The following is a 144,179-nucleotide window of genomic DNA, read 5'->3' on the forward strand; positions in this document are numbered from 1 at the left end:
CGATCATGATTTCCGCTGCCGGGAACTCTGCTTTGGTCGGCCAGGCGCTGCCGGGAATCGAACCGCAGGCCATATCGATTCCTTTGTAGCTGCCTCTATAGCAGAAATTTTCAGGGTCCTTTTATAGGCATCATAGTCTAATAGCATTTCATTTGATCAATTTTGTCTATCGGAACCATGTCTAAAAATACTGCCATTTTTGTGGAAGATATATTGTATGTAGTTTTGCTAACCAATGCTTTGTAAATTGCACAATTTGTATTTATTCCAGATGTAAAATTGGAAAGGTAAATTAAATTCTTGAAATTTAATTAATGCAGTGTGGTCTTTGGTTTGCCCTTTTGTAAATTTCATGATTTACAAAAACTGCAAACCGCACTTTAGTAAATCTCCGCCTTACTTTATCATTGTTTTAAAACAAGTTAAAAGGCTTAAAGAAGTCAATTAAAAGCACAACGTTGTATGCTCAGTTCCAGTTCATGGTGTGTATACACACTTGACTGTATTAATCTTTACTAAGTATCTGCACCAAGCTGTCGCTAAACATGAATTTACCTTTTCTCCTTCAATTGGTAAACAATATATTTCAAATTCCATAAAAGGTTCTCATTATTTCAAAATGTGTAAATGAAACAATGGATCTCTAAGAAATATGGTGAATGTATTGTGTTATCTGTGAGTTACCCAGCTACACACAATATTGATTAAGTGTCAGAAGAATAATTTTTATAAAATGTCACCTGGTAGATATCCAATATACTCTGTTGTAGACCGTCATTGTCATGTATCATAGCTACTTTTTCAACATAGTGCTCAGGAAAGTCATCATAAGGGGTAAATACACAAAGCATAATCCCAACACTAATAAACCATTGATATTAACGTGGCTATACCTCTTAAAGAAATACAACATAGATATATACTAAAAAAAGACACATTACTACTATTGTCTGAAAATGTGGGCACTTTTTTTTGAGAATTAATCAAGTTTCTTTCAAATGCTTAAAGTTAATATGGTGGCAGACAACAAGAACAGACAACATAAAACATGACAGTCATGTATTCCAAACTCAATCATTGGTGTAATACTCTCCTATATTAGACTCCCAGATGGGCAGTGTCAAATGCCCTGTTGGTACACTCATCATATAGTGTATCATTGGCTGAAGAGAGCACACCCAACGAAGGAATAACTGACACCTCACCTAAACAGCCATTTTTATCATCACCACAATAGTAACAGAATCAATATCCAAAAGAGGGAAGGAGGGAGGGTTTCCAACAGGCAAGAGAATGAATGATTGACAGGTATCACTAGTATGACACTACAAAATCCACACCCTTAACTGTGATAGGCTGCCAGTCCCTGATGGGACAATCATTTATGTATCATTGGCTCAGGAGAGCACATCAAGAAATAACTGACAACTCATCTAAACAGCCCTTCTTATCACCAGCTGCTAAAGCTGCCGCAGCACCTCCACCATACAAAAAAAACTAATACATCAACTCCAAAATACAACTAGAAATGTCCTCAGTTGTAAGATGCCCACCATATGGCATATATAAATGGTTCTCTTTATAACTGATCAACCTATGCTCCTCGTGCACACCTTGATGTGACATCTTAGAATTTATTCAACCTTTGCTCCATGAGTACGCCTCAATATGAGTTTATAAAATCTGATCAACCTGTGCTCCACAAGCACACCTTGATGTGACATCCTACAATTTGATCAGCCTGTGCTCTACAAGCACACCTTGATGTGACATCCTACAATTTGATCAGCCTGTGCTCCACAAGCACACCTTGATGTGACATCCTACAATTTGATTAGCCTGTGCTCAACAAGCACACCTTGATGTGACATCCTACAATTTGATCAGCCTGTGCTCCACAAGCACACCTTGATGTGACATCCTACAATTTGATCAACCTGTGCTCCACAAGCACACCTTGATGTGACATCCTACAATTTGATCAACATGTGTTCCATGAGGATACCTTGCAACAAGAAATCACAGAATTGACTTTCTGCCTAACTCCATCAATAACAGTACTGAGTTCCTCAGATCACCCCCTGCAGTGGGGCACAATGGCTGACCAAATAAATCTACAGTAGGACCAAGCCCAAAAAAGTAACTCAAAGTCATGTATAATTAACCATTGTAAATTCAAAGATGTAAGCAGACCCAAGTCATTACTACCAAGGTGACATACAATTCAAGAAAATTATTTATATGAACTTACAACACCAAACAACACTCATACCACAAACACAACAACATGGAAGTGATTAGTAACAAGAATGACATGATAACCAGACTGGAGGCAAGCAATAAACCTACTAGGATCTTTTGTAATTCATAGATATAAAATAACTTGATACCTTTCGTAGGAAAACAAAATTACTCGCAGACCCTTGAAAACACAGCAGGTAGCTAATACTCTGGTTAGCATGTCAAAAAAGAGCCAGCAAGAGCTTTACCCAATGATAAATAAGTTCTGAACAAAGCATGGCTGCCACGTCTACATTAGACAGCGCAACAAGCTCTGAAGATACAAAAGCACAATGAATAGCCATGGTGAACACTAACTGAAAACAATGTGCCTCTTAATCAAATGTCGCAATATTTAAAAAAAAAAAAAATTCCGCAATTAAAACAGCAGATGTACACTAGAGATGAGGAGTTCGGTTTTTCAGAAATCCGAAAACACCTGGGACCAAATGTAATACGGTGAGAGTTTCGAAAATGAGAGCGTTTAGCAGTAATCTCTCACACTATTTCATTGGTCGAGTTGTATCTTCTAAATGGGAAAACATCTGGATGAGAGTTTTATGAGTCTGAAAAACTTGCGAGCTTGCTTTGTTCTCGGATTCTATTACATTGGTCCAGTTTAAAAAGTGTGAGAAAACTCTCACATTTTCTAACCTCTCACCCTATTACATTTGTATTGCATATAAGAGTCCTTATCAGTCCCCCCTGATCAGGTGCCATTTCACACAGGAGAGTTGTAGAGAGAGTGTGGGCTGTAGTTGTGCTTTAATAATAGATGCCATTAGAGATGCCATTAGTAAGACTTGTAGGTATATGGAGTTGGTGGGAAGGGTGTTAAAGATTGCAGGAATCTTTGTCACTGTGTATGTGTTTGTTAGCTAGCAACTGCACTCCAGTGCAAACTGCAAATAGGCTACTGTCACTGTGTGATTGTTTGTCAGACACTAGTACAGTAGCACCTGCAATCCAGTGCAAATGCAAACAGGCTCTTGTGTATTGTTTGTTAGAAGTAAACTTGATCTGAGCTACTCTTACAATTGTTTTTCACAAGGATATCAATCTACACTGCAGTGTATATTGTCATTTGTGTATAAGAGCAGAGGCAGTGTGATTTCAAGCTTACTGTAGCTGTCCAAAAAATACTGTCCTCTGTCTGAATGAGCTGCACCTCAAAGGAAACACAGAAACACAGAATTTGATGCCAGATAAGAACCACGCAGCCCATCCAGTCTGCCCTTTAGGATTAGGGTATTAGGATTGGGGAGGGTTGTATACCAATGGAGTGGGGAACTTGCCTAAGATGTTGGTGTCCATCCTCTTGGTGCAGGTTATGGTAGATAGAGAGTTGACTATAGTGCTAGAACCGATATGTGTTGGTGTATGGCAGAGTCTGTGTAGGCTTGTGTTAATGTCATCCTTATAATACATAATTGACACAAACCTACTACAGAGACTGTACCATACACCATTACATATCAAATGTTGCACTCTAACCAACTCCTTATCTACCAGACCCCCATAGCTGAACCACAATGCATTGATTAATTGAAAACCAGGGGTCAATGTGTGTGCTTGCTACCTATAATGAACATGATGTAAATAAAGGGCCTGATTTAGAGGTGGACACTGAGCAGTAGCAGCTGTGGCTTCTGTCGCAGCTACTACTGATATATTATGCTAATGTTGCAGCTGATGGGCTGTCTATTGAGACGCCCAACGGCTGCAGCTCTAATCAATCAAGTGGCGCTGCCGTCTCAGTCATTGCATATGCAGACGCATACTGTACACCAGGGAAGAACTTGTAGCAGTATTTTCATAAAGTCTCAGAAGCAATACTGGCAAAAGATGCACACACGGATGCTGCAGTGTCTGAATAATGTACTGTGCATTGGACATTGGTTCATCTGATTTATTGTAATTTCCCTGTATGGCGCTACATACACTTTCTTGCGCCATATAATCAAGGATAATAACAAATTAAAAACAATAATGATGCGAGTATATTGAGATGCTTGTTTAGAGATATCATTCTGTTTGCTTCCAATAATAATAATGTTATATACACAGTACAGGCCATAAGTTTTGTCACTAATTGGTGTGGCCTCAGGGCCTGATTCAGCAAGGAATGCAACTGCGAATGCAATAGCGATTGCGCACGCAGTTCAACTGTGATAGTATGCTAATTCATTACGATAGCAATGCCGCCACTGCACTCCATAAGGATGCCGACTTTACCTTACACACATCCGTAATGTTTATCAAGACTGCAAAAACATCGGTACATTAGAGTACCATCGCAGCCTCACGCACACCTACACAAGCTCTGACTCAGAAATTGCCAACTTCCACGCACACTATCAGGCCTCAGCCTGCATAGGGCATCTCAGTGGATAATTTATGCACGCCCACCCCTGAAACGGCATTCAAACGCACTGACATGCCTTCCCCCCCCACGTTGCAACCTGCCACAAACAGTACTTCCTGTCAATCACTCTGCGATGGGTCTGCGTAGCCACTGCAATTGCAGTTCCGATTGCAATGGCTAGTTCGCGCATGCTCACTGCAATGCTTATTGCTTACGCATGTGCACTACGCAACCAACCGCCGACTGCACGTGTAATAGCAACTGTGTACCTTGCTGAATCAGGCCCTCAGTTCAGTGCTAATATTTTAATATTAATTTACATTTAAATTAATGTAACTAGAAAATGGAATATAAAATAATAAAATAAATAATTTAATCTATGAGGATTTTATTGCAGAAAATTATTTTAGTAATTTAAATAAGAAGTCCTGTTGGAATTCAGTAAATGGTGCCGTTTTAAAGAGATTTTTTAGCAGTTAAGGTGCGTACACACTAAGGCCCTGATTCAGAGCTGGACGCTCTGACCGAGCGCTCGCTCTGAATCAGGGCCAGCCTTCTTGTTTTTTAGAGCGGCCACCTGGCCGCTCGCATAGCTGTGGGTGACCACCCACAGCTATAGCAAGCGGCCACGAAGATGGTCGCAATGGAAGATGGTCGCTCCGATGTGCGCATGCGGACTTGGCCACCATCGACCCACTTGCGAGCGCATAGCGCTCAGGAGCGGGTCTGAATCAGGCCCACAGTGATATATTGCACTATATATCGTTCTGACGCAGATCAGAACGATATATCGGCCTTATCGCTCAGTGTGTAGGGTGCACAGTGTGCATGCTCCTGTGCATCGTTGGTCACATCTTTCAATCTGTTGCACATGCACACCAGATCAGAAGTTCCATCGACCAACACCATGCCTCTAAATGCGGCAGGCGAACTATTGGACGGTCATACACCAGATCATACAGTGTGTACAGACAGCCCGATATAACGTGCCATCAGATCTGTCATCACTGGGTACACACATCATCTAATGTGTACCCAGAAATAGTGATAGGCCACTGAGTCCCATTAGGTTATCACATGCTGCACTGTTGGGTGGAAAAATTGGAGGCGCATAAAAAGTTATGATTTATAATTTAAAGTGTAATTGTTACCCCAGAATTAATTCAAATTAAACCTAACATATTATTGATATAACATGCAAAATTTTAAATAAATAGATTACTAGAAGTTGCTCACTGTTAGTTGCCATATTTTTCTGAAGAATCCTACAACATGTTCACATTAGTAATTAAGAGGGTCAGCAGGGGACGGAATTGCAAAGCCGCAAATGCAAATGCAGGAGGCGGTGTCTGACACTTCCTGCTGCATCTGCGATCCCAGCACTGAGACTGATGTCGCAACCTGGGACCACCAGGACGGCGCCGGCATGCAAGGCCAGGAATCTGCATCCATGGATCCTGGCCTTGCCACTTCCGGAAAACTGGGGCAACACGCCTCCATTTCTGGAAAAATAGTCTGTCAATGCCCCCACACCGCTCGTAAATGCCTCTGCCGTCAATCAGGCAAAGGCATATGGGCACCTATGTGCGATCACACAGTACCTGTTGTGCACATGCACAGAACGGGTCGTGCACACATGTGAAGATTCCCAATAATTGGGAATTTCTGTTCAACAGTGTCAGGCCCCAAATGACTAGTAGCAACACCCTGAGATTATTGGATTTCTGTAAAATATATATTACATAATATACACCACTTTTAAGCCTGATTGCATTAGCCCTATTAGATTATCATTATTACAATGTACACTATACTGTATGCTATAATCAGCTTCAATGGTTACATTGCCATGTCAATGATAGGTATTCTCTCAGCAAGCAATGAATTAAAACTTAGTCAAAGTTATAATAAAGCTGGGTACACACTAAACCATGTCATACAGTATAGGTATATTGCATCGGCCATGCTGCAAGGTAGATGCAATATATCTGAAAGACATGTGTTGTTGATATCTTGCAGCAGGGGCGGATTGGGCTGCCGGGAAACCGGGGTACTTCCCGCTGGGCCAGACATCTCTGTCATTTACTCAATAAGCAATGATATCTGGCGACAGACAGGTGCTATAAAAGACACAATGCAGCACTAAGGTGTGACTAAATGGTTACACCCCGTTAACCAGAAATCAATACCAATAACACAATGTATAGAAACACTTCAGTGCGCTTTGTTTAAAAATTACAATAGCTGAAATAAAATATGATGAGCTCATATACTCTCCTTATCCAATTAGGTTTTTCATAAGGTAGGTGTCCTTCCAATCGTAAGATAATTGTAATGATGGTATTCAAAACACATGTGGAGAGATAAGTATGGAAAACATAGTGCAATAAAATTCAAAAAATGTATTGTTTTCACTCACATACAGTAGACGGCAACATCCCAATAATAATGGAAAAGTCACACATATACTAACATAAAAAACATATAAAATCCAACGTTAGAAATATCAATGGAGGTTTACCAGATGTCCAGAGAAAAAAGGCATGTAATGATAACGTAACAGGTTTCCGGATCCATCAACACATCACCCCTTCCTCTGAAATTGCTGGATATGGATACCTCAATATTCAAGATATGTCACACAGTGGTCAACACGTTTCGAGACTGAGTCTCTTCCTCAGGATAGTGTGACAGTGAATGAACCACTATCCCCTTTTATACCCTCTACCTCTATTATGGGTGGATCATGTGATCCGGGGGATGAGTCTAAATAAATTTGTAGTTTTGGAAGAAATAACTACTTATAAACGCAGATATCCTGAACAGATATATAATCCCAGTGATAGCCATATAACAAATGTACACAATAAATAAAAAATGGCAAGTAATGATCTGAGCACCATACCGGAAGTGAAGGTAAAACACTTCCGGTCACGGAAATAACCTATATTCATCCTGGATATACAGTCGTATATGATATACGGACTAAATGTCCAGTGCGGTACATCCCAGTGTACCACACCTATACATATGGGTTATAGCCCCATGCATCCACTGATATAAAAAAACAGCTCACCGTTACATGGACCGCACATGAAGCGCATCGACTTCCAGTCCCGTCTGTAAACTCTGTTCTCAGGAAACTAAGCTTGCAAATAATAGTTCCTAAGAGTTGACTCTATGGACCGCACGTGGAACTCACGCGCTTCCGGTCCTAGGGCAAATAGGTCCACGGGAAATAGTGACCTCTATGTGGAGTTCATAGATGTACTAATTTGAAATAATGACCTATAAGAATTCTGAAGTAAATCATAAAAAGTCTCCACATGTAGCTATACTAATATTATACCACAAGTGCCATATTAATGATGAAACCCCATTATAAAAACTAGATTGCTATATACAAACATAGTAAACACTTATCTATATGTCACATGAAAGTCGATACAACATCCAAACAAAACAATATGGGCATAGACTGAACATATAAGAATATGTATCCAACTGTGAATCTTCATTTTAGTCCTTGAAACGATCACAGTGGCTGTTCTCAATTCCATAATTCTTATAAGTGCTCCTGATGTATCGAAATGGGGCAATAATCAAGCTATCTGATGTAGTCAATAAGATAACTGAAAAAAAGAAATATAGAATAAATGGATATAAATAGATGAAATGAACCCAATGTATATAAAAATTAAAAATATATATATCAAAATTCATAAGTACACACATAAAAAACAATATCTTAATATATGAATAAATATATAAAATCCGTGAAAATCAATAGAGTAACTACACCCTTGGTTATTATAAAAACCATTTCAGTTCAAAATCGGCATTCAATCCTCTCGGTACTAATGTTTTAAACTTAAATATCCATTTCATTTTGGTTTTGGACAGTCGTTTTTCTTCGTCCCTTTCTCTCCAGGTATTTTGAACATTATCTATAGCCATAAAATTTGTGATGTGTTTCGTAGAGCAGTTATGTACTTCTTTGAAGTGTTTTGATAAAGAGTGAGTAATAAGTCCTTTCCTTATATTCCTAAGATGCTCACTTATATGGGTCTTCAAAGCTCTACTATTTCTTCCGACATATACCATATTACAGCTACATACAATGATATAGATCACATTCGTGGCATGACATGTCATAAAATGCTGTAATTTATATGTTTGGCCATTCACTTGAAAATCTGTAAATTTAGTATTTAAGGACTTCACTTCTTTACATCCTTGACAACTTCCACACCTGAAAAATCCCATTGTTCTAACTGGATGTGGGTTTGTCACAGTCAGAGCACTCTTGGTCAATTTATTCCTTAAATTCGGGGCTTTATGATATGTGAACCTTAGATTGGCTGGGATAATGTCCCGTAAAACTGGATCTTTCATCAAAAAATGCCAGTGTTTCTTAAAAATGGACGCTATCCTTTTATAGGAGCTGGTATATTGGGTGATAAATGCCCATTGTTGTAAGTCACTGTTTTTCTTCAGTTGATCCTTCTTTTGTTCTAAAATGGAATCTCTATTTTTATTATACACTTCTTCTTTCTATCTTTTTAATTATTTTTCATCATAACCTTTTTCTTTCTGTTAGACATTTTCTCTATTTGCTGCTCACATACTTCTTTTTTACTGCAGTTGCATCTCAGCCTTAACAATTGGCTTTTAGGAATACTCTTAAGCCAATTTTTATGATGCTCACTATCCATGGAAATAAAATTATTCGCGTTGGTCGGTTTATTATAACATTTAGTCTCCAAACTGCCATTTTCGATATATACAGTGAGATCCAAGAAATGTGTTTCTTCTTTACTAGAGGTGAAGCTTAAATGTATACCATAATCATTATTGTTAAGTTCCAGACAGAATTTATCCAGGTCTTCTTTGTTTCCCACCCAAAAAAACAAAACATCATCAATGTATCTGTGCCATGATGATAAATCATGGTCACAGACTGCATTGTTCCAAATGTGTTGTTCCTCCCTGTATGCCATGAATAAGTTGGCATAACTGGGAGCGAATTTTGTGCCCATGGCAGTACCCGTTATTTGCAAATAATAATTACCATTAAAAAATAAATAATTATTTTTCAAAATGAAATTAATACTTTCTACAATGAAAATGTTAAGCTTTTCTTCATATTAAGTTTTTTCAAGGAACCACTTAACTGCTTGAATTCCTATCTCATGGGGAATGATTGTATATAATGCAGTCACATCTGCAGTGACCATAATTAATTCCTCACTGTACATGATATCTTTCATTTTCAGAAGTGTATCTGTGGTATCCTCTATATGAGAACGAGTACTAATTACTACTGTTTGCAGGTGGGCATCTGCAAACTCTGATAGATTTGTGGTTAAACTACCAATACCAACCACGATCAGCCTCCCAGGTGGATTGGTGATGTTTTTGTGTATCTTGGGAGTGTGTAGATTGTAGGTATAATAGGATCTGTTATATTCAAATATTCAAAAGTTTGTTTGGTAATAGTATCTTTTTCCAAGAATTCTGTGAGAAGTTTATTTAGACTTGTTTTTATTTTTGAAGTAGTTTTGTATAAATTTTATCATCATTCAGTTGTCGATTAATTTCATCTATATAATCATTTCTATTCATCACCGCAACTCCTCCTCCTTTATCACAAGGTTTGATAACCAAAGAGTTATCTTTTTGTAATTTCAAAAATGCTCCTCTTTCTTTTCTTGTTAGATTTGATTCTCTGTCATTAGCAGCCTCTTCATTGATAAATGATGAAGAAAAAAACAGCTTTTGATTCTCTCTTTCTATCTTTCTCGTTTGTATCTCTCCCTCCCCATCTCTCTGAGATTTCTTGCTGTCTCTCCTCCACTTGCCCCCTATACACCATTAGACCCATTTAGATAAGTCATCAGATCCTACCCCCCTCACAGACTCCACCTCCTCCCATTTAGGGCTGCTGCAGAAATTTCCCGGGCTGGGTTTCCATCCCAATCCGCCCCTGCCCTCATATGTCACTGTACTGCTCCCTCTCCCCTATATAATAACAATGTCAACATATTAGTGTGCTGGGAGCTGTGTTATTCCCCCTCATATGTCACTGTACTGTTCCCTCTCACCTATATACTAACAATGTCACATAGCAGTGTGCTCGGAGCTGTGTTATCCCCCCTCATATGTCACTGTACTGTTCTCTCTCCCCTATATAATAACAATATAACAATGTCACATAGCAGTGTGTGCTGGCAGCTGTGTTCAGAGAGTCACTTACCAGACTTTTTCCAATGCTGGTCTCACTGCTCCCACAGTCACATCATGGCCCTGGTGAAAGAGGAGTGGTGCCTGTTTCCTTTTGAACTTTCAGGAACCACTAGTGAGACACTCCTCCGTGTCTCCGCCGCCACGTTCCGATTGATCGAAGAGCAGGAGTTCAGCCAGTGATGATGCTCAAGCTGCTGTGACTGTCTAATGAGGAGCCCACACTGGAGTGAGACCCCTGGTGGTGGGGAGAGATAATTGCAAGGCATTGTTACTGGCAGCCGTGAGAGTCCGTGCTGTCTGCATGGTCCAGCCACCTGACATCTTCAGCTTCTCCACCGCTGCTTCTCACATGCACGGCCACAGCAGTGAAGGCCCTGAAGGGGCTGCTAATGACAGAGCTGTCTGGCCCAGCGGGAAATACCCCAGTTTCCCGGCAGCCCAATCTGCCCCTGCATGAGGGGGAATAACACAGCTCCCAGCACACACTGCTATGTGACATTGTTATTATTTAGGGGAGAGGGAACAGTACAGTGCCATATGAGGGGGAATAACACAGCCCCCAGCACACTGCTATATGACATTGTTATTATATAAGGGAGAGGGAACAGTACAGTGACATATGAGGGGGAATAACACAGCCCCCAGCACACTGCTGTATGACATTGTTATTATATAGGGGGAGGGGACCATACAGTGATATATGAGAGGAAATAACACAGCTCCCAGCACATTGATATCTGGTATTGTTATTAATATATAGGGAAGAGGGGATTGTACAGTGATATATGAGGGGGGGTATACAGCTCCCAGCGCACACTGATATGTGGTATTATTATATAGGGGAGAGGGAACTGTACAGTGATATATAGAGGAGATGGGATTGTACATTGATAAATGATGAAGAAAAAAAACAGCTTTCGTTTCTCTCTTTCTATCTTTCTCGTTTGTTTCTCTCCCTCCCCCATCTCTCTCTGAGATTTCTTGCTGCCTCTCCTCCACTTGCCCCCTATACACCATCCGATCCATTTAGATATGTCATCAGATCCTGCCCCCTTCACAGACTCCACCTCCTCCCATTTAGGGCTGCTGCAGAAATTTCCTGGGCTGGTTTTCCATCCCAATCCGCCCCTGTCTTGCAGTGTGTACGGTCAACCAAATGACTGCGCAAAAGATCAGCCACTGGGTGTTTTGAAAAAGTAATTGACGGCACAGTTCAATATGAAAGTCTGACAGTGTGTACAGAGAAACGATTTATTAGTCACAATCCTCTGAAAAGACATACATATATAATTTGAATAATAACAATGGTTGTTTAGTGTGTATTGGTGCATGCACACGAGACGATCGTCAACGATAACGATATCATTGAATGATCTCCCGAGTGTGCTGGATGATCTGTATCGATCATCCAGCACACCACCAACCCACCAATGATGGGCAAAATATAGTAACCTGGTCGATATTGACCAGGTTGGCCTGCATGCACGGGCAATGGATGATATCGTTATTGTCCTTACGTGCCTGCGCATCGCAGGTCGTTGGTGTGTTGGAGGCACCGAAAAATGCACGATATGAACAATAACGATATGATCGATATTGTTATCATTCCTACATTTTGATCATACCATGTGTACACACCTTAAGAATGATATAATTTCATTAGGGAAATTGTCAGGTCGGTCGGTTGGCAATTATATAGTTGAAGTGTGTACCACACATAAGAAAGATATGTGACAGTCAAGAAATATAGGGGTAAATTTACTAAAGGGAGAGTTTTTAGAAGTGAATTTTAAAAGAGATGTTGCCAATAGCAACCAATCAGATTATAATTAACATTTAACTAGCACCTTCTAGAAAATAATAGCTAGAATCTGACTGGTTGCTATGGGCAACATCTCTTTTAAAACTCACTTCTAAAAACTCTCCCTTTAGTAAATTTACCCCATAGACTCACCACATTAGAGAGTATAAGATCTGACCAGCATCTGGTTTTTCAGATCCATTTATTAGGTACAGGGTCGCCGAGAGAGGAGGGGAATGGGTACTAATCACCCAGGCCCAGGCTTGTTGGAGAATCCTGGGTCAGTTGCTGAGGGGGTCATTGTATTCTTGCAATGCATAGTGCTCCTTCCTGCTGTATTTCCCACAGCTGCATGAGTTACTAAACCCTGACCTCCTGTGTACCTGTGATCAGCAGCCCTGAGACGCAATGGGATGACAGGTGGTTTATCAATTTCTGTCCAATACCAGTGTAGGGGCAGGGCCAGAGTGGCTCCTGATCATTTTCTTGACCGGTTCTGCATAGCATAGCAGCAGAGTGCCAGAGTGAGGTGAGCAGTTGGGACTGTGCCTGGGGACGGATGCTCTGCACTGAGACGAGATCTGGGACTATGGTCAGTACTGGCCTGGGTCAGTTGCTGATGGGGGACATTGTCTCCCATTGCAGTGCTGCTTAGTGAGGCCAATGTCCCTCTTTGCAGCGCACAGTGCCCCCCCCTGTGCTGCGTGGTATTTTTTAGATTTTGTTTTGGGGGGAGGAGGCATGGCCACATCACCTGGGCTTTGGCCATTTCACCCCCCTCCCAATACCCGGACCCGTGTATGCTCTTGACAGCCCTGACTAAGACCATATCTAAAGAATTTAATGAATTGAGCACGGTTACCTGTCTAAAGGTCCAAATAAAATGTAAGTGTCACATAATGTAAGACCAAGGAGGGAGCAGATTGTGAATGTATACAGAAGCAGCATACACAGGGGGGTATCTATAATGGGTGCAGGGTGTGCAGGGCACATAGGCCCCTGGGTCCAGAGGGCCCCGCACCGCACTCTGCACCCATAGTAGTACTTACCTCTCCAGAGTCCCACGTCGGTGTGGGGGTCCGGCGCTGTAAAAACGACTGGAAAATGGCCGCCGCTGCCATTTTCCCGCTTGTTGCGCATGCACAGTACAGGGAAAATGGCCACCATGGCCATTTTCTCGCTAACCTGCGCATTCTCTATAGACTCTGGGAGCACTCTAGTGCCCAGAGTCTATAACTCTGGCACTGGCCGCGCACAGCTCAGTGCGCTGCCGGCCGCCGGACAGAGAGGAGGGGGCCCGTGTTGGAGACTGCACACGGGCCCCCTCCTCTCTAGAAACGCCTCTGAGCATACAGTATAGTATACAGGTTGAGTCTCCGATATCCAAAATGCTTGGGACTAGGGGTATTTTGGATAACGGAATATTCCGTATTCCAAAATATTTGCATATCATAATGAAATATCTTGGGAATGGGACACTAATATACACACCGAATGCATTTATGTGTTAAATACACCTTATACACACAGCCTGCAGGTAATTTTATACAATATTTTCAATAATTTTGTGACTCAAACAAAGTTTGTGTACATACATAAAATTCAGTTGTTTCATATACACCTTATACACACAGCCTGAAGGTAATTTTATATAATCTTTATAATAATTTTTGTCTTAGACATGAATTGTGTACACTGGACCATCAAAAATCAAAGGTTTCATTATCTCAGTCACGCCAAAAATATTCCGTATTTCGTAATATTCCGTATTTCAGAATATTTGGATATGGGAGACTCAACCTGTATCAATAGGCTATGTATAAACTCCAATGTCACCACATATACTATAGAGAGACAGAGACACACATTTTTCTAATAAAGAATTATGAGAAGTTGTGAGAAGATTTCTGCATTTTTAAGCTATTTTCTTTCTTTACTTTTTTAAAACTTATTTTATTTTGCCAATTGTCCAAAAATTGCCTTTAATGTAGGAGTCACTGTTCATATGATTATTATTAAAAATATTGCTGTTAAAATGAACTCGTATCATAAAAAAGGGGAGGAGACTAGGGCCCTCATTCTGAGGCGCTCGCTATTTGCGAACGCACGCTCTGAATCAGGGTGTTTTTCTTTTATAAACTCGGCCTCCAGGCTGCTTGCTAAGCTTTAGGGGGCGGCCTGGCGATGGTCACGATTATCGCGACCATAGGGCTTTCGAGGAGACCCTTCTGGTATGGTCTCAGGTCTCGCAAGCCCGAGTGAATTTCCTGCTCTAATAGAGCAGGAAGTCCACTACTGACATCACGAGTGATGTCAGTAGGGCCGCCCACAAATGGCAGGCTTTCCTTCGGGAATGCCTCCATTTGTCCAGCCACCCCCCCTACCTGCCTACAAAATGGGGCGAGCTGTCGGTCAACATCGTCAGCCGCCCTGTCTTGTAGCGAGTCCCGGAGCGAGTGAAGTTCTCACTCGCTCTGGGGCGAGTGCATGCGCGGTGCGCAAGCGGCTTGTGCACAATGGCCCACCACCGACCCGCTTGCGAGCGCTATGCGCTCGCGATCGGGTTTGAAACAGGCCCTAAGATTGATGAGTGTTGATAAAAATGTAAATAACATTTGAATTGTAACAATTACTGATCCCAGATGTACCACACAAAGGGCTCTATTCATTATGCTAATTATTGGGGTCCGGACGGACCCCGATAAGTAACATTTTAACTCAAGGTGAGTGCCGGAACAATTCATCATTGCTCTGGCATTGAGACAACTGTTCCGAAAATCAACTGTCTTCCTGAACGTTTTCACTGCTCCTTTCAGAGCAGTGATATTTAGCACTGCCGAGTATGACTTGGTAGTGCTAGTGCACGTGCGTGAACAAGAGTTCACACAGACACACAAGCTCTGGTGGAAGGAGCCGGACAGAGGTCAAAGGTTCCAACACATTCCCTCTTCGCAACCCAGGGCTCTTTCCCTTGGGGATGTAGCGGGTTTGCGGGAGCAAACACCATCTGAAGATGGAAGTGCTCCCGCAGTTAAAGTCCAAACATACTGTATTTTCAGAGCATGGTGAAATTTGGCCAGCCACCCCCCCTACCCGCCTACAAAACGGGGCGAGCTGTCGATCAACATCGTCAGCCGCCCTGTCTTGTAGCGAGTCCCGGAGCGAGTGAAGTTCTCACTCGCTCTGGGGCGAGTGCATGCGCAGTGCGCAAGCAGCTTGTGCACAATGGCCCACCACCGACCCGCTTGCGAACGCTATACGCTCGCGATCGGGTCTGAATCAGGCCCTAAGATTGATGAGTGTTGATAAAAATTTAAATAACATTTGAATTGTAACAATTACTGATCCCAGATGTACCACACAAAGGGGTCTATTCATTATGTTAATTATTGGGGTCCAGACGGACCCCATTAAGTAACATTTTAACTCGAGGTGAGTGCCAGAACAATTCATCATTGCTCTGGCATTGAGACAACTGGTCCGAAAATCAACTGTCTCCCTGAACATTTTCACTGCTCCTTTCAGAGCAGTGAAACGTAGCACTGCCGAGTCTGACTTCGTAGTGCCAGTGCACGTGCGTGAACTACAGTTCACGCAGGCACACAAGCTCTGGCGGAAGGAGCCGGACAGAGCCAGACAGAGGTCAAAGGTTCCAACACGTTCCCTCTTCACAAGCCGGGGCTCTTTCCCTTGGGGAAGGAGCGGGTTTGCGGGAGCAAACACCATCTGAAGATGGAAAGTGCTCCCGCAGTTAAGCTCCAAAAGTACTGTATTTTCGGAGCATGGTGAATTTAGGTCCCCATACTAGTGTATGGGAACAGCAGGCCACATCTGGAGAGAAAGGTAAACAGGAGATATCTGTGATATCGCCTGTGTTACCTTAATGATGAATGGCGCAAAACTTATTTTCTCCAAAAGTAGGTGAATATGTTAATTTGCACCTGCTTTTGTAGAAATTAAGTGATAATGAATAGACCCCAAAATATTTTTCTACAGTATATTCTCTTCTTATTGTGTACTGTGCATGTACGATATAGTAAATATTTTTTCTCCTAGATTTTAAGCTATAAGTACCAGTGTATCCCCTCTGGTGTCCTGTAACTTGCATACTAATTTAAATGCTCTCAAGGTGGTACTGATGATCAGTGCAACAAAACTCATTTTCTCTCCACTTGTCATTAGTGCTATTAGCCACCTTAGGGGTCTATTTACTAAGCAGTCTTAGGAGACAAAGTGAAATGAGATAAGGTACCAGCCAATCAGCTCCTAACTCCATGTCACAGGCTGTGTTTGAAAAATGACAGTTGGGAGCTGATTGTCTAGTACCTTATCTCATTTCACTTTGTTTCCTAACACTACTTAGTAAATAGACCCCTAAGTATACAAATGCAAAGGCAATACATTAGTATACTAACTGTTTTTTTTTACAATGGTCTGACACAAAAAAAATATTTATTTTCTACTTTTCATTAACACCACTACGTTTATTGGAGGGGTTCCCGCCTCCCCAGGGATCCACGGCCTGGGCTGACTAGCATTGGATGTTAATGCTTTGACCGGGGGACCCTGTGAAGCGGATCCCACGGCTGTGGAATTACACCCCTGCTAGAAAGAGTCTTGTTCTGGTTGTGGCTTATACAGGGAGCCCCTACTCATTTTGTCTTTCATATTTCCACAACCAGGACTGGCTCACTGAGCCTGGTTCTGGTTGACGAAAATACAGGGGACCCTGTGTCAGGTTCTAGCTGTGGTAAAAACAAAGTAAATCTGAAAGTTCAGTTAAATGACAGTGACTATTTGAAAAAGCTTGAGGATGAGGATAATGAGAAAGCAGTACCAGGACTTTAACTGGGATGTAGTTAGGATCCAAGCAGTCAGAATCCCGATGGTCACAATACTAGCTTGATTATTAGGGTTAGGCCCTGGTTAGAGTTAGGCTGCCGAAGGGTCGGTTAGGTTTAGGCTGCCAAAGGGGGCGGTTAGGGTTAGGCTGCAGGAGGGGTGGGTTAGGGGTAGGGTTACAATATTCACCAACATGCATTGGGATTTTGATTTGGAGGGTGCCTAGAACGTCACTTTGTAGCCTACAGAATTAACAGGTTGCTGATCAGAGATGTGTCCCCAGCAGGACACATCACCAAATAGAGCTGGATGCCATGCATCGCAATGTTATTAATAGTAGTGGGCGCGCAGTGGAAAGATTGCGGTGAGCGGCCGGTTCCGCCTGCAGGGCTGTTGCACTTCATGCGGTTCAAACGGCCGCACCAACCTAGTTACTGCCCTGTGTTGCCAGTCGTCAAAGGTCTAGTTATCCAATTAGCGATGTCACAAGCTTAGCGAGCCCATCGTGGCTTCTGGATCCTGGCAGTCATGTGACTGTGACTTCCATGTTCCAGTGATTATTTCTCCCCTATCCCTAACCCTAATCCCAACCCCTAACCCTCCCCCACAGCCTAACACTAACCTTCCACACAGTCGCACCCTAACCCTTTCACGTGCAGCCTAACAAATGTTGACATTTCACTTGTAAACATTCTTAGACTATCGCCACATTGTCTGTCAAAATGCTAACAATATTAACATTATAACAATGTCACCATTGTAACTGCCAACATTGTGTTGTCGGCATTCTGAATGTCAGGATTGTCATTGTGGATCTTTTAACTACATCCCCTCCCAACGTTACGTCCAAACAAATAATATAACTAAAGTATTATACTGTGTGGGAATGTGTCAATTATCAGTAAACCAATAATGCTTTACCAGCTGCTTATAACATACTTACTGACTTTCCGGCAGCCCCCTCTGGGAGCAGCAGAGAGGGTGGGGGCGGCTGAAGTGGGTGGAACGGGGGCGTGTCCATGCGACCATCATCGCGCCCCCGATTTACAATGCAAATATTACTGTCATTAATAAGCAGGAGGTGGGGCTACAAGGATGCAATTCAGCTTGATTCACGTAATTGCTCCCCGAACCTCCCACTTTGTTGTGCGGGCGTGGGGGGTTGTGGGGGTCCGGCACACAATACGGGGGACTTGCCTGCTCTTGCGGGGTGCTGGGAGCGGCACCCGATTTTCAGGAGGCTCCTGACAGTCCCAGGAAAGTAGGCAAGTATGGCTTATCATCAGTACTCTACAACCTTACAAACAAGTTTGCAATTCAGGAAATCAAAGCTATATATTATCTAAGCTTACAATGTGGCTATTTGGCATGAATCACATGATAACATGGCTGGAAATATTAGAGGGGAAACGTACAGCAGGACACATCCTAGAGTACACTCCTTAAACACACATTTGGGAAAAATGATAGCTACTGCTAGAAATAGAGTCTTTGAAGACTGTTGATTCTGGGTCATTTGAGAAATTGATGGCTTGTGCAGAACAGAGATAGCAGGTACCTAGTCAATAGTGATTTTAAAGTTGCTTTATATATGGAAACAAACACCTAAATAATGACATTTACGCATCTGCCTAATTTTAACTTGCTGCGTTATGCTACCTGCAACTATTATTATAAACGACTTGTAGGAGGAGACTGACAAACTGTATGGGAATCATTTAAAAATGTGCACATTTTGTCAGTAGCGTCCCTCCTCGCATTGTCACCAGGTGCGTGGAGTGATGCTGTGCGCGCGGCGGAGCTGCGTGCCGCCAAAATAGGAGTGTGGCCTCTCGGACAGGGACGCAGATTAGTTTGTGACCTACAGTAGCAAATAATGCAATTTGTTGCTGCAATGCCGCCTGGAGGGTCCTTTGGATGCTTTAGGCAGGCATCCTACAGTCTGTGCAAGCTGTTCGGAGCGTCCTCAGGATGCCCCCCTCAGCACAACATTATGTGCTCAGGGGGCAGGGCCAGCACAAGGTGCCAGGCCAGCTTGTTAGGGTGCTGTGCTAGAGACTTTTAAACCAGAACAATAAAATACTTTGATCATCTATATAGTATTTGACTATCTTTCTATATCTGCATTACACTAAGGGAAAAAGAATTAGGTGAAGAAAGAAATAAATACAGTACATAATATATGTCATTATATATGGAAGTAATACAAATTATGGGAAAGCTTTTTGTAAAGTTAATGGTAAGTGGAACCAATGTGTGACGTCTTGGAAATGTCCAGACCTGCATCAGTTGTAACCTGACATCTCATGAGTCAGCAGTGGGTGTCCGGCAGATGGGGCATTCCATTTATGAAGTTGTGCGGACATTCAACATTCCTCAATCTAAGGTGTCACATGTGTACTGGGAATACCTCATGTGAGGCATTACCAATCACCGTGGTAATGACAGCCCAGCACAGAGGCCGATCACTGTGGGTGTTAATACCTTCCATGAGGTATTCCCATGACCAGCAGTGTCTGGCCAGAATTGTCTGTGGTTTCAGACAAGCAATACTGGCTCAAATCACATCCACATTTAATGCAGGTGGTACCCGACGCATATACAGCAGGTCAGTGCAGCGTTCTCTAGCTTCCACGGGATATGGAAACAGAAGACCCACCAGAGTACCCCTGTTAACACTATAGCACCGAACACAGTGCCTCACCTGAGCTTGTGACATTGCAAATTGGATAATTGGACCTTGGAAGACTGGCCACACAGGGCCGTAACTACAGAGCGCAACAGCCCTGAGGGCGGAACCGGCTGCCCACTCAATCTCTCTGCTGGGCGCCCACTACTATTAATAACATTGCAATGCGCGGCGTCCAGCTCTATTTCGAGATGTCCATTTGGGAACACATCTCTGATCAGCGCTGGCTGACTGAGCATCAGGTCTGGCGCCAGCCAGAGCAGATGCTGCAACAGGCTATACTTGTCACGGCTTGCGGACCGGCAGCCAATCAGAAGCAGCTGCATGCCTGCTTCTGATTGGCTGCTGTTCCACACCGTGATTGGTTCAGACCACTGCCAATGCAAAGTTTAAAGTGCTGCCACATCTGCCCTCATGCCTTGTCGCTGGGACCCAATACTCCGTCCCAATGCTGATCAAAGATGTGTTCCTGCTTGGTGCTGAGTGGCCACAGAGAGCCCACTGCCAGTAAGACAGGGAGGAGAAGAAGCAGCTGGTCTCAGTCAGCGCCGATGAAAGATGTGCCCCGGCTTTGTGTCCAGCTGCCCATGGGGAGCCCACTGCCAGCCAGGGGGATGGGGAAGAGGAAAAACAGCCTGTCAGCGCAGACAACAAACATGGACTGAGAGGTACTGGGGGCGAGGTAGTGTGATCACTGTGAGATGTAGGGGGTAAGAGGGAAGTAGGCAGTTAGAGGTGCAGGGGGTGGGAGAGGGAAGCAGAGGCTAATTCTCATGAGTAGGCATCCCAGAAGAAAAAGAGTAGAGGGTGTTTTTGCTAGTGATTTTTTTTCTAATTAGTCAGTTGGGGTCCAGGTGGGGGAGCGGTAGGGGGCGCCAATGCTCTCTCTAGCACAGGGCACCAAAATATCTAGTTACGGATCTGTGGCAACATGTGGCGTGACCTAATGAGGCATGGTTCCAGTTTTTTTGGGCTGATGGTAAGGTTCAGTTGTGGTACAGACCCCATGAGATCATGGACCCATTTGTCTACAAGGCACCATGCAGGCTGGTGGTGGTTCCATAAAGCTGTGAGATGCGTTCAAGTGGATTGGATCCGCTGGTCCACTTGAACACATCATTAACAGGTAACCACTAGGTTGCATTGCTTGATGACCATTTGCAGCTCTTCATGGACTTCATGTACCCCCACAACAATGAAATATTAGAGCAGAATAATACAGCGTGTCATCGGTCCCAAGCTGTCCAGAAATGGTTCGATGCGCATTCTGGAGAGTTCAGACAAATTGTGTGGTCATCACATTTGCTTGACATGAACCCAGAGCATTTATTGTGGTGGTGAGGTCCATTTGCACCCAAGATCCTGAAGCTAAAAATATCAGGTAGCTGTAGGAAGCTATCCAGATGGTATGGGTCAACATCTCTCCAGAAGTCTTCTGTCCACTTGTGGAATCAATGCCACATCACATTGTTCCACTTTGCAGGGCTATAGGGCTACTAGTGATATATTTACTAAAGTGCAGAAGTGGAGATGTTGCCCACAGCAACCAATCAGATTCTACTTAACAGTTATCTAGCACATTGTAATAGCTATAATCTGATGCTATGGACAACATCTCCACTTCATAAAACCCGCACTTTAGTAAATACTGTATACCCCCTACACTATACTAGGCATCTATCCCATGACTTTTGGGACTTAATGTCTGCAGATTGGCTGATTATTGCATACTGCACAGTAATCCATTGCAGAGTGAGTGACAGGCTGTGAGCGTTTGGGGGTGGTTATGGGGGGAGTGATTGCAGAAACACAAGCGTGCCTGTCCTTTTGAACGCCGTTGTATGAGCGTTCATAAATTAGCCACTGAAATTGCCTACGCAGCTTGAGTACTCACTGTGTGTGTGACAAGACTTGCAGTTTCTGAGACAGACCTGCTGTAATTGTGCATGACGGGCCGATGTTCTCCGATGGTACCAATTTGTACGCAGGACTGAGAGGTATTACGGATGTGAGAAAGCAGCAGTGGGGTCTCTATGCTGGCTTAGCTGTGGCAGGCATTAGCATATTTTCGCAGCTTCATTGCATGTGATTACACAGCTGCGATCGCATTTACGATCCGTGCTGAATCCGTCCCATGGACAACAATTATATGATAAAAGGCACCTTCTTATATAAATTCACTTACAAGAGAAAATAACAGATAATCACCTTTCAATGGTGGAGTTTTCATTTATATTTTGCTATATATACTGGGTTGAGTGGAAGTAACTGAGCCATCTTATATTTGCACTTTAAAATATAATACGTCAAAATAAAGGAGTGTCTTTCTACTGCAAACACTCCCTTAGGACACACAATAGCTTTATACCTCTCACTGAGACCAAAAGGGTTAACTTACCTTTAAGTCTGTGTGTCTAATCATAGACAGCTCAAGTCATGTAAATGGCAAATGCCCCACAATAAACAGGTTTATTGTCCGCCTCTAGGATTTGAAAAGAACATGTCAACAGTACTAATCTCCACAAAGCGTGGTTATCTCCAGCAGCTGTTTGCTGGAAGTGCAAGATATTGCTCATGTTCAGGGCTTGCCTACGTACTGTGAAAATTTGGCAAGAGATAGTATGAGAAAAAAATCAGCCAGATTCATGATGTTCCAAAAACAAAATTGCACAAATAGATATTTGTGTGTTATCCAAAGCGGGTCACATTGTTGAATATTAGAGAATAATCTCATTATTGCTCTTAACATGCAATAAACAAAATGACAGAGTGCTTACTTTTAAAATTCACATTATATTATATCTAATGTCACATATACCCATGTGCATATGAAGGTCCATTAATTGGAGAAACACATTCCTGTTCATTTACAGTATTTCATGGTAGAAATTTTTCTAAACATTTTATGGTAGCACATCTTTTACTGCCAATTTATTTTTCAATGCAAGCATATTTATTTAACCTGTAGTTATCAGTAAAGTAATTAAAACAAAATATTTTATTTAATTGAAGGTTAAAATCCCTGTTTAGAATGCATACAGTCTTTATACTGTAAAATATAATGTCTTGTACAATATTAAGCACCTGCTGACTGACCAGTTAGTATTTAGTACTGTCCAATGTGAAGGACATATTCCCAGTGAAATAATATGTTTGTGTATCCTCTGTTCAGCTGAGTTTATGGCACATATATTTATATTCTGTACAATAGGCACATTACTAAAACCACATATGTTTGCTGTTATTGCATATGTATTAATGTTATTTTTACATAGCATTGAAAAAGTTATATTTCTCTAGGTAGAGGTAAAATGCAGCATGTTTATTTATACATTTATTTGTATGTGCTCCCAGTTATAGGGAGTTCTTTACATAATAACTAACATGTACGAAGACAGGGATGGCACAAATACATTTTAATACCCTAAGAACTAAGAATACGTCATAGTAGTTTACAATACCCAGCCATGTAAGGTTTGCAATAATATATAAACCGTTGATAAAGCAAGCATTATTATTGATTATTCTACAGTAAGAAACCTTGATCTATTTTCTACTTTGGTTTGTCCACTTTTAGGGGTGTGGATTAATAGGTCTACAATGATAGTTAGACAGTCAATAGGTCGACACCAGAAGGTCAATATTCATAATGTTGACAGTGATTTAGGTCGACAGGATTAAAAGGTCGACAGGGTTTAAAGGTCGGCATTCAAATGGTTGATACAAAAAAGGTCAACACGTGATTTATTGTCATTTTAGTCTAACCCCAAACCTAACCTTAATCCTAAAATTTATGAAAAACCACAGGTTGACATTTTTGTGTTTTCCATTTGAATGTCAACCTTTTAATTCTGTTGACCTTTTAACCCTATCGACCTATGTTTTTGTCGACCAATTATCTATCGACCTAATGTTCCTGTCGACCTATTGACCCTGTCAACCTATTGATTGTAGACCTTTTGGTGTTGATCTGTTGACTGACTACCTTTTTATTGTAGACCTATAATCCGGATACCCACTTTTAGTGTTCAAGGAATGGATTATTATACGTCAATATGCACCTGATAGAAAGTGACATATCTAAACCAGCTTGAATTTGCCTGTGCTGCTAATGCAACTTCTGAATCAAATGCAAGACTGTATTCCTTAAATTGGGAGCTATAACACAAGGATAGCTTTTTCATATTAGTGATATAAGATATATTAGTGATATATTTGTTATTCAATTGAGTGAAACATGGGATCTTGCCTTGCAGTATATATTATTGAAAGGACTTCATATAATAGTTATCAAATAGGCAACATTCTACATCAACATGAGCTGCCTTTGTAAAGAGGAATTCCTATTAGATGCATATTTCACCAACAATACCATTTATAATCATTTGTTTTATATGATAAAGATTACAAGTGAACCGTATTGTTCAACTTTTCATGTTACAAAATAAGATTCTCACCTGTAATTTATATAATTAGAGGAAATAATGGTGATGGTATTAGAGATGTGCGGTTCGGTTCTCCAGAGATCTGAATCCACCCGAATTTCGTGAATCCGGGTAAATCCGAGCCGCGGTTCTAATCTCCTGAGGAGATCCGGATAAATCCGGGTCGCGGTTCTGAACTTTTTGCAGTTCGGAATTCGGATTTTAAATCTGAATTTCGGTTTTTGGATTGCATAAATTACATGATTTTAGCTGTTTTTAAAACTTTTTACCGATTTTTTTTTTTTTGTAAATCCATATCCAAAACCAAAACCTTGAAGGAGATACAGATAAAAAACCAAAACCAAAACACGGGGTCGGCGCACATCCCTAGATTGTATCCAGCAATCGAAACATGTGAGGTGTTACTGAGAATAAGATTTAGCATACAAAGTAAAAGAAGTCTTACTATGCAGTTGTCTAGTACTAGAACATATGGTGAACATTTCTCCTGACATGCAGAACAATAGAAATGGTTTTAGGCACACACGTCATATGTAACAGTTAAGAACCCACCTCAGTAATGTTGGTGCTTACATTTTCATGAACCATGACAGGACTCATGCATTAACAAGAGGTAGTAGCAGCAGAAACTTCCTGATATATACTAAATATATTTCTATTTTTTTTTCAAACAGTACATATTATAAAAATACCCAACAGCATTAAAGTAATAGTACTGTGCATTTGACAAATATTACTCCATATTGTGCTGGTTATAGCTGCTTAAACTTTTTTGTTAACAATTTTGCACTTAGCAACGGATGTATTCATGGTAAGGGCATACTTTCCTATTTTCCCACAATGCACTGTGTGACGTGGGCCCATGATGTCGCAAACTGTGATCCCATGACACCTGCACTTACCATTTGGGCAAACTCCAGGATCTCCTGGAAAGGTTGCCCAAAGTTGGCAAGTATACGGTAGATTATGGTATTTGTAACTGATTAAGCTGAAATTCATAACTATTAAAGTTGTAGGGGGTACAGCTTGATAATGTAGGGGGTACAGCAGGATAATGTTTTGGATGATGTGAAGCAAGTAAGATGTCCTGACTGAAAATAAAAACATTCATTAGGTCGTAGGGGATGACTTATAAGTAGTAGAACACAAAAGGAAAAATATATATAAGTTCAATGTGTAACAAATAATATCTGTATAAAGTGTTGATGAACAAACATACTGGTCTATAGTGAACATGCAATATGTTTCTAGGTCTCAGGAAACTCTATCCCTTTACATGAAACTAAGTCAGCATTGAGGATGGCTCAGATGACCAAGTGATTATGCATAATGGATGTGATATCACATGTATCCATAACACTGTACACAGGATTCACTAATCATTACTACAGTATGCTAAATTTATGTAGTGCAAAACACTAACTGGAAATTCACAGAGAATGTTTATCAATTAACATCAGTGAATAATGGAGCTTACAGTCTACCATCCAGTATGGTTTTGAACTGTGGGAGGAAACTGGAGAATGTCAACATACACACAAGGCAAACATATGAGCTACAGTGCCCTAATCATAATAAAACCAACAGCCTCAGTGCTGTGACACAGCAATAATAAACACTTTGACACTGTGCCATCACCACTAATAGTAGCTGGCCATGCTTCTAAATATAGGCATGTTTCTGGTGCTGTTGTCAGCCATATATGTACTGGCTGAAATGTTTGGTTGAGATCAGCTACCAATATTACCACTGATAAAGATGGTGGGCTCCACCACCATGGCAGAAGAGAAATTGCAGCTTGTCAAAGAATCAATAACCAAAGTTTCACCTCTGTTTATGACCTGTTATATTTTTTGGAGAATCATGGTTCAATAGTTCACAACACACAGCATTAACTTGTTTTTCTATAGTCACAGAAGTGAGACTCTGGAGAAATTACCTGATTATTAGCAAAAGCTGTGCACTCTCCTTTTGTTTCACATATAGGGGTACCTTTGGGCCAAAGTGTTAGGGTGCCCAAACACATACCGATATACTTACGATCCGACGATGTGTCAGATTTCCCTTGAAATTCTCCCCGGCAGCTCAGCACACGATCAGTACACGATCTGCACACGATATGCTATCCAATCTTCATACAATCTACTTGGATGCCACAACATATTTTTCATTTATTAAGTATCATATCTTTGTTTCATATGGATGGATTTACAGGCCTTTCTATAGTTAGTATTACAGATAATAAAAAAAAACATGTAAATAACTTTTATATTTTGATTATACATATTTTAGAGTGGATGGGTACAGGATGCTGGCACTCGGGATCCCGGCGGTCAGAATCCCAACAACTGCATCCCAACAGGGTTAGAATGCCGACACTTGTCGGTCAGTATTTTAACCCTCCCCTTCTCCCTACCTAAACCCTCCTTCCCTGGTGCCTGACTCTAACTTCCCCCCTAGTGCCTAATCCTAACCTCAACCTCCCTGCACCCTAAACCTAACCCTCCCCCCTTTGTGCCTAACCCTAACCCTCCCCCTAGTGCCTAATCCCAATGCTAACCCTCCCCCATCGCTGCTACTTACTTTTGGGATTCCGGCAGTCAGGATGCTGGCACCGGGTTTCGCCCAAGTGTCAGGATTCCGGTGCTGACATTCTGAGCACCTGAATCCCCACGGTGGGGTTATTGACTGCATCCCTATTAAAGATGTGCGTGGACCCCCATGTTTTGGTTTTAAATCTGGATTCATCTTTGTGTTTTGGTTTTGCAAAACCACCCTCAAGTGTTTTGGTTTTGGATTCGGATAAAAAGTGATAAAAACAGCTAAAATGTCAGAATCCATAACCCGAGTTCAGTTTTAAAATCCGAGTTCCAAACCGGCAACAGATCCGAACCAGGACTCGGTTCTACTCAGAACCCCTAAATTCGGGTGTGTTCGGATTTCAGAAATCCGGACCCGCATATCTCTAACATACAGTATCATGCCAAAATTCAATAAACTAAACCAGTACCTTCAAACTTTAAGTCTGTTATAGTTCTTTATAGAGTGCCTCCTAATTTCTACATATTATATAAAGCATTATTGTATTTGATGCAGCACAATGTATTTCATGTCACTCAAGTGCAGGATATATGGTACTGTATAGTAATAGTATGTGAAATGTGTAATGTATTACTGTATTTTTTTAGTATTGTTAAAAAAAGGATTCCATATAATTTAACATATTTTCTTTATTGCAAAACTTTATTGATATAAGCTGAATACACATTTTTACAGCAATAAAAGTATTGTAAATAAAAAATGTACATAAACATTTAGAAAAACAAAAACAAATGTATTGCATCTATTTCCATTCATATTCCTGTCTCCCAGTCTCAGTACAGCAACCAGGAACAATCAGAAATGAGTGAAATTTTAAAGTGTTCTGTTACATATTCACCAGAGATTTTTCACATTTCTACATGGGAATTTAGCATTAACAGTCCTACCAGAAAAAATGTATGCTTGTCATCCAGTTTATAAATCACACATAATAAAAAAGTTCATATTTGCAGCATATTCACTAATCCTTAGGTATAATGGAAAAAAAAACCTCTGTTGCTTTAAAGCTTGATCCAGTAATTGAAATTGTAGGGTTAAAAATATGACTTATTTGCATTGCTAATAAAGGTAGTTAAATTCATAATGAATATGCATTAGTTGTTAATGTAAAGATAAAATAAATGGTTTAGGAAAACAGTGTAAAAAGACTAAAACAGAGTTATAACTGTAGCCCCCCTCCCCTTACAAATACATCCCTACTATTCCCTCTATGTAAACGCCATGTTGCTATGGTAGCACAGATGGTACTTAACTCTAGGCTCCAGCAGAAGGTGAATAATAGACATGCATTCTTTGTTGAATAAGCAAGCAGCTGGTTTTCGACACAGCCCATTCAACAAAGTACAGATGGGTTGATTATTCGAAGCTTTTCAGTGGTCCCCCTTTATTCACGTAGACACTAATTACTTTGGATTGTCATGCAATGACCTGCACTCACTCTGAGGAAAAACAGCACACTGTCTATTCGACACACGCCGCAGCAGAACAGCCTCTAGCTGCTTGGGCAAAACAGGCAAGCTAAGTACAAACGATTTTATAGATCGGGCCCTTGCGAAGGTGACTTGGATATATTTTGGAATTAAATTTTAATAGTATCTGCAGCAGATTTTTTCCCCCCTTCCCTCTGCTTTCTCTATGGGTTGTGCTTATAAGGAGATCCGTTTACTGAAAAGGGGGAGGAGATTGACAGACAAAATCTCCCCTGTATTTCCTTTCCTTAAGAGCTAAGCTTTCAGCACAAAGGAGAGCTCCGTGTATTCCCGCAGACATCGCACGCTTGGCTGCTGCTGCACAACCTGTCAGTACGGAGAGATCTGCCAAGATCAGGTACAGATCGCAGAATCTTTTTCTACCTCTGTAATTCACATTAACTGATGGAAATCATTTTTGGATTGGCATTAGATGTTATCATATTTATTTCTCATATATTTTGTGAGAATCTGCAGATTTTATCCTTACTGGTTTGTGATTATTTCATGGTTACAGAATGGATATACTCTGAATTGTCATTATTTCTCTTTACATATAAGCTGATAAGAAATATGTTTTGCGTATATTTTATACAGTATACATTATATTACACTGGATTCAGTCAATCTGCATTACAAAAACATAGTTCACAATAGGGTACAGGAATATCTTTGCAAGTAGATATATCCGCAGTGTTAAGAATGAAGGGCTATATAAGAACAATAAGAGAGCTTACAATTGCCATATAATCATTATTTTTTATATTAGCTAGACTTTTATATATAATATACATATATGCATTAAATTATTACATTCATAATATTATTTGATATATTTTTTTAGTGGAGTTATATGTGCTGTTTTTTTATTTTAACTTTTGATTCCAGAGGAAATAGTATATTTACTATATTAAAATCCTTAAAAGGTTATTAAATGCATGCAATGTATATGGTAATATTAACATTGATGCTAAATACATATATTCATGTTTTTATTGTATGCAATGGTTTTACTAGCATCTTTCAAAAGAAACAGTGAAAACATTTTTTTTTTCTATTTCAGAAACTCCACTATACTCACTAAGTGAAGAATCTATTGATGGGCAGGTAATTATTTGATAACTTCAGCAGAGTAATAGATGATGCATTAAAGTTCTATCAGCACAATTATCTCCAAGTAGCTTTGTGTGTAAAGGTACACCACCATTTTCTCATACAATAGGAGAGAAAGCAAGTAGCTAAGGGCAGTGCAGTGAGTAGCATACAAAATCTACACAGACCAGATTACATTTCATAGAATGATCTAGAAGTCTAGAAGCAAGTCACACATTTGTGATATATATATATATATATATATATATATATATATGAATTAGTGCAGAAAGAGAAATATATAAACATATCCTCACATCTGCCTATTTGTAGTATATAAGAAGTCGTTTATTGTATAAACAATTGTATAATACTTAATATACAGTTTGAGTACCAGATTGCTGAATATGAGTAATGTTCATATAAAATATAAAAAATGTGCTACAATATATATTTTGTTAATAGCTATATGTATAATAATATTGTAGAGCTTTACAATTATTATGTAGCTAAAATAGGACATAACAACACCCACACGTATGCTCGCACAGAAATATATATGTAAATTACCATATTTGAAAATAAAAGCATTACGTTATTCTTTTAGGACCAAGCTAATTAGAACATGTAGGTTACGGTTGGCTGTTCTTATGTTTCTTGCCATTTTATTGTTGTTTATGATGACCATTATGTTAGTGATGTTCTCTTAATGCAGTCACATCTATGCAATTAGCCTCATCTCTGAGATGGTTTTTTAAAATGAAAGGTTTTTTTTCTGTCATTTATCCTTCTAGCTTGGAGGCATTTTTGACTATAGACTTGTCCAATTCTGCAGAAGGATATTGGGGGTTGGTAACTACCTATGATTAAATGTTACTAAACATAAACAGCCACAAAAGAATGAAAGAGATGTAAAAATAAGCTTTTTCATAGTTTAATATGAGATGGTGATAATAGAACTAGAAATTGTAAACCTTATAATTAACTCCTGCATTATAGGCTACCGTGTTTGTTGCTGACTCCAATGGTAGCTTAATGGTCAGTGATTTCTCTGTCCATCATGAAAATGTTTAATATTTATATGTGCAAATTATTAGGTTTGTATTTTGCACTCCCTGTATTTTATTACATTTCCTGTTTTAGTTTATTCATCTGTCCCCATTTTGATTTGGCAGAAATGTGAATTTAATTGTCCCACAATCTCTTGGGAGTACAAGATTTGCAGAGCTATCTGCTCTAGATATTCGACAGCTGCTGTATGGAGCCAGTGCTATACAGAATTTTATTTCACTGTTTGAACAGATTGTAATAGCCACACAAAGCAATTTCATGGTACTCCATAAAACAAGAGATGTTGCGGCAACATAGGTTCAAATGCTTTAATGATTGCTAAAAAAGGCAATATATCTTGTTTTTAAGCAAATTATATTATGATATATTACCGTAGAGCATATTTCAAGATTTTATTTGTGTTTTTGCTAAACTGAAAATATATTATTGACACACATTCTCATCTTTTCCAATTAGCTTGACTTAAATTTTACTACCATATGTTTATGGGTGGGGTGTGATAAGTAGCTATTTGATGACATTTGTCATTTGTTATATACTGCAGTAAATAAATAATGTCTATTTACACTTTTTAAATAATACCTTACAACAATTTTATAAGAATGCCATTACTATACTGTAGTATGTATTCTAAAATACAGTATTAAGTTAATTATAATGGCTAGAATATTAAATGTTATATTATAGTGTATCATGTAAACATTTTATTTTGCTGCTCAATTTTGCAAGCCATTTATATAATGATTTAAACATTTTTTTATAATACTTTATGTGATATTTTCTAAGGTTCTGTGTTATAAAACTTGTAGACACCCGATTAAATTATATTTTAACTTTGTGATATTTTAAAAGTGTTTTCAAAGCTCTGAACTGGTGATATTTTAAATAGAATATAATTTAGCCATTTACAGATGTCTAGCTAATACAGTACATCTAACACTTGCTCATCTTATTAAATTGCAGAGTTCCAGCCAAGTGTCAATCAAAAATGTCCATTTTCTAGTCAATTAAATGTGTAATAAAAGCTTCAAGTTTGTAACAGTGTGCAAATATAGTTTTAAATAACTATATTCAATCAAAAATAATGCTTAATAAATAGATCTGTAAGAATTTTATTTGAAGCAATTAGATTGAAAAATTGTCATATCAATGATAAACTTCACATTTTTCCAAGTGTAAATTCAATATAATACTGTAATTTCTTTTTGTATTCTATTGCATATACATTGACACAATATGAGCATATATGATTACATTTTAAAACTGTAGCGGGTTAATACCAGCCAAACTGGGTAGTTATTACTGTATCTTTACTAAAGTCATATATGTACAACATATACAAACAACATAATCTATTTTTAAATCATGATTCTTGACAATTATATTTCTTGAATATGAGCATGAAGGAATTTTACATTGTCTACAGTGAAATAAAAATTGTATAAATGTTTACAATGAATGATGGAAGCTTTAAAACGCTTGACAAGTGATCAAACAAAAGTTAATGAATCTTTTTAGTCATATTATTATTATTATTATTATTATTATTAGTAGTAGTAGTAGTAGTAGTAGTAGTAGTAATAGTAGTAGCAGTAGTTATAGGGTACCAGAAGGGTTCTGTTGTTCTGTACAAGGGAGTAAAACCGATAATAGTAAAGATAACTACAGACTATGTATACATTCACATTGAGACATAATTGAAGAGTGAAGTTGTCAAAATTATGTAGAGGAGATATAAGAGAAAAGCCCCTGCTCATAGGAGCTTACAACCTATAAGGTACTGAATATTGGTTTATGTGATGGAACAAAGGAGGAGGAGACTGCACAGTTAGGAGGAGGGGTGGTAACCTACAGTACAATGAAAAAAATAGTTTTAAAGTCATGCTTGAAGGCTGGGTAAAAGTCTAATGGAGAAAGGAAGGGTATTTCAGTCAGAAGAATCCTATGGGAAATCCTGAATATATGAGATGTGATGATCAAGGAGCAGATGAGACAGCAATTATTAGCAGAGGAAAGAGGGTGGGAGGGAGTATGTGAGAAAATGAGGCTAGAGAGATTGGGAGGAGCAGTGAGGTTGAGAGCTTTGTAGGTGAGAAAGGAGTTTGAAATTCATTCTAAGTGGTATAGGAAGCCAGTAGAGTGACTGGCAGAGAGGGGCAGCAGAGGTAGAACAATGAAAGAGGAAAACTAAGCAGACAGCAGAGCTAAGGATAGATTGGAGAGGGGTGAGATTGGAGTTAGGAAGGCCAGAAAGGAACATATTACAGTAATCTTGGGAGGAACTGATGAGAGCATTAATGGCAGTTTTAGTAGCTTCCAGGTTTAGGAAGGGCCTGATTCTTAAAATATTTTGCAGCTGGAAATGGCAGTAAAGGGACTGCCTATCTAAATGCCACTGTGAGGTCAAGACATATAAGAATTTAGATGTGGCCTTTGGATTTGGCCATGAGGGGGACATTGGTGACTATGGTGAAGGTAGTTTTAGTGAAAGTCAGAGACAAAACGTCATATTGAAGATGGTCTAGGAATAAATGTGAAGAGATGAAGTAAATGAGGCTTAACATCAAAGCAGTTTATTTACTATGCTTGTTTCAAATATTCAAATGAAAATGGACAGGAACAGTTTTAAAGGTGGATGGGCATTCGCTGCTGTACATATGTACATATGGACATATGATTGACTAAAAGCCAAAGGAGGTGGCACAGCATACAGTACATAACCCAAAGGGTGTATACAAACACTAACTATATATATATTTATTTATTACCAGTTATGTAAATAGTGCACACATATTCTGCAGCGTTTTACAGAGAATATCTTACCATTCACATCTTCACCTAACGCAGTGGAGCTTACAATCTATATTCCCTACTACATGCTCACAAACATACCCACTATGGTCAATTTTGTGGGGAGCCAATTAACCTACCAGTATATTTTTGGAGTGTGGGAGGAAACCGGAGAAAAGGGAGAATATACAAACTCCACACAGTTAGGGCCACAGTGGGAAACGAAGCCAAGACATCAGGGCTGGGAGGAAGTAATGCTAACCATTACACCATCTGTGCTGCCCATATATATATATATATGTATAGATATATATATATATATATATTCCAAGAATGCACTATGTACTATTTGATGTGCACAGTTGGCTTGTGACTCTTTTGGACCCACGATGTATTTATGATTTCTGGATTGCTGCACCTTGAGAATGGCCCTTGTTTGGACCGAAACGTCGGTATCTCCACATATGTAGCACCTATGAATTACTAACCTAATGCCTTAATTAAAACAAGTTGAACTTTTTGGTGTGTGCCCTCATTCCACGTCCTTTTGGAATATATTATTGAACTGGTCTTATGACCTGAGGAGGAGCACCCCTGATATATTGTTTGCACTAGATGAGGATGTGAGTGCAGACTGAACTGTCCTTGTATATATATATATATATATATATATATATATATATATATATATATATATATGCTGAGGTATCCCCTGGAGGAAGGATGCACTCTCCTTTCTTTCAAAAGTCAATTTATTACAAATTAAACATAATGTTTGGGTACACAAATAACCCAAGCAGCATAAACAAGTTGCGGTCAGTCGTGGTTGGTCGACGTTTCGGTTCTTGCTTGAACCTTTATCAAGACCTCATTCAAATTCAATGGGTAACAACAGTGCACAATGAATAATGATCTGCACAGGTACTGAAACACTGCATCAATTTACATCATCCAAGTGATAAACAATGGATCCATGCTGGAAACCTTCGCCCGGTGGTGTGAAGTACAGCATCAAGTCCAGTCTGGCCGCCTGCGGCAGCGGCTCCCCATTACAGATGGCCAGACTGGACTTGATGCTGTACTTCACACCACCGGGGGAAGGTTTCCAGCATGGTCCCATTGTTTATCACTTGGATTATGTAAATTGATGCAGTGTTCTAGTGCACCAAGACTTTAGCAGCTCATCCTTTCAGTTTTGTTAGATGCAATGAGGGGCCTCCACAGCTCGGATTTGTTTTTCCAGCACATCCCACAGATGCTTGATCAGATTAAGATCTGGGGATTTTGGAGGCCAAGTCAACACCTTGAACTCTTGTCATGTTCCTCAAACATTATTATTATGCTGAAAGACGCCACTGCCATCAGGGAATACCATTGCTATAAAGGGGTGTACATGGTCTGTAACAATGTTTAGGTAGGTGGTACATGTCAACGTAACATCCACTTAAATGGCAGGACCCAAGGTTTCCCAGCAGAACATTGACCAGAGCATCACACTGCCTCCGTCGGCTTCTTACCATAGTGCATCCTGGTGCCATCTCTTCCCCAGGTAAATGATGCACACGCCCTCGGCTGTCCACATGATGTAAAAGAAAATGTGATTTATTGGACCAGGCCTCCTTCTTTCATTGCTCCATGGTCCAGTTCTGATGCACATGAACCAATGGTAGGCACCAGTGGACAAGGGTCAGCATAGGCACTCTGACTGGTCTGTGGCTTCACAGAAAACCATGATGCACTGTGTGTTCTGACACCTTTCTCTTATAGCTAGCATTAACTTTTACTGCCATTTGTGCTACAGTAGCTTTTCAATGGGGTTGACCAGATGGGCTAATCTTCACTCCTCACGTGCATTAATGAGCCTTGGGCACCCATGAACCTGTTACCGGTTCACTGGTTGTCTTTCTTTGGACTACTTTTAGTACAGGTGCTAATCACTGCATACTGAAAAAATCCCACAAGACCTGCTGTTTTGGAGATGCTCTCCCCCAGTCATCTAGCCATCACAAATTGGTCCTTATTAAAGTTGTTCAGATCCTTATCCTTGCCCATTTTCCTGCTTTCAACATATCAACTACAAGAACTGGCTGTTCACATGCTGCCTAACATATCCCACCCCTTGACAGGTGGCATTGTAATAAAATAATCAATGTTATTCACTTCCCCTGCAGTAGTTTAATTGTTATGATTGATAGTGTATGTATATAAAATGTAAACAAAAATCTGTAACCACACATTTCAGATAAAACAGCTGAAAGAGACATTTTGATCCACAGAGAATCTATGTCAAGACACATCAACAGGCAATACTCACCTTCTTAAGTAGAGACTAGGCTGCAATCATAGAAGAGCAAACAACACAGCCACACCCACAGCACTGTGAGTAATTGATGCATAATCCAAACATTTTATCAGCACTTATGTAGGGCATTGAGAGCAATGGTTACATAATTCAAACATCTACTCAGCACACATATAGAGTGAGAGAAAAACCCTGAAAACTATTTTTATAAATTTAAATACACAAAATCACTAGTATTTTGGTAGTTAACAGTGGTTGTTGCAGGGTGGGGGCTGCAGCCCTTATCAACACTGTCAAGGCTGGTGCCATTTAAACAATAAAATGAAGGACCTCATTCAGAGATAGACGGATTTACACAGCCGCACACAAGTGCAAATTTGTCCATCTCAGATGCAAATGCAGAAGGAGGTGTCAGATGTCTCCTTGCTGCATTTGCAATCCCAGCACTGCGACCGACGTCGCAGACTGGGATCACCATGGTTGCTCCATTGGTCAGGATGTGAGAGCTGAAGCTTTTCGTAGCCTGGCCGGTGCCTGGTCATGCAAGAGGCCAGGAATCTGCATCCGCCGGCACAGACTCTGGCCTTGTCCCTCCCAGAAAACGGAGGCTAAACGCATCCATTTCCGGGAACGGCAAAATGCCCCCGCTGACACTGGAGTCTGGGAGCCTGCTCATCCGGTGTGCCTCTCAATCACACAAACACAAAGAACCAGCTGATCCTTCCCCAGTGAGTTTAATGATCAGTCCCCAGCAGCAGCGTTTGGAGCAGACTTAATTTTATTGTTTAAACGAAACCCACCTGGGAGTTTTGGTAAGGTCTGCAGCCACCACTGGTACTTAATAGTTTGCAGGTGCCCCCAGTATTGTGGGTAATAGTTGCAAATGCAAACATCTCAGCAATCATGTGCAGAGCATTATGGGTAATAATTATAAAATACAAACATCTAATCAGCACTCATGTGGAGCATACTTGCCTACTTTTGAAAAAGCATTTGAGGGAGATTGTGAAAGCAACACCTACAGTATGAGCATGGCGGTATAGTGGGCATGTACTGCTACATCTGAGAGGCGTGTCATGAAGTTGATTTGTATCCAAATGTAAACGAGCCCCAAAGCAGTTAGTAGGACCTACTTGTTAATGAAAAAACCTACTTTTCAGAAAATGCATGTAGCCATAGGGATCATTGTGCCTTATAATCAATGCAGGGATATGATTCTAATGATCCCATTTAAATGTAAATATCCCTGTTTTTGTTGTTGTTTTTTTATATAACAGCTTCATAATGGGGTAATGTGCATTCAGGGAGATTGCTAGGCTCTTCAGGGGACAGGGAGATAGCTGCTATTTCAGGGAGTCCTAAAGGTGGGTGTCTAAGTACCCAGAAACCCCCCTTGGTGGACCAGACTTTTTTAGATGGAGACCAAGCTGTTTCCGTTTAAAAATTAGTTTTAGCAGCATATATGCAAAAACAACCTCCAATGGTCACAAGTCCAACTAGTAAGCATACAAGACCAGTCAAGCCAGTGCAAGCAGTTTTATGTATGTGTACAGTATCTTTCTGTAACTATGGAACCCATCTGTCATCATGAGCTTCACTGTCTTATTAGCTTCCTATACTTTAGTGATTTTATTTAATTAACTTGATTCTAATGTGATTGTCTGTGTTTTTTTTCTACATACAGTATGTTTTGCTGAGTAGATGTTTGTATTATGTAATCGATACCCAGTAAACTGTGGGCTCCTGCAAGCTATTAGCTGCCTATACTCTAGTGATTTTGTGTATTCAACTTTATTATAATGTTGTTTTCTAGGGGTTTACTTTATTTGATTTTCTATTCTTTTTCTCTACATTGTGCTTTCTAAATGTTTGCATTATGTAACAATTACCCACAATGTTGTAGCTGTGCCATATTTATTCCTCTACAGTTGTGTTGATTAGATGCTTGTTTTGTGCAATCATAACTCCCAGTGCTGTGGGTGCCGCCATGTTTTTTGCTCTTGTATATTTGAAGCTATAATTGGAGCCTGGTCTCTATTTAAGGAGGTGAATATTTGCCTTGACAAAGATCCTCTGTGGATTGAAATTCTGTTAAAGTTAAGTAATGAGGAATGTATTATGAGGTATAATAAAGACTGAATGGGATGGAAAATAACTATTTTGTAAGCATTGGAAAAATAGCTGAGCCTAGTATTGATGTTATTTTTAGCAATAAAGCTGTAGATATTTGTATATATGTATGCTTTCACCTCATTTATTAATCATACAGAGGGGCTGATCCCAAGCCATACACAAAGTGGCTGTACAGTAGTTGTGGGCAGCTGCGGGAGCTTATTTCACTAATTTATGCTATAGCGAATATCTGCTCAACTAATGTAGGGGATCGTTATGTGTAAGCAGAATCCAGTGCTGGCCATTGATTTTACGCTGGCCGTCGTAACCATGATCATTAGTATCAACACTTACACCAGCCCCATGCTAGATGCAAGAGATACGTCAACGGTACAGGCTTCCATTCTGTGTAGTCACCACTCAATCACACAGAGGTTTTTATACACACCCACAACATTCTCATTACATTCTTACTAGTCAGGGTGGTTTGTACAATCGTTTTGGCACTCAACAGTTCGTGCCCGAAATACCCTATTTCACAGGAAGACCAATCTGTCCAAGTTGTGTCCGACAACTGCAAAACTGGGCAAATGCAAAACTGCATAAAGTAATTTCTGCGCATGTGCTGTATGCAAAAACTCACGATGGTGTCCGTGAATAGAGATCTGTACAACTCAGAATCAGCCCCAGGGTTTGCACTACATGACAACTTGGTTTTGTACCAGTGTGCCTGGATGATATAACTAGCACAAATCAAAGTGCTTATTATCTCTATTTATCATTCCTTTTTTTATTAAACACTCTTATTTCACATTATTTTAGTATCACTTAAATGTACTAAAGGGCTTTTGGAGCAGTTTTTGTAAAAAACGACTCCAAGTCCTTAAATTTAGATTATTTTAGTGAGCAGATCACATTTCCCATACTCGTTAGGATGTCAGATTTACTAAAACAAAATTGTAAAAAAATAATGGGAGGAAACCCTGTGATAATAATGCCACCTGTAGATGGCTTTTATATATCTTTCCCCATTACACCAACTCCTGCTCTGCTCTGACAGGTAGATCAGAGCCAGGAACCAGTGCCTGTGATCAGTGTGACTGGAGGCACAGAGGAGCTCACCGGATCACAGATCAAAGTGCAGGTAAGTGTCAGCTTAGTGCGTGAGAGAAGGGGTTGCAGAGAAAGGGGGGGTTATCGTACGGGGAGGGGGTTAGCTGGCAAGGCGTGCGCTGTTGCTACATGTTGTATTTTTTTGCAGAAAATACCCTGAGAACTGAGCGGCGAGGATTCACAGGGACAGAGCTTTCTTGAAAGCTCTGTCCCTGTGGGCGATATTTGATACATCCTTGCTATGTATTCAAATATCGCATTGCGATTTTGGCAAATTTATCACATCCCATCCGCATCTGAGATGCAGATTGTGATCAATATGCCCATAAGTGAGCCTGTTTGTGGGAGCCAGAAAAAGAGATAAAGTGTACAAAAGTGTATTCATCACATCAAACTCATATCACTTAAAATCACCCCATTTTATTAAATAATATATTTATTTTCTTCTTAAGTACTTATCAGTTTAGCCTATGGCTTAAATGAATCACTAGAAGTATGGAATATCTGGGCTACCTTTATTATTATGGAGTACACGTAAAAATATTCTTATGTCAAAATTCAACTCAGAGATGCAAAGTACAACCCATTAACGGTGGTGGTAGAGACATGACCTCTGCCAGCTTTGTGATGAATGGCTGGGCACCATTCCATAGAGCAAGGAACGTCCATAAAACCATCCCTCTCCAACCCTGTTTCTTTTGAATAATATCACACAAAAGTAAATCTTATTACATTACTTTGTAATAAATTAGATGTGTCTACTCCATGCTCAGAAAAGAACACCCCTATCTCTGCCAGCTCCTTGGATTGGCTGTTCCTCTTCCAACAGAATCATCTTGCACCTTAATAAATATGTGCACCTTAGCAGAAACGTATGCACACCTATCTTTGCTTTGTATTATTAAAAAATACTATCTTTATACAAGTTATTCAGGATTACTCAAGCAATGGTTCATGTAAACCTTATTATAGTGTGATTCTAGACTCTGAACAGTATCTGCATGATCTACTGTACATGTAATTATGTGGCATCACGTTCCATAGAAGTGGTGTGTAATGTGTTAGAGGCTAAAGATATCACACAGATATCAACTAACACAGACCTTGACACAATATCTAATATAGAGAACACCATGCAGTGAAAATTACTTCCAGATGAGAGATGAAACAGCTGAGCCTTACAACAGATATGTTACTGTCACATACAAGGCAATAATTATATTTTACGAAATGATCACATATTGTATTTCATAGATTCTTAATACATTTTTGGATTTTGGATTTAATCATTGGTTCTTTTATCTGATTCAGATATTAAGGCTCCATTATGGTAATGGATGATTTCATCAGCATCAGAGGAATTATTAGCTACTGTATTCCACAAATCACAAAGAATGAATGATAGTATATTTGCTTAATCATTTTACAGATACATATGTGTCCCGCGCGACTCTGTTAGCGACAAGCGCCTCTTTTTTTTACATCTTTTTCGCTCAAAACTGCATCTTAGTTGCAATGCGATCACACCATGAGACTCCATTGATTAATTTGTTATGCATCACTTGAATATCTGTGTATGACTGCGTCAGAATCTGTATACTAAGTGCTACGATGCAGTGACCATGGCTTTTTTCCATGCCATGTTCTGTTGTGCTTCGAATACAGGGCCTGATTCAGTCCCGCTCACGAGCGCATAGTGCTCGCAAGCGGGTCGATGGTCGGGCAGTGCGCACGTGCGGCGTGCGCACTGCATGTGTGCGAGCCCTAGAGCAAGTTAGAACTTCAATCGCTCGGGGCTTGCAGCAAAACAGGGCGGCTGTCAATGTTGATCGACAACTGGCCCCGTTTTGTAGGCGGGCCGGGGGTTGGCTGCACAAATGGAGGCATTCCCGAAGGAACACCTGCCGTTTGTGGGTGGCCCTACTGACATCACACGTAATGTCAGTAGTGAACTTCCTGCTCTATTAGAGCAGGAAGTTCACTGGGGCTTGCGGTGGACGAGACCCTACCACAAGGGTCTCGTCGCAAGCCCGATGGTCAAGATAATCGCGACCATCACCAGGCCGCCCACACAGGCTGTCATCCACAGCTGTGTGAGCAGCCTGGAGGCAAATTTTTTTAAAACAATCCGCCCTGATTCAGAGCGAGCGCTCGCAAATAGCGAGTGCCTCTGAATCAGGACCACAGATTCACTCGCACACAGATATAAAAGTATTGCATATCAAATGAATCAGTGCAGTCTTGTGGCACGTCTTAGTCACATCACATTGTGACTAAGGTGGCATATTGAGGCTAGGGGTATATTTACTAAAGTGCAGGTTTTTAGAAGTGGAGATGTTTACCATAACAACAAACAGATTCTAGCTGTTATCTTCTAAAAGGTGCTAGATAAATGATAAGTAGAATGTGATTGGTAACTATCTGCAATAACTCCACTTCTAAGAACCCACACTTTAGTAAATATACCCCTAGTTGTACAAAGCCACATTGGTACATGTACAGACTACAAATTAATTATAGTTTTATAATGTTGTAGTTGATATTAATTTTTGTTGTATTTTCTTAAATTACCCTTTTGCTAAAGCATGCCATTTACATGCGTTTTAATTATGGTTCAGATGTTGCAAAAAAAAAAAAAGCACCCTAAGATTGAATTCCTATCAGTGTATTATTGCCTTTTTAGTTTGGTATATATTAAATAGCTTTGTTTAGTTTGTTGTATGCTAATAGCCAAGATGCAGTACTGGGACTCTGGGACATATCCATATATTACCGATTTATTAAAGCTTGACTCTTAGGTCACATGCAAAAGAAAAAATCATAAGCCTAGCTATTTAATTTTACCATATAAGTATTGGCTTAGCTAGAAACCCATGGTCATAGACTGAGGGAAACAATTTAGGACTTGGCAGCCATTTTTATTGAGTCTCCTTTTCTCCACCATGGTCAATAAACCTGTATGTTAATATAAGGTCAAAATGAATGGCTTGATCTTCTTAAAGCTGTTTATTTGAATACAAAATATATCATAGGAGCAAAAAAGTGATCAATAGACTACACACATATTATACACTATCTCCCAACATTTGGCTCTTTGGAATTGGAATAGGACATGGTAGAATGACCACTTCTTGATGGGTCATGACCAATTTTTCTGGTGATCTGCTTAGCAATTGTGAAGCTCTATGACACCTTTAAATGCCAAGCCACAGGAATCAATGGAAGATAGGTGTGGCACCAACTCACCACCACTTTGCAGTGCCAAGCAACAGTGATCAGCACATACCTCCCTACAGTCTCAGCAGTCAAGTAAAAACTGTTGTTTGTTAGGACAGTGAACAGAGCCCTAAAATTGTGACTATGCCACCAAAATTACAATACTTCGGAATATATAACTACATACATAAGTAGAACAAGATCTGGTGGCATTGTAACATAGCCTTAAAACTGAAACTACTGTATGCAACACATTCCCCCAAGGTGGCATATATGCACACAAAAGTAGCTGGTGCCAGGGATGGACTGGGGCTGTATATCAGCACTGGCAGTCCGCCCTGCACTCACATGTGAAGGGGGGTGTAGCTAATGCAAGGGGGTGTGCCGCGAGTCACAAACACAGCCGCCGCCGGCCCATACACACTTCCACCCCTTCCATCTCCTTGATATCTTGATGATTCTGGAGCTGTTGGGTGGAGAGGACTCTTCCATCCCCCCTCCTTGAGCCGGTCCTAAGGCCATCGGTCCTTCTGGCATATGCCAGAAGTGCCCGATGGCCAGTCTGGCCCTGGCTGGTGCTATGTGCAATGGATGGATCAGTGCTTCCAGTATGCTATTGACATAGTGCAAAGTTCAAAACTAAAATACCAGCTGTCAATCTATTAGCATTTCAAACATAGTAGATGACAATGCAAAGTTCCCATTTTATACAAGAGTTTGCAGAGGTTTTCAGATTTACAAATGACCTGGATGTTGTTCTAGGAAATGTAGTCATAATTTTGATGTTGAAATGTTTGTGATGTATACCTAGATACATACCTTATAACTCTCTTACAAACTGAGACTTAAAAATCAATCACATACGTAAATGAACTATACACTTATACAATGTTTAATATGACATAAATGTCAGCACTAAAATATAGTTGAGTAATGAGACTTGTCTGTGATTTTCTACTTACCAGCTCATGAAAAATATATGAAATCTTGGATACACGGACACAAGAGTAATATACAAATGTTGGCATTGTGCTTTAATCCTATTTATAAATACTATAACATGCACAATATGTCAATTAAGACAAATAATTATAGTATAAACATCATGTATGGGGTTATTTTTTTATTTGAAGAATGTATAAATTACTGGGGAATTGTGCTGCATTTTGTGTTTAGTAACATATTTATTAACATATTATTTATTGTTGTATTTGAACACTTTGTGGTTACTTCAATTTCATATTAATGGAAATGTGTCTAGAAATGAAGCATCGTGAGTGCTTCTTGTAGACTGTAGGCTCCATTCCCAGTATCACAGACCCTAAATCTTGCAATTAGAACAAACATTTTATCTTTTACTAGTAGTTATTTAGTCACAAGTAATATAACCTCAGATTATGCATATCCACTATATTTATAATTGACATTTAAAATTGAAATCATATCAGAACCTAAAGTATTCATATTTAGTTTTTAGACAGTTAAAAAAAATCCAAGGGATAACAAAGATTAAAGCATAGACAAATGTGAAAAGTTTTGGCTAATGCCCATTTGGAAGCTTTGTTGTTTTTTTGCTGTGTTTGTTTTTAACTATGTATAGTGAGTTTGTCCAATGTTAATTTGTATGCTAAATGCTGCTAAACTATAATTCTTCAGAAGCAAGTTAGTTTATTTAAGTCTTGAGTGTTCCTCTTTGACAATATTTAATGTGGGAAATCATGCATTTCTATGTAATGAAAATAAAGAGGCATTTTTCTGATTCCACCTTGTAGAATATAGAATGCTCCTGTGACCTTTTACAATTTTTCCTCTCTAGTGGAAATGCTGTACTGTAATTCGGAAAGTGTCCTTTCAAATTACTGAACCGTCTAAAACGTCTTCAGATGGCGTGATCGGTGGTTTGGTCTATTAATGGCAGATTGGAAAGACTTAAAAAGCTGAAATAGAGGCCAGTCAGCAATTTAATGGGTTCAAACACATCACCAGCTTGAAGTGTATTTTAGTATCGACCTGTCTGTTCCCAATTTGTATATTCTATCACACTCAACATCCTTCTTCAGAGATTGTAATCTATCACTTTTGTGCTAAAAATAGCCTGACAGCTATTGAAATATACCATATTGTATGGTACAAAAAAGAACCAACTGTGTTTTTCTAGGACAGATGTATGCAAACTGCAGGTTGGGTCCCAAACTGCTGTATCAGAATCTACTTTTGGTCCTCTAATTGCCAGCTGCTTTGGGTCTCAGAACTATGGCACACTGAGAATTGGGATCCAGTTGGAAAATGTCTCATGCAGTAAAGTATTTTACAGTTTTATTTCTTATTTTTATTTTGTTAACCTTTTAATACTTTGGTCTTGGTGATAGCATTTTACAAAATTTAAAGCCATTTACAAATAGATTTGCATTTGTAAATCAAGCCTACTATACAGTATGCACACCAGAACATTAGCTGATATAACACAAGACTAAAAGAAGTGTTAACAGTCTGTGAAAGGTTCGCGGCAAAATATCCCATTAAGCTTACTGTTACATGTGAATATTCACATGTCAAGAGTGTTTACAAAAGAAATGTTTATTTAAAATGAATCAAGCACTTTCCTTTAATATTATGCCTCCATCTTTAAAAATGTAATTTATATCAACCATTAGCTTAATTTCAATTTAAACGTGGTATTTTTAAAACTAAAAATAGGGTGAATTTTTAGGATGTCATGTGAAGTTGACAGTTCGGCAACAATTTCCATACATACTGGGTACACACTATATGATTTTGTCCAACGATGCTAACAACTGGACCAATTCAGACCGATCATAATGATCTCAAAAACATGATATACAGCCTAAACACTACCCAATAATCGTTTAGATTACAAATTGTCTGGTCTCCATACTCATTGTCAGATAATTGTGCTGTCAGAGAAGGGAAGTGCTAATTAATTAGCAGACATAAAGGACTAGGTCTGTACACATTGCCATTGGGCCATGGTTCTGCGTACACACTACACAAATATCTGCTCTATCTGACAGATATAGCCATGTTGGGCTGAGAATCGCATAGTGTGTACCCAACTTAACAGACATATGTCTTAATGGCTTAAAGTCCAGTCGATACAAATTAGTGGGTATAATGTGGCATTAAAGTCTATTTTTTTCAGTTTAAGATTTTATTGTGTAGCCAATATTGCTACATATACTATAGCAGAATGGTCCCCACCTTATTATTGATGGGAAAATAAAATAAATAATTTTTATTATATCAGGAATGTGTGCTCTAACATACCAACTCCCACACCCCAAGAAGCGGTGTAGCCAGCTTTTGCCATGTGGGGGAGCAAACATGGAATAATAGGCTTTCCAGGTCCTGGTGTTTCCCATGTGCCTCATATAAGGCCCACCAGACCCCCACATTAGTCTTTTGACTTTTGTACTATATTTAATAAGTGTTACAGGAAAAATCAGCTATGAAATGGCTCTAAAGGAGCAATGACCACCCACTTGAAGCCAGTTTAAATATGTTGTATTGCAACCCCATATTAAAACTTAGTTAAGGACCTAGCGAAATTGTTGTAGTCTTCTAGGACCCAAGATCAGGTTTAAAAGAAAATGTGTCTGCTTTGCTCTTCTCAGAGAAGAGTGGGAGGCCTTAGGAAGTTATACCGATGTCTGGGAGGATGCAGGCACCTCAGTGGGAGAACTGGCACATTGTTGCCGAGCCTCTTCACCAAATGTCTCTGTTACAGTCACACCCTTTACATCCAGGGTTCTTCAATCACAGGTTGCGGCACAAAATCTTGGCCCCTAAAATATAATCTTGCATTTTTTATACAGAATCAGGTATAATAATGCAACTATTTTGAATGTGACGTGGAAAAGTTGCTCCTTCTGTAACCAAGGCCATTTTGTCATACCAAGCATCTTTATACAAACAAGCACTGAGTTAGTTTTTAATTAAAAAAAATGTGACATACAGATGTGTCCTTGCTCATGTAACCTCAAAAGGCCATGCAGCCTGTTAAGCCTGGCGTGAGAGAACTGTATATCTGTGTGCAACTGAGGGACCTATTCATCATACCTTAAAAATCGATGGAGGTAATTAGGTTTAGAACTCGCATGGAGTTCTACTTAATTACCGGAGGAATTCATCATTCCTCCTCTCCATCAGTATCTATTCCAAAAAGCTGTCATTTTTGCGATGACAGCTTTTCAGGAAATAAATACTTTTCCCTCTCTACTCTAAGTTACCGCAGCTGGAAACAGTGCTGCGCATGCGCTGTTACATTCGTAAGCCCAGCGTATGCGCAGCACTACTTACAGTGGCGGTAAGTTTGTGTGCCCTCCCCCAACCCCACCTCCCCCCTCCGCCCACCTCCCCCCCATCCCACACTTACCTGCCCGCGCATCCGGCTCCATCCTGCTGGTCTGACACGTGGTCTCCCAGCACACCACAGTACAGTTTATAAAATAAAAAAATTAAAAAATTTTCTCTAAACTTTATTGTGTTCTGCTGGGAGAACACAGTGTGCAAGCCACCACTGGAGCCAGAGGAGGGACCAGAGAACCGGAGGGAGCTGTGGGGGACCTGTCCAGCTCACCGCAGGTAAGTCTCACCTGCTATTCGCTACCTCATAATGGCGGATAGTACCTCCATCAAATTCCGAAAATACATAATTTTCGGAATTTGCTGAATACCATAATTTCCATATCCCCATACTAATGTATGGGGAGTGTGGAAATGAATGCAGGGGGACTTAGCAAGGAGATATCAGTGTTATCTCCTGTGCTAAGTGTCATCATGAATACTAAAATAACGTTATTTAAGGAAAATGTCCTTAAAAACGTTATATTAGTGTTGATGAATAGGCCCCTGAGTCTGTAAACAGAACTTGGCATGGAAAAAGCTGCGGCCGCTGCATCGTAGCACTTTGCATGCTGATTGAGAGACTCAGTCGTATACAGATATACAAGTGGCATATATCAAATTAATCAGCACAGACTCTTGGTGCTTCCTAGTTGCATCACATTGCAACTTAGATCCATTTTCGTTAAAACAAATGAAAAACAGATGCCTGGAACTAGCAGAGTCTCACAGGACCTGGTACCTTAATAGGGACTGTTTGGCGCGACTCAGCAAAGATGAGTGAGGACACATCTGTAGCTTCAATGTCATTTGTTGCATTATTGTGAGTCAAGGAAAGTTTATTACATAGCTTCACACTGTAAATTAATACCAAGGAGACTCCCACAGTAGAAGAAGACTTCATGGACTAGTGAGAGAGCAGGCAATTCTTATGGAGCGCTCTACAAAGTAGATAGGGTCATCATATCATCAAGCACCGCCATGCTCCGTAACCACCAAGTTGCAAGAATATGCAGAATTATCATCATGTCTCTGCCGCTTAGTATTTATTAAGGTTATTGTGTCTTAATGGTAAGATTTTCACACGGACTTGATGACATTAAAAGCAGTACACATCCCTGCAACACTCCTCTTTTCTTATCTAACCTCCAAATTTTGCAAGCGAGATTGGAATATTAGCCACAAGTACAGTTTTTTTTTAATCAGGATATTTACTGCAGTTTAGCCATCAACAACTGAAGCCTGGGTTGATGACCATTTAAACTCCTTGTGACCAATATCTCCTAGTGTCACAAGATAAAGAGATTGTTAATATTTTTGTTAAGAAGTAGAACACGCAGTCAGGCAAAATGCTGAGCGCACAATTCATGGTATCATAATAACTATAGCAAATATTACTAATGCACAGATGCACACAGTTTTAAATGTTTTTCAATCCAGTGGAACCTTAGGGGTTTGATTCAGCATTCTGGCATAATTAGAGGTAACTGTGTGGAACGTAAGTATTATCGTGTCCCCATTTCTAATGCACATACGAGATGAACGCATATTTTAAAAATATATGAACTTTTTTTCATTTTTTTATTGTTCTATTTATCGAAAACTGAAAATAGTCTCCATTAATATTTGAAACAGTTTCTTAAATGTTTCATTATTTTATGTAATATATATTATAAAAAATGTAACTTATGTCAATAGTTTTTATCTTTGATATAAAAAATAATAATCAGAAGTCTGTAATAAATCCATTAATTCTGACTCCCTTCACCTTTGTATGTATGTAATAACTCACTGGTAGTGCTAATGATGGAAATAAGAAATAAATATAACAAAGTCTTATTGCCCTGGAGGGATTGCCACAAACACATGCGAGTAAGGCATTAACATGTACAGACGCCTGATCTGTTTGTCTTTCCCTCTGTAGTTATTATTATATGGTTCTTCCTGTTAGATTTTATGTCAGTTTATACATCTGTTGCCGAAGCTTGCTATAATTATGGGGGAGATATAACAAAGCTTGGAGAGAGAGAAAATGGAGAGAGATAGGGTCTTTGTATTAAGCATTTGAGAGGGATAAAGTAGATGGCGATAAAGTATCAACCAATCAGCTCCTAATTGACATTTTTCAAACACAGCCTGTAAAGTGGCAGAAGCTGATTGTTTGGTACTTTATCTTTCTCTACTTTATCTCTCTCCAAGGCATAATACATCTACCCCATAGACCCCTACATATGAGCTCATAACTGTAATTTTTGTCCTTTTACAGGCTGTTGTTTGAAAAATGACAGGTGTGTTAGGTGCTGATCGGTTGGTACTTTATCTCTCTCTTATGTCATTAAGACTGACAGGTACAAGCGTGTGGCTGATAAATATGCTTATCAGACTTTTGCTAAGAAAAGTTACCTACTGTGATTTTTGGGGCATGCTGGTGGTCATATCCCAAGTGGATCCAGTTCAGGGACACGTGAGTTTAAGTGTGATATCATCATTGGAACATGTTGTGTGACAAGATCAATCACTATATAAAAAGTCTCAGACGCGTCTTAAGAGAGAAGGGGGCCTGTGAGCAGTCTCCATCTGGGCCCCCCTCCTCTCTACCCGTTGGCTGGCAGTCCACTGAGTACAGCAGACTCCAGGCTATGACAGAGTCTACTGCGATGATTTCCCTACTATGCCTGTGCAAAACGATGGGAAAATGCCAGTGTACAGCAATGCTACCGGCGACGACGCGGGACTCCGGAGAGGTAAGTATTTAAGTAAGTATAAGTCAGGCTTGCCTACCCTCCCGATGTGGTCGGGAGCCTCCTGAATATCGGGTGCCACTCCTGACCCTGCGGAAAGGCAGACAAGCCCCCCGGCTGCCGCCTATCCCCCACGGCTACAACTAGAAACTAGGGGCCTGATGATGCAATTCACACTAAATCGCGCTCCGCCCCCTGCTTCACAATGCCTTTATTTTCGGCAATATGAAGAGAATGGGCAGGGCCATGATGATGCGATCATGTGGTCACGCCACTTGCCCCGCCTCCATGAGGAGTCGTTGCCCGGCCACACCCCCCGCTGTGTGCAGGCATTCAGCTCCCTCCCGAAAAGAGGGAGCTGAATGTTGGCAACGGTGGTATAAGTATTTAATAAATAACCCTGAACCCTGAAAGTCTGCCTTAAAGCCTCATACCTTGAGTGGTTATCCATGTCTTACCTTGCTCCTGAAGTGGCTACTTGTTGTCATCTTCTTCAGTTTGCATTTTTCACTAGAAGTCAAACACCCGCAAGTGATCCGCCTCCTGAAAGGCATATTTTACAATCCCTTACAGGGCTTAGGACCTGATTCAGAATGGATGCGATTCATTGTGTATTATGTATTGCTATTCCTTATGTGCATTGTTTTAGTGTTTTTCTACTGTAGTTTCTGCTACTGTATCTGCTAGTTCTTTTGAGCCATTCATCTTTTCGTCACTTCCCTCTGTCTTTATCTTGCTATCCTTTGCTCCTTTTCTATTTCTGCTTGTTTCCTCCGTTTTCATTTCTATTTTTTTACTTATATTTTCTTTCCCTCATACTAGGGATATGGTTGGCTTCATACAGATGTGTCCTCACACATTTATCTTCAATACACCACATGACACAAGATACCTGGCATGAGCAAGCCACCAGGTGCCGTGCAACTCTTTTAGTGACAGGTGACTAGGATGTCCCGGGAGACTGCACTGATTAATTTGATATGCGACACTTGAGCCTGTATATGATACACAATGGAACTTGGAATGGAAAAAAGCTGTGGCCACTGCGTCGTAGCACTTTGTATACAGGTTCAGAGATTCAGTCGCACACATACTGTATATACAAGTGTTACATAGAAAATTAATCATAGCAGTCTCCTGGTGTGTACTAATTACATTGCATTACAACAAAGATGCATTTTTGGTAAAAAAAAAAGTGCCCAGCACTAGCAGAGTTGCCCAGGAACCGGCCAGACTGAGTAAGCTTCAGCTTGCGCAGTCTGACTAAAGCTGCATCTATTGCGATAGTCGCGATGTTGATCCGAGGCAGCGTCTATGTACGTTGCTCTCAGATCGCAGATACATGCAGGAGGTGTCTTTTTCCTACAGACACCTCCTGCTGCATTTGCATTTTAATTGGACGGTATTGCACAGCCACTTCCTTGCACACTCAGAGAGGCCTCCACATTAGAAACCTTCAATAACAGAATCAAGACTTACCTGCTTATTCAAGCATTTCTTAAATGTCCATTTAGTTCTTAAAAAAATACAACCCAAATGCTTACTTCTCTTTTCTGTTTAGTTCATTTTGTATCTTGTGCTTACAGTGCATTCCGATAGTATTCACAACGCTTCACTTTTTCCACATTTTGTTATGTTACAGCCTTATTCCAAAATGGAATAAATTAATTTTTGTCGTCAAAATTCTACACAAAATACCCCATAATAACAATGAGTAAAACATTTTTTGAGATTGTTGCAAATTTAATGAAAAAAAAACCTAAGAAATCACATGCACATAAGTAGTCACAACCTTTGATCAATACTTTGTTGATGCACCTTTGGCAGGAATTACAGCCGGAAGTCTTTTTGAATATGATGCCACAAGCTTGGCACACCTATCTTTGGGCAGTTTTCCCAATCTTCTTTGCATCGCCTCTCAAGCTCCATCAGGTTGGATGGGAAGCGTCGGTGCACAGACATTTTCAGATCTCTCCAGAGATGTTCAATTGGATTCAAGTCTGGGCTCTGGCTGAGCCACTCAAGGACATTCACAGAGTTGTCCTGAAGCCACTCCTTTGATATCTTGGCTGTTTGCTTAGGGTCGTTGTCCTGCTGAAAGATGAACCGTCACCCCAGTCTGAGGTCAAGAGCGCTCTGAAGCAGGTTTTCATACAGGATGTCTCTGTACATTGCTGCCTCCATCGTTCCCTCTATCCTGACTAGTCTCCCAGTTCCTGCTGCTGAAAAACATCCCCACAGCATGATGCTGCCACCACCATGCTTCACTGTAGTCATGGTATTGGCCTGGTGATGAGTGGTGCCTGGTTTGCTCCAAACATAACGCCTGGCATTCACACCAAAGAGTTCAATCTTCATCTCATCAGAGCAGAGAGTCCTTCAGGTGCATTTTGGCAAACTCCAGATGGGCTGCCATGTGCTTGTTACTAAGGAGTGGCTTTCGTCTAGCCACTCTAATATACAGGCCTAATTGGTGGATTGCTGCAGAGATGGTTGTCCTTCTGGAAGGTTCTCCTCTCTCCACAGAAGAATGCCGTAGCTCTGACAGAGTGACTATAGGGTTCTTGGTCACCTCCCTGACTAGGGCCCTTCTCCCCCGATCGCTCAGTTTAGACAGCCAGCCAACTCTAGGAAGAGTCCTGGTGGTTCTGAACTTCTTCCATTTATGCATGATGGAGGCCACTGTACTCATTGGGACCTTCAAAGCAGCAGATTTTTTTCTGTACCCTTCCCCAGATTTGTACCTTGAGACAATTCTGTCTCGGAGGTCTACAGACAATTCCTTGGACTTCATGCTTGGTTTGTGCTCTGACATGCACTGTCAAGTGTAGGACCTTATAAAGACAGGTGTATGCATTTCAAATTCATGTCCAATCAACTGAATTTGACACAGGTGAACTCCAATTAACATCTCAAGGATGATCAGTGTACATGTGAATTCTTAGTGTGTTTTTTTAATAAAATTTGCAAAATTCTCAGAAAAACTTTTTACACGTTGTCATTATGGGGTATTGTGTGTAGAATTTTGAGGGCAAAAATTAATTTATTCCATTTTGGAATAAGGCTGTAACATAACATAATGTGGAAAAAGTGAAGCGTTGTGAAAAAATAGAGGTTGTTTTTGTAAATGAAACTGAATTGTGGTGCAAGGATATTGGTTATGAATAAGTCATTTATAAGTCCAGGAGTGCCGTCTTCCCTGCAGAGTATCTGTGGAGCTACATGAGTTATCTCTAAGGAGAGCAGCTTACCTTAGATAAACCTAAAGGTAGTTAATCCCCGAGGTCATCGACTCATCAGGGCACATGGACATGCTATTAGTTCTTTCATTCCATGAAGGTTAGTGTTAAATGGGTAGATGGTTTACGGTGTGTGTGTTTTTGTTACAATGTCAGTCATTGGTTGAGGCATATAGTAACTTCCTGCTAAGTCTCTTTGTTCTGAAGATTTTTCCTCCTGCTCCGCCCTTTGTTACATTATCATTTCCTTTTCTTGTAGAGTTACTATATGTGTGATTTTTCTGTTACATTTTTTGGTTGGGGTGGTTCGAATGGCTGTGTTGTAAGAAGGTTGATTTGTGATGTTTTAGTTGAGTGCACCATCCTTTAGTTTGGTGATTGCTGATGACCCCCTGTAAGTTTGGCTGCACCACTCATCAAGGTGGGTCCACCATAAGTGGTTCTGAGGAAGAGTGGTTCAACAGCAAATGTGTTGATTGTTTCTTGGATCTAGGTAGATTCATAACATTGCTACTTTTGATAAATAAACTCATGTACTCAAGCACATTATCTTCTCTGGAGTGCTTTTCTTCCTGCTCAAAATATTAATTCCTGTCCTGGCACCCAGCTGTATTCCATATAATTCTGGAGTGCCCACTTCTACAAGCCTTCTCAAAAGTTTATTTGCAGGTTCAGAATACAAAGATTCTCTGTTAAGCTTTACCATATGAGCCATATTCCTGCATACTGAATGCTATACTCAGTCTGCTTTCTATGTATGTTTGTCTGTGCCAGTATGTCTGTCTTCAGGACCAGCTCGAGGCATTTACGACCCATAGACGGCAGACCCCTCCCAACCATTCCCAATTTCAGCGGGACAGTCATGTGAGGGCAGTCCAGCTACAGATGTAATTTAGGGGGTGTGGCTTATGGTAATTAGGTCATGCCCCATTTTTGGCAATGCACAGGTAATCGACGCCTATTTCCCATCCTGCACAGGGTCCGGCTTCCCCTGGAGCCAGGTCTGTCTGTCTGTATCCCATGTTGGTGGCACTGAAGATGGTGTGGAAACAGAAGGTTAGTAGGGCCCTGTATGTTTCATTTGTACTGAGCCACACAATTTTATAATGGCAGCCCTGGTTTTGATACAAGTAGATTAAGATAATTAGATGGGATAAAATTCTATGGGGTATATGTAATAGCCTGCAGACTGCAAGCATCGGTGAGTCCCGTGCGAGACTGTCCAATGTTTTAAAGTAGCCATCATGTAAAAGGCAAAAACAACCTGGTTTTGCCTTTTAAAAGACTGCTACTTTAAAACTTCAGGCAGTCTTGTACAGAACTTGCAGATGCCTGCAGTCCGCAGGCAAATCCATATACCCCCATATGTAAATTTTCACCTCAAAAACAGGTTTTTCTGTTATGAACTTCAAGTACTGTTGGTGTTACTGTTTTCTGTTTCCAAGTTATGAAATTTATAGGCATTGTTCACTGAGTATAACAAGAGAACACAGTTAATCTGATTCTTGTGTGTTATAAAACTGGTGAAAATGATCTCATATCACTTCACAAAAATGCTGACAAATGAAGTATGCACAGAATGCTGATTTTCAAAGCTGCCTCATTTTACATAATTCCACTGTGCCTTTACCAAGCTTCTCAGCATATGAATGCTGAATATTGTAACTCAACTGTTTTTGCAAAGTGGAACTAAAATGACTTGCAGAAATATAATGTTTGAGCTTTTATTTGGCTCTAACACATCTATTTAATATAAGGCGTCAATTAATTTATTGTGACAAATATAATAACCTCTTATGCTAAGCTTAAGTTCTAAAATAATGACACTGACAACAACTGCTTGGTTCGAATCAGAATTGATGTATATATTATGTATATATTAATTGCACATTTATTTTTAATGAAGGTGGGCGGCAAAAGAAGGCGCTACCACAACTCAGCTCTAGCCAAAATACTTCTTACCACAAAAATGGGGGACGACTAAAACGTCCCCCCTTTCAATATGCGTAACCTGCATTGTGAAAGTCTCACCGCCCCTTACTTTGGTACAGTCCGGACGCTTCCGCAAAGAAAACGCCCAGTCGCCCAACCCGCATAGGTAGGACACACTCGCTGTCCTTCAAAGGGGCAAGTGCCCCACAATGACCGTTTACGCCACATGTGGCCGCTGGTTAGTAGCGCCTTCCCGCCCACTGGTTTAAGATTGTTTAGTGAAGACGAACAACACAAAGACAAACTCATGGTTTTTGGGTAGGGAGGGAGGGGCTTCCAACTGAAAAAGAGGCTGAACATATTCAAATTCGGCCTTAAATAGTAAAAACTACCCATCACAAAAAATTGAGGACTCTTATATAGTCTCATGCTTATACAGCCTCGTCTAGTCTAAGGCGTCCATTCATTTATTGTGACAAACATAATAACCTCTTATGCTAAGCTTAACTTCTAAAATAACAACACTGACAACAACTGCTTGGTTCGAATCAGAATTGATGTATTTATTATTCTAATGAAGGAGGGAGGCAAAAGAAGGCGCTACCACAACCCAGCTCTAGCCAAAATACCTCTTACCACAAAAATGGAGGACGACTAAAATGCCCCCCCCTTTCAAGATGCGTAACCTGCGTTGTGCAAGTCTCACCACCCCTTACTTTGGCACAGTCCGGACGCTTCCGCAAAGAAAACGCCCAATTGTCCAACCCGCATAGGTTGGACACACTCGCCGTTCTTCAAAGGGGCAAGTGCCCCACAACAACCACTTACGCCACATGTGGCCGCTGGTTAGTAGCGCCTTCCTGCCAACGCTAGGTTCCATAAACCGCAGACTGCCACACAAAACCACACCAGCTAATCAAATGCCGAAAAAATTCCTTTAAGGAAAACTCCCAACCCTAAAGTTGATAAATGAACTCCATCTGGACTAAAATTATTCAGACTCTCAAGAACCAATAATGGGTGCTTGACCACAACACCCCCAGCAGCAATAACAAACTTAGCCATCACAATGTTTACCTTTTTTCTCGCCTTGTCCAAAGCTGCCAAATCTATGGAGCCTCTCCTAACAAATATAGGTTCAATCTCCGACCACACTATATGCACCCCCGGCCACTGGCATAACACCCTATCCAAATCCTCCTTTATTCGAAGGATCAGCTCCATGCCCTTAATCTGGCCCACGTCATTGCCTCCTAAATCGACCTTGATACCCAAATAGGACAAACAAAAAGTGGGGCCCTCTGTCTTTTCATGGGCAACTGGAACCCCCAAAACATGTAACAATGAGCTGGCTGAAAACAAAATTTCCTGACAAATGTTGCTGTCACCTGGACCTATAAAGAGAAAATCGTCTAAATAATGGGCCACGCCATGTTGGCCAGTGCCCGCCACAAAGCACCAGTGAATAAAAATGCTGAATTTCTCAAAATGGGATGCAATGGCAGTAGCCGAAAAGCCGATTCAATGTCTAATTTTGCCATTAATGCCCCAGGGCCAAAACTGCGAATCAAAATCAGTGCGTCATCAAACAGCTGATGGTCTGGTCTTCAGGAATGGCGTCGTTGATGGAGCCCCCACGTGGGTGAAACAAATGCTGGATTAAATGGAATTTGCCTAGTACTTTCTTGGACACCACCCCCAGAGGGGAAATGCACAATCCCAGCAAGGGTTCCACTTCAAAAGGGCCGCATATACGCCCCAATTGAACCTCCGTTTCCACCTTCTGCCTCACTACCAGCGATAACTCCCTTGCTGACTTGAGATTCCTGCGAGCAACTACTTGGAAAGAACCGGAAATGGGCAAACGAAAACCTAAACTAAAATCTTCCAACAAAAACCTTGCATCATCCCGCTTAGGATAACGCGCCAACCACTTACCAAGTTCTTCTAAAATTATAGGTGTTGGCTCCCTTTAGAGGCCCCACCATTCTCCCTCTGTTCTGAATGGGAACCACCACACCCGACCTTGCAGTCTTTGGCTGGGTGCCCTGCTCCACAATTTCAGCATGAGTATCGAAAAAGACAATTCGCTCCTCTCGTACATTTGGAATCATTGAAGGTAAAGCATTTACCCTTTGCTATATAACCTGAGGTCCCCTTCCCCCCTACATTTGGTTTCCTATATTGACTCTCTGATGAGTTTTTATTATGCTGTGTCACCTCCAACTACACCTCTACGTCTTTCACCCCTAAAGGCATGACCGCATCCCCCTCCTGTTTACGACAACATTTTTCATCGTAATCCCTCCAGACATAACCCCGGGAATTTGTGAACATTTCATGAATGAGGTAAATATATTTAAGCACGTCCATATGCTCCCCAGGCCTGGTTTCCAGGTAACAAGCTGAAAAAAACAAAATACCCCTCATCCAATGCTGGAAATTGCTAAAAGCATTTTCCCCGATGCCACCCGTCTTCCTGGCCTTCTCAAAATCCTGCTTCATGTTTTCCATAAGGGTAAACATATCAATATATTTCCCATTTCTTATATTTTCCCTAATTTCCTTCCTTAAACCCCTCGTTATAGCCGTATTGGAGCAATGAACCATGTCTGAATACGGTGGCATTTCCGCAGGCGCAGCTGTTTTATCTGCACCTTTGCTCTTTGCTGTTTTCTTAACTACTGTATGCAATGCTCAGTAATTTAGCTAATTTTTGCGGGTGCTTAGGGGACCCCGACGACTCGCTGCTGGTAGATGAATCAGATGAAAAAGTGTAATTGGAAATTTGTACAGATGTATGCTCACTGGTACCAGATGGGCCTGGAAGCTCCAAATCTCCCGATACACATCCTGCAGGCCCCGTAGGCATGCTTCCTGCCACCTCAGTTTCGTTCAGAGACAACTGTCTCTTTTGTCAGACTATCTCTTCTGGCACCATAGGTGCCGCTGACACACTAGGTAAAATATCAGGGGTGGAAACGGACACTTTTAAAATTACGGATGACTCTGACTCAACAATGGGAGGTGGGGGAGGGGTGGTGGTGGGATGGGTGGCACCTGCGAAGCAGTGACCAGAGCAGTCTGGAGCAAATGGGGAACAGGCTGAAAGAAGCTGCAGGCACAGCTGGGGAAGCAGGAAAACTCTGCTGCAGTGTGCTTTGCGGAGTGTATGCTGGTAACCAGGCACCAGGTGACGCGTAAGCTGCCTGCCAGGGGTAATAAGTGCTGGGTGGCTGCTGTGACCTGCAAAAACTGGCTGACCATAGTGATAATGTCTAAAAGCCGGTGCCGTGGGTTGTAAGAGGGATAAGATTCCAACATAGATGAAAAAACAGGATTCTGGTGAAAAACATGCTGTGCGCCTAATGACCATGTGGTTTGCACACTATGGGGAGAGGAAACCACTGAAGGTAACTGAGAACTAACCATGGGTGACACTGGCATCTGAAAAAATGGCTGCCTAGCAGTACTGATGGCAGGAGTGGCATTAATGGAAAAACTAGACACTGCATAGCCAGCTACAGCTCTATCGGAATTTAATATAGTGGGCTGAGATTGGAAACCATAACCTGCTGACCATGAGCTTCCAATGTTCATAGCCTGTACATATGCTGCAGAAGCAGCAGGTGGCGCTCCAGGCACACATGAATTGAGCCGTGCCATCACAGGAGCTGCAGAGCTTCCCCCTGCAGCCCCCAAAATGGCGCCTGTGGCAATGATGGCTGGCAAGGGCCCTGAGCCCTCCGCAGAGAGGCCAGGGACCCTGTACCAATAACCGCCTCATTATTTTGACCTAGAGATACCCTGTCCCCGATGTGCGCATCATCATGTGACTCCCCTCCGGCCCCAGTGTCCAATGCAAGGCCGCAAGAACACCGGGCTGCGCAGGACATCAGGACCGGCACCTAACAGGGCGGATGGCGGAGGTACTGCACCCGGGGATTCCACAGGCCTGGAAACACGCCCGCAGCTTGCAGGCATGCCCAGGTCGCAGAGGCCCCCGTGCCCTGCCGCTGCTAAGCCAAGTGGTAGGGGCATGGGCTGAGGATGCTGGGGAGCCACCTCGCCACCCGTTGGAGGAACGGGCTTGACGTCGGTGAGCTCCCCAGGTGAGGGATAACCTGCGGCCGCGAGAGGGCGGGATGCCTCATCCAAATGGCAGGGGGGGGGGGGCGGACCGCTTGGGACGGGGCATGCTGGCAGATAAAAGACAAAAGAGGGGTGACAAAAGGGGTAATGAGGAAACCCTGACAGAGAGGTAAGAAGGGAGAAAAAAAGGATAGACAGGTAAAGAAAGGAGGATGGGAAGGGTATGAAATGAAAATAGCTGGGAACAGAAAGAACTGAAATATAAAGATAGGAGACAATGAAAATGTGACAGGAGAAAAGAAAGGAAAAAGGGGTTAAGCAGTGGAGGACAGAAAAACTGGCACAACTCCTGAGGTAATGCAAGAGTGAAACAGGTTTAACTTAGCTGGCTTCCAACTGAAAACGAGGCTGAACCTATTCAAATTCGGCCTTAAATAGTAAAAACATGATGTAACCGCCGCTATAACCCCTAATTGGCTGACTGAAAACTAATAAAATAAAAGGCCTCACAAAATAGAAAACTGCCTAGCAACAGATTCCCTAAACTACCTATTACAAAAAATTGAGGACTCTTATATAGTCTCATGCTTATACAGCCTTGTCTAGTCTAAACTTTGTATACTTTTTATGATAGCACAATGGCAAAGAGTTTTTTTTTCAACAATTTCTTGATTGTCACATGCAAGTCAGTTATCTGCCAGCAAGAATCTCCTTGTTAGTTTGATTTCCAGAGGCTTCTATGAAATCTGCTGAACAAAATAAACCCATGGCAGTGATGCTAAACGGGTCTAATAAGTTATATCTGATGTGTTTCTAAAATAAACATGTGTAAGTAATTTGTGAAGCTTGTTGAAAACATGACAATAATATCATGCCAATGTGCACTGAATATGACCTTTCATTTCCAGATGCAAAGAAACATGGCAGAAATAATAAAGTCTTAAACAAAGAAAAAAAAGCCATACTCTATGTATTAATCTATGCATATAAAAGCAGATCCATTAATAAATCAGTCACTAATCTTCACTTGTCACCACTATTGCTTCCATGCCCAGGTTTCTGAAAGACAGTGACGTAGCTGCCCTTATTGTGGAGGAACGAAGGGCCCAAGTCAAAGATTTGCGTAAATTCAATATTTACGTAAATCTTCTATGTTTGCATCTCCATGCATGCGTAGGAGTCACACTGTGCATGTGCAGATCTGTTTCTACGTCATAGATTGCGGTGCCCCAAAGCTGTAGCATGATTCACATGCTGCTGTCGTTTGGGGGCACTGACAGGGAGCGTTCCAGAATATAGTGGGGGTGTAGGCCCCGTTTTCTGTGTTTTGAAGCCTGCTGTGTCTTTGGATGCAGCTTCACTGGCCCTGACAGGGTGATCTTGCCAAACTTCCTGAGTAACCTGAGATGTTTGGTGTTCATGCTGTTGATCTGATGCTGCATCTTCAGATACAGCAGTGGATCACAGAAGCTGGTCGTGGATGTCTTTTTATTTAAGATGCCTTCTGTGGCTTTTGCATATGTTAGCACAGCCCCTGCTGACAAAGACACAACCACTGCGTACAAAGATGCAGGTGCTGTACTATAGACTCCATCTCTAAATTAGACCCTACATATCTTTATGCCTTTTTCTTGCATACTTCATCATCTACATCATCCATAACTAGATATTTATAGATAAACATTTACATTGGCTCCTAAATTCAATAGTGTATGTATTTTATTTTCTACAATATTCTAATGATATTTGATCTTTGCAGCTTTAAGATATGTTTAATGGTTATTTGTTTCTGAAAGATGACTTGGGAATTATATGGTGACACAATATTACATGTCTGGGAAAGTAATTGAAGTGTGTCTTTAAAGCTCGTGTTTGCTAAGAGCATTTGTCCTGCTATTTGGGGTACCCAAATTTGTAACATGTCACCAGAGGCAACAGAACAGCTGAAGTCAATAAATGTATTAAAAGCTTTTCACAATTTGAGATGCTGTCTAGTCTTCAGGATGTGTCAAGTGCAGAAATGTGTTGCACATAAACCAGTACTCAAACTGCATGAAGACTAGCAATAATCTCAATGGCAGACTAGAAAGCACCTTGAAATCTCCTCGCGCCGCATGTTATCAATAACATATTGTCAGTGCAGCTGAGTGATACTCAAGCAGAGCATTAGGAATATACTTATAGCTATGCCTGGTCCGTTTGGGGAGTATGTCTATCCATGCATGACTTGGCTATGAACCTGATCATTAATTGAGGTCTATCTGTTATATGCTGTGATAAGGCTGATTTTTTTTGTGTGTTATCTGACAAAACTCATCTAAATTTGTAATTTATTAATTAAATATCTCTGGGAATAGCGGATTCACATATTAGTAAAAAATATATAGTAAAATAATTAATTATGTGTAAAAAATATTAATTTTTGAAAAAAAATATTGCAGATTGAACAAATTAATTATTCACAGACCAAAGCATTTTTCTATTAATTTTATTCAGTTATAAACAAAAGATGGATTATAGGTACTTGTACTACCACAATGCATAGGAAATAGCCTAGCATGCACTTTTTCCTAAATTACAAATATGTCCAGTAGACTTTGGCACTGATTCTGAGTCAGATGCAAATGTGGATAGTTGTCATGGATTCAAGCTTACTGCACTTGGACCAAAAACAACTGTGCATGTGCCAGATCAGAATATGCTTCCATGTGCATTTGCACAGATTTTTAGTGTACACAGCTGGAATCTCGCCTTAGAATAATGTAGTATGCAGGCATCCGCAGCCAGAGGAAAAAGCTCCTGCGAATGCATCTGATTTAGAATCAGTCCCTTTACATAGTACTTTACATGGGACAACAGAAATGTATTTTTCAGATTTAGTTGATTGGTTTTGGCCCTTAGGTGTTCTGTGAATAAACATATTTGAGCTCTGTGCTGATTATTACAGTACAAAAGACCATGGATTTAGGGCCTGATTTAGAGATTTACTCTAATGCAATCGCAACTGCGATCTCTAATGGGACGCAGTTGCTAAAATATGCTAATGCATTCCAAACCTTAACCGAGCATAGGGACGCTCAATGCTGCCTTATCATATCCGCCTGACGACGTGCAACATCGACGCACATCAGGCAGTCATACAGCATGTAAGTCATGTCTGACCAGCTGCAAACACTGCAGCTCTCCTGATACGCAGAGAGTTCTCATGCTGTGAACATAATTGCAATGGCTAATTTATGCACGCCCATGAAACGCCATTTAAATGGTCCGACACACCTGCTTTCACCTAGACCCCCCCATTACCACCCACAAACGTTGACTACCTGTAACTCACTTTGCGAGTGATTCCTATGTACGAGAATAATCACAACGCAATCGCTGCGCATACACCGTGCAGCATTCGCACATGCGCAATAGCAAACAATCGCTCGTTCTGGGAAAATATCAACATTGTGTCCGTCTCTGAATCAGGCCCTTAATGTGTAACATAGACACATCCTCAAAATAGTCTTACATCAAAAATTGGTCCATGTAAATTGGAGATATTATAGTTTCAAAAGGCAAACAGTGCATATGATCTAAATCTAGGCACAAACATTATTTTGGCAGAGCTATTCGAGCAGCTATAACAATATCTCATTATTGAGTCCACCTCATTCCTTCATCCCTTGTCTTGTTCCCTATCCTTTCATAGTCTTCAAAGAATCCATAAGCCTTGTAACTAAATAGAATTCACTTCATGACAACTAAAGTAAAAGCTATATAATAGTTTTGTAGTGTTGGCTACAATATCATGTACACTTCTTGAAGTTGTTCGGTATAGTACTGGAAGACAGGTTCCACAAAAATCTTTTATTATTAGTTAATGCTGCACTTTGCAATACCACAAACATAAGAAGATTGCCACTGATAAGTTGGACTATTAATTCATGACTGATTTAAATAAATGATTTAAATAAAGGGGTCTATCCATTAGCAGATAAATTGAACGATAGAACGATATATCGTTCAATCGTTCAATTTATCTGCTATGGATAGGCCCTGACCGATGACAGATGCGCACTCCCGTGGCTGATAAATTGAATCTTTCATCTCTCCAACATGTTGGTCAATTATCGCATATCGCTGGCAGATATTAGAAATATCTGGCAGTTTATATGCGGTAAACGACGAACGACGAAAGATATTAGCAGCAGCTACAGAGCGCTGCAGAGAATGCTGCTGAATTGTAGAATGTGCTAATCCACCGACAAAATACTTGTGGAAAGCCAAATGGTGGGTGCAAGTGGATAAGAGGAACATATCAAATCTATATTTGCTTTTTAAGTCATAGATTTTATAATATAATTTTGTTTTAGTTTAGATGCTATATAAGTAGTGATTCCCATTTATCAAAGCTCACAATGATGTACTTGCATCTGTTCCAGTAAATATATTCTAATTAGTATACAGGGTTCTGAAATCTCCAGTGGATAAGAAGATGGTGAGTCAGAGACAGAACTGCAATAACAAAGTGTCATAGGTGGCAGGGTCACAGAAAGTCATTATAATACTGATGTGGAACACAGTAAAGGTTTCAAAATGACCTTTTAATTTGCTGCATTTCCCCTTGTCAGTTTACACTAGTGTCAAATGTCCAATACATTTTCTATGAGTCTGTTGCTGATTTCTTAAATGTACTTACATTCGAACCGGGACATCTCCAAGGATAAAATAAGACAAGATGATGCTCACATTCATCTGATGGCAGCACCAATTACTTTTGTGGAATCAAATTGTCTCCAAATTATATTTGTTAAACAAGGAAACATAAAATGAAATGCTCTTAAAGTCATTATGGGTCAGATATAAAGACAAAAACAGCTTAACTGACTATTTCTTGTGTAGTGCAACTACAGCATTGTATCTTATTAATAATATACATTTGGCTGTTTATTCTGCTGCACCTTGTGGATTCTGATAATTCTGGTTTCGAGGATAGGAACACTTACTTTAAAGCATTATTTGCAAACCCACTGCCCGTTAGTTTGATTTTGGGTAGATAACTGCCAATATAGCGCTTTTCAACCATATTTCAATTATTCAATAACTCATGATGGTGTGTGGAAGTATCAGGTCTGCATATACTTCAAGTGATTGTGCAAATTTGGACACATTTTATAAACTGGCAACATGTAGTTAAAAAAAGGTTATTAAAGGCCAGAAGTTGCAGTATCCACAAATTGCCAGGTCACTGAATCAGTCCAGTCCTTATTAAGAGCGCATAATGTAGAAAATACTTTTATTTATAAACAATTACTTATATACTGTAGCTACATCATATTCAGTTTCACTGTACTATTGTGAACAAAACAGTACTAAACCAAATCTGGGTAATAACAAACAGACAATGCATAAGAGGGCGCTGCTCACAAGCTTACAATCTATACTGTGATCTCACATCATGAATTAATTAAAGATTAAAATAACGGGTATACTGTAGGTGTGTCCCAGGGGAAATACAGTAAAGTGGACTTGTCTAAAGGGGAAATGTCTTGTTCTGTGTCCTTGTCTTACCATTCTCCAACTCTTGATACTTCTAAACTTATGCTTGATTAAAACAATAATAATAATAATATATTGCTACTTACATTTGGTAAGTAGCAATATACTTACCAAGGAGCAGTGCAAATATAAAGTAAAGTAAACATATAAGAGAATTATTAACTGGAGATATCGCCAATAATGGTGACACTTCAAATTAACCATTTAATAGTTGGCTGGACCAGACAATGTCACAGAATGTACTGAAGTCCTTTCTGTACACATTTTTATATAAATATACTGCATTATAACTTCATTAAATTAATTATATGGAGACATTTAAAAACAAATTGGCTTGTGTGTCTTGTGAGTAAACAGCGCACCACTAGAAGTACTAAATATTACCTCCTCCAAGGAAGATATAAAATCAACAGCACCAAAATTAGGGGAACCCTTTCAAATAATCAAATCTTCTCCCACTGTACTGTAGCTATTTTATATGTTGTTGGTAGCATACATCCACAGTAGCATACACCCATCATACATCAAAAGTGAAAAATTTCTGCTGTACATCACAAAATTCTTGGTGAAGTACTCGGCATTGCCCAGGTTTAAATCTTCAAGTTATTAGGTTTTATTATGTGATGTCATCCAAATCCATCCAGTGGAAGGCTCAGAACAGGCTACCTGGGTCAAAGTTCTGCCCGGCGCACTCCACCGTGAGGTCCGACTGGGACCCCAACCACTCCATTAGGCATCCCAGAGCAATTGCCACCCCTCTGTAAAGTTTTCATCCTAATCCATTCAGTAGAAGGCCCTGAATAGGCTCCCCGGGTCAAAGTTCTGACCAGCATACACCAACGGGAGGTCCTGCAAGGACCTCAACCCTCTAGTATGTCTTCTGGGATCCAATGTTTCCACTCTGTGAAGTTTTTGTTCAAATTCATCTAGGAGAAGGCTCAGAACAGGCCCCCTGGTTCAAAGTTCTGCTCAGCATACAACAACAGCAGTCCAACCATGAACCTAACCCCCCTAAAACCCGGCCAGGATCCAACTGCACTATCTCATGTTGGTTCATCCAAATCAGTGCAGGGTGTACCTTCAAGTTATTAAGTTTTATTATGTGATGTTCTCCAAATCCATCAAGTAGATGGCCCAGAACAGGCCCCCCCGGGTCAAAGTTCTGGCCAGCATACACCAACGTGAGGTCTGACTGGGACCACAACCCCTAGTATGTCTTCTGGGATCCAATGTTACCACTCTGTGAAGGTTTCGTCCAAATACATCCATTGGAAGGCTTAGACAGACTCCCCTCGTCAAAGTTCTGCCCAGCGTACACCAACTGGAGGTCCAACTGGGACCCTAACAACCCTAATACCTGGCCAGGAACCAACTGGACCACCTCTTGTTGGTTTCACCCCAATCAGTGCAAGGTTGTCCAAATGCATAACCGATCAGACAAACATACAAACAGACCATTTCATTTTATTTATATAAGATTTGTCACTATGTCGCTTTGTCTCATTGCATTGTCGCTATGTAGTCTAATAGCTTACTTTTTTATACTAAATAACTATGTAAGATGTGGCAGCTATACCTTGACAGTTGTGGAAGATATTCACCAACAAACAAACTAACTACCATCTTCTTTTATATAATCAAATTTATATATATACAGTCAGGTGCATAAATATCGGGACATTGACAGAATTTTCATATTCTGGCCTATATTCACCACCACAATGGCTTTGAAATGAAACAAACAAAATGTGCTTTAACTGCAGACTTTCAGATTTAATTTGAGGGTAATTACATCCAAATCAGGTGAACGGTGTAGGAATAACAACGGTTTCTAAAAAACAACTGTGGTGGATGACAGAAGAATTATTTCCCTGGTGAAGAAAAACCCCTTCACAACAGTTGGCCAAATCAAGAACACTCTCCAGGAGGTAGGTGTATATGTGTCAAAGTCAATAATCAAGAGAAGACTTCATAAGAGTGCATATAGAGGGTTCACTACAAGATGTAAACCATTGGTGAGCCACAAAAGCAGGAAGACCAGATTAGAGTTTGCCAAACAACATCTAAAAAGCCATTACAGTTCTGGAACAAAATCCTATGGACAGATGAGACAAAGATCAACTTGTACCAGAGTGATGGGAAGAGAAGAGTATGGAGAAGGAAAGGAACTGCTCATAATCCAAAACATACCACCTCATCAGTGAAGCATGGTGATAGTAGTGTCATGGCGTGGGCATGTATGGTTGCCAATGGAACTGGTTCCCTTGTAGTTATATTTATTGATGATGTGACTGCTGACAAAAGCAGCAGAATGAATTCTGAAGTGTTTCGGGCAATATTATATGCTCATATACAGTCAAATGCTTCAGAACTCATTGGACGCCGCTTCACAGTGCAGATGGACAATGACACGAAGCATACTGCAAAAGCAACCAAAGAGTTTTTAAGGCTAAAAAGTGGAATGTTATGTAATGGCCAAGTCAATCCCCTGACCTGAATCCAATTGAGCATGCATTTCACTTGATGAAGACAAAACTGAAGGGAAAATGCCCCAAGAACAAGCAGGAACTGAAGACATTTGCAGTAGTGGCCTGGCAGAGCATCACCAGGGATGAAACCCAGCGTCTGGTGATGTCTATGCGTTCGGGACCTCAGGCTGTAATTGTCTGCAAAGGATTTGCAATAAAGTATTAAAAAGTGAATGTTAGATTTAGGATTGTTTAGTTTGTCCAATTACTTTTGGCCTCTTAAAAGTGGGAGTCACATATAGAAACCGTTGTAATTCCTACACCGTTCACCTGATTTGGATGTAATTACCCTCAAATTAAATCTGAAAGTCTGCAGTTAAAGCACATTTTGTTTGTTTCATTTCAAAGCCATTGTGGTGGTGAATAGAGGCCAAAATCTGAAAATTCTGTCACTGTCCCAATATTTATGCACCTGACTGTATATGTATATATATATATATATATATATATATATATCAGATGGAGCAAGAAAAAAAATTGCTTAAGTATTGTGTACAGATATTGATAACAATCAGCAGAGTGGTTAGGTCAGGCTTCTGCCAAACAGATGAGGGAATACTGTGATGTCAAGGCACCTCTATATGAAAGTAGGTTATGAATCCCCTAGTTTACCTAGTAGTGAATCCTTATTTATGTATTGCATTATTCTTACTTTTATTTTTGTATGAAGAATGGTAATTTCTGCTCTATCTATTTTACTTTGGAAAATACATATTTTCTATTGCCATGCTTACTGATGAAAAAATGGTATTTGTATATCTGGATATCACTATAAATATCAAATACAATACAGTAGCACCCATTTGATGTTGCTAGAGCAAACATTCATGTACTAAACTTGATCTGTCTAAAGTACATCAGGCAAGCAAATGTAAATTACAGAAATGTACTGTTTGAGAAATGTTAAAATGTTAGTAAAGACAAGCAAATATCTTTTAAATTATTCTCTATATGAGTGATGTGAAAACTTGTATAAACAACTGTGACATCTATCATTATTTTGTGACAAGTGATATTACAGAGTTTCTTTCATTACATGATGCAATAAAACTATAACAAAAATGTTTAATATATGTGTCAAAAGTATTCATGTATTACAAGGAATATTGCATATCCTATTTTGAAATATATTGATATTAGATTTCAGCATGGAGATCACCAATCTGTAAAAAAGTTTTTGACATGGCACCTTATTATATGGTCATGGAAAGCCAGATTGATTTTCTTATTTCCTTATATTTCACATACTGTATATATGGAGCTTTATATTATAAATGACCTGCACCTGGCAACCCAGGTAAAGCCACATACATACTACATGATGTGTGTATGCAGCGATATGGTCATCGGCAGGCCCGGTGGGGCCGATGTGTATACACACTTGCCGATGCCGACCAGCGACGGATGGCGGTGGGGAGAGGGAGCGGGGCCATGCTGCATTCATCAGCATGGTATCGCTCACGATAACCCCAGATTGGGCTGCATGTACAGCCGACTGGGGTTATCATAAACGACCAGCGGGAGCTGATATTTTGAAGGATTGAATGATCGTTCAATCGTTCAATCGTTCAAATTATCGTCTAGTGTGTATGCGAAAACAACCTTATATATGAGGTTAGAAAGAACGTTACGTTAACAGCCTTGGCTATGGAATTTTCTATGATTTGTTGCTTTCACTTAAAATGTAACGATATTTAGCATTCGATGACTTCTCTTTTCATACCTCTAGGATTTTTATTCGCATACTGTATATGGCACAGCTTTTGGGAAATGTATTTTTTTAATTATGGTATTATTACTGCTAGCATAAAGATTATTTAGTCAAAATAAATTCAACTAATTTATCCACTCCTCTCCTTCACAGGAACTATATTAAAAATGAAGACAACAAGAGGTGTAAAAGCCTTGGGAGACATGGTAAGAAGAATCAAATTGAAATTAATATTTTTTTAAATGTGTTTTCATATTTAATGTAGATTTTCAAATCCCTTAAGTAATATTACCACATAAATGTGAAACTGTGTTAGTAAATGTTATATACAAGAAATGTAATAAAATTCATTCTGATGCAATGCAAATGTTGTTTGTGAAAAACCGATGTGTTATAGTAAAACTCTAATAAATCTGATTTAGCTGATCCTGGTCCTATAATATTAGGTATTAGGAATATAAATCATTAACTATTAACCTGGAAATCTTGCTCCATTTGCAAAGACAAAAATGAACTGTGAAATTCAACTTTTTTTGCTGAAGGTCATTCCAATGTCAGAGATTTTTCCAAAATTATTGAATTAAATAATATATATTTCATGAGTAAATTATATATTGACAACATATTTCTAGGTATTTTCTCTAGTTTTCAGACCTTTTATCCCTAATAAAACAACTTTATAATTATTTTGAAGAGGTGTGTTAAGTCAGTGATAGTAGGATAGGGGTAAAGGCCCCCATACACCTACCGACAGGTTGCACGATCCTGCGATTGGATCAGAAACCCCTATCCTCCGGTCGGAAATGCAGAGTGGCGGCCATTGATGTTCGGCGATCCATTGGAGGAACTCAAAGGAAAGGCAACTACAGCAAAGAGAAACAGTAGCTGTAAAGCATACTCAAGCAATGTGAGAATAGTGCATTCATTTGAAATGTAAGGCAAAACAAGGAATTACTGTATCTAGATCTGAAAAATTCAATCTGCTTCTTGATGAGCAAGTTATATACAAAAAAGTTTGACAAGAACTCTTTAGATTAAGGTATCATAGTTGAATTGCAGCCAATTGACTGCTCATTACACCTGAAAAAAGCTCATATTCATTTGTCTAAAGAATACAGAAATTAGCCTACCGAGCTGTGGAGGAAGTTTATATAGTCAGATTATTCATCCTTCACCATATTCTGTTCATGTGTGGCACCACCATAATGAACTCTGCAGCCCAGAGTGCTTGTCTCCAACATTGTCAACAATGTAGGGTTCCTGTAGTTGTGTAATGTTGTGAGATTACTTTTCCTGCCATAGCTTTTGTTTAGTTATATTATTTTAGATATAAAGATCAATAGTAATTTCTACTTAATGATACGGTGAGACAACATTACTAATTTGCAGCATTAGTTTTAGGGTTGTCTTCCAGGATAACCGTGTCACATCCAACACTTGTGATTTAGCAGGAGATGTACTGTTTCAAATCTTCTAAAGCGAACAGGTTCAAAAGTGCCATTAGCAACCCATGTGCTTCTAGCTATCATTTTATAGAATGATAGTTAGAAGCTGATTGGTTGCTACAGTATGTGCAGCTTCTATGCTTGTTCTCCTTGCAAGGTTTGATACTGTACATGTCCCACTTATTGAGTATAACACTGATTTGTATCATACATCAGGACCTTCTCAGTCACCTAATAAGAAAACAAGGAAGCATTTATGACTTTCGTTTGGAGGAATGGTACTGAATTGCTGCTGCATAACATCAGACCTTTGTACAGTAGACTAATTGCTATGGTTAATACAGGCCATTCTGATCAAAGCATACTGAGCACACAAATTGGCCAAACATCATAATAAGTGAATTTATACTGGCGTTTGCATTTGTTTCCACTACCTGTACATGTAACATAAAATTTCAACCTCTTTAGTTGGTGGTACATGACATCTAGCCTATTTACCCTGTCCTTACAGAAGTTTATATTTTTTACGTATCTTACATAAATAAATTCATGTATAATAACTTATCTATAAACCACCCCTGTGAGTATTGTGATAAATAAGCAAAATGTGTCTATAACAAATATGGATATTATAAGAGAAAATAGGGACAGCAACCATTGTTTTTCTTTTTTCTTTGACTACTATTTGACAGAACGTAAGACAGGCCCTCCTGTATCCAGAATGGCTGAGACTCAGAGTGGTTGATGGCCAATTTCATTTTATTCAATTGAATATTCCAGAAGGTATGAAACTAACATTTTAACTTTCCATATTTATATGAAGGTGCAGGTTCAGAGAAAAGCAAAAATAAGGAGCAAATTTGCACTCTGGTATAACCTTGTAGTACTTAATGTACTTTAAATGTGTATGACATCGTAATCGTGCAATCGCTCAGTAATCTTGCACAAATCGTGCACTGTTATGTCGGAAACGACCAGTGATGCGTGCTCCCTACATCAATCATCGGACGAACATGCTGGACAACCTGACGATAACGTCAGTTTGCGCGTGTTAGGGGATGATTGATATACCTACACTGAACATTTGAGCGTTCAGTGTAGGCATGGCACAGACTGTGAAACGACTGCACGATTACAATGTCGTAATCATGCAGTCATTTCTATGTCTGCTAGTGGATCTGCCCCATTACAGTTGGGAGGGGTACAGTATGTCCTAGCTGAACTTTAAATTACAGGTTAAAAATAAAGCTGTCCAGTATTTGTGGACTACATGCAAAAGCAGCCAGTATTAATTGTGCATGCAAAATAAATAAATAAATAAACTAATTTATTTTGTTCCATTGCTTTGCAATATGGATTGGCCTAAGTTGATACTTAATTTTTGCTTTGCTTCAAACTCTAAATCAGCTCCTCAGTGTTTAGCAACATTTCTGTTACTTTTTGTTACCTATGTAGATCATATATTAATTGTCAATAGTTTAATCAATTCCACAGGAAGCAGTATGCAGGAGTGCAGGTCTACACTCATCATTCTGGGTTACCAATACATGTCCAAACTGACTGCTGTTAGGACATACATATTTATTTTTATAAGGTCAGTGGTCTTTATTGGAACCTGTTTTTTTTAAATATGATCATTTCTCAATCATAGGCATTACATATTTTTTATATATACTGTATGATATACCTTTATTATTATTATTATTATTATTATTATTATTATTATTACATATTGCATTGTGACTGAATTAAAATGCTGCTTTGGTTTGAGAACAAAGAAATAACAGTACAGAAAGTTAAAGTAAATAGCTGGTTTTCACATACTGTAAGAACAGATTTCCTCCTTAAAGTGAAATGTGACTCCTGTATCTGAAGGACACAGATTAAAGGCTCCCCTACATACAGTAATCACCCACATCGGCAGGCATCTATGCTGATAGCACGCTCTTTACTTGAATATTTGGATGCTTTTTCTCTCTGCTGCGTCGTTTGCTTGTTTCTCTTTCTCTTCCAGCATCCAGTGACTGGTGACCTGAGGTGGATCCCCTTTCTGCTGTTACACATGAATGAATTCCATGGAGAATGAATCTCTTCATAGCAATCACGTATTATTGCTTGGTAAGCAATACACATTTAACAGTAATGAGTGTAATCTTTCTTTCTGTATAAAAAGAAACACCACATCTGTAAGGGAGTACTATTCATAGCTCCATAGATGATCTACTTTTTTTAATCAATTCATCTGCTGCCTTAGGGCAGAAAAAGGATCATACATAAAGTTGTTTTCTATTATTATTTTTTATATTTATGGAGCCGCCAAGTGTCCGTAGAGCCGTATGGGAATAATTACACTAATATAAGCAAACAATATAATATATAAAGTTTAAAGACACAGTTTAATCAAACTGTGAGATAATGTAAGACACAATGAATGACAGTTATTAGCAGTAGCACTAAATGACCCTGTGCCCTGGTTAGGGTGGAGAGAAAGGACCAGAGTCACTGACTGCTAGTGGGAGCACACTGGAGACAAGAGTAGTGCAGAGTTATCAATCGAGAGGGTTGGCAGCTCTGCTTGTGAGTGCTTACAGAGTAAGGCATAATCTTTTTATGCGATGGAGATTTCAGAATATGTGTACAGATTGTTAAAGTTACACTCCTACAAATAATGCAATCAGGCATAATAATTTTTTCAATTATATGCATTGGTACATGTGCCATTTCTCCTCCCACTAACACTGTATTGTATAGAAGAGGTGATTACCATGTCAGAATTATTGTATGTACATATCACAGAATTGTACCCTTTGTAAGAGCAAAACCCAATCCATCTATGGGGGTATCGTAATAGCCTCAGATTTTGCAGTACTCTGGAACTGGTGAATTCCCAGTAAGTTTTAAGTTGCCATATGTAATAGAATGCAAAGTTGACAGGAGACAACCTGAATCACTTGTCACAATTTTTTTTAATGTAAAACACAGAATTCATCAAATGTAATAGGGAGCAATGTAAATCACCAAAAATCACTCCATATATATAATTATGTTTAAAATAAATGAATCACTGGAAAAAAAGTGTAGCGGCCCCTCCAAAAGTATATCTAGCACTAGAACTTCTGCGGAGGATGGTATGGGAAAAATCTGGAGATGGTAGAAGTCAAAGAGTGTGACGTACCCCCAGATTTTCAATTGCCAGTACTGGGCATTACCAGCAAGGTCTAGTGGCACTATATCAGGAAAGGGGGCATGCGGCTTGGGGTACCACTGACAAAGTGTCAGCTAGCCCTATGCCAGTCAGAACAAGGATGGAATCACTAATAAATCGGGGCTTTCAAAAAAACTACCCCATCCAGGGCCAACCAGGCCTGTGCTGACACTAAAGCTACTCACCACTTACCTGGCCATTGTGTGTAGGGGTGATAATAATACAGATGTGTCCCCATACCCTGTTGCTCATTTTGCTGCAAATAGCCCCTCTCAGTATTAGCAGAGCTTATCAGATTTAGCTAGGATAGGACTCTTGGCCCATAAACTTTTAACAGAGGTAAGTAGAGTATGACTCTTAATAGTACTCCAGGCCTAGGGAGTATTAGTGTTGCATGCTGAGTTATGCAACATGTGTGTGATTGGTCGTTTGGTCCAAACAGGAAGAAAATTACCCAGATCTTAGGTTTATTAACCAGTTAGATTAATAGGTGACTTTGACAAAAGTTTAAACAGTGACAAGGTAGTTTCTGTGCTGGATGCAGCCTGGAGCGATAAGGCTTTGCTGGGCATTGTAGTGCGTCAGGTGATTTGTCAAGTGATGACAATGCTTATGCTTCTGGTGGCACAGCAGCATGCTCCTAGTGCTATGTGGTGGTGGGACAGAGAATTGGAGGTCACATTGTGGTGATCTTAATAGCTCTAATGCCACAGAGAGTCTCATGGGTACGTTCATGTACTCTGGATGCCAAGGAGAAAATGCACGGTAAAGGCATGTCAGAGGTCAGACTCACCGACTCAGCCATGGTGGGTCCTAGAGACCACTGGCTCATCTAAATGGATGGAGGTAGCACAGATCGCTCCTCATCCAACACTCGGCATGTTAGATCCCGGGCAACTCAGTCGCGTTGAGTGTCTTACTTGCTCAAAATGTGCATCTTATTCACATAAATAAAAAAACAAAATTTGGATCAACAAAATACTTTGGTAGATTACTGAATCTGAATTTGTGTAAGAAGTGCAGCGATTTTCTCACACCAAGTTCCATTGTGCTTCATCTGTGACTTTGTATGTATTTAAAACAAATAACTATGCAGTCAAAATCACAGCCCAGCGTCTTTAGTATACTTTGAGTGGTGTGATGCGAATAAGATGCAAAAATGAATGAAAAGTACAGTACGCTACTCCCCTTGGGAGATCTCAGTTGTGCTGGGTGTATAGACGCTAGGTGTATGAGGACACATCTGTATTTTATATAGAAGAAATAATATTTTTCTTCTTTAGTGGTGCACTAGAAGACCCAGCTAGCCCTGTCATTACCAGCACCTGTAGTGAAAATATATTACAATAAAGGCAGAATGCCACAAGACCCCTTGTTCACCAATTTAATACTCACTTGGGTAGGGTCCTTATTGGTCAATGTAGGCATCATATGAACTTAGCAAAAGAAAAAAAAACTTTATGGGTGAAGCATGACTGCTTCTTACAAGGCCCTGACTGCAAAGACAGATCACCTGTGGACACTGCCATAAGAATGAATGTGAGCAAAGTTGCTGCAATCAAGTCTCAAGTTCTAGTGACTTAAAACTCACCAAAAATTTTCAATCTATTGTATCCCACTCTATTTTAGGCCTGTCCTTCCCTATTCACTACAACAGGTTTTACAGGCAGCCAGAACTGCTGTTGTTTTTTTTTTTCAGATTAAATAATGATGGTGCACTCTGCAAAATAGGTAATTCCCTGTGTTTTACATCTAAAGTGATTTTTTTCTTTATAAAAAAACAACTTTTTCAATTATGTTTAACAATCAAGCTGCAGTTTTACATTTTCAGTAGGTTCCAATTTGTATAAAGGTCACCAACTGGAAATTTACTGCAGCAAATATTGTTAAAGAACACCTAATAATGTTCCAATAACAATATTAAGCCAAGCTTTACATGCTATTTTCAGGATATGTGATAAGTTATCAATCTTGATAGTAAAGTGCGCTAAAATATGTTTTTTTATTATCTCCCTTAAACACCCACGACATTCAGAATATGCCCCCCACATTAAATGATCCAGATGAATGGTTTGTATACCAAGAACACTAGAACTGCTAATACAGAAGGGTTTTTTTACCAGTATAATTCTCATTTTTAATTTATATCTGCGACTTGTGTGCTACTGTATATACATCTCACAGCATACATGAGATGAGGATGGAAAGCTAAAACCCTGTTAAATAATTCATAGAGACAGATATGAAAATGTTTATTCAGCTTTTCACAATCATTGTGTAGATGGTCAAAATGTAATTAAAAACCCAACATGGAGATACAGTAAAATGTAGCTAAATTGTGATGACATGTAAAAATCATAACAAAATATGCAGCAATAATTTATGCTGGTAAATGGTACAGCTTTAACCAAGTGTCTTCATTTTACTAATCAGCTAACGATCATTTGCTTGTCAGCTTTTAAATTGCAGGAGATAGCACATTTTAATGATAAGTTAGAATGTGTCAGTTCATCATGAAGAAAAGCTAAATTTAAACCTGCTATCATAAGTCACACGTTCTTTGTGTCAAGGAAATGAACCAAAGGTACGATAATCCGCTGAACCAATTATTTTTTCCTTCTATCTGAATGTCAACAAGCACTAATCAATACCATCCTTTACATCTTGAAGACCCAAGTGTATTTAATTTTTGACAATAATCTGCCACCTACTTTGCCAATCAGCATGAATTTAAGAAGAGTGTTGGGGCCAGATGTAATTAGGAGGCAGCCGAATTGAATTACTGATACACAACATTGCAGGCACAACTGAATGGCATTTGATGGTGTATTTATTTCAATTCTTTTCAGATAAGTGCTTTGTCTGTGGAGTACTGTTTCCAGAAATCAATGCGTTGCTACATGAGGGGAAGAAACTATCCATTACTCATCACGTACACCTCGACAGTGTGATCACCCGAGCTATATTTTATTATAACAGATGGTTTCTTGTACATGTTTAAAAATGTATATATGTATTCAGCAAAAAAAGAAAAAAAGCCAAGGCAGTAATAAATTACCACATTAAAATATAGGTTACAAAACCACAAACAAACAAATCAGGATAGAATCACAGTACTGAGGCTAAAATTTTACACAGCTGGAACTGAAAATAAGCATTAAGATATGGAGTTTGTAAACAAAATATATAACATTTGTTAAAAACAAAACAAAAAAAAACAGATGTCAATTTGAGCATCGTATATAGATGATAAGTGGAGGTGTTTTATAACTTTATTTTAAGATGATTTGCCAGCAGGTTGAGAGTATCTTCAATATATTAATATAGTAATATAACCATTTCCTATCATTGAATAGCTTGCCTTCCTCATAGATTCTTCTAAATAAGTTATGAAGCAATAACAGTGTAACACTTAATCTTCAAAAACTTGCTTTAGCATTTAATTCTATCCTTGAAACACAATATAAAAGAGACGTATTTTTCCTTCATACATTTTCCTTTTATTCTGCAAGGTGCTTTGTGCCTTTCAGAACCTTTGTGTGTTTCCAAATGATCTGCAGATGTTTTGTTTGAGCAGATTATCTTGGAAAATGCAGTGTTCTTTGTGGGAATAATTAGCGACTAGAAGTCAGAATGCATATCCCATTCCGAAATAAGCTTTCACACTCCTCTGATGCTTGAAGACAATTAAGCTAATTACCTCTTCAGTGTCATCTGCTCTTATTTGATTGTTTATTTTTTTATTATGTTTGAATTAGTAGATTACTCATCTGCTGCATACAATAAAGTGGTTAGCTAACCTTAGCTTTTTGTGAGGTTGATAAAGATGGTTTATCCATCATGATTATTACATGAAGGTCCTTGGCCATTGTATATTTAATGCTAAATCACTTTGAAAATATATCAAGTAACATCTAATGGAAGTTTAAGGCAAAGCATTATTGTAGCTGCCTGATGAAGCTGATTAGAATCTAGCTTTTAATGTCCCTTTTATATCAAGCTTTTTTATAGTGTTACAGAGTGAGCGGACTGAAAATAAGGTTCAATAGATGTGTTATTGTTTGTATTCCCTATGTACTTAAAACAAGACATTGCTGTACACTGAGTCTCATATCAATTTGGTAAAGAGCCTGTTTGGGCTGGACGAGCAATCTGCTTGATCCATTGCTTTGGTTTTTACTCCACTTATAGGTGGTGAAATTATATTTTGAATACTTGTATCTTAAAAGTGTTTAATAGAAATATACTACATACATTAATTAGAAGGGAAATAGGCAATTCATGTGAAGGGAGAGAGACACAGAAAATTTTCTAATATATCTAGACAGGAAGATAGAAATATATCCATGAACTTCATGACCCTTGTTATAGAGCAAAATATATCTTAACAATATTGTCCTGTTTTCAAATTGATATGTCCCCAGCTGTATTGATTCTAAGCCGTCATTGTGGAGTATGTCCAATCTGGAATACCATTGTAGTGTATATTTGAAGCAGCTTGGTATAGTTCATGTATTGTAGTAAGAGGTGGTTAGTTCATTAAATGGAATATAAGACACAATACATCCATTATGGGTTTCCTTATGTATGATATGACCATTTTTCCACTTTTGCTGCAGTTAATTACATCCTGTCACCCAGACATTATGCAAAAAAAATTGTCTATGCTTATGGTGTGAATATAGCAATTATAGGTCAGGTCGTGCATACGCAGTCTTCTCAGGGCAATGTTATTTCACACTTTCAACTCTACCTCATCTGAATTTACGTGCTGTAAAATGACAATTAGAATTCAGTAATAAAGAAGAGAAATCATTACCTCAGGTTTTGCTCTTCAGCACTTAGACCCTTCATCATATGAAGAATATCATTAGGAGATGTACACATTCCTCATCTCTATAATCTCTTCTGGAAGTATAAGCAGTCTGAATTACTGTACTTTTTTAGAAATAATTGTTACTTATGACTCTACTAATCTATTGTGAAGCACTATTCATTACTTCAAGATTTCTTGCATTCGAATTTCGAATTTAAAGTTTTTTTTTAACAAGGTCGTTTTTGAAAAACAAGAATCATATTGACATGGTTGTGGGAATATACTGCAGGGATAAAGAGGCAGTAATAGATTTCATACACAGTGCAATGATCGGAAGCAATGCAGTCATTATAACATAGATAGCAGCAACTTACATATGCAGCATGAATTAGTGCCAAGATTAACATTTCCCATTCAGTTTACACTCCATTTTCTGGAGTTGATAGTAATGTTGTGGAGACAAAATGTAAAGAGTAAAAGCATCGAGTACACTATGTGTGTATTAATAGGCTGCTAATACTTGCATGTTTCTTCCTCCTTGCCAGAAACTCTTTTTACCTTAATTAATCTAAGTACTGTTCTGTCCTCATGCAAATTTATATATGACAAGGCCAATGCAATACACATTTGTGCAACAATTCTCATAACTTTCAACTACAGTATCATGCTCAGTGTCATTTAAATTAAGAATGACAAAGCTGATATAGGATGCATCATTCTCTTTTAAAATATGAAATAGCTGAAAACGATTTAAGTGGATCATAGTATAATGCTGTTTTCTATTGCAGTGGTTATTTTTTTTCTTGACATGTGGGAATATGAAATACTAAGTGAGTGATCATCTTTCTTTTCATGTTTTAAGCATTTATGATATCTAGGGAAAGGCAGGCCAATTTGTAAATTATTATTTGAAGACTAATGCTACAATTTCAATGCTATGTAACTGAAGAAGTTACAAGTTTCATTGACATTATGTCAGTAATAAGTTAATGTCAATCGACTGACTTTTCTAACCAGTCTATGTGTGCATCCCAGTCGTATTATTGGTGACCAACTGCATGTTTATTAACATACTAACAACTGCAGACACACAGTAAATTCAAATCACTGAGTCTACAGCCTCTAATAAAATTGACTAACATCACTTACAAATAACTAACAGAACTAACCAGGAACTAAAGCATGCTGTACTAACCTCACTTTCTACTAACCATGCAGAGACACAGCAAACTGTTCAAGTTACTGACTCTGCCTGTCTTTTTTCTTCTTACTACTAACTTGTAAACAACAAACTCACTAACATTAACTGCCTGTCCTGTCTTCTCAATTGTCTGGTGGTGTGATTCTACTGAGTGTGACAACTCAGAGGAAAAGATCAAGAGTCTGCAATGCTGGTTTACTAACATTTTTACTACTAACTGTACTAACAATATTAAACATACTAATTTATAATGACTAAATATCCCAATGCTATTCACAATGACAAATTAACATGGTTTCAGCTTTTCCTGTGGTAAACTTCCACACTCCTAATATTATAGACTATAAATATTTAATATGTTTACTATGAGTTTGGGGCTATGTATGAAGTATGGCTTTTCTGTGGCTCAGCAACGATACCTTATGTTTTTTTCTATGGAATTGTTTACTTTTATGTCAAATTGTATTGCTATATTTAGATATTTTTAGTCAAGTTTATTAAAGTTAAGCTTATTACACAGAAGATGTTTTCTTACTCATTTTAACTGTTTGGCTCTTCACTGTAATGCCAATGTGATTAAAGTTAGTGGTCTGTATAACCGTATAAGAACAAAACACTGAAAACTAGAAGACCCATTGACTTTACCCTTATTTTATATAGAAACCTATGTTAACAAAATATATATTTTTATAGTAAGAAACCTGGTTTACAGAAGTTATAACTGTACCTTAGTGTAAACTAAACCAAAGTGTATTAACTATTGGCATTTAAACTAGGTGAACCTCTCAAACCTTTAGCTTCCCTAGCCTATATATTTTGAAAAATATTCAACGATCAAATATATTAATGTAAATATTAATACAGCACTGACATATACTAATTTATAACGTTACATGGAGAATTGTATACGTGAATACAAACTTTTATATTTTCCTTATGTTAGGCATGTTGGTGTGGTCCATTTCTGAGACAAATATTATATCATTAATATTTTTGGACAGTAACCCAAATATTGACTATTTGAGGAGAATCAATGATTTTCAGAACTTTTTCATTGCTTGGCTTCATACATAGCCTCCCACTTATCCACCTTAGGGTAGTGTCATATGGGTGCTTCATTCTTCCAACTATTTAGCCTTGCAGGCTGTGCTCATAGAATTTATCAGCATGACAGGAACTTGGAGCCTGATTCAGAGGTGGATGCAATGCCAATGTTTTCGCAAGTTGAGTGATGTTTTTTGTACTGCGCATTGCATCTGAGTCGCACTGCACATGTGCTGCAATGGATTTAAGATGGCGGTCATAGTGCGGATTGGGACAAAGAATGATTGACAGGTAGTGAGCATTTGTGGGAGATAATGGGGGAAGCAAGTCAAATACATACGTGTCAGAACTGCTTCGGTGGCAACCAGCGACTGTGTCCTTGTGCTCAGAGGTACTGGCCACGGCATCCTGGTTCTGATGGATATTGTGAGCAACCATAGGGTTGCTTAGAGGTTTGATGGCTCGACCAATGTGTGACCAGTGGTGCGATTTTGTATGCAAGTGGCAATTTAGTGACACAGCTGATAGGCGTCTCTGTACAAATTCCGGCAGCTGCTACATTACCATATCTTCTCAATTCCACTGCGTACGAAGATGCAGCAGTGACGGGATTTGTGTCCATCTCCGAATCAGGCCCTTGATGCTTACGCTTCCTACAATGTGCTGGAAAATAGAATGAGTATTATTCAATGGCTAAAAAGATGGCTGCACAAAGTGCTTATGTGCCGCTACCCTTGAAAAATACTTTTGCAAATGTGCTGAACAATGAAATCTACCTTATTGAAAATGTTAAATATACAGTGGAGAACTATTTAGCATCCCCATACAATTTTTCGTCTGCCTGTTGTTGAAACCACAAATATTTGTGTCCAGCCAATACTAAAATTAACTCCCAGATATCAAATCTTTCCTCTGACTGCAAAAACAAGAAAAAAAATAAAAATCAAATGTTTAATTATTAGACTAAGTTGCTATGATGTTTAACTGTCTTGTGAAAAAGTATTTTGCTTTAGTGCACCTTAGAAGCTAAATTTCAAGTTGTGCTTTCTAATTCTTTGTGGAAGAAAGTGTATTTTTCTCCCAATGGAAGAACATTGCATGTTTTTTTTAGATTTAACATGAATGCATGTAAAAGCCAGAATTTTTTGCTAATAAAAAGTACCAACTCTTTGTGACAATAATACTAATGCAAAATGCACGCATAACGCTTCGTAATGTAAAAGGCAATGCTTAAAATTCTCGTACAGAAATTGACTAATCCTTACTAACTCCTGATGCATGCTGAAGGCTCTACATAGAGCATCTCTGCAATTAACCTATCAATTGATCTTATACTAATCTAAAGCATGACACACTAGATATACCATCAGTGTATTACCCTGTCTGACTCTAACCATAAATTGCTTTGCTAATGATCAGTGTAAAATCATATGCTGGAATACCAGGTTGTCTTTCTCAATGTGATTGGCTGCTGAAATCTTAAGATCACATGGAATTGTTTTTTTTTTCTTAAAATCATCTATCCCAGAGACTATTTGGTTTATCTCTAATAATCGATTATCATGTATCAAGCCTTTGCTATTTTAGGTACTGTTTGCTTTTATATACCTTGGAAATATCTGCTGCATATCCCTGTAAAATTTCATTACCCTGTAATATATAATGTGGGATATATGTACAATGTAAAATGTAATGCATGCTTACGTATACATTGATATTAACTTTCGTCTGTAGTTCTTAGATTTTCAGCAAAGAAAGTATATATAGTATGATATTATTCAATGGACCAATCTGTTATTTCCTGCCAGTAAGGGCGGTATCAGATATTCCCAGGGCATTACAGGACATGTCATCTTAATGTTACAGTATAATGTTGAATATAATCGAAAAGCCCTAATATAAATCTACTGTACATAGTCAGACATGAATATTCATAATTTCAGTATTAAGCAATTTACCACTTTGTAACAGCAGAATAATAAATTATAATTTAATATAGTTTATTTAAGTTAATGTAAAGGATATTCATAATGATGATTTAACGTGTTGATCCAAGAAAAGTTATCATACTATCTCCAACTTGATCTTTCTTTATTATCAATAGAAATATAGTTAGGACTTACCCACAGAAGCATAAAACAGTAGAACAAAGAGAGATCCATTGCTCTCCATGCTGCACTGCTTTTGATGTATGCATTTTGGAGAAATCAATGTCAGCATAATGTTCTTATTATGGTTATAGCAAGAAACATTTTTTTAAATGATTGGAGTTGCTCACAGTATTTCCGCATATGATATGCATAGATTTGGCTAGTGGTAACACAAATATTGAGAGTGTCAAACATCCTCAGCACATGCAGAGCTGTCATCTATACTAGCGGTATTCTCTCAGCTGCATACATCCCTGCTGTTCCCACAAGGGCAGCAGAACATCTGCCGCATAAAAGTCAGTGGATCTCTCAATGGATTTCTCTGGTGGTTTTTTCAAGTTGTTTTCTGTTTGGAAGGCAGCTCAATAAACCAATTGTGTGGATGAGCCCTTACACTCTCTTTACTTTCCTAATATGACTTTTTCCTAAAAAACATTTGGCTTTCTTGCATGCATGGATATACTCTCTCTTAAATGACCCACATTATAAATCCTTCAACATGCATGAACATTATAGACGGAATCCCGTTATTTGGTGCAGTGTATAAAAGGCATTGTCTATAGTACTGTATAAACTACAATGCATCAGCAAAGATTAATGGAAAGCATGTTAATAGTTATAGTATAGTACAGTATAGTATAGTATAGCATAGAATACTCTTCTCACACAGCCAAGGAAGCATGAACTAAGCAGATATATTTTAGAATTATGTTATTCTATTAGGCTGCAAATGGGACTGATTTTATTTTTAGCATTATTTTATGGAACAAGTGAAGCATTTATTTGAAGTTACAACATCTAAAAAAAGCATTTAGGTTCAGCACTTCTAGTAGCCTTTTAGGTATTAATTAATACTGAGTGTGACTTTTGTAATCTGAAAACTATGTTTACTGCCATGGAAACTTTTTCAAGAAAAGACACACTTTTATAGAATAACTGATATTTTTTTTAATAATACTGTTACTTATAATTAATATCTCTTTTATCTTTAATTCATAGTTAGGGCTTCTGTATTTCTGACACAAGAAATCTGACAAACTGTAATGCAGTGATTCCCAACCTCGGTCCTCAAGGCACACTAACAGTCCTAGTTTTAGTGATATCCATGATTGTGCACAGATGGTTATATCAAATAAACTGAGGTACTAATTAATTCACTTGTGCTCAAGTATGGCTATCCCTAAAACCTGGACTTTTAGTGTGCCTTGAGGACCATGGTTGGGAATCCCTGCTGTAACTGCTATCAAGTGCTCAGTCTATGAAAGACAACCCATACTTTCTTTTGCATGCTGAATGCAGTAAAACTGGATCCTGTTCTCCCTAACTATGTCACTAACTATGTGGGAGATGTTTACTGCAAAAATAAGCATTCCAAGTAAATGTGTCCTATTCAAACTAATGGTGACTTACATACAACTATTCTAACCTCTAAGTGTGACACTACAGTAGATATAGTTATTAAAAAACTGTTCTAATGCAAACTTGTGTAATGTATTCAATGGAAACATTACTTTATTTAGTTGCTACAATAAGATGCTCAAAGTTTGTATTTCATTATTATGATTTAATTGAGAATTAGTGACTCTTTAAAAGAACTTGAACTGTTCTATTATTTATTTTACTGATCTTGGCATCATCTTACCATCTTTGCTGATACCCATCACCCTGGAAGATGTTACTCACTCTATAGCCATTGGTGCACAGGTTGCCTAATAATCATGTGACCCGGAATGCTTGACCATACTCCCTATAGTTCAGGGTCTTCACATTTTTTCACAGCTGCCTTATTTATGTCAGCTTCAAACCTCACATGCCATTAAGTTATTTCAGTAAATTTTTATTTTTGAGGGTAATACAATATTCAGCTTTTTGGGACATTGTGCATGCAGCATGTTTTTTGTCCTGTGTGTCCAAAATTAAATGTCTTATTTACCATATATGTTGAGTTAGCCTAGGCCATGAAATATGTTTTTTTTTTTAAATTGCCGCCAATTATATGATTCCTTGTTATTTGTTAAGAATGATAAATACATAATAGGGCATTTGCTTTGATCAGTTTGATCAGCTTTGATCAGTCAACCTTGCGTATTACCCCATAAGCTTATAGTAGACTGATGAAATCTTGGTGCTGACTGTATACTATGGGTTACTGCAGTCTTTCACTGCACATCTTATTTATAAACAACCGCCAATGTAATGGATGCATTTTCCATACTCCAACTGAACTGTGAAACAAAATAATTCTCAGCACTGCAGCATTATAGAATATTTGTGTTGCATGGAAATAGAAGATTACATTTGTAGGTGATTTGGAAGCCAACCATGCTCACATTGTATTTCTCAGTAAGTCGGACACTCAACATACAAACATAATAGCAAAAGGACTGAGCTGTATTTAGGTAAAGGTAAAAAGAGTTTAACAAAACATGAATAATTTGTAATTATTATTTTCTTTGTTGATATTGAAATATTTTGTGATCATTGCTCACTATATTATATTTATATAACTTTTTATTAAATATACATTTTACATTTAATATGTCTTCATAAAATTTGGATGATCTGCCATATCAGTTTGTAATCAGTTTTTATTAGAGCAGTTCTCCATGATTATTGTTTTTCTTTGGAGTTCTTTAGTGGGTGCATCACTTGTCCCGTTCTTTGGAACTTGCAGCTAAAATTATTTTCAATTGTAGATGTAATATACAATTATTTGTAAAGAAACATTTATATATTTATTATTACCATTAGAGCCTTATATTTTTTAAAATAGAAAACATGCAAAGCACTATAAACTCTATGGTTCCTCTGAATGCTGTTTGCATATGGTAACAAGCAGCAGGTCAACAGAACATAACTTTCTGTATTATTTAAACAATAGAAGGCAGTATTTGGAAAGCAGCATATGACTAATAACTGATAGCTGATAGTACAATTTAACTTCTTTTGAAAAATGGTATTTCTAAATTAGGACACCTGCAATTGATGCTTTAAATTTAAAATGTCATCTAACATCCAATATATCCACATAGTGTGTGAAAGAAATATCTGGGTACATACATAGGGCCTCATTTATCAATGAATTTTATCACTTACAACGAGTGATAAAACTTGCTGCATATGATAATTGGTGCTCAAGCCAATCAGTTCCCAACTGTCATTTCTCAAACTGATGACAGTTGGGAGCTGATTGGTTGGAGCACCTTTTATCATATGCAGCAAGTTTTATCACTTGTTGTGAGTGATAAAAATCATTGATAAATGAGGCCCATAATTCCATACTCCTGTAAACTTTAATATCTCCATAACATCTGCACATAGTGTATGCACAGCCATTGCTTGTAGTGTGTACATATGTGTGCACTTTTAGATCTAGTTAATCTATGCATGCTCCTAGGATATGAGACATATGGTACCGATAAGATTCCTGTCAGCTTACTTACCAAGCAGGGTATTTGTTTCAAGAATAAGATTTGACATACGTTTTTATATACAATTACGTAAAGAATGTAGCCCTATAATGTAACGTTGTGCTACATTGCATTCAATAAGCAGTAGCAGGTGCTTTAGAAAACAGCTATTAAATTGATTAAAACATTGTTATACAGATTTTATTTATTTATTTTGATTATTATTTTGCACATTCTATGTGCATGAAGTTATCAGATTACTAATTAAATGGACTGTAACTGAATCTATCTAATTTTAAATCTTGAAAATGTGTTTTTACTAATATGAAAAGACTAACATGTTTGTTTTAACTGTTGATATGCCTTCAATACTAACATATTGGTAACAACTTGCTGATAACTATACTGGTATTAGTATGGTTTTAAGATGCATCTCTGTCATGGAAGTCACTATTTTAAGGTAAGAAACAAGTTTCTATATCATAAATGCTTATGTACCTATGGATTCTACATTACATGCTTAGGTCACCCATAGCCATCCACATGTTGTGGAGTGTTTGTTTATTCCAGCCTGGTTGGTAGAGGATACTGCACAATATATAGAACAATCAGAGCTGGGAGTCACTTGGCTATGTGGATATTTTTTGCCAATGGTATTGGCTTATTTTACTCCAGATTCCATGACAGAATTGTGTCTGTAAGCATGACTAACAACCTAAACTATGTACTGTCCTAACACAGTCATGAATGTATCTGATTAATATTGCTGACCAATAAAGAACTAATATGACTAAAATCTAACAAATCTTTATTAACATACTAAAAACCTAACAATTTTTATTAACATACTAAAAACCTAACAATTTTTTATTAACATACTAACAGTGTGCAAGTCCAGTCTGATCTGTCATGGGTGCAACCAGTGAGATACCTTAGAGGTGAGAAAGAAGGTTCAGGCCACATATTGCAATATCAGTTAAAGATTGTTATCTGATCTGGTAATAAAAAGACAGATGGAGCAATGTTTTTCTAGACGCACCAATATCCATTAATTCTCGCAATGACAAAGATTAACTGTAATGAATAATATTGCCACCTATTCATACTGTAGTCTCTCTTCTGGGAACAATGGGATTAGAGGCAGGCCACGCAAATGGCGAGCAGTAATCATACCATTTAACATAAGGAACTTTGCTCCATCTGCTTAGAATAAAGCACAATGCAACTTTTAAAGTGGAATTAAACCCAAACAGTGAATACACTTACAATATAGCTCTCTGTAAGCAACATCTATTCATACACATGACCTTGATGAATGGATAATGTATACTGGCTGGAAGCTACCCCTGTTCTTCTGAAAATGAGAGGCAGTTTATTTTAGTTTATTTAATTCAGGGACAATTACCTTATTATAAGTGTAGAGATGAAAAAAAAACATTTAATATGGCTTGAGATTTGTCATAAATTTACTAGTTTGGTGGTCCTAATTTAGCCTATAAACCAAAATGCTAAAAGTTGCTTCATAAGGGGATAATTGATAAATGATAACCAAGTTGCACGAGGAAAGTAATAAACTGACAATCTGACCAAAATTCTTATTCTGATCAACTTTTTTTTAGAAAATCTTTATAAATTACACTTTCTGGGATTTGTCAGTCGACTTACAAAATAACAATCTATTGGACTGATATGGCAAATAACAAACCAAATTGAAAGTAATTTGCTCATTATTACACAGGAGATCAACTTTTATTACAAAATTATAAGGCAGCTCACAGTGAGCAACTTCGGAAGGTTTACAGAAGTAAAAGAACTTAGTACAATTCACTATCAACATGTTTCGGGGTTAGTTCCTCTTTAACATAAGTTATAGTGCTATGTGTTGGAGATGGACCAAAGCTGATTTACATGACCGAAGGTGTGCAGAAAAGGCATAACTATGTCTTTGATGTGGATATTTGCTTCTTTGCTTATTTAATTATAACATAATGGGCCTGATTCTGAGTTGCATGCAGTTGTGGCTGCTTCTTTGCAGCAGCCACCTCTGCATCTTTATGCTAATGTCACAGACATTTTTTTCCAAAATTGAGATGCCCTCTTGCAACATCTTGTTCATCTTGAATAGTGCACCAGACGCACCATCGAAACTTGCACCAGCCCAGGTGCAATGTCTGCATCTGAGTATGGCGTCCCGTGTGAGCAGTTGTGCATATTTAAACATAGCCATCAGCAACATGTCCACTGCTGCCTAGACACCCCACTGTAGCCTCCCAAATATCACTAAAAGCCACACTCCTTGCATCCAAATTAGTTCGGCATTTCTGTGTGGTTACAATCGGAAAGCGTGCGTCGGCCTACGCTCATATAGGTATAGCATGCAACACTAACTCAGGCCCAATATTTCTCCTGAAGCACCACCTAAACTTCTAATACACAGCTTTGATTTCTAAAAGTGAAAATAAAATGTATCCTTTGTTTCCCACACATTAATTTTGCACCAGTGACTCTCCCTATATCACCAATGGCCAAGATTAAATAATGTCTTTAACTGCTACCTTTAAAACTATATTCTATGCAGAAATTACTCACCTAGTGGTTGCTCCAATGACATGTGATCATCTTAACTGTTGAGCAAGCTCAAATAGAGTGAAATTGTTTGTGTTAAAGGCCTACTAAACCTAAAATACAAGTTTATTCCATACTGTATACTGTAGGAAGAACATTGTAGAATTCACAAATATGTATGTAAGCCTTAACTGAGCTCTGGAAAATGAGGCCTAAGCCATTACCTTAAGTGTTCCGAAACCCCAATTAGCTTTATGCAGTTTACTTCAATATCTTATCCACAGGAAGCCTGCTGTTCATGGAAAATCAATTTCCACAGTGTAAGTGCTACATTATATCTTAGAATGTAATAGAAAGGGCTGACAAAAATGTCAACAATAATTTGGTTGACACCAAAAGGTCAACATGGCAAAAGTTAGAAAGTACAAAAGGTTGACAGGTTCAAAAGGTCAACATGGAAATGGTCGACACAGAAATGGTCAATCTAGGTTATGTTTTCTAAACCTAATCTTCATCCTAACACTCCCCTTAGTGTCTAACCCTAACCGTCCCTCTTAATACCTAGCCCTAACCATATCTCCTTGTGCCTAACCCATATCCTCTACTAAATGCATAACCCTAACCCTAAACCTAACCCTATAAATAAAAAACATGTTCATTTCTGTGTCAACCATTTCCATATTGACCTTTTCAGTTTGTCAACTTTTTGAATCTGTCAACCTTTGGTACCTGTCAACTTTCTATACTGTCGACCTTTTGTCATGTCAACCTTCTTCCACATTGATCTTCTGGTGTCGACCACATCTTCGTCAACCTTTTCATTGTAAACCTTTTGTATGGAACCCATATCTTGTATTTTCCTTAGTGTAAGTGTTACATTATATCTTATATATCACCTGGTATAAGTGCTACCGTATATATTATATACCCGCCAGTATATCTTATATATTTTGTACTAGGTTATACAATGTTTACGTATATAGTTATGTTATGTAAATAATAATCTTTTCATATAAAATTACTTGTATTTAAGGTTTACTTCACCTTTAACCTTGCAATAAAAAGAGTTACTAAATCAATGATATGGGGAAAAGAAGGCAATTACCATTCCATTATTCTGTTGTATTGCAGTAGGGATGTATGTAAAAGGACTAGATAGCTTTGTTTTGTACAGTACTATGATCTTTAGTGGTACAGTACATATGCATAGTCCATACTGTACTTAAAGTTTACACAAATTTAATTGTATATTGGACAGCGATTTTAAAAGAAAATATTCTATTTTCAATAAAGACAGTTTAGCAATCAGAGTGTTAGGAATATTGGATTTAATTCTGTATCTTTAAACAAAATCAGACTTTTATAATTTTACTTTTTAACTGCTTGTGCTGCCATGTTTCCCGATGTGGGCACTTCAACAATATGAATATAATAGTTTGAGACAATATGCAGGGATCATTTTCAGGGTCCCTGTAAATTCCCTCACTATGGATAGTATTAGCCATATGGGCTAGTTGTTAACAGCGATGCTATTAAAACTGAAGAAATTATATTACAAAGACCAAATAATTATATTACAAATGTCACCCTTGTGTGGAACTCTCGTACTTGAGTGTTTATTTATTTGTGGTTATCTTATGTGTTTCATAAAGACTATTGGCCAAAAAGATTACCCACAAATTTTAAAAGTAAAATTTAGTTTTTAATATGTATTGAAATGATGAAAAATATAATTCATTGTCTGATTTTGTACGAAAGATCATCACATTGATTGAATATTATTATTATTTAGATTCTAACAATTTTAGATTTACTTGCTAATGACACACACATAGAAAAAAACTAAATTAAATTATGTAACTGTGAACTTCCTTTGTCTTCTTTTCCCTCAACTAACAAAATACTTTGCACTTGATTGTGCAGTCTCTTGTTCAGGACTTGGCATCATTTGTAACTAAACAGCTGTTTTAAAGCCACAACTCCCAACATGAACCCTCAGACTGGCTAACAGAGTTTGTACAGCTCCTAGTAAGCTCTGTTTGCCAGCTGACTGCTGGGAGACAGCTCTTGGAGTTGTGGCTAAACAGCAGCTGGAGAGTCACATGTTGCTAACCTCTAGTCTAACAAGTTTTACTAACACTTTGGGAATATGATACCTTCCCTAACAGAAGGCCAAGTACATTGCATGTTGGTCCTTGTTACACTGGATTACTGGAATATCAGCATTGGATAACCCCTTGTTGACACTATACCTGTCTTCCTCACTGTTTAATGTTGTTTATGATATACACTATTTTAATCCTTAGTGATGGAAATAGTGTTGGTGTGTTATGAATAACTGAACTGAGTGCTTATAAGGATGTACTTGTTTGCACAAAGGTGCAGACAATGAGCTACATTATGGTTGTTTACAGTCTTGGAAAACCACTAACTTACTAACAACTACCCTGGGAAGCGCATGTCTCTCAGCATCCAGGAGAACACTAACTTGGTAACAACAAATATCTAAATACATCTTAGTATATAGCTATAACAAACAATTATATACCCAATATAAATATATTATAAATACATATTATAATCATGTTTAGGAATAGTATATAACGAATGCAAATTCACTAATATTAAATATTGTTCTTAGTAATAGTGTAGATTTATGTTACTGTTATTATATTGATTGAGCAGCACCTAAAACTTACCCAAAAGTGACATTTTGTCTGCTCTTTTCTTAAGACCTCCTCACTTTTATCTATGTCCTATTGTTCAAATTTTTGGAATAACTTTAACTCCCTTCTCAAGTTATTTTGTAATCTGAAAAAAAAACATTTATGTTATACTTAATGAGAACATTTTTATAAATGAATTAATGTTAAATAATGTCCTATGTCATGTATGCATGTAATGTTTTTCATCTGGAAGAGAATTGTAACTATTAATTGTAACAACTATTATCACATTTTCACAAATCTTAGTTGTATTTAAATAATGAATGGACAGTTTATAATTTCAAAATTGTTTTTAATAAATAATATTTTTTTTATCAAGAGTATGATGTCATTAATGTGCTCTATATGTATATGCTCTGACTAGTTTTTAAAACCATTTGTTGGTGAAATGTAATTATTGATGGAACTTCATGGGACTGGCTGTAGGGGGAAGATAAAGAATTGTACAAATTAGCAGGTGCAAAACAAAATGGGTAAAATAACTCACATTCATAATTTTCAAAATGTCTGCTGCTTATTCAACAGAACTATTCATATCTCTATGGATCTTGTTGTTTAGTTCTGAAGGGATATAGTGACCAACACTGTTTTCATCATCTTATAATAAAATACGAATGCCCACCTTCATTTTTCTAGCACCACCCTTAGTAGGAACTGGAAATGTATCATATGCCAGGGACAATGCTGCTGTTAATATAAATTTATATAAATGTTTTAAATTTTTTCACCTTTTCTGTGTTTTAAATAAAAATCTGTAATCTGTATTTTGTACAATTGCAATAAACAATATATGTTACCTTATATACTGTTAAATGTGGTTTATTCTATTTTAAAGAATATGTTTTTATTTTGTATGTCTACAATTAATAAAATCTGTGTTTAAAGATCACTCAGCCTTTAGTTTTCATTTGTAACTTTTACAATGTTCATACATCTTATAACACAAATATGAAGTATATATTATGTATTAAGTATAAGTATATATTAGCATGATCAGGGGCTATTGAACAGTGAAATATACCATAAGGTCAGGGGGTCATATATAATCATGTCAACATGATGCATTGAAAAAGATAATTACAGTAATAGAGAATCATAATTACATTTGACATAATCATTTCTGTATTCTAAAGCAATAGATAGTACAACTGTCATTGTACTGCAGATTATTATTCCTAACTATATAAGGACATCATTAGCAAGAGTTCATTTATAGATGAATGCAATTTATGCATTATATTATTATGTTACTTACAAAGTTCTAAAAGGATTAGAAGACCAATTAAAATTAATTGAATTCTAAATACCAAAACAATGCTGCATTTGTTATCCTTTTGAGTTTTTAGGATAAATGTCCATCCAAACACAGCAGCTGAAGTCTACGTAAATAGGTAAATACTCTCTATAGCTGTATTACTGTAGTTTATTATCACCGCATCTATTATAGTGGTATCATGTTGCTACAAGAATATAAAGCCACCGATGCTGCAGAAAAGGAATACCCAATATATTTGCTAATTATTATTTTAACTGGTGTTCCATGCTGCTGTTATGGTTGCTAGCCAAAAGAGAAACAAAATAAGGGGGGAACAACAGCACTGTGGGACACCTAAAACCTAAATAAATGGTAATCAATAAAAATGAATATAAATATAAATAAATGTGTCAGCTATGTCAAAGAACAAGTTAAATCTGTTTATTATTAAAAATATAATAAGTTCAAAGTAAAACAGACATCATTGGCCAATGAAACACACATGAATATAGATATAAATTTACAATATGCTAAAAAATATAGAACATAAAAAATATAAATAATGTGTAAAAAAGTAACCAATCAATGTTCATTGTTGGCCAGTCCCAATGCCTCTCGCTGAAGAGTGAGGGAAACCTCATGACAGGGTCACCCACAAGAGTACAATAGGGAGAGCTGCAATCCTTCTATATGCTGGGATCTACTCCCTGATCCTCTTCAATCAGCATTTTTGGATCAATCACAAGGGGTTGGGTTGAGACAGGTGCCTTTTCATTATACCGCACCAAGACACCTCTCACGAGGGAGACTGAGTGATTCCTGTCCCACGGAGACACTCTACCTCACCAGCACACCGCTGTAAGACATCACAGGTACTACCCAGGCTGACTTGTTCAGTCCACACACTAACAGCGAGTCACGAGCCGGGATGCGGTGTGGGAGAGCGGACCCTGCTGTGAGGCTAAGAGCCTGAAGTTTGCTGGTGTGTGGCAGGACATTACATTTATATGGGACATCAGAGCCCAAGGATTATAAACATCTTGTCCTGTGCGGCATTCTTATCATCCATGCAATTTATTGTGGGGAACTGAAAATAATCCCTAACAGGATTCAGTTTAAGGATTATTACCGATAATACACGTTTGTTTAAAATGTTTGAAAGCCATTTTATTCTGCCTGTGGAACTTTATGCATTCTGATTGATACTTTATACATATCATTGGAAGTACTACATAAAGGATCCCCCAACATATGGGATGATAAATATCTGCGCTTTAAATAATCAGCATTAAACCTTTAGATGATACAAAGTATTGTGATTCAAACAAGACACTATCTTGCTACAGTGTTCATTATTGCAATATTTATAGACATTGACTACTTTTTTTACACATTCTTTATATTTTTTATGTTCTATGTTTTTTAAGCATATTGTAAATTTATATCTAGATTCATGTGTGTTTCATTGGCCAATGATGTCTGTTTTACATTGAACTTATTATATTTTTAATAATATACAGATTAACTTGTTCTGTGACATAGCTGACAAATATATTTCTATGTATATCATTTTTATTGATTACCATTTATTGAGGTTTCAGGTGTCCCACAGTGCTGTTGTTCCCCCCTTTTTTTGTATCATGTTGCTATTTAAATATTTTCAAAAGAACATTAAAGAACAGACAAGAAAAAGCAATGCTTGCAGAGATAAATACTATGTTCCAAACAACAAATTTTCCTGTGAGAATGCCATATGCGATAAGCATAACTTAACAGTCTTATAAATGAGCTGGGAGCAGATATTTTTACTCAATTCATCTGGCCTGATCATCTGTTATCTTAAAATATGGCATGCTGATTTTTTGGGTACATATTCTGAATGCATCAGCGTTTATAGTTGAGCATTAATCTAGTTGCAGACAGTGAGCAGCAAGGTAACATGAAAACATTATTAGAAAAGGAAGCAGCAACTCAATAAAGGAAACACATTTTAAAACAATTATGGTCCATAGGCATTACAATGTGTTTGGTATTTTTTGTCACTTTTCAGTCTGGTTATATTCCAACTTCAGTATGAGTAACTTTTTATGCTGTACCAAGACAAATTATTATTTATCAACATTTATCTCTATGGGATCAGCATATTCAGTTGCACTTTACAATTGGTCAAAATGTAGTAGTCCACAATTTGCGGGCATTAGAGCTATTCTGGTGAGATAGCCATTAGTTTTAAAGTGGCATTAGTTTTATCTCAAAACCAACCTGGACTATTACATATTTGTATAGTTATTAAGATACAGGGGGCCCTACTCACAAGCTAACAATCTATAGGTAAGTAGGAAATTGATCCAGCCAGATTGCCAGGGTAAAATGTGCTTAAATTATATCTTGTATTTTTTAGAAGGCTTAGACATTTCAGAAAACACCATGATTTATTTCTGTCTCCTCACACAGCAAATAAATTCTTCCCAAAATGAACCAAAAAGTGAAACTAAAGAGTGTTTATAATTTTCTTTACACCCAGCAACAAGAAATAGTTTGTGGTTCTTGCTTCGCCATTAATCCAACTTTCCAAGCCAGCAAAAAAAAAAAAATTTAGTTCAAATGAAATGCTTGAAATGTGTAGGAACAACATTCTCGTCCAGCAAGGCATAACATCCCTGGACTTCTTAACCAAAGATTTGGTGCTATTGTCTGGTGATCACCAGACAATCACAGGTGAACACTGGACAACAAGAATTAGGGAGCCACATCATTTGCAAGAAGGGGCTCCCCTCTTTCAATGGAGGGTCCCCAGAGTTTAATGAAGCCAGTATATGGGAAATACATGGCAGTCCCCGGAATTATTATTATTATTATTATTATTATTATTAACAGTAACATATATTGCCAACATAGGGCCTGATTCAGACCCGCTCGCAAGCACTGAGCGCTCGCAAGTGGGTCAATGGTGGCCCAGTGCGCATGCGCACGATGGAGCCGGCTCCGTTGTGCACATGTGTGAGACCCGGATAGTGACGGGCAAACCGTCACTCCGGGTCTCGTACCAAAGGGGGCATGCTGTCGATGTTGAGTGACAGCACGCCCCCTTTGGTGGGCGGGCCAGGGGTGTGTCTGCCCAGACGGAGGCGTCTGGGGCCGGCCCCACTGACATCACGAGTGATGTCAGTGGGAGTGCTTTCCGCTCTGTTAGAGCCGAAAGCACTCTTGGGCTTGCGGCAATGAGACCCTACCACAAGGGTCTCGTCGCAAGCCCGATGGTCACGATGGTCTTGACCATCGCGACCATCTTCCTGGCCGCTCGCTATAGCTGTGAGTGGTCACCCACAGCTATGCGAGCGGCCAGGAGGCCGCTCTAAAATAACAGAAGGCCAGCCCTGATTCAGAGCGAGCGCTCTGTCAGAGCGTCCGGCTCTGAATCAGGCCTATAATCCATTGCACTTTACAATTGGGGACAAACAGCAATAAAACAAGACTGGGTAATAACAGACAGACAAAGAGGCAAGAGGTCCCTGCTCACAAGCTTACAATCGATGAGGATTTATTACTTGCTTCTGAAATGTAGGTTGTTATTTATCTAGTGATTCCATGAGTCTATTTTATCCAAGATGGGAAAGATACTCACTAAATTATTAGTTCTCTTATGTATTGTGTTTTGGCTGGTGATCACACTGTTCGTCAGACAATAAATAGTAAGTTGGCACAGGGGACTCCTGTCTTTAAAATGAGTGTGTTTCTCTGAGCCTTTTAGTGCCAGAATAGGGAAGATAGGGTAATGGTGGTTTACCCATGCCCTCCCCTTGAACTCATGCACGGTTTCAGAATGAGTGTAACTTGTCCTCAGAACTTTTGATGAATATACTGAAGATGATTCCAGCTCATGAACTGCAAAAAAAAATCTGGAAAAATAATTGTAAATATATTTTTAAAGGAAATATATGTTAACATGTCAAGCTAAAGTGGTTTGCTTCCAGTGGATGAATATAAAAAATCTTGAATGGTATACATTCATAATGTTGACACAAGAATGTCAACATGATATGAATGTTGAAATTCAGAATGATGACATTGATAGAATGTCGACAATCATTATGTTGACATTCACAATGCTGACATTCAATATGTTGACATTCACAATGTCAACAATGACAGAATGTCTACATGACATAATGTCAACACTGTGAATCTAGACAATAGAATGTTTACAGCAGAATTCCTTCTTTAAATATAATATTTACACATTGTTTCTGAAATATATACTTTGTGTAACATATTATGCTCTTTTTAATTGTACTGAGAAAAATTAATTCCTGCATTAAATGCAAAAAGCATTCCAATGAAAGTTTACAATTACTCATTAGTACTAGAATTTTCTGACCATCCAACAAAAGGCAGAGGTACTAATCTATGATAGTGTTTCCAATGCTGTGGCACCCTGGGGTGCCATGAGGCACCTGCTTGGGCGCCATGGGTTGGTTATCTAGGATTAAATAACATTATTTATGGTTAGGGTGATAGGTAAAACCAGAGCTGGTGAATGCCAATCATAAAATGTGTGGAGAAACAAAAGTGCAACCATATCCACCACCACATAACTGAACCTAAGTACACAGAGTAAGCACAATTAATTTAATTTAACAATATTTGCTTAATTTCTCAATAAGGAACATTTGGCCTAAGGCTGCTGTGAACAAAATGCCATTACGTTAGAGTGCTGTGATTCAGGAAAGTTTAGGAATCACTGATCTATGAGATTACTCATTAAACTAGAAATGCCCTCCAACAATGTACACTTTCCACCCAATTAAAGTTATTCCTTTAGCACATAATCTTGCATTTTAGAATATTCGATGCATTTATCTAGAAACACTCTAGTCCACCTAGATCCTCTCATTAGAAGGAGACAATTTTCACACCAACCTACACAGTTTCTGCCATTTAGTGCAGCAAATCCATGCATGTCCCATAAAAGTGAATGTATAATGAATTTGGACAAAAATCTCTGCTCAAGTCTCTAACATCATTTGTATGTTCTGCAATGTTCTTTAGTGACTAGCTAAAACAATTAGGAGTGCACCAATAGGCGACTACTGTATGAAAGTGGCTATTTGTTACCAGGCAAAAATGTGTTACACAGAGTATAATATATGTGGAAGGTCAATATGGAGGTTAGCTTAAATGTAATTTATTTTTGTGTTTTCTGGTTGTATAATCTTGAATAAAAAGACATGAGATTTTTGTAAATTGATGAAAATGCATACTTTACCAAAAGTACAGCATGTGGCCATTGCAAAAGTCAATATACTGTACAGTGAGACAACAACTGAATGTATTTTAAGTGATAAAGGGGAGACGTATAATTAGTTTCTTTGCCTTTTAATCAGGAGTATATTATATAGGGTGTTTCTATATCTATATGTTACTTTTTATTTAAAGACTATTTATATTGTGGTACAGCCATAATCATGAAAAAGTAGACCAGCAGTATATATATGAATAAGGGAAAGCAATGTAAACAGGAATTCATAGAAATTGAAAAAAAAAGATACAGTACTTATTGCAGCCTAACAAGCTGTTATCTAGTTGTACCAAAATATCAATATAGTAACAAGGAAGGGTAAGAGCAGTGGAGTGGCAATCTGCAGAGCAGTATAGGGAGAGGAAATTGAAGATCTAGACAGGAGGTTACATATTGGGAGGTTTAATACTTAGATGAAGAGGTACTGGAATTGATAATATAAAGTCCAGTGGTCCCATATTTTAGGAGAAGCTAGAGATGTGTTGTGTAAAATACTCAACATAAATTCCATTTTCTAAATATGTAAAATCCTAGGAAGCATAGTATGCAGCAAAGGAGCAAAAGGTGTTCTCCAGTCCACTGCGATTTGGCATGTGGCTGCTGAAATTATATGACAAATCAATTTGATTTGGTATCAGGAGGCCCTCGGAATCTCTGTTGGCAAAAGATAGAACTTAAGAGAAAATGGGTCAGTAACACCTGTTAGTAGACTAATCAGATTCTCAACATCCCCAGAAAGGACAGAGATTAGCACTATTACGAAAAAAACCTTCCAACAGGCAGTCACTCCAAAAGAAATTGGGCAAATTTGGATCCACTTTACTGATGGGTTGGGCATAGTACCCACTGTAAAGAAATGTATAGATGTTTTCCTTAATACATATGCATATGTAGCTTGAGACTGCTTGATTCTGGATCTCCTCCCACTCATCATCATCTAGTACATGCCCCAGGACCACCTGCCATGCAGCTTTATGATAGTTCCTAGGGTTTGGAATAGGGGTCTAGAATTCCTAGTATAATATGAAAATTAGACTCTTAGTGGTAGTTTGTCATAAAATCAGGTACTCACAGGTAGTGAGAGGTCTGTGAGTTAAATGTTACTTGAACACACTATGAAAATATCTGAAATTGTAGGAATTGATACATTTTTTTATCAGAAATATAATATTTATCTTTGAGATCTGAGCACAATGGGAAGGAGAAGCCACTAGAAAATCCTGATTTTACCTGTCAGCCAGGGCTTAAATTCCAAAAAAGAGAGTCCCGGAGGAAAGTTCAGGTTGTTTTCAAGTGGTATGAGAGGACTTGGATACAGAGCTATATAAAAAAAACTGTGATTGGTGAAGTCCCATATCACTAGAGAATGGTGATTGGTTGGATATTTAAGGATTGTTTTCAGATGCTGGTATTGTGAGATCCACAGAAAGGAGAAGGCAGAGCAGAGACCAAGCATGTCAGCCTCAATTACAGACCAGACACTTTCTGGGGTAGGGCAGACACACTGGCTGAGTTGGGCCACTAAATAATGACATCTGAAGTCAGTAATGCCCAAACCCCCATCCTGAAATTGTTTCTATAATTCCTGCAACCTGTTGGGGCCTTTACTTTGACAATATGAACTGTTGTAAGTTTGTTTAGGAATTTTAATACATGTTGCATGAATTGGAAGGGTCTGGAAAAGAGTAACCTGGGAAGGACATTCTTTTTGAATGAATTCATCCAGCTTATCCAAGAAATGTATTGACTGCACCAACTTTCCAAGTTGAACTTGATGAGATAATGAAGATGAGGGTAATTGGCCTAAAATCATTGATGATTATGTTTAGTAAAAGTAATATTTTTGTGTAAGTATGGACAGAATAGACAGAATAGAGTCAGAAAGATATAAATCTAAAATTTCTGTTTTCTGGGAGATTATTTGTAGCCAGTGAGATCCATATTCTTCAATAGTCAGAAGAAAAGAGGGGAGAGATTTGGGTGGAACTGTGATAGTCAAAATAACATTGGCCAAATAGAGGGCGATCTTATGGTCATGAGCACCAAGAGAGGCTCCATGGTTGTTTAGGTTAGTATGGATCTTGGCTGCCAGAGGTAATTATTAGTGTGTAAATGATGGGGGCACCTTGTTGAGTTCTATTGTAAACACAAAACCATGAGGAATACACACCATTGACTGACACTGTAGCTCTACAAATGTGATATAGAGCCTTCATTACTTCAAGGAACTTAACCTCAAAGCCCAATAGTCCAAGGACTCAGAACACAAATAGCTAAAAAGTGCGGTCAAATTCCTCTTAAGTGTTTAATGCAAGCACCAAGGCAGGAGCTGTCTGGGTGTAAATTACATTTATTAAATCAATCGTACATCTGGTATTATCAGAGTTTTTTATAAAGTTGTGGTGTAAGCCTTTTTAAGATGAGGAGTATTTAAGACCTTTAATAGTAGTTTGGGTTTCGCCAGGAGATGGAGTTATTTTGGAAATAAATCTGGTAGAGAGTTTCTTCCTATGTTTGGCTGTTAATATAGTTCACTTTATCCCCTTTGTCATAAAAGTGCTGTTGGAATTTTTAGAGCATGCAAGCTGTTCTAATGGATAAAATAGTGACCCTTCAGTTAATCAGTATGCTCTGGTAAATCATGTCAGGGGGATTGCTTATGCTGGGTTTGTGATATTCTCAATCTCAGTTTCCATTGCAAAGATCTCCTGTTGAAAGCATTTTTTGTGGTCTGAGGCCTTACTGATAAACGCACCTCCGATATTGGCTTTATGAGTCTCCCAGATAACAGCAGGTGAAAGAGCGTTGGTTGAATTAAGCTTAAAATATTCAGTGGTTGCTGTTTTGATCTCATTGTTTGGGTTTAAGAGAATAGAGTGATTCAGCCGCCAACTACGACTGTGAAGAGCAATCTGAAGTATCAAGGTGTAGATAGGCACCCAAGAAAAAGGGGAAATACCTGCCTTTAAGATCATGTGTGTAATTGATTGAGAAACAAAAACACACTGCCTAAAAATAACCCTACCACTCGCTGCATAGCACAGTAGTGTTAAATACCAGCAGTAGTTACCTAAACATCATTGTGAGTGGTAGTGAATATTCCCCAAAGCCTTGTTCACTTGAAGAAGGGCATGGAATATAAAGTGTGTTCGAACCTACAGTACAATGTCATTCTTTGTTGCAATGATTTTATAAAGCTGTGAAAATTGTTGTTCTAAGCTATATAACGTTACAATACAACACACTAAAGTAAGCCAAAGACAAATAAAAATGATCAACAGTGACCAGATGGTAGTTATAAAAACAAATAGCTGTATAAAGTAAGCTGTTATAATGTTAACTAATACTAAATATAGAGTTTATATAGTTTCAGAAAAAGACAATGACCTGCATCTTCCACATAGTTAGATACTCTGGGCAAAACATCACAAGACTGCCAAATCTTAATTATATAAAGCTGTGCATAGTCCAGGTGTTCTCAAACTGCAGGCACCTTTATTACATATATAATGGGTTTGTCTACATTAATTTTAATGAAACTTTTTATTAGTTGACAATGCTAACGGCTTCTATTTTTTATATTTTGTTTTGGTCTGACAATTTATTACTGAGATAACCATGCTATACAGACCAGATCCCTATTTTTCAAAAGGAATGTTTAACCCATATACATTAGTTGGCTTCTGACAAAGTTAACCCTAGTGTGACTGTATCTGTCCGTGTTGGGAACACAGATTGTAAGTTCCATTTAAGCAGTGACTGGTATGAATAAAGATCTCTGTAAAGCACAGCATAATATGTAGCAATACTGTATATAAATAAAATAGCTTGTAATACATTACTATAAAAATGTATCACTAACTATAGGTATGGGATCTGTTATTTGAAATAGGAAGTGCACTATCTAAAGAAGTACATTACATTTAAAAATCATTGTCCAAATAATCCCCCAGATTTTGTAGACTTCTACTAAGTAAATTGTATAGAAGGGCTCATGTCAGTAAATGTATCAGGTTCATGCCATATGACATTTGACATTCTCATTGAAAAGCAGCAATTACTGACGATTTTCTCTTTACGGGACTCTGAATAAAATACCCTATCCACAACTTGTTTTTAGTATAATATAACGAGGGGCCTAAACTAAAGTAGCTACAACTAATTTATTTACATTTTTCTTTACTATGCTAATAAATAGCTTTCATTATATTTTGCAGCTTTTGCTGCTTCTCATCCACTTACTAATGCTTTCTACCATATAAGTTACCCTGGTTTGAATTTTGTAGTTTGTAGTAAAGGTTTTATTTTTAACAAAACAGCTAATACATCCAAAGTTAATTTAATATACTGTAAGAGGAATTGTTACAGTCTGACAAACAACAAACAGATTTGAAATGCTTATTTAACATGTCTAAATAAAAACAAATATGCAAGAGTGAATTGCAAGTTAAGTACAAAACATCATGGGGCATATTCAATTTGGTGTGTATTTTCCTAAAATCGTGTGCAGTGGGATTTGTCCTGTAGGTGCAAAATTTTTAGTATTCCATTGGGTGCAAGATTATTATTTTTTTTGGGAGCACAATTTTTTGAGCACCTTCAGAGAAAGTAAAATTATTCCTAAATTCGTTATTGTTAGGAAACTTTGTTGGGACTTGCTTCAGAACCCCTGAAGCACCCTCCCTAATAACTAATTAAGAAATTGGAAGTTTCCAATTAGCTTAATTAGTCCAAATATTTACCTTCTGGCAGCATTGCCTTCCTACACCACTTCCATGCGGAAGATGCTGAAGTCAGGTCTTTCACAGGCTTTTTGAGATCGCTGTCATGTGTATGACCTCCTGTCAGTATGTGAGACCCCCAGTGTGTGTGAGATCTGTCAGGTGTGTGTCCACCCCAGTCACTGTAAGGAGTGCAGGGCATGAGCACAGCAGAGAGAGAGGTGGCAAGAACTTTAGGAGAGCGCACGGGTGTTCCATGGATGCATCTTTTCTTTTCTCCCCCGTGGGTTTTGGCCACAAAAAAAATTTCAAATAATTTTTTCTATATTGAATACCATGGGTTTCGGGAGCACACATACCTGTGAGAACATGCTCCCATGCAGTGAAATTTGAGAATTGAATATGACAGCTTAAGCTAGGTACACATCTGAAAGACTTGAGAAATGATCCACAATCTTTTTTTTCTGAGAGAAAAAATGATCCAGAGAACATCCAATTCCAGTGTACAAGCTATTCAATTTTTCTTCCTATCCAAATGATAAATGTCCCTAGAGATCATTGAGGTGACTTTTTATATGCACTATGTCTGACCGATTACATACATATTATATTTGTGGCATGATATTGGCTCATTACAGAGGTGTATTAAGAGAGAAGAGCGCCCGGGTGCAGTCCCTCCTCTCTCATCGGCGGCCGTCTGCACACTGACAGCAGCAGTAGTCTCTGGGCACTAGTCTTTTCCAAGTGTTTTGTGCAGCGCTACAGCCGGCATGGGACTTTGGAGAGGTAAGTATTAAAATATATATGTGTTCAGGGTGTGCGGTGGGGCCTGTGTGCACCACACACCCTGCACCCATTATAAATATGCCCCAGGCTCATTATTACCATCAAATATAATGCACTAGTCCAAATGAGATAAGCCAATCAAAATGATAATTCACCCTGGGTGCTGTGTACTCACTGCAATAATTGGAACCAGCAGTTGGGAATTGGCTGTTCAGCCCAGTTATTATTTAGTGTATGTATACCCGACTCTATTTGCTGAAAAAATACAGAAAAAACTAAAAAGTGCAAATCAATAATACCTGCAAGATATCCAATGCATTGCAAAAGTCATAAGGCATAGGGAAATTCTAGATTTCCAAATGGTAGGGGACATGACTGAAATTCACTTCAGATACAGAGACAGACTGGGACCAGTGAAAACCAGGATGATGCTGAAAAAAACCCCAAAGATCTGGAAAGGGTTTCTAAGGCTGAGCCAGATTAAACAGAGTCTATGAATGTAGGACCAGGAATACAGGTGTTGAAGGAACTTCAATACCAGACATGCTGGAATGCACACCATGGTACAGTACTTGCTGCAGAAACATAGAGTTGTGACAGTATACCTCTCTAAATGAAATTATTGCAAGGTGCATTACAGATCTATTAAAAAAAGCATGAAGTGTAGACTGAAGATGTGAAGAGCAAAAGCAGGATATCTTTGGGCTGCAGATATCAGCAGCAATAGTGGTTGCTCGGACATGTCCAAAATAAGTAAAAGGAAAGACTATACACCAACAATTAAATTTTTTCTAAAAAAATACCTTTTTTTTAAATTCAACAAGATGTACAGGTACACATCATAAAAAAGGCAAATGTTTCTGGGCAAATCAATGGCCCCTTCCTCAGTGTACAATACATATACCAGGTTTCAAGTGTCAAGGGTTTGTTCACAATGTGACAATAGTGACCAATAATTTAAATCTAGCAAACAAACAATGTAATTCTATATACTAATACAAGCATAAGTAATCGCCATTTTGCACCAATGCTTTTGATGGTCATTTTTATCCATTATATTTTCAGGTTGTTTGTGAAACCTCAGGTTAATACATCTAATGGTTTGTACACTGAACCTTGAGATATATTTGTTATCCACAAAATTCATAGAAATCCATGCAATCCACCAGGGAGACCAATCATTTTAGGAATTAATATTACCACTATTTATCAGCACATATAAATGACAATCTTCAATCATAACTCAAGAGAAATCCTATTTGTAGGATCTCTCATGAAATATTAAAGAAACTCATTGGGATGTGTACTGTATTGTAGTAAGTGCATATTTAGTACACTTACTGTACATCATTAATAAGTCACAAAAGTTTTAGATGCAATCATTTTTTTGTAACTTGAAATGTCCGGTTCAGTTTTCCTGAAATATGACCACACTCAAATTAAGGGGTTCCGAGTCAAATCGAGTCCTAGTTAGGAATCACTTTTAGGTCTAGAGTCGAACCAAATCATGGTTAGTTTCTGCAGTTAGTTCGTAACTCAGTTTAAAAACTGAACTCAAGTTTTGAATTGCATGTAAACAGGTCCAAAATAGCTGTTTTATCTATTTTTAAGGAATCTAAACCCGGACCACAACCGAATCCAAACCAAAACACTAGAAGGTGGCTTTGCCAAAACCAAAACACCATGATGAATTAAAACCAAAACACTGGAGTATGCATATTGTGATTAGAGATAGGAGTTTTATTAGACACTTGTCTAATGAAATTAGGGGACCAAGTTTGCTTGAAAAAGATAAATTATTAATTGAAACACATCAGCAGCTGCTTGTCAATGGATTTGGACTAATATAAATAAGGAACCAATTGATGGACTACAAGTATCCAAGGACATTAGTCAGTCTGTTATAAACATTTTCAAACATTGAAAACAATTTTTTAAATACACATGCTAAAATATATTGATGATTTTCTCTACTTTTTTTCCCTCCAATTTATATATAAACTTTCACACAACCAGTGGAAAAAAGCATAGAAAATTAGGTGCCACACAATCACCCTTTTCAATGCTCACTTTCTGTTATGGGTCATTTCTCCATCCATATTACATGGGAATTAAAAATATAAAACATGGTACATGCTGTCTATAAAATGTATTAGACCAAACAGGTCAACATATTAAATAAAATCACACAATCCACAATGGCGGAAGTAGCAGTCTAACGAACTTCAGATGTTAACAGGCGTATTATTAACTTCCAGGGCACAGATGGTGTCACGGGTCCGGCATCACCTGGAAGAGTCAAGATCGCCTGTAGGAGCCTCCCTTACAACCCTCCACTGCCAATGTGATTAACTTTTTTGTCAATTCTTTGGTCACTTTTTAATAGTACTGGTCCTCCTGCTATTGTTTGTACCAGTAGTAAAATGAGCACCCACCTGCAATGTCTGAAATTTGTCATACATTACCTTCTATCTCCAAATATAAGTTTTTCCCCTATAAAAGGTATATAATCATAAAAAGAACACTCCGCTCACTCTAAATGAGGGTGGCCGCTTCACATTTAAAATACGGACTCCTGGTCGCACGCTAAGCTGTGGGTGACCAACCACAGCTTTAGCGAGTGACCAGGTTGATGGTCATGATGGTCGAGACCATCGCGACCATCGGGGCTTGTGACGAGTCCCTTGTAGGGTAGGGTCTCGTCTGCCGCAAGCACCGGTGAGCTTTCGGCTCTAATAGAGCCGGAAGCTCACCACTGACAACATGAGTGATGTCAGTGGGACCGCCCCCAAATGGCAGGCGTTCCTTCGGGAATAACTCCGTTTGGCCAGCCAACCCCCCACCCCGCCTACAATATAGTGCGAGCTGTTGATCACCATCGACAGGCACCCCTTTTGTAGTGAGCCCCGGAGCGAGAGAATTTCTCTCTCGCTCCGGGGCTTGCGCACGGGCCAGTGCCTCAACATCGACCCGCTGGCGAGCGCTCAGCGCTTGCGAGCAGGTCTGAATGAGGCCCTAAGGCCGATGAGAAAAGTAAACATTTATATAATCCCAAGGAGTATCTAAATTGTATATGTGACATTTCTGAATCTGCTCCTTATAATCACCTCCCCATTTCCCAGCCTAATGATTTAAAAGCTAAGGATGTTATCTTGGCATTTTTCCCTATTCTGTGACGATAATGATGCATGTATTGGATGAGCAAGTTGATGAGTAAGGATGTAGTTAGCTTATCAACATTCAGACTGTTGACTATGACAAGGGGGGCAGCATTATGTTAAACTTGGCAGCCCGATGTGGTAGTAATGTGATGTAAAGATTTGTAACCATGCCAGCTTTGCAACTTTAAACATGATGCTTTACCATCATGTTTAAAGTTATCTAGCCAACATAGGGGCTAAATTAAATATGTACGCTAACCTGATGGTTATCGCACATCTTCAATTGTAACCATTCTGCGCTACCGCAAGACCTGTGCTATGCATGTGCAGTGTGGGTCTGCGATCCATGATCGACAGTCTGCTTCCATTTCTGGGAGCTGGCAGTGACAGTCTCCATTCCTAAAATGGAGGCATGTTGCTGCCATTGGGGGGGAGGGAAATGGCCAGGGGTTGTCTTTGGAGCAAGGCCTGGACACACTATCTTCCCTTGACAGTCACACCATCTTCCACTGACAGTCACACCATATCCCTCACACAGCTCTCCCGCTGACTCACCATATCCCCCTGACACACAATCTCCTCCTGGCATATCATTTCCCCCTGATACAGCTCTCACCCTGAAACACCATGTCCTCCATAGTTACAATGCTTTACATCACATTACTACCATGTAGGCATGCCAGGTTTGACATATTGCTGTTCCCCTTGTCATTGTTGCCATTTTGGATATAAGTCAGACATATCCAACACAATGAGGATGATTTTGAAGTGTGCTTAAGAAAATGGAAGCTATTAATACTACCATATGACTACATAAGTGCACTGTCAATTTTTGCCAAAAGTGAAACATATCCACCTCTTGAGTGCAACATCAGCCAACAGCAGCATTAGTAGTAACATGTGCCCTACCTGACAACTTGTCTGGGGTCCTGGGCCAGGCTGCCCTTCTGGCAGTTCTCACAAATGCCACAAGGGCCAGTGCAACCAATGATACCGAGGGGGGGCCCGTGGGGCAGCCTCCCCTCCTCAGTTTCCAACTCTGTCACTATTCCTCTTCCTCCTTCACCAGTGGTCTGCCCTTCATACCAGTCACTGTGGTATGGCCTGCATGATGTCCCAGCTGTGTCTTTTGCGGCATGTCGTATGTGACATCATGCCATCACCGCCACTGAGAAGCCACAAAAAGAAGCTGGGGCCAGGACAGGGTAGACATAGCAGGTGAGTGGGGGTGGGGGAGATGGAGATGTTGAAATAAGGCACCGGTGGGAGAGGAGACCCAGGGCAGGGAGCTGCTGGTATAGGGACAGGGGGGCATAATCTGGATGGGAAAGGATATTAATGGCATGGAGCTGCTGCTACAGGGATAGGGGATAAAATCTGGTGGGAGAGGAGACACATGGCAGGGAGCAGCTGCTATAGGGATAGGGGGGTATGATCTGGTTGGAGAGGAGACAGGGCAGGGAGCTGCTTCTATAGGGACAGGGGAGGTATAATCTGGTGGGAGAGTAGACACGGAGCTGCTGCTAGAGGGCATGGCGGGGAGGTTGAAGCTGCTGGTTGGAGAAGAGACATATAGACACTTCATGTGTTTTAAGAGGCATTACAGTGTGGCAAAATGTGTTTTAAGGGACATTATTGTGTGTGGCATAATGTGTTTTAAGGGGCATTACTGTGTGTGGCATAATGTTTTTTAAGGAGCATTCCTGTGTGGCATAATGTGTTGTAAGGGACATTACTGTGTGGCATAATGTGTTTTAAGGGGCATTACTGTGTGTCATAATGTGTTTTAAGGTGCAATACTGTGTGGCATAATGAGTTTTAAGGGGCATTACTGTGTGTGGAATACTATTGTGTGGCATAATGTGTGTAAGGAGGACCCTTGTGTGCCCTATGTACATAGATACATTGGTGACACCATCCACAACCATAGAAAGGGAAACTGCACATAGAAAAAAAACAGATGTGGTCTCACTGTGAAGGGGCATGACCACACAATTGTATCCCTAATTCAAGTTATGCCACACAGTAGTAGTGCCCATTAGTCACATTTCATGGCACAGTAATGCACCTTATTCACATTACACCACACAGTAGAGCCCATTAAGTTAATGCCACACAGATCCCATTCACATTATGGGACACAGTACAATAGTACTCCTTATAACACATACCACACAGTAGTGCCCCTTATAAAAAAATTATTCAATACAACAATGCCCCTTATAATACAGCAATGCTCCTTATAACACAGTAATGCCACACAGTAATGTCCATAACACATTATGCCAACAGCTCTACCCCCAACACCATAACCCTTGTGCAAGTGGATAGATCTCTTTCCCTAGATGTACCTTGAAGTCATCAGTTACTGTCCAACATCATTCGTCACTATTCACGTGGACATAGAGGGGCAATATAAACCTGTGGTGAGCAAAGTGAGCCACCATGCCCAAAGTCTATCCCTCCCACAGCTCTCCCCCTGACACACCATCTCCATCACACAGCTGTCCCGTGACACCATCTCCCTCACACAGCTCTTCCCTTGACAAACCATCTTTCCTAGGCCTGGACAGTCACACCATCACCCACTGACAGTCACACCATATACCTCACACAGCTCTCCCCCTGACACACCATCTCCCTCACAAAGCTCTCCCGCTGACACACCATCTGTTCCTGACACACCATCTCCCCCTGGCATATCATTTCCCCCTGATACACCATCTCCCCCTGACACACCATTTCTGCCTGGCACACAATCTTCCCCTGACACACCATTCCCCCTGGCACACCATTTCCCCCTGACACAGCTCTCACCCTGAAACACCATTTCCTCCTGACACACCATCTCCCCCTGGCACAGCTCTCTCCCTGACACACCATTCCCCCCTGACACACCATCTTCCCCTGACATACCATCTCCCCATGGCACACCATCACCCTCTGACACACGATCTCCCCCTGGCACACCATCTCCCCCTGGCACAGCACTCACCCTGACAAACCATATTCCCCTGACACACCATCTCCCCCTGGCACACCATCTCCCCTGACACAGGTCTCACCCTGACACACCATCTCCTCCTGGCACACCATCTCCTCCTGGCACACCATTTTCATCTGACACAGCTCTCACCCTGACACACCATCTCCCCCTTGCACAACTCCCCCCAGGGCCCTCTTCACACAGTTTATTTGTCCTCTGCAGTTTATCTACCCTCATGTGGCTTCACCCCTCATGCAGCTCAACTTACCTCTCTTGCACTCCTCATGCAGTCTTCTTCCTTCACCATTCCCTGCTGCCTGTCACTGATACCAGCATCCGGGTGGGTCTGTCCTCTAACTCCTCTCACAGTGGCTCCTCGACGTTGTCCTCTTCGAGTGGCAGCTGGTAGGAGAGACAGACACATGATGATGTCACCGCGTCATGTCATTCCTCCTGGCCGGCACAATGAGAGGGGGATTGAGGGAGGCTGGCTCAGTCACTGCATAACACCGCTTGCCAGCTGCATTTACTCTATTGATATTGGACTGGAGGCATGGCGGCGGGTAGCTTGTTGCATGGGCACAGCGGGGCAGGAGGTCTCTATCCATCAGGCATCCACAACACTGGATGTACAGAGTGCTGTGGCTGGGAATTCTGCTGCAGCCCGAGCACCCTGTTGGCTGCACTGGCCGGACCGGCCCATCTAACCATCGGCCCTTCTGGCATTTGCCAGAACTGCCAGATGGTCAGTCCAGCCTGATGTACTGTATAGTCTTTATTATAAGAAGTAGCACATATTTTATGATAAGTGCCTCCTTTATTATAATAAAGGGAGCACACATCACAATTATTAGTATAGTAAGGGCACAACGCTATAGGGGGTCACATTTTTTTTAAAGCTGGTACCCACCAGCCAGGGGAAGCAGGAGGTGACTAGTGCTACCTATGATTGGCCCAGGGCATCCCTTGCTGAATTTGGTAAATTTTCTCCAGAATGTTTACATGCTATGTTCTTTGTATGTGTAAATGCAGCAGTCTGCAGTAGTGCATTGTGATCACTTGATTCAGTAATTAATACTATTTTCAAACTTTACCTATTGAAGTGACCATTGTAGTGCTCTACAGAAAGTACATCAAAGTCTGCTTCATCTGTGTGTAATTGGTGGTGTGTAATTTGTATGTTCTCATCACTTTACTGCATTTAGATTATATAAATATTTAATATTTTTATGATTTTCATTTTAGTTAAATATAAAGATAATGTTTTGTATAATGTTTTATATATTGATCCAACTATATTCCACTTCTTGAGTTAACATTTGTGATCATTAATATACTGCACCAAAACTTTGTGTGAGCAGATGTAATCTTTGCTACTGTAACTAAATATTATCAATAACCTTTTTTATTCTATTTGAATTCAGTACTGACATTAAATTATTCATAATTACTTACTGAGTGATTATGTCAGAGCATTTTTTATGTGGGTAATTAAACCTTTGCTAAAAACATTTCCTGATGCTTTTATTTTTGCTTTCATGAAACCTTAATGTTTGCCAAGTTAGTGTCTGTGAATGCATTATAACAGAAAGCCATTAGGTGGTAGTGTTGAATTGACTTTTCTCTGCCTAAAGAAGAGAATACAGTTTAAAAGTAGGCTATGCTACAAAGAGAACACAACACATAAAGTCATGCTAATTAGATTAAAACAATTGTATATTAAAATCAGTTAATTATTGCATTGTATACTGTTAATAGTAATTATAGCTATATTACTTTGTTAGAGAAGCAATTTATTAGAGTTTAATGTATATTTAATATATAAATTATAAATGTATGCCACATAGTTGGAAATAAAATGGTCTTAAATTACTTAACAGAAAAGTACTCAGAAAAATAGGGTATTTCCACACATACAGCATGTGCATATACCTTTATATTGACAGCATATGGGAATAGTTTTCAAAAAACATCTTCATCAGTGTGTATTTTCTCCTGCACCATAGTATGTGCAAAACAGGCATATATTGCTTACTTTAATATAGAGGTGATGTGTAAGTGCTCTGAGGTCCTTTTGTTTTTAGTGTTATTTCTTTTGCTTGTTTGTCTTGTGTGTGTTAGTGAGGCACTTTGCTATTGTGAAGTCTTCAATGTTATTAATAACTGAATGTTATATATAGTCCTTGTGTAATCCACCTTATATTTCTGTCACACTGGTGTTCTTAAATAAAAATGTTCACTTATATATCAGTTCAAACAGTGTGCAAGAACTTTAGGCTGAGTTTTCATGTATATATTCAGTCTATTGGTAACTTGTTTAAACAGTCACTGTTCTTTTTATGTCATAGCGTGGTGATCCATCATGTGCCAACTTGTTATCAATGCTGATTAAACACCACTCCACCTCAAAATTCACAACTAAACCAGGTATCAGGTACTGGTGGACACTATTACACAGGGTGCTCGATAAGATGTATGGACTTACCCGGGTTCTGCCATTCCACTGCTGGTCCTCCATACATCCTTGTTCTCTCCAGTTGATGTGTGTGAGTGTGGCTAGACCTAGTAAAAACTAATGTTGACACATACGTTAAATAACTATTTTATTAACCTTTTCACATGCCAGCTCTGGCTCCTGTGTTAAGGTCAGAATCAATGTGGATATACCAAGCATAAATTATAACATTAAAAGCGACATAACTCCAGGGTTATGCTAAAGTTCATGTCTCAATGTAACAAACTGTGTCAACGCGTTTCATCCCACGTGGGGACTTCTTCAAGGGTAGGTGATGTAGTGACCATGGTATAAAGGTTTAAATACCTTGCTGTAGTGTTCCAATTAGTCCCATTGCTGGTATTTCCGGCATTGTGGTCCATCAGAGTGGTCTGAGTTCAGTCACTAGAGCATGCTCTGTCTTCTGCCTGTTCAAGTGATTCGTGTATGCTCTGTGTACTATGTGTGGACATCCCAGTGTTTCAGTTTTACTTCTCTGCTACACAGTCAAATGCCTATTTCTCTATTGTTCTGCTAACTCTCACTATAAGCTTCATGTCTCCAGGAGTGTGGGCTTATGCTCAGGTATTTTACTACCTTCCTAAAATACATAAGGATGCTACACACCCACCAGGAAGGCCCATTACATCTGGTATAAATTCATTAACGTCTTCATTGCCCAAATAAATAGACCATTACTTACAGATATATACATAAAGAAACAGAAATCATACCTAAGGAAAACCACGCAAGTGCTCAATATTTTACAAAATATAAACTGAAAAAAAGACTGTTGGTTAGCTACAAGTGATGTAACATCACTGTACACAGTTATTAACCACACTCAGGGCCTGGAAAGAACAGAATATTTTCTCAAACAAGATCCAGAATTGGATATAACACAAATTGATTTCATTTTACAGTTGATAGAATTCATCCTCACCCACAATTATATGTGGTTCAAGGATGAATTCTATCTACAGCGTTGTGGTACAGCTATGGGAACCAAGTTTTCCCCAAGCTACGCAAATCTCTTTATGAGTCATTGGGAGAACAACAACATCTGGTCCTCCAGCGAGTTTCGGGCAAACTTGGTTCTCTGGAGATGTAATATTGATGATGTGCTTTTCATATGGCAAGGCAGACAATTATCCCTACAAACGTTCTTGACACATATAAATGCTAATGACTGAAATCTTGTGTTCACCACACAATATAGCCAAAACCAAGTCCAAATTTTAGATATAGACATTTTCATTAAGAACAACAAAATCCATCCAAAGACACACTATAAAAAAGTGGATGAATAGTTACATCAGAGCAGACAGCAACCATTATTCCAATTGGATTAATATCATGCCGCTTAGTAAATTCACATGGGTGAGAAGAATCTGTTCAAGTATGGGAGACTTTGTGGAACATGGGAACAATTTGAAACAACAGTTCAAAGAAAAAAATGATGATATGGACCAAGTTGAAAAGGCTTTCAACAAATCACTAACAAACACAAGGGGTTCCCTTCTTGAATATGAAGACAAGACATCTCAAAAAGAGAATAACAAGGTATATTTCTTAACCAAATACACAAGGTCTGCACCGAAGATTAAAAAAATCCTTAAGAAACATTGGGCCCTACTTCACATGGATGAGAAATTACATACTCTACTGCCAACACAACCAGACATTATGTTCAGAAAGGCAATGGACCTAGGGAAAAAAATAGTGGTAAACCACATGAAAAACAAGAGTCATCAAAAACAGTATACCCTGGATGGTCAACCAGTTAGAACAGGTTTTTTCCATTGTGGTCAGTGCCAAGCATGTAAACAACTAAGGTATAGGAGTACCACACCTACAAAAGAGGTAGTGGCAGTAATTACCAATAAGAGATACACCCTGGATGGTCAACCAGTTAGAACAGGTTTTTTCCATTGTGGTCAGTGCCAAGCATGTAAACAACTAAGGTATAGGAGTACCACACCTACAAAAGAGGTAGTGGCAGTAATTACCAATAAGAGATATAGGATTAAAGATACCATCACCTGCGATAGCAACAATATCATCTATGTACATGAATGTTGATGTCATATACAGTACATAGGAAGAACAATAAGGAGTCTAAAAGTAAGGGTAAACGAACACATAAAGGACATTAAGAAAGGATTTGTTGGACACAGTGTATCGGACCATTTTAGAATGGTACATGACTGCAAACCTGAGGGCCTGAGATTTACAGGGCTGGAAAAAGTTTAACTCAATTGGAGGGGGGGCGATCACTCAAGTAGAATTGATAACATTGAAAGTCATTGTATATACAAAATGAAGACACTACAACCAGAGGGCATTAACATAGATCCAAACAAAGCAATAATTAGGAACAAAATAAATTTGGGAAGAAGCCATACAAAGTAAATTCGAACCCGCTCATCCCTTATACAAATTGATGTTAGTAGATTAATCATGAATTAACAAGAATGTGCTTGAATTTAGCCAACCATGCACAATAACATAAAGATAACACAAAAAAACATACAATCATAGTATACGTGGTAAATAGGGCATTGATTGATCAAGGCGACAAAACTTCAAGGGTACTGATGTACCCACCTCAGGACTTGATCACAGTACCATCTTCCCCCTTCACCCTTACTCCATATAATTTCATTCATGGTATATAAATCAGTTGAGTTAAATTATGTAATTTCCATTGAATACTTAATTTAAGATAGATATAACCAGTGACATATACAGTAAAAAGCTATCAGGGTAAACCCCCCAAGTGTGACATATGCATACAAATAGGTAATGCTCACATATCATTCAGAGACTCAATTGCTATAAAATATAATAATTACTATACTATAATAATTACTATACAACATATGCGCTACAAAGAAAGTAGATAATATGCCCACTGCATTCCCTTTCATTGATATTATAATGCGGCAAACAAATTGCACACCAAAGGTTCCTATATCTGGATGATATATACACATTGCTGCAACATATAGCAGCACATAACATTACTCCCAAAATGGCCGCCCACGCTCCTGGAAACATGAAGCTTATATTGAGAGTTACCAGAACAATAGAGAAATAGGCATTTGACTGTGTAACAGAGAAGTAAAACTGAAACACTGGGATGTCCACACATAGCGCACAGAGCATACACGAATCACTTGACCAGGCAGAAGACAGAGCATGCTCTAGTGACTGAACTCAGCACACTCTGAGGACCGCGATGCCGGAAGTACTGGCAATGGGACTAATTGGAACATTACAGCAGGGTATTTAAACCTTTATACTTTGGTCACCACATCACCTGCCCTTGAAGAAGTCCCCACGTGGGATGAAACGCTCTGGTACAGTTTATTACATTGAGACATGAACTTTAGCATAACCCTGGAGTTATGTCCATTTTAATGTTATAAATTATGCTTGTATATCCACATTGATTCTGACCTTAACACGGAGCTGGCATGTGAAAAGGTTAATAAAATAGTTATTTAATGTATGTGTCAACGTTAGTTTATACTAGGTCTACCTGGACCATAATATTATCGCCCCTCATACCCACACACATCAACTGCAGAGAACAAGGACATACAGAGGACCAGCAGTGGAACGGCAGAACCCAGGCAAGTCCATACATCTTACCAAGCACACTGTGTAATAGTGTCCACCAGTACCTGATACCTGGTTTTTGTTGTGACTTTTGAGGTGGAGTGGCATTTAATCAGCATTGATATTAAGTTGGCACATGATGGATCACCACGTTATGACATAAAAAGAACAGTGACTGTTCAAAACAAGTTACCAATAGACTGAAGCTATACACAGATGAACACTCAGCCTAAAGTTTTTGCACACTGTTATACAATTTGGGCTGTTATATAAGTGAACATTTGTGTTTAAGAACACCCATACGACAGAAATATAAGGTGGATTACACCAGGACTATATATAACATGCAGTGATTAATAATATTGAAGACTTCATAGTAGTAGAGTGCCTCACTAACACATACAAGACAAACAAGCAATAGAAATAACACTAAAAACAAAAGGACCTCAGAGTGGTTACACATCACCTCTACATTAATGTTTAATTTGGGAAGGTTTGGGATACCTACCGTGTGATAATCAGCTAGAGGTTCACTTTAGACCCCTTAGAGCGTGAACCACCTAACAAAATTTTCATGATACCAATATATTGCTCACCTGCTCATCTGCATAGGCAAGATTATCATCAACAGGCAGTTACTGAACTTCAGGAAAAAAGAAAAATATAAATGGCACTAAAGGAGGTTTTACCAACAATCCTGGTTCAGGTATCACCTAATTAATTGTGTCTGTAGCGCAGAACTGTGACTAGATTGTCCCTTACTGTCCTAAAAGGAGAGTTAAACTGTGTTCTGGGACTGTCCTGTTAATTGCCTTAGCTTCAACCAATATAACAATAAACCTTTTACTCACACGGTGAGCTATATTATATAAAGTAGGAGTGGCCAAAAGAATGTGACCAAGTACTGTATAAATGTAAATAAATAGTAAATTTTTACATTTTAAAGGCATCAAATATCATACAACTACTGTCCCTGATAAACACATTACATAATGTTTTTCTCTAGTGCAGACAATAATTGATAAAAAAACTTACAAAAAATAATTTTAAAATATTTTAAAACCTAGTAAATTGAAAACAGTAAAACATGATAAAATAGGACATAATAATTGATATGCCAACTTTTTTATTTTAGTCTTTATTTTTATGCCTGTTCCTAATGATTTTTATACATACATCTATACTACTTTTTATGATTGTATATATCTTCAAGTAAGTTATGCATCCCAGACCAATTGTCACCCCTCTGTGAAGTTTTCATCCAAATCCAAACATTGGAAGCCCCAGTACAGGCTCCCCGGGTCAAAGATCTGCCCAGTGTACACCAATGGGAGGTTCAACTGGGGCGCTAGCACCCATAAAACCTGACCAGAATACTACTGGACCACCTCACATTGGTTTCATCACAATCAGTGCAGGGGTGTCTGAATGCATAACTGAAAAGACAAACAAACAGACCAATGAATTTTATATATAAAGATAGCTCATAATTGAGTAAGGAAGATTGTCCAACAAAGACAATATCAAATGATATTGTGGTTTTAAATTTCCCAGAGAAACATACTTAAGAATAAATCAAACTGCCTGAGGAAGTGGCTGGATGCCATGAAATGTGCTGCATAATTTTTATCTTTTATTTTACTACTACAGTACCTTTGTGATGCTAGAAACTAACAACTAATAGTGATGCAAAAATAAGATGATGAATTATGATATAGTTATTAGCACAGTGATAGCATCAATGACCTGTTGCTCAGAACCTATTAGCAGGGTGCTGGGGTATTTTGCTGGATATGCAGTGGATGTGCAAGTGGTGGTTAATCCACACAACAAGTAACTTAACCAGGTTGATTGTTTATTAACCAAATAGAAACAGGTGGCATTAGACATAGGGTATATGACAGGAACCTGTTGCAGATATGGTGTCCAGCCTGCAGCATTTAGGGTATGTTGGGTGTTGTAGTGCACCAGTAGTTTTAGTGCATATGCCCTGGTGGTGTGTAGTGTATGCTCCTTATAGTAAATGATAGTTGCACAGTTTATTGTTGCACACTGTAGGGCATATTTTGGCTCTGTGGAGTGGAGAGTCTCAGGGGTGTGCCCATGCAGCATGGTCGCCAATGGAGAAATACACTTGGTAAAGACAAGTATGCACAGTAGCATGTTGAATGTATGACCTATCGGAAAGATATGCAGTTGGTCCTCGTGCCTCCCAGCTCTCAGCCATTAACAGAGGTAGCACTGAGAGTTCCTCATCTAACACCTCCCCTTGCCTCTGGTTACAAAAACAATGTGAGCATCACACAACATTAGACATAATACCAATAATCAAAAACAAGAAGGGTTATGAAACATAGCACATTGGGTCTTAGCCTCACTTATAATGTCCAGCAGTGCCATCTCCAAGTAATCCACACTTCAGTTGGCTGTGCACAGTATTCCTGAGCATCACTTCTCCAGAATGTGTTTACTATGTGGCTGCTTAGGCATGACCATATTGGATATCTTCAGGTGACCGATCCAGCCCAACCGGTTTCCAGTCACAGCTCACACATGACCCAGCCAGCAAATGGACACTGAGAGCACCCTATATATAGCAGCAATGGACTACAGAACATTACCAACTCACTTCTTCTGATGTGAATTTCCTGGCTCTGGGCTTCAGTTGCTTCTGCTCTATTCCTGTTTTCTGCATATGTTCCTGTTAAATGAAGTGCCAGCTCCAGCTCCTGCTCCAGCTAAGATTCTATTTACTACAGCCTGGTTTCTCAAATCAAGGCCTATTGCACTATTGTGCCTGCTATGTTGCAAGTACCCCAGATCACCGATATCTCTACTAGCATTCCATTGATGGTAGGTGACAGGTTTCACTGTTATGGGTATCTGGTCACTGGGATTAGCATTGGGTCTCAGGTTCCACTTCCAGGTCTGTTTTTCAGTGTATGTGTTGCTGGTCTGTGCACCTGTAGTCAGCTCGCAGGAACTGAGGGCCTTATTCAGCAGTGATTGCAGTTGCAACTATGTACGCAGAATCGAGTGATTGTTAGCCATTGCGCATGTGAGTATAAGCCACACTGCGCATGTGCTGCAATTGCACTGCGATTACATGTGCATAGAGGAATCTGTCACAGATTTAGTGACAGGCTGTGAGTGTTTAGGGGTGGTCAGAAAAAAACAGGCGTGCCTTCCCATTTGAACGCTGTTTAATGGTATAACACATAAATTAGCCACTGTGATTGCATTTGCAGCATATGTTGAGACTTGTAGTTTTTGCGGTTAGTCAGACCTGTTGTGAATGCTGTGTAATGGGCCGATGTGCGTCGATGGTACCAATATATACGCAGGAGTGCGAGGTTGGCTGAGCTGTGGCAATAATTAGCATATTTTTGCAGCTGCATTGCGTGCGATTGCGCAGCTGCGATTGCAATTGCGATCTGTACTCAATCAGACCCTGAGTTCCTCATTCCTGGGTACAGCTTCGAGTCTTTAGTTCTTGATTCCAGTCTACAGTAACTTACTGCTTTTCTGAATCTCTAGTGGTTTTATTACTGAGTTTGCAGTAATGGATGTCAGCCCTTAGTTCCTGGGATCAGGTACTAGGGTTTGGTTTCCACAATCGGTTCCAGTCCTTATTGCTACAGATTGCAGTTTACACTCTGGATTAGTACCTAGTCTCTGATCCCTTCTCTACTCCTAGTTCTACTCCAGTCCTGGTGGTTTCATGCACAGAAATCTCATCAAAACTCCCAGTTTTAGCTTCATCCCTGCCTCAGCTAGACCCAAGGGTCACAATACACATCAGAAACCACAGACAACCATGACAAATAACATACATCAGAATTCAGATATATTCCAGTCCTGCAAAAAAGCATTTAAGACATGAAATGTCAACCCTTTTGTCAACATGTCAGCAAAATTGCTTTCACTAGACACATGGAACACACTTAGTTATTCTCTACAAGCAGATAAGGCACCTGTAGTTGGGCACACAGCTTTTAGAGATTTCATGCTTTCTGTCATCTTTTGAATTTATAGCAGATTCCACTGCTGCCAGTCACTAATTGGCTTTGGTTCCCAGATTGTATGAGATTCACAGAAAACAAATCCTGAAATTTCCTCACTATACCTTCTTGGAAATGTTCCTTTGTTGCTCCTCATGGAGCTACTGTTCCTTGGTCATCTATTTTTACTGTTTGAGACTTTGCATGCTTCCAGCTGCAGACATGTCTAACATCACAAATCTTTGTAGTGTTATGGTATCTTGCTTGTCTTTAACTAAAGTAATCTCATGAAACACAACGTCCCATGACTTTAAAAGTTTTTTTTTACTGTTGTCCCACAATCTGTAACCTTTGCTCTTTTGAAATCATTCTAACATGATAGATGGGTTAGAATTGGAATCTTCTTTGTTTGGGAATGAGCATATGCTCTTTATCCAAATAAATGTAAATAACTGATAGTTGGTATTTTTCTGGTCCAAACTTCCAATGATGTCTTGTCTTTGACTGCCACCCTAGGTGTTCACTTTTTTTAATATAAACAGCTGTTTGAACTGCTACTGCCCAAAATCTTTTTTCAAGCTCTGCATCCCCCACTATAGCTCAAGCTCTCTTAAATATCATTCTATTTGTTCTTTCACTCATGCCATTTGACTCTGGTTTATATTTATAGTCAATAGTTAGCTGAAGCTGTATACCATTTATTTTGAGATAAGTGTCCAGTTCTTTATTTTTGTATTCTCCACCATTATCAGACATTAATACTTTTACTTTCAGGCCAGTCTGATTCTTTACAAGACTTTTGTATTCTTTGATGTTGCCTGTAACCTCACTTTTGTTCTTTAGGAAATAAACATTAGTCAACCTGGTAGCATCATCAATAAGTGTCATGAAGTATCAATTCACAATCATGGATTCCACCTCCATTGCTCTACATATGTCTGTATGCACTAATTACAATGGCACATTTTGTATGGATGCTGATTTTAGAATGGTGCAATGTGTTTGCTTGCTTTTCACACAACATTTACACACTGGTCTTTCAGGATTATTAACAAATATCCTTATCACCATGCCATCTACAAGCTTCTGTATATTATTGTACCCTAAGTGATGTAGTCTCCTTTTAAATAGCTCCATTGACTGTTTGGATTCAGGAGCTACCATCACATGATATTCCATTGTGTTTAAGGTATACAGTTGTTGTTAATGGGGTGCTGCTTGTACACAACTCACTGTCCCTTTGCAAAATGTACTCTGTATCCTCGCCTCTCCTGAACACTAATGGCAATTAGATTTATTTCTAGAACAGGCACAAAAGTTCATCTTCTATGTCTGTAACAACTGTTTTGCCTTTAAATCTTAAGTGTACAGTAATTGCCCCAATTTTTGTAGAATCTAGGACTTTGTATACTATTCCCCTTTTATTAACTGAGTCACACAGCTTTAATGAATTGGTCCAACTCTCATTGTAGCTAAAGTGTCTTGTGGCTCCTGCATCCATGTACCAGCAGTCATTGTGGTAACTATCTGCTAAATTTAATGCTGACTCATTCCTGCTATAATGTTTATGTGTGTAGGTGCCACTTGATTCACTTACTCTGCACTCTGAGGCTTATGTGCCAACTTGTCACAATTAAAACATCTGTACTTTGTCTTTTTGGGGCTTTTTGCTCTTTATCAAAAGAATGGAATTCTAAGCATTAGTTTTTATAGGTATGTACTCTTGAAACTACAGTACTGTAGCTTAGTTTGTACAGTCTCTGTTGATAGCTTTGCAGCACTTGACTTTAAAGCTACTACTAAGAATTAAACTCTGGCATAAGGTTTTGCAGCATTGCCATTGCAACCTCAATGTTGACTAATAGGATGCCCACTGAAATCAAATGATGAGTGATGGATAACATTTTATCTATATACACATTAATGTTCTTGTAAGCACTAAGCTTTGTAGAGAATAAAATATGACTCAAGTTATCTTGAGTCTTGACCTTTATCTTCATAAGCCATTTGTATAACCACCCATATTGTTCCATTGATAATGGAATATACATGTTGTTTTAAAGTTAGGCATATTATCCCCATAGCTCTGTCTACTTTGTCAGAGCTTGGATTATATTGAGGAATTTCTAACTACATTGCATAGTTTTTCCTGCTTTAACTACATCTACATGGCAAATTCCATAAAGCATAAATTTCTTCTGAACCTGTAAGCTTCACAAAGCTTACTGCACTGTGCATTTTTACACAGGTGAATAAGGGATTTTCTGTACTCACTGAGATTCTATTATGTACCTGCAGTCTGTATTTTTGGTATAGTAAACTTTTACATTGGGGTGTCTGGACATGCTGACAGCCAGAGTTATGTATGATTGTGGCCTTGTGCTGGGCCCATAACCTATTAGCTGAATGATAACACCATTGACCTGGGGCTCAGAACCTATTAGTAGGGTGCTGGGGTTCTTGGCTGGATGCTCAGTAGATGTGGGAGTGGCATTTACCCCACAGAAATAGAACTAAACCAGGTTGAAGGTTTATTACCCAAATTGAAACAGGTGGTGTTAGACACAGGCAAAGGTTGCAGATTTGGTGCCAGATGCAGCTTGGAGCATACAGGTTATTCTGTGTGCTGTAGTGTGTGGGCTAGTATTAGCACATACTGTATGCCCTAGTAATGTATAGTGGTATGCTCCCTATGGTTAGTGGTGGTGACACAGGGTATTGGTTCACACTGTAGGACTTTCAATGGAGAGTTTTTGGGGCACGTACATACAGCATGGATGCCAATTGTAAAATATGTATGGTAAAGGCGTGCATGCATAGTAGCGCATGTTGGCAGGTCCTATTGCCCACTGGCTCTCAGCCATGTTAGATGAGCAGTCCTCATCTAACATTTAGAACCCTTTACAGAAACACTAGTAAATATACTACACTAAACATTTTACATAAAGACAAATGCAGACATTAAATAACAAATAAAAATATGCATTTATTTATGCTTGCCTTAGCAACTATCTCATTGGAGTCTTCTTGCTACCAAAGATGACATTAAGCTTCTGACTGTATTCAATTAGATCTAGCTATCTAATGAGAAGTTCTTTGGATCACTAACTTTCAAAACTTCACTCCATTACACTCCATTCCCCATGCTAGAAAATGAGAATAAGGGGCTCATTAGTAATTCTAACAGTAGTCCACTATGGACTCAAAATATAAATATACTGGCAGCTTAAAACATGTTAACAATTATAATATCAACACTAAAATGTTGACAAAATTGACATTATGATGAAAATGACTTAGAGTGGAATTAATATATGTTATTGGCATTTTGCTCAGAGAACACACTTTGTCATAAATGAATGTGGTGTTATGAAGGGGGTATTATAAAAAGTAGCAAAAATCATTTAGTTTATAAATGTAAAACACTATTGTATATAAAATGACTGAAGAAAATATAATACTATTACAAAAACTTTATTATATATGTGTCTTCCCTCAATGCTCAGGTCTTAGTCACGGGCATCTTAGTCACTTTACAAAAGTTCTGTGGCATGCAGATGAATACACGGTATACAATACACAGCATAACTACTGGGTGGATAGTGCTTCACTGATGAAATCTACAGAACTGAATACAAAAATATAGTACTCTACAATAATTACACTGGGCAACAGTGATAATCTTTCCCACATGAAATTAGTTATTTTTAATTGATTCCCCAATTTCTGATGATGTACAGTACTAGGCGTAAATTGTTAGTGTCAATAATGAACATTCTTAAAAAACAAAAGTACAGTACTTACTAGGTTGTAGAGGGGGCTTGGCCCTGGCTCCTATGTTGGCAGCCTGTGAGGTAGCTGACTACTGCAACTACAGTATATCCATAATTACAGTAATAATTTTAATTAGCATAGAAAAATAAATGCTAGTTTCTAAGTAAACAAATTATTCAACCAAAGAGATACATAGAAATCCCAAACACACAAATTAGGAAAAAAAAGAAAACATTGTCCCCAACAGGGTAAAAACACTCCATACAATGTACACATATTGAAAAAAATTACACTTACAGGATAAAAATAGCCCTACATGGAAAAAACAGTATCCAGGGCTGAGACAAAATTTCAGGTCCACCAAATATTTCAATCTCCGATTTGAAAACCAGACCCCAGAATCAACTGTTGTCACTGCAGTAATAGGCACCTAAAGTTTAAAGCAGAATATCATACACTTTTGTTTTTCAGGGGCCTGATTCTGTCTTTAATAAGTATCAGGAGTTCACTCTTTGAGTAGCATCGCTGCCTCTCCACCATTATTGGTAACACAATGATGTCAGTAGATGCACGCTACGTCAGTGTTGTAATGACACCACCATGGAGCAGGCACATGCTCAGTATTATTCACTATTCAAACAAATTAACTGTGCAATCCTATAATTAATACCCATAAACTAATCTCTGTATAGTCAAACTAGTATTTATTACCACAATCTCATACAAAGAATAACATATACTATAGGAGACTCCATTTATAAAGTGCACATGGAATACAATATAGAACACTTAAATTAGTTGACACATAAAAAGGTAACTATGAGTTAGCAGTGTTTTGCATCAAAAATTTTACTAATACTCTGCGATGGCTGGTCTAAATATATAAGTATTATGTAGAGAAAGTAATTTGTTGTTAAATAAACAAAGTTCCAATATCAAGGTATATGCTCTAGTCTAAGATGATATTATCATCATCAGTAAATTTTATATAGTTGTGAAGTGGATTGAAGCACTGGTAGGTGTCCTTAGTGACCAGAAAATTAAAGCTCTGGTGGTTGCCATCAGTAACCAGATCAACACTGTTGAATGATCATAGACTTATGCATTAGTCTGTGTATGTTACCGTGCAAGGTACAGGCTGCCATTGATTTGTACCCTGCCACTGCTCCGGAGCACCGGTATAGGATGTGGATGCTACATGCTGTCACCGGATATCTATGCCTGGTGTGATCGCGGTCTGTAAAAGATGGCTTGTGGAAAAGTCTGATGCCGCTACTGTTTCCAGTCCTCGACTACTGATTAAAGGACGGTTGCAGTGAAGTTGGTAATAAGTCCGCTGTTGTATACTCATTCCCAGATTGGGACGTGTGATCTGTCTGCTGGTAACCACTGTCAGTTATTATCACTTAGCCCCTTGAAAATAGTGATTTAAATAGGTTCAATACAAGGCTCAAAGCTTAATGTATTTCTGTGCAATTTAGCTCCTTCTTCAGGAGCATAACAAAACTCATTGAGTCTTAAACCTCTTATTAAAACTAGGAGCTCAGTGATAACAGCTGACAGTGGATACCAGTGGACAGACCACACATCTGCCTTTACATTCATTACATTACATCACACATTTGCATGGCAGCCTGCAAAGATTTACAAGGCAGCCACTGCAGCCAGCAGAGGGAACTATTCAGATCCCATCCTGCTGTGTTGAACTCTGGAAGCTGAGAGCTCAAGGACACCACAGTAATATGACCAACTCACCTGCTTGTGATCTTCCTCCTGTTCAGACTCCATGGTGCCGCTCCTGGAAGGAGTGGAGACAGGTGAGTGGAAGCATGGTAGGGGGAAAGAGGACAGAGCAGACATCGGGGAAAGGTTATGGGACACAGCAGCAGGGGGAGGAGAGAAGACACTTGGGGTGGGGGGCTAACAGAGTGGACACCGAGGAGCGGGACACAGCAGCAGGCGGGATTTGACACATAGGACATGGGGGGGTTACATACAGCATTGGGGTTAACAAGGGCCACAGACGTTGGTAGCAGCAGGTTGGGGGGCACAAAAACTGGCAGTGGTGGGGAAATCCATAGGGACACAGTGTCAGTACTGGGGGTTCTGGACTTCCCGGGAGAGACCCTGATACCTGTTTGCTGATGCTAAGGAGGTTTGGAGTAAGGAAGGGTGAATATAGCTCTTACTCACAGATGAAGGATATACATGATATTATGCAGCAGGACATTACTGGGAGAAAGGGGCTATGGAAATAAACACTGGGACTGGAACCAGAATATAACACCAACTGGGACTGAATTGGAACTGAACTATAGCACAAACTGGAGCCAGATTGGGATCAGAATGTAGCACTGGCTGGGGCTGGATTGTATACTCAAAATGAAGGAAGACTGCTGCACCAGTTAAAGTATCATTCTCAATTTATTGAGAGAATGACCCCATGTGATTTACATATGACCAGTATGGTCTGACATTCAAGATTAATTAGGAGGTGCTGCCTGTGGGCAGCCCAAATAGACCTTACTAACAAAAGAGAAAGAATAGGGATTGTCTTAGGTGGCGCACTAAATGTACATTAAAATATAACTTTTATTATTGTTCTATAAAAAAACATTTTACAGAGAAATATTTAAAACTTATGCATACAGACATAGATTTGTGAATAACAATACAAATAAAGATTGTGAAAATAAAAACTGAGAATAGTCCCACTGTGTATTTTTTACAATTATATTACTCAGATTAATTTGCAGTGTCTTATTCAATTCTAATTTATTCTCCTGTGGGCAATCACTTATGAACGGAAATAAAATGTATAGTGATGAGGTTCAAACATTTCAATTTTTACCTCACTAATTCCATGGATACCTTCTCTTATTAAATAATGATATCCCTTCAGTATGGATAATAAATAGTTTATATCACACAAAACTGTTATAATTAAATAAATTTATAGTCAATAGATTGCCTATAAATGCTGTGAATTGAATAGTCCTGCCATTAATGTGTGCTCAGATAATTGTGACCAGTCATAATGTTATATTTATCTATCATTTATACTCTTCACTGAAGACCCATCCCTGATTTTATTTGCCTTCCTGGATGATTATATGCTGTATATTATTATGTATTATATACTAACTATTTGAGAGTTGGCCAAATCTCACTATAAAATTAATATATATAATCTATATTCTTTTGTCTAATACAATGTAATCAGCTCATCCGCCTGAAGGTAATGTGAGGGTATACAGTATCTTTTGACTGTTGCTGTGTATATAGTAACAATTCACTACAGTTGTTACATTTGTAAATTGTTACAATAATATCAGATTTGTAACTTCGTAAGAATCATGCAAGCAGGCTGACAGTATCACAGCAAGGATCTCCAGATAGACATAATCAATGACTGTCCAGAACTCTATTAAGAGTCACTCTCTGCCTGTATAGTGGTGTAAAATAGCCTCATGTGCACAGATTTGTAGTAGTGTAACCCACATTTATAATAATAACTGAAATTAAGGTTTATATTTGAGTTCTATGTCTGGCTGGGGGTAATATGATGTTTAATGAATATACATTCACAGCTCACCATCTGCCTACTGCTATTCAGACTGATAAATTGCCACCAATATCACATTTGTAAACTGCCTTATATTTATCTAAAGTGCAGCTTTTGTAAGAATCAAGCAGGCGGCTGACAGCATCAAGTAGTATTAATCAGGCAGGTATTGTCACAGAGTTAACATCAGCGTCATTTCCATTAACTCTCTATCTGTTACATAAGACAGTTTCATTCAGACACATTGAGATTAAGTATCACACATCACAATGATATATAAACAGAGCGGGGCTACCACCGACGCACGTTTCGCTATTAAAAATGTTTTTTCAAGGATGCATTGGGACCGGGCTGTAGCAGAAACAGGAGCTGCATTGAGACCAGACTGTAGCACAAACAGGAGCCGTGTTGGGACCGGACTATAGCACAAACTGGAGATGGATTGGAACAGAAACCGGCAGGAGAACCGCAGCTAGCCAGGGAGCTGGAGCCTTGGACTTCTAGTAGAAATGAAGCTGAGGATAATGCTGTCAGTGATGGATATTTATACCCTGGGTCATGTGGTGATTGGCTGCTGCGGTCAGGTGGACATTAGCCTGGCTGCCATTGGGTGAGCAGACAGGGACCAAGATGGCAGCAGCCAGTGTCCAGAGCTGACGGGAATGTTGCTGGAGCTTCAGGCCCCTGAGACCACCACCATGCTGGGAGCCACCAACAGTGCTCTTTCCTGAGTCCCTCCAGGTCGGGACACCCGCCAGGACAGAACAGTTCCGCACCAGTACTGAGGGTGGGGACAGGTGAAAGGGGAAAAGTATCACTTTTCCAAATCGCAGCATGTTTAAAACATAATCATCACAAGTGATATAATGCAATGATGAATAGACCCCTATCAACTGTAATTGATAAAATACTGTATACAGACCAGGAAAATTTAATCACAGCACATTTTAGGTTTAAATTAATAGAAAAACATCCCTGTCTGTATCAGCTACATAGTACACATTTATTAGGGGATTAAACTATTTAATAATACTTTAAATTAAAAATTTGGTCTAAATGTTATTATAGATTGATGCATTAGATAATTTTATTATATTTTGAATATAACCAAAATTACAAAACATATTTCTGTAAAGACATAATATGCTATATGAAACATAGTACAGAATACAGTTCTTACATAACTAACATATTATGTAAAAATACAAGGTCATCAAATACTTCAAATGTGAATGAATATGAATATAGTCTAAACTTGTGAAATATTTATAATTACAAATGTTGGTAATCAAATAGAAGTAGCAATTCCAAAAAGTAATTGAGGCCCTGGGGTGTTAATATATGTGATTGTGAATATCTAAAAAATCTTGTTTCTAAAAATCTTATTGTGTAAATTACCTTCTGTATCCCCCAAGGTTACATATTTCATAGATTTGAATGTTTAAAAGCATGAATTGCTATTGTGATGAAGTAGTAAGTGTTTAGAAGCGGAACGAGAGGGTTCTTTGCTGTTAGTATTTCTTACATACAGTACTCATGAATATATAACTTAAGATTGTTTTTTTACAATACAATTTCAAACTACAAGAGCATTTTAACAAATAGATTATGGAGTTGGCCATTTTATTCTTAAAACTGTAATGTTATAATCTTTTAAATTGCTGGAGTCAGTGAATGTCTTTATTTGAGAAGTATTAAATTTACAAATATTGCAATGTTTACATGTAAAAAAAATCCACAAGAATCCTGACGAAATAAAAAATTCTAAGGATGCTTGGTGCTATAATTATCTTTTACATTCTTACAATTCTAAAGAAAAAAAAAGTTCTTACTGGGATAAAATTGTTTTCAGAATTTGATCCATTAACAAGATATTTCAATGTTTATTCAAAGTTCTTCTAATTTTCATGTTGCAAGCATTAAATTATATAATAAAGGGTATTAACTCATGGGAAGTATCATTATATTTATCTATATAATAAGCAAGAAAGTGTGTGTATGTCTGTTTGTCCTTTATGCATGGCCAGCGTTTTGTACCTAGCTCTACAAAATTTGGCATGGTGGTGTAGTTTGACCAGGATTAGGTTTTTGCCTTGGTTTGAACTTCGTCATGGCCACACATTGTCACAGAATCCCATAAAACTGAGACACTCTTAAATTACACAGGTTTTGGGGGGGTGGCTTCATACCCACACTGTCACACTCTGGCAGGCTCACAAGCAGCTCAGCACTCGATACATTAGACTAGAAATATTCAGACTGGAACAAACAGCATAATCAATCTTTGATCTTAGTACAGCTTTGCTTATGGAGATTATAAACAGCAGGGGAGTTTGATCACAGCCACACAGTGCCACTGCAGATGGGCGCCGTTCTATCCAGGAATGGGACTCCAGCCCTGACTTTCCCCCATGATGGTGGCCCTGCTAGACATGGGCTTCAATGTTGGTCTGCAGAGTGATTTCAGGGGGTGTTTTTTTTCCAGATTATCTAGAATCTGTGCATGCACCTGATCTCTACTGTACATGTGCAGTATGGGCCTGCAATTCCGCATGCAGTCCGCCAGCAGACAGTCATTGATTGCCATTTCTGGTCGGGGAGTGGGCAGCGAAAGCCTCTATTTCCCAAAATGGCAGTTGGGGGTGGGGGAGTGAAGAGGCCAGGGTCTCCATCGGCTGACGGAGATTTCATGGCTTCTTTTACTCATCTGTGGTGGCCGGCTTGAGTAACCTGATGGTCACTCAACCAGCCGAAGGGTTTGTAGATGATCCAATTCTGCATCCTTGGATGCAGCTCAGATCAGTAATACATGCAGGAGGCATAACACCTCCTGCTACATCACCATATTACAGCTATCACAGCTGCTAACATGTAGCATATACGTCCGCAGCTGAATCACCCCCTCTGTTCTGCAGTGATTTCTGAAGCTTAAGTAATTTTGGAAGCTATACTGATTTCTGTTATGTAAGTCAGTCTGCTCCTGATATACCCCATTCCAAATGGTATGAGAATAAGTCTGCATGCACTGTCATTGACTCCTAATTTTATAGCTTTCCAGGTTATAGGTGAGGACAATATAAAAAAATTAAGGCTGTAGGTGTACTTTAGGGTCCAGTCTTCAACCCGGGCATCACCGGGTATCCCAGCTAGTTTTTTTTTATAAATCAACAAGCCCTCCTGGTATTGTGATTTCCTCCATCAATCCAGAAACATATTGATAGGTCAATTGGATTCTATCAAAAATTAACCCTATTGTTTATGTGTGTAAACAGTAGGAAATATAAGTTGTAACCTATGTTGGCATTGTGACCACTGGTATTCCGACTGCCGGAAACCCGTATCCAACACTCAATAATTGTTAATAAAAAAATAATGAATACATATATAGATTTTTATTATACAGTTTTATGATAACAAAGTGTCCAATGTCTGCGCTACAGTCATTATATATTTATTGCAGTCAAAAGTATGCCCAGTGCTTTGTATCAGATAGATATCAAAAATAAGATTTTTATAGTTTTATGCAATTTTGCAGCTGAAGTCTTCCAGTTTCCTTCCAGTGATTTTGGAAGGGGAGCATTTTTATTTTCTTTTTTTGGTCTCTTTAAATGGCTTTTGCTGATTCTGTTGAGTCTCTAAAGTTTAATCACTCCACTACTAGACTCATTCTCCAGGAACAAAAAGTGGCAGCATCTTCATACATTAAATAAAACAGATAAAATCCATTTAGGCATCCAATGGTCTTGGTAAAATAACAAACCAAGTGGAACCCTATGGACAGGCACTGTGTACAGTGCCAATGTGAAATAACAGGATACTAACTGACACTGCCATTGAAACAAAAAGAGGTTCAGTTTGGCTGAGAGCATGAGAACAGTTCCTATGGTAGTGCCCACTCTAAGCCATCACTCCCCCATTCCTTTTAATGGTAGTGACCGCTAATGACCTGTAATTTTGCGTTGGCACTGTACACAGTGTACAGTGCCTGTCCATGGGATTCCACTTGGTTTGTTATTTTACCAAGACCACTGGATTCCTACTTTGAATGAAGAGGAGGCCATCTAAAGTATTTGGTAAGTTGGTAGTTTTGGGATGTGTGGGTTTTTTTTCCAGTAAAAGATTACTACATTCAGTGTGCGAGTACTGTGGTTATTTCATATTTTCTTTACAGGTGGACTACAGGTGTCAGTGGGCCCCTAAATTCCAGGCATGCTGGCATTTGTTGTTCTACAAGTGCCATCATGATGGGGCAGGCTTGCTTGGACTTGTAGTCTGCTTGTAACAAACAATATTAGTATCTATTCTTTTACCATTAACCCTGTGTCTACCACCCAGTACTGGTTATTCATCTGGAGGGGGGACCCCATTTTATTTTTGGGGTCCTGATTTTCTGGGATATTCCAGCCCTGGGCTGACCAGTTTGGGACTAGTTGCCATTATTGAAGGGGGACTCCAGGCTGTGTGTCCCCCTGCTATAGTGTCAGCCCTCCGGATATTTCTGTCTGGTGCTGGAATTTGGAGAAAATGGGGAACGCCCTGCTGTTTCCCTCAAGTTTTATGTATACAAGTACCGAAAGTTGTTCCCACCTAAAGAAGAGAGTTGTCTCCTTGTGGGCTCACTGCGCTCGCCACACTTTGGGCTTGGTGGCTCGCTACGCTCATCACAAGGTTATATTACTCCTCTATGCCCACTTGGATGGTAGGGAATTATGCTGGACACTGGTTGATGATGTAAGGGTCCTCTCCATGAAGGGGATTTAGACATTACCATGATTGATAATAATAATGAGTGTAGGACACTTTGGTTCTCTCTGAAAATGAGTCCGTAAAGTACACAAGTACCATCTTAAATGTTTTCTGCTTTTTTAAGATCAGCTGTAGTTTTTATCTACTTAAATTTACCAACATATGTTTAAAATTTTACATTAAAAGAACTACTTTTAGTTAACTAGCATAGGTAACAATGAGAGTAGGTATCAAAAAAGAACATTGTGTTTGTTTAATCAAAAAGCCCTTCAAAATAGTCCAGATTTTAAATAAGAACAACATTAGATAAAAGGCCCAATATTTCTGAATATGGGAAGTATTCACATGTTGTGGTCTTGCAGCATGTCTTATGTATGTGCTAATAATGTTAGTTTGTGGCCATTATTTTGTATTCAATGTTTATTTTTCCTCCTTTGTTCTAAAAATTCTTTTTGCCTATCTCTCCATCTGGCTCCTGGGATTGTACTCTAGAATACGCAGTTTAACGCCTTCTTGATACAGCAACTGTAAAATCAGGAATGCAGATTGAGAAACAAATAAGTTCTGTATCAACTGTCTTGTTAAGCATAAACAGCAAATTACTATTTAAATAAAGGACTACCTTGCTGTAACCTAATAGTCTATGTGGAACACCAACAGCAATTTGTTGTTATATTTTTTGCCATCAGAAGTATGAATATTTAAGTTCTGTGCCATTTTTCTGTTCACTTAACTTATTAGTATTGTTATTAAATTTGTTTGTTTTATGGGTTTGGAAACTGTGCAACATACTTAATTTGGCACAATAAAGGGTCAGTCCAATTGAGTGCGAAGTGTGCGAGTTACTGTTGCCACAGCGTTAAAATGCCAGAAATGGCACAGCATCTCGCACCCCTCATGGCCTGCTCTGAGCCTAAATTTGCATAATTTGCTTGGAGCCCTATTTGAGCACTTTTATGCAAATTTGGGCTGCCATCAAGTGTGGCCATTCTTGCGGTGACTTGCACCTGCGACTACATCACGTCTAATTGGATTGAGCCCTAAATATTGTTGTTTCATTTTGAATAGAATTTTTTTTTTGGTATGGTTTGCAAACTTAACATGATGCATGTACTTACCAGAGACAGATGATGCTTGGGGTTTACCTGCATCATTAATGTGGAGTCCCTTAATGATTTCTGGGGGCATTATTTATTTGAGTTCCTCTTCATAGGAGATATAATCCATTCTTAAGGTTGGTTTTTCTTTGAATAGTCTGTTAATGTCCAAAAAACATTTTTTGGTAATTGTTCACACTTGTGAACATCTCATATAGCAATAACTGCATCGTAGACTCCTTGCCCATAACTGCTTGTTCTTGGGCAAGGAGATTTTTCCAGACAATGGGCCAAATGTAACAGGTTGAGAGATTAGAAAATGTGAGAGTTTAGCAGTAAATGAGTGCAATATTCTATCATATACAGACACAATGGCAGACACCAGGGTACTGATTTCCTTATATAAAGCAGATACTCTCTAGCAGACACTTTTAGTATTCCTTGGTGCAGGCTGAATCCCTGCCTCCTCAACCTCATCTCCATGTTCCTCCACAACTAGCTGACATGCTGCATCCTCCTGCTCAGGGCCGGATTAATAATGGGGCTGAAGGAGCTTCAGCTCCAGGCCCACCAGCAGAATAGGCCCACAGACATCTGATGTATATGTGCTGCTGTAGACAGGATTTATTTTCTCCCTTCTACAGTAGCCTGCCAGTAGCTGTCCAGCCCCTCACCTGGCCGAGCACTCCCCCACCCAGCCACACACTCCCCCTCCTGGCTGCGCACCCCTCCCTTTCTCCTCCCCAGGTGCTAGTGTATGATCCAAAGCCGCCATGATGGTGGCACGCAGTGGAGGGCTGGGCTTCACTAGCCCTCCTGGTGCACCGCCTCGGCATCATGTGCGTGTGACATCAAGAGAGCCACCCGTCGTCACTACCACACCCTCAAGCAGCCATCTATGGTAAGTCACTAATGGCTACCGGGAACCATAGACACAGAAGCTCCGTTTAGGCTGCCTGGCAGCAGCAGGGTGTCTGAGTCTCCTGAGGTGAGATGCTTGTCAGTCCTGCTGCTGCTTTATAGTAGTAATAAATATATAGTAATAAGGGGGCAGGCTGAGTGTATATATTTATATCTATAAATAGATAGATATATGTGTATATATATATATATATATATACACAGTCAGGTGCATAAATATTGGGACATTGAAAGAATTTTCATATTTTGGCCTCTAGTCACCACCACAATGGCTTTGAAATGAAACAAACAAGATGCGCTTTAACTGCAGACTTTCAGATTTAATTTGAGGGTAATTACATACAAATCAGGTGAACGGGGTAGGAATTACAATGGTTTCTATATGTGCCTCCCACTTTTTAAGGGGCCAAAAGTAATGGGACAAACTAAACAATCCTAAATCTAACTTTCACTTTTTAATACTTTGTTGCAAATCCTTTGCAGGCAATTAGAGCCTGAAATCTGGAATGCATAGACATCACCAGACGCTGGGTTTCACCCTGGTGATGCTCTGCCAAGCCTTTACTGCAATGTCTTCAGTTCCTGCTTGTTCTTGGGGCATTTTCCCTTCAGTTTTGTCTTCATCAAGTGAAATGCATTCTCAATCGGATTCAGGTCAGGGGATTGACTTGGACATTGCATAACATTCCACTTTTTAGCCTTAAAAAACTCTTTGGTTGCTTTTGCAGAATGCTTCGGGTCATTGTCCATCTACACTGTGAAGCACCGTCCAATGAGTTCTGAAGCATTTGACTGAATATGAGCGTATAATATTGCATGAAACACTTCAGAATTAATTCTGCTGCTTTTGTCAGCAGTCATATCATCAATAAATACAAGGGAACCAGTTCCATTGGCAGCCATACATGCCCACGCCATGACACTACCACCACCATGCTTCACTGATGAGGTGGTATGTTTTGGATCATGAGCAGTTCCTTTCCTTCTCTTCTCTTCCCATCACTCTGGTACAAGTTGATCTTTGTCTCATCTGTCCATAGGATGTTGTTCCAGAACTGTAATGGCTTTTTAGATGTTGTTTGGCAAAATCTAATCTGGTCTTCCTGTTTTTGTGGCTCACCAATGGTTTACATCTTGTGGTGAACCCTCTATATTCACTCTTGCGAAGTCTTCTATTGATTGTTGACTTTGACACATATACATCTACCTCCTGGAGAGTGTTCTTGATTTGGCCAACTGTTGTGAAGGGGTTTTTCTTCACCAGGGAAATAATTCTTTTGTCATCCACCACAGTTGTTTTCCGTGGTCTTCCAGATCTTTTGGTTTGCTGAGCTCTCCGGTGCGTTCTTTCTTTTTAAGAATGTTCCAAACATTTGATTTGGCCACATCTAATGTTTTTGCTATCTCTCTGATGGATTTGTTTTGATTTTTCAGCCTAATGATGGCTTGCTTCACTGATAGTGACAGCTCTTTGGATCTCACATTGAGAGTTCACAGCAACTGATTCCAAATGCAAATGTCACACCTAGAATCAACTCCAGACCATTTACCTGCTTAATTGATAATGAAATAATGAGGGAATAGCCCACACCTGTCCATGAAATAGCTTTTGAGTTGATAGTCCCATTACTTAATGCCCCTTAAAAAGTGGGAGGCACATATTGAAACTGTTGTAATTCCTACACCGTTCACCCGATTTGGATGTAATTACCCTCAAATTAAATCTGAAAGTCTGCAGTTAAAGCACATCTTGTTTGTTTCATTTCAAAGCCGTTGTGGTGGTGAATAGAGGCCAAAATCTGAAAATTCTGTCAATGTCCCAATATTTATGGACCTGACTGTATATATATATTATACAGGGCTGGTGCTACCATTAGGCAGCTGCCTAGGGGCACCAGCCACTTGAGGATGCCACACACTGCCAATGCATGGGCTGCTGGTGATAGGCCAACGTCTGGTAACTAGCAGCCCAAGACCCGCTCACTGAAATTGCAATGTTGAACTTCCACTTGCCCACTCACCGATGGTTCAAGTACCACCAGGCATAATACTTGTGGAGCAGTGGATGGCTTCATAAACCCTCACTGCACTGTGCACTGTTATAGGGCTCGTCTGCACCACGTGATGTCACTCGAGCACCACTATTCCTGCTACCATGATGCCCAACGCCAGCAGCTATCTAAGCTCCATGAAGGCGGTGCGGGGCTGCTGGTGTCTGTGATCATGACCGAGTTGTGCAGCAGCTACGGCTGCTATTCGGGGACAGGCTGCTGGTGTTTAGGAACCTGGTGTCCGTGTCCTCTAAAAGGTATGCTTCGTCTGCGAGTTCTCTGATACTTACCAAGATTTTAAAAGTTGTACTGTGATATATAAGGATATATAGATGCATATTTTGCAGCTATACTAGTCAATGTTTCAGTTGTCTACCATCTTTAGGATATATCAGGTTATATAAATAACTGGAACGTTAACTACTATAGCCGTTATAGCTGTGTAAGTTATTTTCTAGACCATTGAACTATATATACATTCACCACTGTCAGCGGCATCTCAGGTAATAAAACAGCTCTGCCACCAACAGTGGTGTATATGGTGGATTCCGCATGACGGGGGTTCTCTCAGAAGGCATCGAGCTATTGAAATCCATGTCGTGCAGTAAGTGCAGCTCGACTGTAGTTTGTGTGTGTGTCTAGATATATATATATATATATATATATATATATATATATTCCCCTAAATCACTAGCCATCCCACCTCCTCCCCCACTGTGCTGGTCACATCCCCCGTGACAGCACACAATAGGCCTTTCATCAATTTCAGCTCCAGGCCCATGTTGACCTTAATCTGGCACTGCTCTTGCTCTTCCTTACAGTACCTACAATAGGCATTACTGTATGTTAAAATATAACAATACAAATGGCTGTTGCTATTCCTACAGCCATGATTTGTTGATCTGTGACTTTGTACATATGTTATACCAATTCCTCAGTGACAAAAGTTGCAGCCTAGCACCCCTGGAATGCTGTGAGCAGCTTTGTATGTGGCTACAATGTGACTAAAAAGCAATAGTTTGGAAAAAGTATGCTGTGCTACCTGTGATGGAGCATCCGGGCCGCGCCATGCATCTTGCACCATATTACAAAAAGACGCTAAGGGTATGAGGACACATCTGTAAGCCAATGGTGAATCGGGCATTTTTTATGGGTTTAAAGTCATGGGCATAAACAGCTGAAAACCGCTGGCAATTTGCTCAGTAAGTCTCAAAATCCATGGCTGTTTCATGTCAAAAATCCATAAGCTATTACATTCGGCCTTGAATGGGCAAAATAGAGAGATATGCAGTTATAATGTTGTAAGATACCCACTCAGGGATGAAAAAGAAAAAGATGTGTCCCTCAGTCATGGACTAGACCGGTTTTAGTAAATTCATTTATGCCTTTTCTGTATTGCACTGGCTGTCGAGTTGTGGAGTATAACAATATACTGGTCTTCAAAAGTGACTTCTGCAAAGCAATTTAGGGTTTGCTACTACACTACCTGCAGGTAATGGCACTTTGTTGTTACACTAAATGTGACATACAAATGACAGGCACAAGATTAGGTCAACCACCCATGTTGGGTACACAGGTGGACTTTAAATAAGCCAAGTGGAAAGTTGTAGAGAGTGCTGCAACAATGGTAAACCTGATACAACAGAGTTGTTGAACATTTGGTTGACAAATAAAGAAATGTTTTCTCTATAAAGTACTCTAACAATACCATATATTGGTCTGTTCAATCATACTGCCATAAATAACACTTACTGTAAAGAGATGGGAGTCTCAAGAACCTACAGATGTGTCCTCAAATACCTAGCATCAATATGCCATATGGCAAAAGATGCCCAGCATGACTGAGCTGTTCCAAAAGGTGTAGCATACTATTTGTTTTTAAATGTTGCATGTTATTTACAACACACACACACACACACAAAACTGCACTCGAAGAATACTAGACATGTTGGGCTGTGACTTTAATAGCACAGGAATTAGTTTTAAACATGTACAAAATTGTAGATGAAGCATGACACAGATATTAAGCAGTCTAAGCTAGCAATGTAGTTTTAATTGTTCAAAGTTATTTTATTTCTGCAAATATGATGCATATTTTGACCTAAAACTGCTCATCTGGGATCTGTTGCACTGAGAGGAAATATTTGCTGTGGCTAGAGCCACAGTATATGAAGACACATCTGTAGGTGAGTATAGCCAGTCAAGAGACTGCTATAGCAGAAATTAAGTTACCACCTATGCCAAAGTCCCTTTCAGCAAAATAACGGAACCATTGGCATGATAGAATATAACTGGATAGTTGGCACTACAAATAGAAGATTAAAATTGGATGGTAACATCTGACAGGACCTCTGCTATACCCATCAGGCTTAGTAGTTTCAGAGCAGATGTCTTGATTCACAACAATACATTACATACATGTCAAACACCTCTCACTTTCTAAATTGGAAAGTCCTAATTGTATAGGCACCTCATAAGTATTACTAGAGTTTGGAAACGGTACAAACTAGATCATGAATTAATGGAGAAATTCCCTTTCTTGAGCATGTACCTTGAAACAACTGTCCATTTTATTGCAAAGTATATAAGTTCATCCCAAGTGAGAAATAAATCCCACAAGGCTAATGTATCATTTGCTCAGAGAGACCCTGTCAGGGCCCCATAATATATTTGATACACTGTATTTGATGCCACATCCAGAATTGCACTGTATACTGACACACTAGGTCAGAACCTCGACAAAGATGAAAAAACCCAATGGAAATCACAGAGACACAATTCAGTACTTTAAAAGGCCTCAAAAGTAAGCAGAATTTAAACATTTTGTTTCCAAAACTCTTATCAGAAGGGAAGTTTCCAGCCAGCAACTTGAACTGAATCAAACATTTAAGTAAACACTACAGGTCCTGGGGTGCCATCATAGTTAGGTGAAGGAGGTATCTGAAGAGTGTGCTGCAGCAGCTAAAGCAGATGGTTTTGTAGCAGCAGCAGATGTTTAAGTTCTTGAATCACTTTTTAGCACATCCAGAGACTACAATAGGCCCTTTAGAACTAACATCATTTTAACCTGGTATGCCTCTTATTTTTCCATTTAACCGTAAAGATGCTGTAGAAGTTCAGAGGTGATTATTGGCCAAATACATGACCAGAGCTGCAGTCACTGTCTGATCTGGTTTAGCAGATTTAATTATAACAATCTGGTTTTGCAGTGGCAGTATCAAAGGTACAGTCTAAATTCCCTCAAGGGACTTTGAGCTTCATTGTTGGAAGGTCTGCAGGACAAAGTTTTCTGCCATACCCCCATATGTGATGTGCCAGTGACATGTACAAGGATAGGTTGACAAGCTGGGTCATGTACACAGGTGGACTGTAGAAACAGTAACCCAAGTGGATTTTTAGGAGGGAAAGTCAAGACAAGCCAGGTGAAAGCCAAATGATTGCAAATGGATTCAAATCAGCAGGAAAGAAGAACATCATAAACTGGACAAGGAGTAGAAAATTTCCATTTTTTTCTAAACTAATTTAAAAATCCATATACTGTAGAGTGTTGCCATGTCCCCATCTGCCGCACACAAAATATCATAAGTGGAAAAAAAATATTTTTATTGTTGGTGTCAAAAAAGCCTTCAGTCTTTCAATAAAATGCATGGTAAAGATAATAGTCCCTTCTTTCCCTATCTCATTGCATGTTCACTTGGTGTCGTGGCAGTTAAGTTCAACTACAATCAGGCATCTTCTGCAATCTCAAATGCACCACCTTCTTGTTTTGAGTCTAGATGTGTCACCTCAAAAACAGGCAAATCAGTGCACATAAAGAACACTAAGGCTGAAGAACAACCTGTGTGTTCACAAACTTCATAGATCCCAGTGGATAGTCTAAGAATGTCCACCAGTGCTATGTGTGTCTGACATTTCTGACACTGTAATCATAGAGAGGCCTACTTCCACCATTTCTGAACCCTCTGCAATTGTGAGGATGAGTAGTAGTAAAAGTAAAGATGATGACATATAAACTGAGGATGCTACTGGTGAAGTGCAACAAGATGAGGGGGGTATTTGTGTATCTGATACTAGTAACGATGTTGATGATAAATGTGTTGGACAAGTGCAAGTTGATAAAATTCAGGAGGAGGATAATGTTTCTGTCAAAGAAAGTCAGCCACCAGTGGCAGCAGTTCTTGCCAGTAATAAGAAGGAGGACATTTTCTGGGCATAAGACCAAAAAAGCCTCCTGTTCTGTGTGGAATGATTTTTTCGCAAATCCTGATAACATTTGTCAATGCATCTGTACCATTGTGAGGCCAAAGAAAGTAGAGGTAGCAATGTTAACATCTAGGCACCTCCTCACTGTTACATCATTTGCAGCAGGTTCATGCAAATTATTAATCAAAATCTGAAAAAATCCTGTATAATCCTAACAAGATGTCCAACATCAGCTACAGTACCTGCAGCAGGGATAGATCCCAACACATGCAATATCCACCACAAAATACCTTCATCATCAACCTCCTCATTAATAAATGGAGATAATTCTGCACCCAATTTGCAAAGGCTAAATATCACCTCCCCTATCCATGATTTCCAAAAAGATTCCTTGCTCACTGGTGGGGTAGAATCTTCTTTACAGAAGGGGCCAAGAAGACTTGTAGTTTCAAAGAACACTTATCTGTGAAACAATAATTTGCAAGAGGAAACAAGTATAACAGCAGTCATGCTATTGCACAGTGGATCACTGAATGCATAATGGTCATGTTAGCATTAGATCTGTGTCCAATATCCACCATCAGTGCATCTAATTGTAGACAACTAGTTGAGGTCATGTGTCCCCACTACCAAATTCCTTCTTAATTCAATTTTACCAGAACAACAATTCCACATCTGTACTGGGACATTAAGTAAAAGCTATTCTTGGCCTAGAAAATGCCATTATACTGACTATCCACTTAACTACAGTTATGTGTACAAGCAGTATGGTCAAACTAAATATTATATGACTGTGGCAGCCCATTGGGTGGGTATATCAACTTTAGCAGTAGCAGTATCTAACACATGACTCCAGCTCATTCACAGACAGGCTGCTCTTCTGCCAGCTTCACTGTTGTCAATCTGTTGGACAAACTCAGGGATGTGATTTCAAAATAATTTACCCCACTAGGACTCTCCTCAGGATTTGTCATTTCTGATAACACAAGAAACATTGTATGAACATTACAACTGGGTGATTTTGACCACGTGCTATGTTTTGCATACACAATAAACTTGTTGGTTAAGAATCTCTTAAAAACTGACAGTTGCATGCAGGACATTTTGACTGTGGCCCAGAAAATGTCTGGGCATTTTCGGCATTCAGCAAAAGCATGTAGAAGATTGCAGTGGCTACAACAACAGTATAATTTGCCATGCCACCAGCTGTGGAAAGAGGTAGTGACCAGGTGGAATTCCACCCAGTATATATGTCAGTGACTAGAGGAACAGCAACAAGCCATCCAAGCTACATTAAATAATGAGATAGGAAGAGGGTGGGCATTTTACATTAGTACAGCTCATTCAGGTCATACCCTTAATTAAATTACTGAAAAATCAGCTATATAAGCTGAAGGAGGAGATAAAACTAAGCAATTATGTTAAGTATGCTGGATTTGTAGATCAAGTTCTTTTTTTTTTTACTTCACCAGGAAGGGTTTGTAACATCCTACAATTGGATGAGTACATTTTGGCAACCATGCTTGATCCTAGGTATAAGTCATATCTAATGTCTTTCTTTCCAACTGATGCAGATCTTAAGAGATGCAAAGAGCTTCTGGTAAGCAAGATGTCAGTATAAGACAAAACAACATCTCCTGCTTCAATTTATCCTGCAAATGCTGCTACCAGGAAAAAGTTGACCTTCTCCAAGAGTTTCACTGGTGATGATGGTTAGTCAACTCAGAACACTAGAGTGAAACTTTATGACATCTGGTCAAGCTTAAAAGAATTTCCCACAATTATTGACACCTCTACCATGACTCAATCTGATACAGTATGCATCAATAGAATTGTGGAGAATTATTTTAATGACAATGTACAAATTAGCATGTCACACAGTCCCTTTGAATACTGGTAAGAAAAAAAAGTTAATTTGGAGCCCCTTGTCCAAACTAACTTTAGTTAACTTAGGCTGCTCACCATGCAGTGTGTACTCAGTAAAAGTGTTTAGCACAGTCGGTAACCTTGTTAGAAATCGTGCCAGGGGCTATGTCCAAAAAATGTGGAAAACTGATTATTATAAAAATGAACAAAACATTTTATGAGGAAACACTTGCTGCAATTACAACAAAGTACAGAGACGTCTGCAATGATGGATTCCGGTGGGGATAAGATAATATTGTGTGATTAAGATATTAAGACTTATGAAGGGAAGGGTGCGGATGAGGATGACATCTTCCAACTGGGATGATGATTAAAAACACTGTTAGCCACCTTAAGCCCATTGGTAGCTTGGTTTGTGGGGGCCCAAACAAACCAAACACTTCAGCCATAAAAGAGGCAGTTCCTGTTGCTAAAGTGCTTGGTACTGTATGTTAAACTATGCATGTCCTTTTTAATATACATAATAAGGGTGGATGGAATTGCCCAAGAACAAATAGATCATGCACCACTTTTAATTTTGGGCTTTGCCAAGATTTTATGTGTTTGACAGGCAGTGTATATTACTATACTTTACAGGGGCATTCATGTTCTTTTGTATCTTGCAAGGCCATCCATCACCAGCTTCTCATCCAGGCACATAGGTCCTGTTTCCTGCAGCTTCTCCACAGATACAGAGTAGTATCATCAAATCAAAAAATCAATTATTATCGACTTCATTTAGTCTGTTTCTTTGCCTTGATTCACTTGTATTGTCCTGAGACCTGTGATTTGCTGTTTGGATTTAGTTTCCATTTTAAAAATCTCATTGGGATTTTGGAAGCTTGTTTTTTATAGTTATTGCAATCTGGTTTCTGCTACATTTTCCACCTCCATTTAACTGTGCTGAACAGGTCCATATCACCTGTTTTTAGCTGTCAAATTGAAAGAAATCCCAAACCAAAACATCAGGGGGTTGTTTTGGTTTTGGATTTGTTTGCGGGTCCACGTACGTCTCTGATTCTAACATGGAGGTTCTGAAAACTCTAACTATGGCATAGGCAAATATAGGAAAGTTCTAGTTGCCAACTTGCAGAATGGACATGTTGCCCATTTCCAATGGCAGCAGCTTTTCCACTATGGAATATTCAATTAACTGCGATAAAATGAAAACTTAATGTTGGAGAAGTTTTCACACTATTTGCGTGTTTTGGTGCAATATTTTTGCATCTTTTGGCAATGTGCGCTCCTGTTTTTTGCACTATCCAATTACAAAAGATGCAAAAATGCATTTGCGGGAAAACTGCACATGGTGAAACCAGTGAAATGTACAACACATTTTGGGGAAATCAGTCTGTACCCCATAAAAAGCCTAACTGAAATAGGAAATCAATCTAGAAGTGTTGTAATAGTCCTAATAGAAGTATTTTGGGTTCTTAAATTGTGTCAAAGGGTTATATGCATATTTCCATAAGTGTGGAAAAATTCTAAAAAACAATATTTTTTGGAGAAAATAATTGCTGCAGTTAAATTGGGGGTACTAAAATGGATGTACTTTTAAGAAAATGTAAAATACACCTGGCGCTGCAATTTTTGTCCCATCCATAGAGGCGCCCTAAATATCTGACCCAGTACTTTAAACCCATTTTCCAACACTTTTTACATTTTGACCCCAAAAATGACAAAGTTAAATAAAAGATTATATGTCTAAAAGGGTTCTGAACCAAATTTTTTAGCTAAAAAGAGGGATTTTACACATTTTTTCACCTGCTCTGAGATACGGAAAGCAGTTTGATGGTTTTTGTCTATGAAGATTTCACACAATAGAATTGCACGATACACAGTTTTGTGTAAAAAATTCACACCTGTGATCACTTTTCACCAAAAAGTGGCTTTTCACTGCTAATTGAATCTGGCCCTAAGTCTGCTAAGTGGGATTCTGAGTGCTCAATCAGCACACTAGGCTGGAAAGAGAAGAGACCAGCCAATACTTGCATACCCTCCTGGAACAGCCGGAAGGCTCCTGAAAATCGGTTGCAGCTCCCAGCCACCTGGACAGGCATAAAAGTATCCTGCAGTGCCCCCTGTCCACCCTGCACTGTCCACTTGCCTGAGAAAAGTGCGTGGGCCAAGCAGCCAATGACACTGACAATGACAATGCTGAATCATGTAATCATAGCCATACCCCCGCTTTATGATGCCATTAATATCACATTGTATAGCAGGGTGAGTGGTCATGATGATGCAGTCATTCTGGCATCACCCCACACTGTCCACCTATGCTTCACCATGCCTCGCACTCCACCCCACTGTGCTAACCTGGCTGCTCTCTACTGGAGCGGCAAGCTAGAATGTCAGCAAGTATGGATCATCTACAGCATGAAGAGACAGGTGTTTAAACATGAGGTGGAAGAAATGTGTGCTTAGAAAGCTCAGTTTTGCCTCCTA

At 39.0% G+C, this 144,179-nt stretch overlaps 1 long non-coding RNA gene across 1 annotated transcript; it reads left to right on the forward strand.

Moving 5' to 3' along the window:
- Positions 1-29,011: 29,011 nt before the first annotated feature.
- Positions 29,012-85,544, forward strand: LOC148532394 (uncharacterized). Its single transcript, XR_015877725.1, has 7 exons — positions 29,012-29,096; positions 29,802-29,845; positions 68,737-68,789; positions 70,721-70,811; positions 71,523-71,622; positions 72,043-72,146; positions 76,083-85,544. It is a non-coding gene; the product is annotated as an uncharacterized LOC148532394 (long non-coding RNA).
- The last annotated feature ends 58,635 nt before the right edge of the window (positions 85,545-144,179 follow it).

This window comes from Taudactylus pleione, unplaced genomic scaffold, assembly GCF_031769625.1.
Source record: "Taudactylus pleione unplaced genomic scaffold, aTauple2 ptg000078l, whole genome shotgun sequence".
Taxonomy (NCBI): domain Eukaryota; kingdom Metazoa; phylum Chordata; class Amphibia; order Anura; family Myobatrachidae; genus Taudactylus; species Taudactylus pleione.